The following is a 144,179-nucleotide window of genomic DNA, read 5'->3' on the forward strand; positions in this document are numbered from 1 at the left end:
TCTACAGGGGGGCTATATACAGGGGTGGGCTATCTGTGGGGCACTATATACAGGGGTGGGCTATATCTACAGAGAGGATATATACAGGGGTGGGCTATCTGTGGAGCACTATTTACAGGGGTGGGCTATATCTACAGGAGGGCTATATACAGGGGTGGGCTATCTGTGGAGCACTAAATACAGGGGTGGGCTATATCTAAAGGGGGCTATATAAAGAGTTGGGCTATCTGTGGAGCACTATATACAGGCGTGGGCTATATCTACAGGGGGGCTATATACAGAGTTCGGCTATACGTGGAGCACTATATACAGGGGTGGGCTATATCTACAGGGGGGCTATATACAGGGGTGGGCTATCTGTAGAGCACTATAGGGGAGCTATATGTGGAACACTATACAGGAGTGGGCTATATGGGGGCACTATCTACAGGTGGCTCTATGGGGGGCACCATCTACAGGGGGATCTATGGCAGGCACTATCTACAGGGGGCACAGTTTGTGTGGGTGGGACACGGTGTATTCTGCTATTATAATTAGAGGTGCCGTGTATGGCGCTATTATATTTAGGGGCGTAGTGTGTGGTATAATGAGAACTTTATCTTTGTTTATAGGTGTAGAAATGTTGGAAAAGTGAGAAGCTGAAGACATCTGAGCGGCAAACTGCAGAAATGGGCTGTGACCGGGAGAAGTCATCATAGAGGTCTGGACCTGATGGAGAAAAAGAACTAGAATCTGAGCCGTCACCGGTGAGTCACTTAATGTAAATGTTCATTCTGCCTCCAATCAGCACTGTAGTCACTGTGTGATCTGCAGCGAGATGATGGGTGGCATGATTATGATATGGTTTATTTTTTGGGAAACAGCATCTCCCAGCATATCCTTATCATTGTTCGGGCCATGCTGGGAGCTGTAAACAATTTAGTGTGAATCTATACGTCAGGGGTTGCACTAAATTGAGCTGTATTTGAGCTGGTGTTGTATTTATGTACTGAGCTTGGTTCTGGTGCTGTATTTATGTACTGAGCACTATTCTGGTGTTGCGTATAGAACTAAATTTCTTGTAAAAGAACCTAGCTGGGTGCTGGAGAACCTAGCTACACCTCTGTATATGTATATATACAGTATATACACTACCGTTCAAAAGTTTAGGGTCACTTAGAAATTTCCTTATTTTTGAAAGAAAACCACCATTTTTTCAATGAAGATAACATTAAATAAATCAGAAATACACTCTATACATTGTTAATGTGCTAGATGACTATTCTAGCTGCAAACGTCTGTTTTTTAATGCAATATCTACATAGGTGTATAGTGGCCCATTTCCAGCAACCATCACTCCAGTGTTCTAATGGTACATTGTGTTTGCTAACTGTGTTAGAAGGCTAATGGATGATTAGAAAACACTTGAAAACCCTTGTGCAATTATGTTAGCACCACTGTAAACAGTTTTGCTGTTTAGAGGAGCTATAAAACTGACCTTCCTTTGAGCTAGTTGAGAATCTGGAGCATTACATTTGTGAGTTCGATTAAACTCTCCAAATGGCTAGAAAAAGAGAGCATTCATGTGAAACTCGACAGTCTATTCTTGTTCTTAGAAATGAAGGCTATTCCATGCGAGAAATTGCCAAGAAACTGAAGATTTCCTACAACAGTGTGTACTACTCCCTTCAGAGGACAGCACAAACAGGCTCTAACTAGAGTAGAAAGAGAAGTGGGAGGCCCTGCTGCACAACTGAGCAACAAGACAAGTACATTAGAGTCTCTAGTTTGAGAAATAGACACCTCACAGGTCCCCAACTGGCAGCTTCATTAAATAGTACGCGCAAAACGCCAGTGTCAACGTCTACAGTGAAGAGGCGACTCCGGGATGCTGGCCTTCAGGGCAGAGTGGCAAAGAAAAAGCCATATCTGAGGCTGGCTAATAAAAGGAAAAGATTAATATGGGCAAAAGCACACAAACATTGGACAGAGGAAGATTGGAAAAAAGTGTTATGGACAGACGAATCGAAATTTGAGGTGTTTGGATCACACAGAAGAACATTTGTGAGATGCAGAACAACTGAAAAGATGCTGGAAGAGTGCCTGACGCCATCTGTCAAGCATGGTGGAGGTAATGTGATGGTCTGGGGTTGCTTTGGTGCTGGTAAAGTGGGAGATTTGTACAAGGTAAAAGGGATTTTGAATAAGGAAGGCTATTACTCCATTTGGCAACGCCATGCCATACCCTGTGGACAGCGCTTGATTGGAGCCAATTTCATCCTACAATAGGACAATGACCCAAAGCACACCTTCAAATTATGCAAGAACTATTTAGGGAAGAAGCAGGCAGCTGGTATTCTATCTGTAATGGAGTGGCCAGCGAAGTCACCAGATCTCATCCCCATAGAGCTGTTGTGGGAGCAGCTTGACCGTATGGTACGCAAGAAGTGCCCATCAAGCCAATCCAACTTATGGGAGGGGCTTCTGGAAGCATGGGGTGACATTTCTCCCGATTACCTCAGCAAATTAACAGCTAGAATGCCAAAGGTCTGCAATGCTGTAATTGCTGCAAATGGAGCATTCTTTGACGAAAGCAAAGTTTGAAGGAGAAAATTATTATTTCAAATAAAAATCATTATTTCTAACCTTGTCTATGTCTTGGCTATATTTTCTAGTCATTTTGCAACTCATTTGATAAATATAAGTGTGAGTTTTCATGGAAAACACAAAATTGTCTGGGTGACCCCAAACTTTTGAACGGTAGTGTATGTATATATATATATATATATATATATATATATATATATATATATATATATATATATATATATATATATATATATAAAAAGAAGAAGATTTTTCAGCACTCCAAGTTCAAATTATAAAACTGTGGTTTATTCAGACAACATCAAAAAGGTGCAACGTTTCAATCCCACGTTGGGATCTTTCCCAAGCGTGGGGACACAAGACAAGCCATGGTTTATAAAGCGTGTGTGATTAGCATAATCAACTTCATTAAAATATATTAGAGTGTATTTACATGTTGTACAAACAGTGCATAAGGTATCAAATCGCATAAAATTGATTCAGATAATATACGTGACAAAATATAATTAGTGACTATCAAAATAAACAAACAAAATAGCAGGAAGTATATTAGGCCTCATTAACATCTGCGTTGGGGTCCCGTTCTGATGTTCCGTCGGATCTTTCCATCAGAACGGGACCCTGGACAGACACAAACTGACACAAACGGAAACCAGAGGTTTCCGTTTCCATTTCCGTTTGTGTCAGTTTGTGTCTGTCCAGGGTTCCGTTCCGACGGAAAGCTCAGACGGAACGTCAGAACGGTACCCCAACGCAGATGTGAAAGAGGCATTATCTGTATCAATTTTATGCTATTTGATACCTTATGCACTGCTTGTACAATATGTAAAAACACTCTCTTATATTTTAATGAAGTTGATTTTATATATATATATATATATATATATATATATATATATATATATATATATACACACTACCGTTCAAAAGTTTGGAGTCACCCAGACAATTTTGTGTTTTCCATGAAAACTCACACTTATATTTATCAAATGAGTTGCAAAATGACTAGAAAATATAGTCAAGACATTGACAAGGTTAGAAATAATGATTTTTATTTGAAATAATAATTATCTCCTTCAAACTTTGCTTTCGTCAAAGAATGCTCCATTTGCAGCAATTACAGCATTGCAGACCTTTGGCATTCTAGCTGTTAATTTGCTGAGGTAATCGGGAGAAATTTCACCCCATGCTTCCAGAAGCCCCTCCCACAAGTTGGATTGACTTGATGGGCACTTCTTGTGTACCATATGGTCAAGCTGCTCCCACAACAGCTCTATGGGGTTGAGATCTGGTGACTGCGCTGACCACTCCATTACAGATAGAATACCAGCTGCCTGCTTCTTCCCTAAATAGTTCTTGCATAATTTGGAGGTGTGCTTTGGGTCATTGTCCTGTTGTAGGATGAAATTGGCTCCAATCAAGCGCTGTCCACAGGGTATGGCATGGCGTTGCCAAATGGAGTGATAGCCTTCCTTATTCAAAACCCCTTTTACCTTGTACAAATCTCCCACTTTACCAGCACCAAAGCAACCCCAGACCATCACATTACCTCCACCATGCTTGACAGATGGCGTCAGGCACTCTTCCCGCATCTTTTCAGTTGTTCTGCGTCTCACAAATGTTCTTCTGTGTGATCCAAACACCTCAAACTTTGATTCGTCTGTCCATAACATTTTTTTCCAATCTTCCTCGGTCCAATGTCCGTGTGCTTTAGCCCATATTAATATTTTCCTTTTATTAGCCAGTCTCAGATATGGCTTTTTCTTTGCCACTCTGCCCTGAAGGCCAGCATCCCGGAGTCGCCTCTTCACTGTAGACGTTGACACTGGCGTTTTGCGGGTACTATTTAATGAAGCTGCCAGTTGAGGACCTGTGAGGCGTCTATTTCTCAAACTAGAGACTCTAATGTACTTGTCTTGTTGCTCAGTTGTGCAGCGGGGCCTCCCACTTCTCTTTCTTCTCTGGTTAGAGCCTGTTTGTGCTGTCCTTTGAAGGGAGTAGTACACTCCGTTGTAGGAAATCTTCAGTTTCTTGGCAATTTCTCGCATGGAATAGCCTTCATTTCTAAGAACAAGAATAGACTGTCGAGTTTCACATGAAAGCTCTCTTTTTCTAGCCATTTTGAGAGTTTAATTGAACCCAAAAATGTAATGCTCCAGATTCTCAACTAGCTCAAAAGAAGGTCAGTTTTATAGCTCCTCTAAACAGCAAAACTGTTTACAGCGGTGCTAACATAATTGCACAAGGGTTTTCAAGTGTTTTCTAATCATCCATTATCCTTCTAACACAGTTAGCAAACACAATGTACCATTAGAACACTGGAGTGATGGTTGCTGGAAATGGGCCACTATACACCTATGTAGATATTGCATTAAAAACCAGACATTTGCAGCTAGAATAGTCATGTAGCACATTAATAATGTATAGAGTGTATTTATGATTAATTTAATGTTATCTTCATTGAAAAAAACTGTGCTTTTCTTGCAAAAATAAGGAAATTTCTAAGTGACCCTAAACTTTTGAACATTTTGAACTTTTGAGCATCATACACTTCTATTCACAACGCCCAGTTAGTAAAACAAGTAAACACGCCCAGTTAAAAACACAATACACGCCCAGTTGGACATACGAAAAAAAACACGCCCAGATGTCCATTTCAAAGCTCATTTGCATATATATAAAATAGCTCATAACTTGGCCAAAAATGAACGTTTTTCAAAAAAACAAAAAACGTTACTGTTATCTACATTGCAGCGCCGATCACATGCAATAGGAGATAGGGATTTGAGAATCTGGTGACAGAGCCTCTTTAAAGGGAATGTGTTGCCAGAAAAACATGTTTTTTTTTTAAAATTTAAACATTTAGTGTGTGGGTGATTAAACATTGTTCAAATTTTTTTATTTTTTTTGGCACGAGCCAGGAAATATTATAAATTATTTCTAATTTATAATACTACCCATTTTTGGCCACTAGATGGGGCTGTTCCCAAATTGCAGCATTGCAACATTGGGTTAAAAGCCCTCGCTCTAGTGAGCTCTCAGCATCCACCCCTCCTTTATCCTGGCTAGTGCCGGGATAAACGAGGGGTTTGAAAGGTTTAACCTCCTACACTGTGTGTCGCCATTTTTTGAGGTAACCCACAGTGTAGTAGGTTTACATACAGTAGTAAACACACACAAACACTAACATACATTGAAATCTCTTACCTGCTCCTGCCGCCGCGGCTCCCTCCGGCCCGTCCGCTCCGTTTGCTGCCGCTGTTCCATGTGCACAAGTCCGGAAGCCGCGACCGGAAGTAGTAATATTACTGTCCGGCCGCAACTTCCGGTCCACAGGAAAATGGCGCCGGACGGCGCCAATTTCGAATAGGACTGTGTGGGAGCGGCGCATGCGCAGTTCCCACACAGACGCCGTACACGGCAGTCAATGGGACGGGAGCCGTTCGCAGTCCCTATGGGACTGTGGCTGCCGTATTCCATGTCTGTGTGTGTCGTTAATCGACACACACAGAAATGGAACAAAAAATGGCAGCCCCCATAGGGAAGAAAAAGTGTAAAAATAAGAAACAGTAAAACACAAACACACAAATGAATATAAACGTTTTTATTAAAGCACTAACATCTTTAACATATAAAAAAATTATTTGCGATGACACTGTTCCTTTAAGTCTGATTTGGAACTTGGTCTTTATAAAATTTTTCTTCGTTTTTAATTCTCATCTTTACGGCTTTTAGGGTATTTTCTGTTTATAAATACTGTATATTAACTGTGTCTCTTTTGTATTCTTTTAGATACACTTTTTTCTGAGAAAACAATTGTGATGGCTGTTGGAGGGTAGCAGAGGCCCATCTTACATAGGTCGTAAAAGATTTATTGCATTAATGGATACCTATTGAGTCTTTGAATTTTGCAGTATTGAATTATGATACAAAGTAACTATAAATTTTACAATAGAATTTCTATCTTTATCTGAATTACTTCCCACATATATGCTGAATGTTAATACATATATGATTGAATGCTGATTGTTAGGGCACTTGTGCTTCCTTATCATAATCTATTACGTATATTGACAGTACTTATAGTACGTCTGTTTCCTGTGGGTATGAGTATGAGTCTATCATGACGTTACAAGAGGTGATGAGAATAGACCCATTAAACTTGTAAGCCCCCATGTATGTAATTTTAGATTTGCCAGTGAAACTATATATATCATTGATTGTATCAATGAGACCTTTAGGCATTGATGTGATGTAAGCTATTGTTATGGTGATTTATGTGCCAGCTCTTGTACTCCATGTCACCCTATTGTCACTATCTGAATGATGCATTAGTGGACATGGTTTATTTTAGTTACTTTTCTAGGTTTTTTTCTCACCTTTGCAGAAATATTCTGTTTATTCATAATTCTAGATCTGCATTAATTGCGTAGTCTGCGCATGCACAATAGCGATTTCCTTGATATTTGCGTTCCACTTGACCGGATTTCCGGTTTCGAACGCCATCTTGGATCATGCGCAGTAGAGACGCGCGAACGCTGAACCCAGGATTCATGTGGGACGGGTAATGTACAAAACCTTTCTGCTTAGAAATCATATTTATGTACTGAATTTGATTGGCCTCTGCCCTGCTCCAATATAGCCATAATTGCTCATTAACTCACTCTGTATCACTTTTAAGATATGTTCACGTTCATTATGAGATGGATATTTGTATTCACTATGTAAACAGTACACTCTAAATACTGGTCGTTTGATATGTGATGGAATTTATGTTTATAGAAGTGTTTTATACAAAATGTATATTAATTAGGCTTTGACTAATTATTGTGTATACTGCCTATTTATACTTGACACTGTGTGTAGCTTTTTTTTTTTTTTTAAAACATCATTTTTATTAACAGTTTTCACATTTTCTTACAAACATTTCACGCAAAGGTTACATCATGAGTGCGCAGCACTCAACTGTCATTGAATTAACCTTGAATTAAATTCAACATAACATAACATACAAACATGGCATAAGTGTCGATCTTCATATAGACCGAAAACATGACTTCCCCCATCCCCGACACGACTTAGGTCAACAATGAGTATCTGCTTATCATTTATCCCCCGACTAGATCAAAGTTGCAAACCCCCTAAAGTGCCTGCCAAGAGCTGCGTATAATACCACTTTGTGTGCCTGAATGGCGTAACGATTTCCACTACTTCGGCTGCTGTGCACTGCGATTCTATGAATATTTGCCATTTATCGAATAGCTTCTTGGTTCCCGTTTCCTTCCGTCTTTCCACCTCCACCCTCTCAAGAACTAATAACTGTTTCAGACGAGACACAATCAGTTCTAACCCCGGCGTGTCTGTTTCCAGCCATTTACTCAGGAGGCATCTCAAAGCCACCAGTAAAATCGTGTGCACCAGCAGGGGAGGTGATCTCACCCCTCGAGCACCCTCTTCCTCCGGTGGCCGCGCCTGATGGAACAATAGCGCTTGAGGCGTCATTGGGAGGTTCGTTTTCCAATGATCCGCAATATATTTGTGTACCATCCCCCAAAATATCTTCGTATGTACACACCCCCATACTCCATGCCATAAATTCGTCAGGGGTGTGTTGCATTTGGGACAACACGTAATGCGGTCGGCGAAGGATTGTGAAGGCAAAATATTAAAGCCATATATAGCTTAATGCATCAATTTCAAATAGGTTTCCCTCCAGCTCTCGTTTATAACACTCCTCCGTACCGTCTCCCAACCCCCCAATATGATCTCACCTATACCTGGATCTTGGGTCCACCGTTCCCAGACTTTGAAATTAACCCTTGATTGTGGACGAACAAAACCATCTCCCAGTGCTCTATACAACCCTGAAATAGTCGCACGCCCAGTTGTTGGACCTATGACCTCATCTAGAGTGTGCGAGGTGGCTTCCTTATTCAAATCCCTGAGCCTAGAGGTCCAAATACTCGTACCTGAAGAATTTGTAAGAAATTAACCCTACCTTCTAGGGGTCTGAGTTTAGTGGTGATTTCCGCCCCGGTTAACCACCTCCTTTCCTCCATATGCATAAGATCCCCTGCGTTATTAATGCCTATCGTCCCCCAAGAGGCAAATCCGTCTCCTTTGCCTACTCCCGGCAAAAACTCCGGGTGTCCGCTCAACGGCATATGTTTCGATACCAGGTGAGGTAGATCAAAATGCTTACGTACCGCTTTCCAAGCTAGGACTGTATCTCTCAATACAATGGAGGTTTTGAGACGGCACGGAAGAGAAGCAACTCTACAATGTAGCAAAGCCTTCAGGTTCCAGGGTGAGGCATACTCCCCCTCCAGATCTATGTTGGAATAATGGCTCGTTTCGTGAAGCCAATCTACTACATGACGAAAAAGACATGCCACATTATAGCCCCTGATATTCGGGAAGTTCACACCCCCTTCTTGTTTGCCCATCATGAGCTTGGTAAATGCAATGCGAGGCCTTTTTCCTGCCCATATAAATTTTGTGAATGAGGAAGTCAGTTTAGAGACATCCACATGTTTCAATAGGAGAGGGAGTGTTTGAAAGGGGTATAGCAATCTGGGGAAACTAACCATCTTAATCAGGTGGCACCTCCCCAGGAGGGATAACGGCAATTGGCCCCATCGGGTGAGTTCCGCTTGTATTTTTTTTAATAACGGGGGATAATTTAGGCCATACAGGGTGTCTGGCACCTTCCCTATCTTGATGCCCAGATAAGTAAAGCAATGTTCAACCGGGGATATCCCACATCCCAAGGATTGCCAAAAGGTCTTAGGCAATGGTTTGCCCAACTCCAGCAGTTCGCTTTTAGCTAGGTTGACTTTATATCCCGAGCATTGCCCAAACTCCTGTAAAAAGTGAAAAACCGACATTAAATGCTCTTGAGGATTTGACATAAAAAGTATAACGTCATCAGCAAACAGGGCTAACTTAACCGCCAGAGACCCTACCTGAATATCTCTGAACATATCAGATTCCTCCAGGAATCTAGCCATAGGTTCCAATGCTAGATTGAATAACAGGGGTGACAGGGGGCATCCCTGCCGGGTTCCTTTATGCAATTGAAAGGGATCCGACAGGAATCCTGAGGAGTGAACGCGTGCCTGTGGATTATTGTAGACACCCTTCAAGAAGACCCGGAAGGCTCCCTGGACGTTCATTTAGTCCAGCACCATCCCCAGCCATTCCCATTGTATGTTATCAAAGGCTTTCTCTGCGTCTAGCGCTAAAAGTGCCGGCCGGGTACCTGGCTGGGGATCGTGCCTGACTGTTTCTAGCACCGTCAACACTTTGCGTAAATTAGTCACTGCTGCCCTGCCCTATACAAATCCTACTTGGGATTTTCCCACCAATGTGGGTAGATACGTAGCCAGACGATTGGCCAAAACTTTTGTGAGTAATTTCTGGTCTTGGTCTATCAGTGATATAGGACGGTACGACCCCGGGTCAAGAGGATTCTTCCCCTTCTTGGGTAATACCTTTATATGCGCTATTTTGGCCTCTGCTGGGAGAGCACCGGTCCTTAGTAAAATATTATAGTACGCCACCAAGGTAGGGCTAATTTCTTCTCTCAGAGATTTAAAAAACTCTCCTGTAAATCCATCTGGACCCGGGGCCTTTCCGTTGGATAAGGTCTTAATGGTGCTCTGGATTTCCTCTAAGGTAATCTCTGCGCTCAAGTGGTCGTTCTGCTCCTGAGTGAGCCCTGGCAGCTTTACCTTCTCCAAAAATTCCCAACCTTTTTGGGGGTCTATGGGCGTGTCTGAGTAAAGGGCTTGATAGTATTTACTTAATATAGTGTTAATTTTTTTTGGGTCTGATGTAGGATTTCCATTGGGGTCGTTAAGTGTTGAAATGTGTGATGGTACAAACCTCCCCTTCGCTAGTCGCGCTAATAATTTGCCCGCTTTATTGCCGAAACGCATTAGATCGGCATCAAATTGGGACCGATAAATACTTTCTCTTTTGTCTAACCACTGATCAAATTGCCGCTTAGCTTCCCTCCATTTCTCCCCCAAAGGCGCTGTTGGAGAGTGTAGAAATGCTGTGTATGCACACCGTAATCGGTCGCTCGCTGCCTTGTACCCTTCGGTAGTCTTGCGTTTAAGATTAGACATAAAGGGGGCGGGGCTTAGCCATGGCGGAGTGAGCACGCGTTTCGGGGGAGCTCCGTGCAGTGGTGCCGCAGAATCCAGGCTTAGCCCGTCCTGAGTACCGGGAGATGCCAGGAAAACGTAGGGGACAAAGTTCTACACCCTCCCGCTCCTTGTCCCGATCTCAGACACGGAGTACAGGCATGGATCGCTTCCTCTCAGCGTCTCAGGCCGTTCCCGAAGTACTGGGAGTCATGGCGCCTGCAACACAGATAACAGACACGTGGAGAGCAGAGGATCGCATGAGCGCGGCTATGGCCGGGGCGCCTGGCATGCAGGGACAGCTGGACAACCCACCGAGGCCTGCTTCACTCCTAGGACTCAGCAGTAATGAGGTACCGCCAGTATCCCCTATCACTTCCCTGTGTGCCTTGCCATCAACCACTGCCCCCAGGCCTGGTAGCTCTGAGGGCATCTCCCTTCAACCTGCCCTGCATGCAGACTTACACTTACTCAGGGAACTAATACAAGCTCTCCCTACTAGACAAGACTTAGACTCCCTGGTGACCAGAATTGAACTATCCCACCAGCAAGATATCGCAGACTTGAGATGCGAGGTAGACAGGGTGGACACCAGGATTACTGCCACTGGCGGTGCGGTCGACGCTATTGACAGCAGGGTTCATGTATTGGAGCAGGCGGCCATTGTTAATAGAACACATATGCAGTCCCTTGCACTTCAACTGGATGATCAAGAAAACAGGGGCCGCAGAAATAATATTCGACTGAAGGGCCTCCCGGATTTAGGTCCCAGAGACGACCTCCCTAATAGAATTACTGCCATCTTTAACAAAGTTACTGACAGACCCCTGGAAGCGACATTCCTATTGGACCGCGTGCACAGAGTCTCGAGACCCGGTCCGATCGACCCTTCAAACCCGCGGGATGTGCTGTGTCGGTTGCACTATTACTCTGACAAGGATTTGATAATTAGAGGAGCCTGGTCGCATGGTCCGGTTTCGGTTGATGGAGGCAGGGTTGCGATTTATCCGGATGTATCTCCGCGGACACTTTACATGAGACGTCTACTGCATCCGCTGCTAGAAAAAATCAAAGCGGCGGGAGCCACTTATAGATGGGGACACCCATTTCACGTGGTCGTCAGAAGGGATGCTGCCTCCTTTATCCTGCGCCATTCCTCGGATTTAGAGGCCCTATTTCGGTTTTTGCAAATTGCTCCGTTCCCGGTCCCCGGATTGGCTGTCATTAGATCGGTCTGAACCGCCTCAACGTCGGCGTAATCGGCGCCCGAGTCAGCCGCTTAGCAGATCCACATTACTGGAATCAATAGGAACTCAGCCTGATCTCTCACAACGTTTACCGCCCGAGGCCTGATTGGTCTCCGGATCTAAGAGTTGTTATGCTGATGACATATCAATGGCTTCCTACGGCTATCGGGTTTCCTAAAGTACCAAATGGTTCTTCTTGTTTGCTCTTTATTTATCTTATTACCTACAGGTACTCTCTACATCCTACTGAAGAAGTGTCCATGCTCACGGGTCCTAGTGAGCAACTCCGTTACGTTTATTTCTCGCCCATGATTGATGGGACTTTCCTGGAAGAGGGTCGACACTTCTGATCCTTTGCTACCCACAGAACAGTAGATATACCCAGTCCTCTATATTGTCTACATCCTTTGTGCCTAACTTCTCCCTCCCCCCCTCCCTTTACCCCTAACATGGTGGTATGCTGTAGTATACATGCCCCCCCCATTTCATTACTTAGAGCCCGTTTACGGTCACGTACATGAGGACAATCAGGGGGCGGTGTGTGTATTACTATGCTAACGTGACAGTATTTTTGCCTAGGGTCCTATTATATTACATGTTATGTTATATGTGCACTGTAACACTAGTTAAGGGGCTAACCCCTGTCATTGTAGTTTTTCATGCGGTCTACCGTGTTGTATATCCATATAGCGGCTGTTTATTTGTCCGGGGGGATACCACATGTTCTAGCCTTCTATTCATATCTCATATGCATATCTTAATGTTCTTATGGAAGGGGTTTCTGGTGATTATAACGGTTATATGTACTGCGGTATCCCCTACTAATCTTATGGCTCACCTTTTGGCGGGCATCGACTGTATCTGTCTGCTCTTCCCTTGTGCCTGCTTCCCACATTCCTCTTCTTCCCTTCCATCCCCTTTCTCTCCCCTCCCTTCTTTTTAGTTACTACAGGCAAGGCGGCGGGTATTTTCATGTGGCGGGGCATCCAGGCAGGGTTATTGTACTGGCTGGCAGGAAGCTACGTTAGGTCATTTGGTGCCAGGCGAGGCCTGCTGGTTTATTGGCCCTCTATTAAGGACCTGGATAATATCTTGAGCTCGTAGTCCGCCGGTGGCCCTGCCCTGGTGTCCCTCTATATCTCGCTCTTAGGTGTCTCAGTAAAAAGGGAGGGTACTGTTTGTTGGGCCTTTATTGTTGGGCCTGGTTATATGTGATGTTCCGGCCTCCCTTGTCCTCCCCCTGGGGGGCATTGGACGAAAGTTGTATTGTTCATTTAATATGCTGCTCACTGTGCGGGGCTCCCCCTCCGCTTTGCTTTGGTTTTCCTTGTTCCTGTTGTATCACTAACTTTTTCTCCACAGGTCTTCTTGCCACGTAGGAGTTGGCCTCGGGGCCACCTTTTCTGTATATTTTCCTTTTTTTTTCTGTCTGATCTTTCACTTCTTCCTTCCTTGTCCTCCCTTCCCTCTACCCATTCCCGCCGGGGACATGGCCCGTCATTCCCAGATAGACCTACGGATAGGCTCATTGAATGTTAAGGGCTTACATAGTCCTGGGAAGCGATCCATCCTGCTCAACATGCTGAAAGGCAGACAATTACATGTAGCTTTCCTGCAGGAAACGCATTTGAGTGAACAGAAACCCTTTAAGTTATCCAACTTATGGTTTCCTCACTCATATCATAGCTTTTCTCCCGACCCGAAATCCAGAGGGACAAGTATACTTCTTTCCCGCTCTATCCCTTGGGAATACCTGGACGCTCGCAGTGATGGAATGGGGCGAATGCTTTTGGTCAAGGGTAGCATCGACTCACAGATTTATACCTTCGCCTCCTTCTATTTGCCTAATATGGGTCAGGGTACAGCATTGAGTGGTTTTTTAGACACATTGGAGGAGTTTGGGGAGGGTACCATTGTCCTAGGAGGTGACTTCAATGTAGCATTGGACCCAACCATGGATGTTTCATCAGGTTCATCATCAATCCCCCACTCCCAATTGCGTCGCATTAAACGAGCCCTCCATGATCACAACTTTGTAGACACGTGGCGCCTTCTTCATCCATCGGATAGGGACTTTTCCTTTTACTCCTAAGTAATAAGTAATAAGCGTACCCATGAAGTTGAATGTAGATCTGCATTAATTCAGAAACGGGAAGAGTTACGCACCATATTATTATCCAAAGCTAAAGCCACCCTCTCTAAATGTAAGCGCCATTTCTACGAGTATGGTAATAAATGCAGCAGATCGCTAGCTAGAGCCCTGCGGATCCAACAAGCGTGCACTTATGTCCCCTTTATTACATCCTCCCCCAACGTACGAGCCAACATGCCTCTGGATATAGCGGCACAGTTCCGTAACTTTTACGCTGCTCTTTACAACACCGACTCCACCAACCCGGCCACGGCATCAAACGACTTTCGTGCGCATATCCAATCCTATATTGCGGACTCAGGTCTGCCATTCCTGACAGAGGAGGTACTCACTGCCTTGGAAGAACCGATTACCATGACCGAACTAACTGATGCGCTCAAAAACTCGGCTGCGGGGAAGGCCCCGGGGCCTGACGGCTTCACGTTACCCTACTATAAGAAATTTATCTCCTGCATTGGGCCGCACTTGCTGGCATCCCTGAATTCTCTATCCTCCTCCTCACGCGTTCCATCAGACGCTCTTAGGGCCCATATAGCGGTGATTCCCAAACCGGGAAAAGACCCTTCTCAGTGTGCTAGCTACAGACCAATCTCACTGCTTAACGCAGACATTAAACTCTTTGCCAAGATATTGTCCATGCGTCTGGCCCCTCTGCTTGGTGGGATAATCCATCTTGACCAGGCGGGGTTCATGTTGGGACGTGAGGCCCGGGATAACACCACAAAGGCGATCAATCTCATATATAAATCCCAATTGTCTCGTGTACCACTTATGCTCCTGTCCACTGATGCTGAAAAAGCATTTGACAGAGTCAATTGGATTTACATGGAGGAAACACTTCTCCGACTCGGTTTAGGTCCTCAAATGATGGGATGGTTAATGTCATTGTACTCCTGCCCATCTGCCAGAGTCAGAGTGAATGGTATCCTCTCGGATGATTTTACAATCCATAATGGGACACGACAGGGCTGCCCTTTGTCCCCCTTGATCTTTGTCCTTACCCTGGAACCCTTCCTCAGACATGTTCGTGCAAATCAGGATATTAAGGGAATAGGAGAGGGATCCCGGGTCACTAAAGTGGCAGCGTACGCAGACGACCTGCTATTCTTTCTTACTAACCCCACCGTCTCCCTCCCGAATCTAATGCAGGAGTTTAGTCGATTTTCCAACCTCTCTAACTTTAAAATAAATTTCTCCAAATCCGAGGCCATGAATGTCTCCCTTCCCCCTTCCCTGCTGTCTTCATTGGAGCAATCTTTTAGTTTCAAATGGAACCCGGTGGCCCTTAAGTACCTGGGAGTGCGCATTCCTGCGGACCTTAAGGAGCTCTACAACTTAAACTTTCCAGGATTTCTCGCGGATGTGAAAGCAGATTGCGCCAGATGGACGGGGGGCACATTTACTTGGATGGGACGTTGCACGATCTTTAAGATGAATATACTTCCTCGTCTGCTGTACCTCTTCCAAGCCCTTCCTATAGCGGTCCCCCCTTCATTTTTCAAAGCGATTAATACCATTCAAAAGTCCTTTGTTTGGAATGGCAAACACCCACGTCTCAGTCGTGCGCTCCTATGCCGCTCCCGGGAGACGGGGGGATTAGCACTCCCTGACATTCGCTCGTACTACATTTCAACGCATCTGACGCGAGTGGTTGACTGGTGTAGGCACGCCCCCTTTAAGGCCTGGATAGGCCTTGAGCAAGGTTTCTCGGAGATTCCTTTAGAGACGATTCCTTGGTTGAAACAGGGACTTCCCACGTCCCTACACCGTCATCCCACGATAGGCCCCACGCTCCGTTGTTGTGCACTTCCAGTGGTCCGATCAAATCTCCTCCCTCTCTGCTCTCCCATGACTCCGATTCTGGGAAACCCTTCCTTTCCCTCTGGAGTGACAGATCCGGTGTTCAAGTCCTGGTCGTCGGCAGGGGTATTTAGGGCAGAACACTTCTTGAAGAACTCCGAGTGGCTCTCTCTCGCAGAGTTGACACGGATGCCTGACCTCCCCCCATTGGGTTATTGGCGTGTATTCCAACTCCGTCACTTCTACTCTTCATTGCCCTCTTCGGCCCTATTCCACGCCCCTAGATCTCAGCTGGAAACGATATGTGCCGAGGATGGGTCGGCGCGCCATACTCTGTCCACAATTTACCGTCTTCTACTAAACCCGCCGGACCTACCGACGCCTGGGTACATTTCGGAATGGGAGGCTGACTTGGGAATCACATTTACCACAAGCCAATGTTCCCGAATTCTTACCCTAGCTCATAAAACATCAATTAGCTCACGATATCAGGAGGCTAGCTTTAAGTTGCTCTCACGATGGTATAGGACCCCGGTCCGCCTTCATCGCATCTTCCCGACTGTCTCACCTCTCTGTTGGAGATGCGGTTTGGACAATGGTACCCTTCTACACACTTTCTGGTCATGCTCACGACTAACGGGATTTTGGGACGGGGTCAAAAGGGTGATCCTCAAGGTTACAGACGCTACCTGTAACATGGACGCGGCCTTCTTCCTCCTCCATCACTGTGACATTCCGGCTAACACATACAAACGCTCTCTCCTTCACTTTTTAGTGATGGCTGCACGACATTGTATCCCTTTACGCTGGAAGAAATCCTCTCCGCCGTCACTGTCTCTGTGGATCTCGAAGGTCAATGACCTTATGCATATGGAGGACCTAACCTCCTCCATTCACGATGCACACACTAGGTTCTGTCGCACGTGGGCCCCGTGGATCGTGTTTCAGGACTCCGACTTCTACACTGACATTCTTGGAAGTGTGGACACTGATGGATAGCTCGTGGGGTCCTGTTCGGGGGTGGTGGGGGTCTCCCCGGTGGGAGTTACTACTTCTCCTCCCCTTCTTGCTCTTTCACTTCATTCTGTACTTTTAACTAAATATGTCTTTCTTATGCATAGTGGGGAAGTTCATGTTTATACCTTAAAGATGACATATAATACTACCTCGTGGTAGGTTTACATTGTAAATTTCAAAAGCATACATCTTGGTTTTTTGCAAGTTGATATATTTTCCCACATGTACCTGCTGTATTGTGTATTCTGAAAATATGTGGCTGTTGTCACGAAAATAAAGAATTTCAAAAAAAAAAAGATTAGACATAAATTGCATAATTTTCCCTCGCATTACCACCTAGGCTGTACGCCAATACAATGACGGGTCCGAACGATGTGATACATTATCCCCATCAAATTCCATCCACCACCCCTTAAGCTTCTGTATAAAGCCCTCATCCTTTGCCAGAAAGGCGGGGAACCTCCAAATAAAATCCGTTCCTCTAGCTACTGTGTTGGCCAAGGTAATGGTAACTGGGGCATGGTCCGAAATAACTAGATCCTCAATCGCCGCTTCACGTAATCGTCGAGATAATGCGTCATTAACTAGCAAGTAATCAATACGTGACCATGACTGATGAACATGAGAAAAATGTGTGTATTCCCGCGCATCAGGGTGTAGACTCCTCCAAGCATCTGTTAGGGCAGTGTGTCTTAAAAAGTCTGGCAAGATCTTATCCCTATTTCTCTGTGAACTAGTCCCTGCGCTCCTATCTTCCCTGGAGGACCTTACAGTGTTAAGGTCTCCCCCTAGAATTAAAAGCCTAGTGCGATCCTGCTGGAGTTGGGTTTCCAAATGACAAAAAAAACTTGTGTTAACCGTATTTGGGCCATACACATTATGAATACTGATAGTTTCCCCTGCATGTTCCATCACTAGATGGAGCCAACGGCCCTCATCATCACGCTCCTGGGTCACCAGCGTAAACGCAAAATTTTTATGTACCAAAATTATAACTCCCGCCTTACCCTCCCTTGCCGGCGAGCCAAAAACCTGGCCCTCCCAGTATTTAAATTCTGGCTCGGTAAGGTGAGTTTCCTTTAATAGGGCTACATCTGGGTGTAATCGTTTCATGTGTCGCAAAAGTTTGGTCCGTTTCTGTGGGGACCTCAACCCTTTAACGTTCCATGAGATTATTTTCATGTTATTGGGCAATGCATAAGATGAGCTAAAATGTCTAAAAGTCGTGATAGATTCGGGGAGTCAGATCCATCTTTTTCCAAGAGCCATGCGTAAACATTAAGAACATAGCCAAAACCCGGCTCATAAACCAAAACGAAACTCCATATCAAGGCCATCAGGCCAATACCTAAAAAAAACGAAAAATCACCTGCGGCAAGGGTTATCAGCCCCTTAATACCCATTGGCGTAAGAGACTTCACTTTTTTCTGTTGTGCCAAAATACGTCCCTCCCTCCCCCTCCCCCCCAGACTTGCATATATATCTCCTTCAATGAGTAATCCGATCAGAACCTGCGATTGGTCTACAGCGTCCACAAGACCATCATTACATCAGATAAAATGGTGCTGAGAAGAACTTCGCCCGTCAATCAGGAGACGTAGATCGGGTGCGGTCCCGCGTTCGCCTCTGCGGCTTCGGAGAGTCCCCTCCATTTCCGGATCGACCCCCCCGGGATCTTCCTGGTGTGGGCATTAAAGCTTCTGCCCAGGTTCGCTCCATATCTAGTCGATTCCGTTTGGCTTCTCTTGACTTGCGATTTGGACTATGTGTTGGACTGCGACGCTCCTCGTGCTGGGGTCTGTGTCTGCAAAGCTCTGTAAGTGCGTCCTCCGCTTCCTTCGGTGTGGTGAAAATCTTGGTCCGCCCGTTTTCTTGAAACACCCGTAAGATGGCTGGGTACTGCAGGTTAAAACGTATTTTCGCTTGGAACAGCGCGGTACAGATCTTGCTGAAAGAACGCCTTCGTTTTGCGACCTCCGTAGAATAGTCCTCGAAAAGTAGCACTTTCATGCCCATTATTTCCAAAGGACGTGATCTGCTGCGGAATGCCTTCATAAGTGCCACCTTATCATTGTAATCCAACAGCTTAAAGATTACTTGTCTGGGACGAAGCAACTGTGGTCATCTGCTGCTGGGAGATGTCTGGGGTCCGGCCCCACCCTGTGTGCCCTTTCCACCCGGCAGGGACGTGGAAGACCTAACGCTGCTGGCAATGTCCTCTCACATAATCGCTGTAAATCAGAAGAGATCACCGCTTCTTTCAGCCCCACCAGTCGCAGGTTGCTCCTCCTGGAGAGGTTTTCCAGATCCTCCACCTTATCCCCCAACTGCGTAGTAGCAGACAGCACCACTTTAAGTTTGGATTGCAGGCGCTCATTTTCATCCTAAAGCAACGTCATACGCTGTTCTAATTCATCAGTCCTGGAAGTGACTTGTGCCAGCTCCGCATGCACGCGGTTCAGAGAATCTTGCACCGTTTTTTCCAGTGCCTTTTGCAGGTCTGGCGCTATCTGCTTGGCCACTTCACGGGCCAGGGCTATATAATCAATGGGTGCAGGATGAGAAGAGACTATGTGCTCTGCAGGACTTGAAAGCTGGGACTGAGGGTGCTGCAGCTCATCTTCCTGTGTGTATAGCAGGGGCGCAGTGGCAGGAAGCGCCGCCATCTTACCTCCCTTTTCCACGGCCGCGGCTGAATCTTCCATGGCTGGCTTATGCGCACTTCTGAGGAGGTACCTGTCCATACAGGCACCACCGGGTATGTTTCTGCGTGCAGGGCTGGTGGCTTCACAGCTGATTGTTGTCGCCGGAGCGACTATTGCGAGCAAGCAGGCTCGACGGGAGTGGGAGCTCAGTCACTCGCGTCCTGCATCGCCAGCGCCGGAACTGGAAGTCGTGTGTAGCTTTTAGTAGCTTGAGAAAGGTTCTGTGACGAACCGAAACGTCGCTCACTTGAGGTGAATAAATCCTCCCTGTTTCATCTACTCTGAAGTCCTGGTGCCATTACATATACACTACCGTTCAAAAGTTTGGGGTCACCCATACAATTTTCTGTTTTTTATGAAAACTCACACTTCTATTTATCAAATGAGTTGCAAAATGACTAGAAAATGTAGTCAAGACACTCCACTCCATTACAGATAGAATACAAGCTGCCTGCTTCTTCCCTAAATAGTTCTTGCATAATTTGGAGGTGTGCTTTGGGTCATTGTCCTGTTGTAGGATGAAATTGGCTCCAATCAAGCGCTGTCCAGAGGGTATGGCATGGCGTTGCAAAATGGAGTGATAGCTTTCCTTATTCAAAATTCCTTTTACCTTGTACAAATCTCCCACTTTACCAGCACTAAAGCAAGCCCAGACCATCACATTACCTCCACCATGCTTGACAGATGGCGTCAGGCACTCTTTCAGCATCTTTTCAGTTGTTCTGCGTCTCACAAATGTTCTTCTGTGTGATCCAAACACCTCAAATTCGATTCGTCTGTCCATAACACTTTTTTCCAATCTTCCTCTGTCCAATGTCTGTGTGCTTTTGCCCATATTAATCTTTTCCTTTTATTAGCCAGTCTCAGATATGGCTGTTTCTTTGCCACTCTGCCCTGAAGGCCAGCATCCCGGAGTCGCCTCTTCACTGTAGACGTTGACACTGGCGTTTTGCGCGTACTATTTAATGAAGCTGCCAGTTGAGGACCTGTGAGGCGTCTATTTCTCAAACTAGAGACTCTAATGTACTTGTCTTGTTGCTCAGTTGTGCAGTGGGGCCTCCCACTTCTCGTTCTACTCTGGTTAGAGCCCGTTTGTGCTGTCCTCTGAAGGGAGTAGTACACACCGTTGTAGGAAATCTTCAGTTTCTTGGCCATTTCTCGCATGGAATAGCCTTAATTTCTAAGAACAAGAATAGACTGTCGAGTTTCACATGAAAGCTCTCTTTTTCTAGCCATTTTGAGTTTAATCGAACCCACAAATGTAATGCTCCATATTCTCAACTAGCTCAAAGGAAGGTGAGTTTTATAGCTCCTCTAAACAGCAAAACTATTTACAGCGGTGCTAACATAATTGCACAAGGGTTTTCAAGTGTTTTCTAATCATCCATTAGCCTTCTAACACAGTTAGCAAACACAATGTACCATTAGAACACTGGAGTGATGGTTGCTGGAAATGGGCCTCTATACACCTATGTAGATATTGCATTAAAAACCAGACGTTTGCAGCTAGAATAGTTATTTAGCACATTAACAATGTATAAGGGGAATTTCTGATTAATTTAATGTTATTTTCATTGAAAAAAACTGTGCTTTTCTTTCAAAAATAAGGAAATTTCTAAGTGACCCTAAACTTTTGAACGGTAGTGTATATATATATATATAACACTGCAGCATTTTGTATGCATATATATATATATATATATATATATATATATATATATATATATATATATATATATATATATATATATATATTATATACATATACACACTTAATGCTACTGCATGATTGTATTACACACTCAGCTCTGCTGCATTTATATTACATATATAACACTGCAGCATTCTTGTTTTATATATGTATACACTCTGTAATCATAATAAAGTTTGAGTTTTTTTCACGGAAACAACAGCACTATTTTTTCTGTGGAAAAAAACAGAAACTTTACGGAACTTAAACAAACTGAAACACACTGAAACTGAAGCATTTACCATTGAAATCAATAGTAATGCAAATGGAAGCGATAGTTTCCGTTCGGCTTTCCGTTGATCGGTTCCTCTGACAGAAAGGTTGAACGGAACCGATGAACGTAATCCGAACGCTAATGTGAACAGGCCCTTACATATATGGGGGTACGTTCACATGGCTTGTTTTCAGGCCGTAATACGGGGGGGGGGGGGGCTCCAAACATCTGCCCATTGATTTCAATGGGAAAAACGGCGTTCCGTTCCCACGGGGCGTTTTTTTCGGGGGCGTTTTTAAAAACTCCCCGTAAAAAAGAAGTACATGTCACTTCTTGAGCCGTTTTTCATTGGGTGAATAGAAAAACAGCTCCAAAAACGGCCTAAAAAATACATCAAAAAACGCTTGATGCTTAAAAATGGCTGGAAATCAGAGGCTATTTTCCCTTGTAAACAAGGGATTTTACAACATATTTTACAGCCGTTTTTAGTTTCCAGTGTGAACATACCCTAAGCCCTTATTCCCATGACAGGGTTTCCTGGCCGGGTGACGGCCGTTCATAAAACGGCCGTCACCCGGCTGCAGTAGGAACAATAAACCCCTATTTATAGAAGTCTATGGGGCCGGGTAATACACAGCCATCACCGGAATCTGTCCCGAGTGACAGCCGTGTCTTCCGTCGCTCGCGCTCTCTCTCCTCCTCTCAGTGCAGAGTGCATGTGAGGAGGAGGGTCTTTTTTTGCTCCCTGTAGGAGTCGGAACCCCCAATCCTCGGCCGGGGATTGGGGATTCCGCTACAGGAGAAGTGAGTGACTACACTGTCCATATATGGACACAGTGACGTCACTCAATTGTGAAGCGGAATCCCCGACCCTGTGGCCGGGGATTCCTCTCCACGAGAAGTCAGTGACTACACTGTCCATATATGGACATTGAAGTCAGTGACTTCTCCTGGAAAGGGGATGGGGGGGGGGGGGGTGGGTGCAACCTACAGGGGGCTGTGTGGCATTACCTACAAGGGGCTGTGTGGCATTACCTGCAGGGGGCTGGGTGGCATTACATACAGGGGGCTGGGTGGCATTACATACAGGGGGCTGGGTGGCATTACCTGCAAGGGGCTGGGTGGCATTAACTGCAGAGGGCTGGGTGGCATTACCTGCAGAGGGCTGGGTGGTATTACATACAGGGGGCTGGGTGGCATTACCTGCCAGGGGCTGGGTGGCATTACCTGCAGAGGGCTGGGTGGCATTACATACAGGGGGCTGGGTGGCATTACATACAGGGGGCTGGGTGGCATTACATACAGGAGGCTGGGTGGCATTACCTAAAGGGGGCTGGGTGGCATTACATACAGGGGGCTGGGTGGCATTACCTACAGGGAGCTGAGTGGCATTACCTGCAGGGGGCTGAGTGGCATTACCTACCAGGGGGGCTGTGGCATTATCTACAGAGGGAAGTATGTGGCAACAAATTTAAATGAAATTCATCCGATTTTAAAACGGACAGAGAAACAAATGGATGCAAAACGGGTCAAAATCGGCCGTTAAAAACGGCAACACGGCCAGGAACGAATGCAAAAAGGATGCAAAACGGCCGGGAAAAACGGCCCAAAACTGACGTTTTTATCGGCAGACACTCGGACCCTGTCGTGTGAATAAGGCCTAAGGGTATGACCACACGGCCTATTTTCGCACGTTTTTTTGGACTGTAAACGCCCAAAAAATCGGAAGTAGAACGCCTCCAAACATCTGCCCATTGATTTCAAATGGGAAAAACGGCGTTCTGTTACCACGGGCCGTTTTTTTTACGTGGCCGTTTTGAAAAACGCCCGCGAAAAAGTGCAGGTCACTTCTTGGGACGTTTTTGGAGCCGTTTCTCATAAACTCTATTGAAAACAGCTCCAAAACCGGCCGTAAAAAAACGGCGCGAAAATCGCGAGTGGCTTAAAAAACTTCTTAAAATCAGGAGCTGTTTTCCCTTGAAAACAGCTCCGTATTTTCAGACGTTTTTGACTCAGCGTGTGAACATAGCCTTACACTGCAGCATTCTTGTATTATATATCTGTATACACACTGAGCTCTACTGTATGATCAAATTACACACACAGCTCTGCTGCACGCATCTTATACACAGAGCCTCACTCCTCCCATGGGTGTGACTGATCACATGGCCATGACATCATGAAAGGTCCTTCAGTCTCTTAGGATCTAGTATCTGCCATTTGCTCTCAGTCCTTTCATTGGTAAATGAAGCCCCCAGACTCAGACTATTATGATACGTTGAAGATGTGGAGGAGTCCTGTGTGTCGTATCTAGAGGTAACAGGACTCTTCTCTATTCTCCTACTTCATGTCCTGTTATGTAGGAGAAGACTATGATAATGCCAGTTCCTGTATTGTGGGGTCTGGGTGGTGGAAGGATGGTCGCATGGTTGTGCTGAGGTAACACACTGTCTTGTTGTGTATGGGTTGTCATGGCGACACTGCGGTCATGCCTGTCCTGTCTACATATATAGGCCCACGTTTATCGAAGTGGCATAATTTTAACCAGTTTATAAGGCTCTGTTCACATCTGCGTCATAGGAGCAGAACAAAAAAAATGCTGGCAGTGCCGTATCTGTCACATGACGGACATCAATGGCGCCCAACGGACATCATTGACTGTAATACGGTCCGTCGGGTTTACCTCATGATGTCCGTCATTTTACAGAGCAAAATAGCGATGCATGCTACGCTATTTGTTTTTTTGAATTTTTGACAGTCGTGGGCCTAACAAAGGCCCCCAGGTCTCCCATCTGTATCTGCTTGTTAGCAGATGCATGGTCAAAAAGGTTGGCCGTCAGTGAAAGGCATCATTCACACCACTGGTGCACTTTTGTGGACCGCAATTCACGGATCCTGGTGGCTTTCGTGTGCTGTTGTTTTTTTTTTTGCAGACTTATATGAGGGTATGTTCACACACAGTCACCTGAAAACCGCTCCATATTTTCATACATTTTTTTTTAAGAACTCGCGTTTTTTACGACCATTATTGGAGCTGTTTTTCAATGGAGTCAATGAAAAACACCTCCAAAAACGTTCCAAGAAGTGTCCTGCACTTCTTTTGACGAGCTGTCATTTTACGCGCAGTATTTTGACAGCGACACGTAAAATAAAGGCTCATGGGAACAGAACATCGTAAAACCCATTGAAAGCAATGGGCAGATGTTTTAGGGGCGTTTTTTCAGGCGTAATTCGAGGCGTAAAACTACTGCGTGTGAACATACCCTAACAGGTGAGGTGGACAAGAATAGGACCTGTTCTATAATTGCGGAGCAGATGTGTGCATGGCCCCATAAAATGGGATAGCACACTGATGAAAACAATGGTGGTGTGCATGAGCCCTAAGGCCTTATTCACACAAACGTGTTATACGTCCGTGTGACGTCGTTAAAACAGCCGGAACTATGTAATTCAATGGGGCTCCGTGTGAAGGGTCCGTGAGAAAATAGGACATGTCCTATTTTTTTGCGCTTCACGTGTCCCCCATAGACTTTAGTTTATGGGGGATGCGTGATAACGGTTTTCACGTCCGAGGTTTGTAATGTTCGTGTGAATCCGGCCTTACACTGAGAGGCAATAATGCTTTGGAATACTTATTCCAAAGCATTATACAAGCGATCAAAGGATTGCTGCTTCAAGTCCACGAGTGGGACACTTAAAAAAAAAAAGTCTCCCTGCAAAAAGCAAACAAACAAAATATACCCATTTTTACAATTAAAATGATTTGATTTTGATCAAAATTGCTTAAAATTTTTTTTTTCTTTAGTTACGGAAATATCGTAATTCGCTGTGCTATGCTGGTTCCTTAGCTCCCTTTCACTTCTATGGGAGTTATGTAAACAGCGAGCTCAGCTGTTTCTGTGATCCCGGCCACCTCATAACTCAGGTGCGGGGGAACAGTGACAGCAGGATGGGGTCAGGGGGCTCCGTTCTAGAGCTAGGTGCCCAGAGGTGGGACCCGTATCTATCTAGCTGCTCTGTATTCTCTATAGAGAGCAGCTGTATCTAGCGCTATTCACTAAATTAGTCATACCCGCGGGCCTGACTGGTTCAGTGACGGCGGGAGAGACATGCCGGATCCACCTGTAATTGTTCAAATCTAGGTTCATGAATTAGATGTGATAGTCTACAGGTCGATCCTTCTGGTCAGGGACACGCAGAAGGACCTACTGTCACTGAAGCCTGTGGGTAGTTCAATACGGACATCTCGTGACAGACTCCCTTTAAAGTTGAAGACTCCCCATCTTTTGCGTGTAATTCAGTACCTTCAGTGTGGCCTTATCTACCCTTTAAGAACAGATGATATGTATATATAAGTATGTAGCATTTGTCCATCACTGTTTCTACTTTACAGGTATTTAACCATGCAGACCTGCCGCTTGGAGCCCTCCCAGGTGTTACCTATATTCATCACGTGTATTCTTGTATCCTCCGTGACGCTAGAAATGTTTTACCTGATCCTCGCTGCTTCAGGGAATGCCCAGGCCCCCCTTCTGATGGTGACATTGTTCCTCTTATTTAATGTGGTGGGGAATATGGTGAAGTTTGTCCGGAGTAATCCTACTATTAAAGGTGTCTTCTTGGAGCACGGGAGCCTGGGTCAAGGCTGGGTGTGAGTATGTCTATTAAATTCTAGTAGCGGTTTCTGTACAGAGTAGTATGAGTATGCATTGTATTTTATAGGTATGGTATGTTACCCCCTCCTTATGAAATAAATGAGTTAAAAATTCCTCAAAATATTTTTTTTATTACTATTTTAAGGTGAAATCCTCCCAGAAATGATATTCTGAATGGTCACTGATACATTAGAAAATCCCATCTGTGGTGCCTGTGAGCTCGGACACAACCGCCCCCTTACCCCCAACTAACAAATCATGCCATGCTCCATGTCATATGGGTGCCGAGTTTACACATAGAAGTGAATAGATACTAAAATATTGTATCTGTGAATACAGAGCCATGGTAAAACCTCCTTATTTGTTTTCTCCCCTAAACTACTGGCGAGGAAAGACTCTTTTTAAAGCGCTAAGTTAGAACTCATACAATTACATTACGGACGCGTTACGTCTATTTGAAGCCTTAGGCTGGGTTCACACGACCTATTTTCAGACGTAAACGAGGCGTATTATGCCCATTCATTTGAATGGGTTTGCCGACGTACTGTGCAGACAACCTGTAATTTACGCGTCGTCGTTTGACAGCTGTCAAACGACGACGCGTAAATGGACTGCCTCGGCAAAGAAGTGCAGGGCACTTCTTTGCCACGTAATTTGAGCTGTTCTTCATTGAACTCAATGAAGCACAGCTCAAGATTTACGAGCGTCTCAGAGCGTCTCAGACGCCTCGTAAATTACGAGGAGGAGCATTTACGTGTGAAACGAGGTAGCTGTAAACAGTCTGTCTTTTCACACGTAAATGCCTCTCATCGTGTGAACATACCCTAAGTACCTATTTCTCCTTAGTTTACCTCTGCTTCACCTTTGATGAAGTAAGTGGTAAGAAAACATCCCATAAACAAATCCAAATATCAGAATATTTAAAGCAATAAGAGTTCAACGAGTTGATGTTGGTGGTGACAGTTTTACAGTGCCCATATATGTAACCCTAATTAAAGGGTTATTTTATCTTAGCTCCTACGGATATGCTATAAATATCTATCTCAAGATTGGGGGGAGGGGGGGTGCTGGCCACCACATCTAGGATCTTGGAAACAGCCAAGCTTGCTGCGCTACGCTGTTTCCGTAACTCCCATAGAAAAGTACGGTCACATTCGAAGTTTCTGTAAGCCCGGCCACCTCTGCACACAGTCACTACCTGGATGTGTCGGCCAGCGAGTTCCTCACCATGTGGAAACTGGGTCAGGGGACCCCTGGCTCTCGAGATGCTCTAGGTGCAAGTCCCAGGTCCCTGCATCTATCAGACAATTATGGCATCTTGTGGATATGCTATAATTGTCTAAGATGGGACTACCCCTTTAATGATAATTCTTATGTGTATTCTACATACATGTATTTCAATGCATACAAACAATATTTGTAATGATCATTGTGGATCTAGCAAGATATGACTCTTCAATGATCAACATCCCAAAAGTGAAAAGTTTAACAACATTGGTCAGACAGATTGCTCAAATTGACACGTCTGCTTAAGTGAATTCAGGCCTGCATGAAAGAAAGGGTGTTCTAACGTAAAGAAGTGAGATAAACCAGCGGTGTATAGAGGAATATATTACAGTAAAGGCCCTTTTATCTGGGCCAATTATCGGGCAAACAAGCGTTCATGTTCTAAACAGGGCAACGATCAGCCGATGAATGAGCAAACGCTGATCGTATCGTTTATGCAGCATGAAATATTATCATTGTCGGCAGCACATCTCCCGACATGTTGGAAATGTATGGGGACGAGCGATCGTAGTAATGATCGTTCATTCCCATGCAATGCTCCTTGTGAAAGGAGCGCCGATCAATGACCCGGCTTGTTAATCTGCGCTCGCTTACATGACCCATGTTGGAGGAACCGAACTGGAGGGCCATGACAGACTGATAAAGAGACTGAAGCGCCAGATTATCTCTAGAAATTCTACATTCATTTTTGTTTGTTTTTTAGTACTGCAGTGATTTCCCATTTTCCGTCCTAGTCTCTTGTGACAGTTTTTCTTTTTTTTTTTTAAAGGTATTGCTATGGCTGTCAAACCCATATTCCCCCAAGATGCCACCACTGCTATAACTGTAACGTATGTGTACTTCGACGAGACCACCATTGCACCCTACTTGGAAAGTGTGTCGGCTACTCAAACTATCGCTACTTTTTTTGTGCATTACTTAATGGGTTGCTGGCATTGCTTCTCGCCACCATTCTCAATGTGGAAATTTTCAGGAATTTACTTACTCAGGGCTTCAGCCTCCACAGCTTCCTTCTGCTTCTTATGCCCTGGATGATGTTCATTACAGGTAAAGGTTCAGCTCCAATTAGGCTAAATACAAAGGTTACACAGTACTTCTAAATCATTTATTAAAGTGACTACGACTAACGGAAACTGCTTCTTTTTGTGTAGTCTAAAAATGACTAGTAAGGGATTAAGTCATCGATGAGCTTCAGATCAGATCATTTCAGATAAAAAGGATATTGTAGGTGGGTTAGATCCCGAGGCTTCGGAATAAACACTGATCACAATGTACCTAGAACTTTGATGCTACCACCGCATACATAGGAGGCAGCCACATATAGGAATGACAAGTTTTGGCGATCCACAGTCTTTATAGAGGATCCGTCACCTAACAGATCCTTTAATAGCTGTTATATAGAAATTGGAGTTTCTCACTGCATTTATTCATTAGGGATTAATATAATTGATATTTTTTAGCTGACCGCTAAGCAGCGGAATAAATATGAGGGCAACTGGACACTACATGGTCAAATCTTGTGGGGATTCGGCAGTGTCATCCTTCATAAAATAGAAGAACGGTTATTGATAAATGACGCCAGCACTTACAGTCTCATGGTAAAGTAAATTGTTCGATGTTGTGTAACTTAAATAAATAGGAAACACAAATAAATAGGAATGAAGAGCGCTACTCATGAACTGACGATTCCATCAAAAGTACGTTTTCATGCATCATATTTTTTTTTTTAGATAAGAGCTCCTCAAATGTATTGTAGATTGTTATATAAGGTTTTATAGATCTAAAAACATGTATGGCCGTCTGCTGCATACTTCTCGGAGTAGGTAAATAAAAGCCTTACTACAACATGATAAAATGTTTGTTCGATATTATCCCAATGCTGATCTCTGTGATTGCGGCTACAGGTTGATGGCGTTTGTTTGCTTGCGGTTTTTTCAAGGATCTTCGTGTACATTCCTCATAATCAAACAAACCCATCCCTCACAGCTGCCCTTTTTGTGATACAATTTTCATTTATTAGAATATATATGCATATAAAATCTTAACCTATTGGAGGTCCATGAGCCTTAAATTCCACAAATTTCCAAAATGAATTGGCTACGGATTTATATAAAGCAAATGACCAATGTTTTTTAAACAATTTCTCTCCTTCACAGGACAAGTTTCAGGCTCCACTTTCATGTTTGCCTTTGTTGCTGATACCTGTGTAGTAGGCTTCCTATTTTGCCTGTCTTTCCTCATTCTGCACTGTTTTATTCTTTACCGTGGATCAACAACCAAAGAGTGGTTTGGTGGCCATGGAAGAGATTATGACCACGGATGGAGGAAAAACGCCAGAAACCTACTTGGAGCAAGGTGGTACCTTGTCTTGTTCTCTCCATGGATCGAATCAAGACTGCCTGGAGATGGAATTAACTTTCAGCCTAGAGATCTCTCTTCAACCATATTATCCAAAAATGTGAATCAGTAGCCGAGAGTGTAATAAAGGTCTAATTTACCTACCTTGTTATGGAAGTAGCTAGTTTCCACCTTCCTAAGAATAGTGCTTCCATATATTTCTGTAATGAAGAAGGAAATTGAAAAAAGGATTTTCCATGTTCAAATGTACAGTTTTAAAGATTTTCGCAATTTTTTTTTCTAACATGCTTAAAGAGGTTCTGTCACCACATTATAAGTGGCCTATCTGGAACATAATGTGATCGGCACTGTAATGTAGATTACAGCAGTGTTTATTTATTTAGAAAAACGATAATTTTTGATGGAGTTATGACATATTAGCTTTATGCTAATGAGTTTCTCAATGGACAACTCGGCGTGTTTTACTATATGACCAAGTGGGCGTTGTACAGAGGAGTGTATGACACTGACCAATCAGTGACCAATCAGCGTCATACACTTCTCTCCATTCATTTACACAGCACATAGCGACATAGCTATATCGCTATGTGCAGCCACATACACAAAGACTAACGTTACTGCAGTGTCCTGACAATGAATATACATTACCTCCAGCCAGGACGGGATGTGTATTCAGAATCCTGACCACTTCTGTAGTGTCTCTGTGAGTTACAGCATAGCAGGCATATTCTCGCAAGATTACTCTGTAAGCTGTCATTCACAGTGAGATCTCGCTGTACTGTGCTGTAACTCACAGAGACGCTACAGAAATGGTCAGGAGAATGAATACACATCACATCCTGGCTGGAGGTAATGTATATTCATTGTCATGACACATGAGTAGCGTTATAGTATGTTTATGTGGCTGCACATAGCGATATCGCTATGTGCAGTGTAAATGAATGGAGAGAAGTGTATGACGCTGATTGGTCAGCGTCATACACTCCTCTGTACAACGCCCACTTGGCCATATAGTAAAACACGCCCAGTTGTCCATTGAGAAAGTTATTAGCATAAAGCTAATATAGGTCATAACTCCGTCAAAATAGATTTTTTTTTCTAAATAAAAAACACTGCTGTAATCTACATTACAGCGCCGATCACATCATGTACAATATAGGCCACTTATAATGTGGTGACAGAGCCTCTTTAATGACTGCCACTATGCTTTTGTTTATTTTTTTTAAAAAATTAACAGCAGTCATGAAGTGGCCTTATTCTACAGTGCCAGGTCTTTTCTAATTTTGAGGGGCACATCATAAAAAAAAAAAAAAAAGTGAAAGTAAAAATAAATGGTAAAATAATATTATGATAAATATTAATAAAATACCTGCAACCATGCATTTACAATTCTAGCCCTACCTCCAAAGCAAATTTGCCTAAATGGGACATGTTATATATTAAGACAACCTTTGTAAAATGACGGGAAAAAAAATAAAAATTCTATTTAAGTTTGTGATTAAAAATAGTTTTGAATTTGAAATACAATAATTTCTGAGTCCAATATTCTAGTAGATTAATAAATTGGTCAGTCTTCACCACCCATTGTGAACCTAAGGCTCTGTCACTGAGCTGCTTAGGTTCACGCCTCGCTGACACTGGGTGGTGGAGACCAGCCAGTTGTCCATTTATTAATCTATTAACATAGTAGCTGCAGAAACAAACAGTGCTGATTGTGGAGAAATGGAGGCGCATAGGGACGTAAAAAAAAAGGCTCTCCAGGTATGGCAGCAATTTTTATTACATTTTATTAAATTTAATTAAATAGTTAAGCAAAAATATCCATACATAGATATCTGCAGCAAAATCAATTAATGTATCGCTACTACATTAAAGTGATACCTGGCGTTCATTCATGTAAATATATTGTTGTCAGTGTGCAGGTTACCAGTATAAGTGTCATAAAGTCGTCCAAGCGGCACTAATGGTTGTTGTGTTCTCCTGACATCTTCACGCTCTCCCAGATTAAGCGCTTTGTCTCTGCTTATCTGAATAGTAAAAGGAAAGATAAATAAAATAATGGATCCTAGGACATCGTATCCAAATTTTTTTAATGAGAAAACCAACACCATTTCCCAAAAAGGCTAATGTCTAATAAGAAATACAGTATATAAAACCACAAATTTATTTAATGAGAAAAACCAATAGCCTTCCCCAAAAGGCTAATGCTTATTAAGATAAATCCATAAAAAAAATCTCCATACCTCCTGGCCAGGTACAAAAATGCAGAAAAAGTGATTCCACATTTGCATGCATACGCCTGAAAATAGCACAATTTGGGCATAGAGATAAGCCCCTCGTTTAGATCACAAATTAAACATCACTGGGATTTAGTAAAGCAGAGTGATAGATAGTAGATATGTTCACTATGGATATTACACAAAAATCTCAAACATGAATAACATTAATAGCGCGAGACATCCATTGATGGTATATGCACACAACCGTTGTGCCACTGGGGCCTTTTTTAATGGCACCTGAGTGGCACCCAATAGTCTTCATGGACCCATTCACTTTAGCGCGTGAATCGGGTCCGTGAAAAATGGTCCGAGTCTCCGATCCGCGGAAATATAGAGCATGTCCTCGGATCACTGACGGGACTAGGGTGGCACACATAGTCGTGTGCATGAGGCGTAAATGTAATCTTCCCCTATGTCAAGATAAAGTTCAAGTAATAGATGCCAATTAAGTACAATTTTTGATCATAAGACCTATTGAAACTTGACGTGGTGCCTAAAATATGTTATAATAAAAAGGGCTCAAAATCTACTAGGTGCTTCTTAATTTCTGGGGCCTGTGTTTGAATCCATTAGCACCTTAGGCCCACATGTGAAATGTTTCTAAGAACTGCAGAATCTGGTCAATAAATATTGAGTTGTGTTTTACTGTGAGGCTGGGTTCACACGACATATTTTCAGACGTAAACGAGGCGTATTATGCCTCGTTTTACGTCTGAAAATAGGGCTACAATACGTCGGCAAACATCAGCCCATTCATTTGAATGGGTTTGCCGACGTACTGTGCCGACGACCTGTCATTTACGCGTCGTCGTTTGACAGCTGTCAAACGACGACGCATAAAAATACGGCCTCGGCAAAAGAAGTGCAGGGCACTTCTTTGGATGTTTTTGGAGCCGTTTTCTCATAGACTCCAATGAAAACAGCTCCAAAAACGGACGCGAAAAACGTGAGTTGCTCAAAAAACGTCTGAAAAACAGGGGCTGTTTTCCCTTGAAAACAGCTCCGTATTTTCAGACGTTTTTGGTCACTACGTGTGCACATACCCTAAAGGATCTGCCAGACACAGCTTCTGTGTCGACGCCCGTGGGTAATCAGTCTGCACCTGCTCCTAAGTCTGAGAGAGTGATACGATCTTCTACCAGTCAGGCTGGGAGGCTGAGGAGTGGGAGAGCCTATCACTGCCTGGCCAGACGGAGCTAGCTCCCGCCCTCTGTCTATTTATACCTGCATTTCCTGCTCCTCCTTTGCCTGTGATTCTGTTTCCTGGCTCTGCTGCTGCTTGAACATTTTGTCCTCTGCTTCATTTTGACCCTGGCTTTACTGACAATTCTCCTGCTCTGCGTTTGGTACCTCGTACACTCCTGGTTTGACTCGGCTCGTTCACTACTCTCGTTGCTCACGGTGCTGCCGTGGGCAACTGCCCCATTTCCCTAACTTCTGTGTACCCATGTCTGTTTGTCTGTCGTGCAGTTATTGAGCATAGGGACCGTCGCCCAGTTGTACGCCGTCGCCTAGGACGGGTCGTTGCAAGTAGGCAGGGACTGAGTGGCGGGTAGATTAGGGCTCACCTGTCTGTCTCCCTACCCCATCATTACATAATCACAGGCCCATATACCTTTTCTACCCTGATCCCTGACACAACTATGGACCCCCTTGAAACCCTGGCTCAGCAAATGCAGGGCCTCTCCCTACAGGTCCAAGCCCAGGCTCAGAGGGTCAACCAGCCTGATGCTACCATGGTAGTCCCCCTCACCTCACCTCTTGAACCCCACCTCAAGTTGCCCGACCGGTTCTCAGGGGACCGGAAGACTTTTCTCTCCTTTCGGGAGAGTTGTAGGCTCTATTTTCGTTTGAAGCCACACTCCTCAGGTTCTGAGAGCCAGCGGGTGGGTATAATTATGTCCCGGCTCCAGGACGGGCCCCAAGAATGGGCCTTCTCCTTGGCTCCTGACGCCCCTGAACTTTCCTCTGTTGATCTTTTCTTTTCTGCTCTCGGGCTCATATATGACGAGACTGATAAGACTGCCTTTGCCGAGAGTCAGCTGGTGACCTTACGTCAGGGTAAGAGACCTGTTGAGGAGTACTGTTCTGACTTTAGGAAGTGGTGTGTAGCTTCTCGGTGGAATGACCCTGCTTTGAGGTGCCAGTTTAGATTAGGTCTGTCGAACGCCCTGAAAGACCTGTTAGTTAGCTATCCCTCTTCTGACTCCCTAGATCAGGTTATGGCTTTAGCGGTACGTCTTGACCGACGTCTCAGGGAACGACGACTTGAACGTTTTTGTGCCTTCTCCTCTGACTCCCCCATGATGGCTCCCGAGGTTCCGTTGCTTCGTTCTTCCACGGAAGACTCGGATGAACCTATGCAACTCGGGGCCTCCGTGTCTCCCCAACAACGTAGAGAGTTCCGCAGGAAGAATGGTCTCTGCTTCTACTGTGGGGATGACAAGCATCAAGTGAACAACTGTCCTAGGCGTAAGAATAAGCAGCCAGAAAACTTCCGCGCCTAAGTGATCATCGGGGAGGTCACTTGGGCGCACAGGTATTTCCCGTAAATATGAAACCTAATAAAATCTTGCTTCCCTTTCAGGTCTCGTTTGGTGGTAGGTCTGCTGCCGACAGTGCCATCGTGGATTCAGGGTCTTCTGCTAATATTATGTCTGTGGAATTTGCTATATCTCTAGCTATGCCATTGATTGATTTGCCTAAACCTGTCCCGGTAGTGGGTATCGACGCCACTCCTCTTGCTAATGGTTATTTTACGCAGCATACCCCTGTTTTTGAACTCCTTGTTGGCTCCATGCATTTGGAGCAGTGCTCTATACTGGTGATGCAGGGATTATCGTCCGATTTGGTTTTAGGCCTTCCCTGGTTGCAGATGCATAATCCCACGTTTAACTGGAATACTGGAGATCTTACCAAATGGGGTAATGAATGCATGACGTCATGTTTTTCTGTTAATTCTATTTCTCTCCCTGAGGAGGTGAACACTCTACCTGAGTTTGTTCAGGACTTCGCTGAAGTTTTTTCTAAAAAGGCCTCCGAAGTGTTACCTCCTCATAGAGAATACGATTGCGCAATCGATTTGGTACCAGGAGCTAAGCTCCCTAAGGGTAGGATATTTAATCTCTCTTGTCCCGAACGTGAAGCCATGAGAGAGTATATCCAGGAATGCCTGGCCAAGGGTTACATTCGCCCCTCTACTTCTCCGGTAGGTGCTGGCTTCTTCTTCGTGGGGAAGAAGGATGGTGGTCTTAGGCCGTGCATTGACTACCGAAACTTCAATAAGGTCACTGTAAGGAACCAGTATACCCTTCCTTTGATTCCTGATCTCTTCAATCAGGTTCACGGGGCCCAATGGTTCTCGAAGTTTGATCTACGGGGGGCTTATAACCTTATCCGCATCAAAGAGGGGGATGAGTGGAAGACTGCGTTTAATACGCCCGAAGGTCATTTCGAATGTCTATTTATACCTGCATTTCCTGCTCCTCCTTTGCCTGTGATTCTGTTTCCTGGCTCTGCTGCTGCTTGAACATTTTGTCCTCTGCTTCATTTTGACCCTGGCTTTACTGACAATTCTCCTTCTCTGCGTTTGGTACCTCGTACACTCCTGGTTTGACTCGGCTCATTCACTACTCTCGTTGCTCATGGTGCTGCCGTGGGCAACTGCCCAATTTCCCTAACTTCTGTGTACCCTTGTCTGTTTGTCTGTCGTGCACTTATTGAGCGTAGGGACCGTTGCCTAGTTGTACGATGTCGCCTAGGACGGGTCGTTGCAAGTAGGCAGGGACTGAGTGGCGGGTAGATTAGGGCTCATCTGTCTGTCTCCCTACCCCGTCATTACAGTTACATAGTAAAATGGATTAAAATCTTATTTCTGCAAAAAAACTGGAAATTGTAGACTTTACCTCTACTTTGCTTTAAAACCTGTGAAACGCCTAAAGGGTTAAAAAAAACCTTTCTAAATGCGGTTTTCAATACTTTAACTTTAGTGGCAATAACAGTCAGTTAGATCTTGTAAGTAGAGACGTCAACATTGTCCGGAGACTGGCAGATGAAGAACAAGTATAATGGCTTGAGCTGATTGTCGGTTAGCAGGCAAAAATTGCAGGTGTCCCAATAACCATAAAAGCGTCCATGAGACGATGTGGACATTCTGATTTTACCAACAATCCAGCAGAGATACAAACTTCCAGAAAGTGTGTCAGAATGCAGAAAAGTATTTCTTAATCCAAAGTGTAGTATTAGAAATGTCCACTAGGTGGCAGTAGTATATAATTATTCATCAAAAGTCTCAAATATATGGCGCTACAGAACAATGAAAAGGGCGATATACTGTATGTAGTATGGCACCATAGTGATGTGCAGGACAGGAAGGGCTAGACGACCACCCCAAGGCCGTTTCCAACAGCAATATATGTATTGATGTACTATTTCTCAATCAAATTAAATTTTGTATTTTCGTGTACATATTGTTCTGTGGTTATTCCTGTTCTCATTTTGGTGGATTATTGTATAGGCCATGTGAATTCCAAGGTATAATATAGGTTGCATATTGAGCAGCCATTACTAAGGCAGTAGTTATAAAATGTAAAAAAAAAAAAAACACACAACCCTCGTTAACCATTTTATTGAGAATAAAAATATTTTTAATTGTTATTAAAAATATACCTTGAATCCGAAGTAGTTCAACAACCGAACCTGTGAAAAAAAAACACATTAGTAACACACAAAAAAGCAAAACAATTATTATACTTAGGGTATGTTCACACGGCAGCGTCCGTAACGGCTGAAATTACGGGGCTGTTTTCAGGAGAAAACAGCTCCGTAATTTCAGCCGTAATGGCATGTTGAGGCGCTTCTTGCTGCGTCCATTACGGACGTTAAATGGAGCTGGTTTTCTATGTAGTCCATGGAAAACGGCTCCATTTACGTCTGAAGAAGTGACAGGCACTTCGTTGACACGGGCGTCTTTTTTACGCCCCGCCTTTTGACAGAGGGGCGTAAAAAAAATGACCGTGTGCACAGAACATCGTAAGACCCATTCTAATGAATGGGCAGATGTTTGCCAACGCTATCGAGGCGCATTTTCGGATGTAAATCGAGGCATAAAACGCCCGAATTACGTCCGTAAATAAGCCGTGTGAATATACCCTTACATTTTCCTGGGGCCATGATAGTAAATTAAGCAGTGACAGCTCTAAACTGTCATTGGTTAGTTTACATCAAGTGATCCCAGGTTACCTCAGCTCATTGGCCTACTTTTAAAAGTAGGCCAATTAACTGAGGCACAGCACCACGTGATATAAACTAACCCATGACCGCTTAGAGCAGTCACTGCTTAGTTTTGCGCAGGATCACCCGAAATGTGACAGAATTTTAGAGCATGTCTGGTGCCTAAGCCACTAAAAAAAACAAGTGTGGCCTCCTTCAGATAAAAAGTCCCTGTGCTAGGAGTGGTCATTCACCTACTTTCAAATGTAAGTGAATGATTGCTAGTAACAAGGCCCTGTTCACAAAAACGTTCGGCATTCTATTGTTCTGATCTGTTAAAATAAAGGAGACAACCGGCACCTGACGGTACCCATTGACTTTAATGTGTTTTGTCAGGGTGTCTGTTGTTTTACCGGAAACAATACCGCAGCATGCTGCATTGTTTCTGGTATTTTGGGCGGAATCTGCAACGGAGGTCCCTAATCGAACCTCCAACGCACATGTGAATTAGGCCTGGGAGCTATGGGTGACGGATGCCACTGTATGGCATCCGTTCCAGGTATACGTTAAACATATATCGAAGCACCCACCCTGCTGTAGACCTCTGCATTGAAGGGGCACTGAAGCAGGAAGTGCTCGATGCTTTCCAGCACATCACAGCACTCCTCCCGAGGACAAACTATTTCCTCAGGACTCCTTCACTTCAGATTACTTCTAACATGCGGCTTCCCCTGGAAGCAGCGCCAAGCGAAGACCCAAAAGTTCACGGGAATCCTCTTGTTGTTGAACAGACCAAAACCAGCCTCCAGGACCCTGCCTGGGCAATCCCTGAGCACCAATGATTTTGGTAATGGGTCGACAGGACCCTCATGTCAAGGAATTTCCTTGACAGGGCCCTTGTCTCCCACACCCCCAAACCCCACCAGCGTATGACCTTCAGAACCAAGGTAACATAAGCCGGGAGATATCCTTGTGGTCTGCGCAAATCCTTAACTTGCCCTCCTCTCTCCCATTTGTGGAAGAAAGGCAAAAACCATACCTTACAGAAGAATACCCATAAAGGAGCCCACTCTTGCCAGAGGTTTGCAAGATTGATCTTAAGGTATTCACTAGGAATACCATGGGGTTGACCATATCTAACCCCCTTAGTCTCCTTGTACGGTAAGTAACCTCTCTTTTGACTAGGTTGAGTTTGTTCCCCCATAACTTCTGAAGGAACAAACCATAGACCCGGGTCCAGAGAGTTTCCGGCGAGACACACACTGTCTACATAACTTAGAATAGGAATCAGGTATGTTTTAATCAGATTGACCAACCCTTCCACTGGGCTACCTTCTGAGTGGCAATCTTAAGCCTGCTTTCCCAATTCAAGGTGGGATAATCACCGTGGACGAATTCGGTGCCAAGAATTTTTGCCACATCCGAGGGCACAGGGAGGGTGTCCGGGAGATTGAATGTAAGATCCCCATCTCCCATCCAGAGACTCACACACTTGTCCTAATTGATGCTGGACCCAGACGCCTCCGAGTAGCAGTCAACTTCAGACATCACCCAAACCGCCTCCCCTCACCCTTAGAGTGGCATCCGAAGATGCCTAGTCGACCCTGACCCCAACCAATGGCCCACGCTCAGCCCTCCTAAGAAAAGGGTTAATTGCGAACTTATAGAAAGGGACTCTGGGGACAACCGTGGCGAACTCCAGACCCCACTTCAAAAGGACGGCCATTAAGCGGAAAAGTCTGAGCCCCTGCATATAAGGTCTTAAGCCAATCAACAAATCCCCCCCCCCCTCCCGGCAGGCCATACCTCAGAAGGACAGACCAGAGGTACTCGTGGTCAACCCGATCAAACGCTTTTGCCTGATCCAAACACAGCACATACCCCTTCCAGTGACCTGCCCTGCTCCACAGCCTCCCGGACACCAAGAACAGCACTAAATGTACTGCGACCTGGAACAGAGCAGTGCTGGGCCCCTGAGAGGAGCCGAGGCGCAAACCGATTAAACAGTATCCTTGCCAAAATCTTCCTGTCTGTATTGGGAAGTGCTATGGGCCTCCAATTCTCAACACGACGTGATGGATCCTTACCCTTTGATAAAACAATCAAGGGAGACCTTCTCATTGACCTAGGCAGAAGGCCCGAGGAAAGACAGTCATTAAATACCATGGTCAAGAGAGGAGTCAAACTCTCCTTAAAGGTCTTATAATACTTGGATGTTAAGCCATCCGGATCTGTTGATTTTTTTAGGTCAAGCCCCTCAACCGCCAGTCTAACTTCCTCTTCCTTGATTGGCTCCAACAAAACATCAAAAGAACGGTCCACGCCTCACTCAGAAATGGTTTCATCCAGGAAAGCCGCCAGCTTATCCCGATCTAGCTCCCTCCTACCCAAGAGCTGAGAGTAAAAGGATCTGACCACCTGTTCTGAGTTAGCTGAATTAAGTGTCTTGTGATATAAGTGGAGTTATAAAACCGGAGTTAAAAAGAGGAGTTAAAGCCCCTGTAAGTACTCTTCTTTTACTTTAACAATTGTTCACTGTTTTTTTGTAACTGGGATAATGGACAGCAAGATTGGAGTTTTTCTTCAGTGCACAGTTTGCCATTTGTATGCACGCCGGAGTTCCAGGGTGAATGCCCCTGTGGCAGATGTGAGCATGTTGTTCACCTGACTGCTCGCATTAGAGATCTGGAGGAGCAGAATGCAACAGTAGGGTGATACACAATCTTGAGCGAAGAATGCTGCTGTCTGAGCAAGCAGTTAGTGGGGTAGAACTGGAGGGTGAATACATGGGTCAGCAGGATCAGGCAAGTACCTGGGTTAATGTAGTTAGGGGCAGTAGAAAGGGGTCCAAAAAAAGGCCAATCCTGTTTATGATATTCCAAGCAAAATTGCCAAGTTGGGTGATGATGCAAGGGTGTCGGTCTCAGAAATGGCAGCCCTAGTGGATACTGATCTAACTCACATCTGGGGGAACAGCCCAGCTAGTAGTCGGTGGGATGGCAATGCAGGTAAGGCAAGACAATTGGTAGTTGTAGGGGATTCTATATTCAGGAAGAGGGATAGAATAATTTGTCGCTAAGACCGCCTCAACCGAATGGTTTTCTGTCTCCCTGGTGCCAGGGTTCGGCATGTGGTGGAACGGGTGGATAAATTACTGGGAGGGGCTGGTGATGATCCAGCTGTTGTGGTCCATGTAGGTACCAATGACAGAATAAATGGTAGATGGAGGAGCCTTAAGAATAATTTTAAAGAACTAGGCTACAAGCTGAAGGGAAGGACCTCCAAGGTAGTATTCTCAGGAATACTGCCTTTGCCATGCGCATCACAGAAAAGACAGCGGGAGCTCAGGGAGTTAAATGCATGGCTTAAGTTTTGGTGTAGAGGAGAAGGCTTTGGGTTCCTAGAGCACTGGGCTGACTTTTTATTGGGGTACAAACTTCTAGCTAGGGTGGCGGGGTATTTAAACTAGGGCTGAGGAGGGAGGCCAATGTAAAAGGGGTAGTTAGGTTAGAGAGGGGTCAGACTATATTGTTGGTGGTAGAAACAGACTGTGGGGAGAGGACTAGACAACAGGATAAGGAGATCCTTTCGTTACAAAACAGCAATGAAAATAAAAAATGCCCAATTAATGTTAAATAATCAAGATTCTGATACTGAAAGTGAAACATTTCAAGGCAAGTTAAAGAGGCTCTGTCACCACATTATAAGTGGCCTATCTTGTACATAATGTGATCGGTGCTGCAATGTAGATTACAGCAGTGTTTTTTATTTAGAAAAACTGTCATTTTTGATGGAGTTATGACCTATTTTAGCTTTATGCTAATGCCTTTCTTAATGGACAACTGGGCGTGTTTTACTTTTTGACCAAGTGGGTGTTGTGGAGAGAAGTGCATGACGCTGACCAATCAGCGTCATACACTTCTCCCCATTTATTTACACAGCACATAGTAATATTACTAGATCACTATGTGCAGCCTCATACACACACATTAACGTTACTCAAGTGTCCTGACAGTGAATATACATTACCTCCAGCCAGGACGTGATGTCTATTCAGAATCGTGACACTTCGCTTACATTTGTGTGAGATTTACAGCAAGGCAAGCGTAATCTTGCGAGATTACGCTGTAAACTGTCATTTAAAACAAGATTATACTTGCCTTAATAAATTGCCTGATATTAAAGGATTTGCCATCAAGGGGGTTGCAAAAACTCTTGATGGTAGGCATAAAGGGACAAAAGGAACTTCTAATACACGGGTGGGAACCAATCACCGGGGGTGAAAGCCAAGTTTTCCACGGAATGCATAGTTTAGAATAATGTACCAAAAATTCTCTGAGATTTCTACCTCTTCGGTAGGTGATGTTAGGAATGGTGGATATAGCATCACTAAGATCCAGATCAGCCTTAAGAATAGGCCAATGTTTCTGTACGATGTTTAAAATTTGGGAGGAACAAACATCAAAATTCCTTATACATCTAACGAAGGAGGAGGACTTCTTAGATTTATTACTTATGTCATAGAGCAAATCTCTTCTCGAAGTCACTCTGGCATAGGCTCTGTGTAAGATCTTTTTAGGGTAGCCACATGCTACAAATTTATGATATAATGTATCACACTCAGATTGAAAAGTGTGTTCATCTGAGCAATTTCTTCTAGCCCTAACATATTGTCCAATCGGGATGCCTTTCTCCAATGCAGGTGAAGGAAAGCTCTCCCAGTGTAAAAAGCTGTTGGTAGCTGTAGCCTTACGGAATATATTGGTATGGACATTGCCACCAGGGTCCAAGGAGATTTTTAAATCAAGAAAACAATTTTCTTTATCGTGTATTTCATAAGTAAAATTTAATCCCAATAATTTTATTATTGAGAATGTCCATAAATTCTGAAGAGTGTCTTGTTGCCATCCCAAAAAATAAGAATATCATCAATATGCCTCCCCCAAAACAAAATGTGACGTGAAAAAAAGCAAATCCTCAGTAAAAACCAAAAGGTCTTTCCTCATCACCCTAAAAATGAATTGGCATAAGTGGGTGCACAAACCGTTCCCATAGCAGTGCCTTTTAATTGATGGTAAAATGTACCATCAAAAATTAAATAATTGTGAGTTAATAAAAAATTTAAAAGTGACAACATAAATCTGTTGTGTGCCAGAAACTGACTCCCCTTAGTGTTTAAAAAATTATTGTAAGGCATCAAGACCTAGGTCATGCTTAATATTAGTGTATAAAGATTCAACATCAATGCTCTCTATCATAGTGGTGGGTGTGACAGTAATCTCCTGGATCTTGGTGACAGTGTCCTTAGTATCCCCTGTGTGAGGTTATCATTACCATAGACAATAGATCTGCCAGGTACAGGGCGAGAAACTTTATGAATTTTATGTAATGCATAAAAGGCCGACAAAGTCGGGCTAGGATTGAACATCTGTTTGAACTAAGCTTGAGAGATAAGATCTTGTGATTCAGCTTCAATTACTAGGGGGCCCAACTCAGATAAAAACCGATCTGTAGGATTTTTGTCGAGAATGGTATAGGTGGAGGTGTCATCCAATAACCTAAGGACCATATGGACATAGTCCTCCCGGCCCAAGATAACAACATTGCCCCCCTTGTCAAATGTTTTTTTTTTTTCATAATCAGATTTTTATTTACAGATTTTCAAGTACAAAAGAAAAGAACAGATACATACAAATCAATATATACTAAGGAATTTCAGTATTGAAATAGTACGATTATTCAAAAGAAGAATATAAACAATGCAGCACACAAATCAGCACATAAGAGTAAAATGTTATCTTGGTAGCATTAGAAAATTCAATATAAATTATCAGAAGTAAGTAGAAAATAATGAGGTAAGAATACCCAAATAATAAAAATAACGTAAGTTAGAAAGAAATTAAGAATGAAAGAGAGAAAGAAGGGGTAAAAAAATGGAGAAGGGAACCAAAATGGGGGAAGCCATCCCAATATCAGATGTATGTCACATCTATAATGTCACCGTACGTGTCGGAGGACCAATAAGGCTAATTTCGGCCTAACTAAGTAGCTAAATGTGGGCCCGATTTAAAGGAAGACCATGCCGGCCATAGGAGCATAATTCGAGCGGCGTGATCTCTATCTTCCGCCATCAATGTTTCCATTCTCTGTAGAAGATCCATCTCCACAACCCATTCTTTGATTGTGGGGGGCTCAGTGGACTTCCAATGCCTGGGGATGACAGTTCGAGCCGCCGTCAGGAAGTTTCGGAGTAATCCCCTTTTTATCCCCGGTAAGGGACCGGGAATTAGGGATAAGAGAGCAATCTGTGGAGTGGGCACCATGGGTGATCTCTCAACCAAGGCATAAATATCAAATACAGCTTTCCAGAAAGTCTGAAGGACCTTGCATGACCACCAGATATGTAGAATCGTTCCGGTCTCCATGCCGCAACGCCAGCAAATATCAGACACATCAGGATACATTTTGTGTAGGATCAGAGGGCATCGATACCACCTAGTCAGAATCTTGAAATTATTTTCCTGAGCATGACATGCCATAGGCATTTTATGTGTCAACAGAAAAATACGATCCCAGTCCGCAGTCGTCAAACTAACCCCTAGTTCACATTCCCAGGCACTAATATATGCAGGAGTTTAATCCGACGAGGCCTTCGATAGGAGGGAGTATATTGTAGATATGACATGACCTGGAGCTGTCGATTGTGGCAATATGGATTCAAAGGTGGTATTTGTGGACAGTTGAAGTAATCTCCTGTAATCTCCAGATCGGAGGAATGCTGATAACTGAGCATATTCAAACCATGAAAGAGTCCTCCCAGGGGAGGGTAGACATCCATCATCCGATAAGACCTGGCCTAAAAGACTGTCGTCAGAGGAGGACCGTACCAAGAAATTTGTTTTATGTACAGTTGGTGAAAATTCTGAGTTGTCGAAGAGTGGGCTAAAAAGCGTAGGTTTATGCGATAGGTCCTTTCAAGCTAAAAGTCTATCCCAAAGAATGAGGACGTTTGGTAAGTATTGGTAAAGTAGAAAGGGCTGGTCTATAATCCGGCAAAATCTAAGGTAAGGACCTAAGGCAAATTGTCCGTTCAATCGGGACCCATTGTTTGTTGGAGCTATTATGAAACCAATCTACAGTTCGCATAAGATTAGTGGCCTGATGGTATAAAAGGAGATCAGGAAATCCCACTCCCCCCTTCAACTTTGCACAAGACAAAACTTTTTTGTTGAGGCGTGGCCTCATATTGCCCCAAACAAATCTACTTAAGGCCCCTTGCACACTCTTAAAGAATGTCCCTGGAATAAGAACAGGAACCGCCTGGAACAGGAATAAGAACCGTGGTAGTATATCCATTTTGATAACATTCATGCGACAGAACCAGGAAAGATGGCTGCGGTCATAGGACTGTAGGTTCTTAAGGGTACATTGAAGTAGTCGGGGGAAATTTAGGGAATATAAATCCGCCAAGTCTCCCAGGATCTGGGCCCCTACGTATTTGATAGATCGTGATTGCCATTTAAATGAGAAGGAAGATTTTAGGCTTTCTAGTAGCACCATAGGTAAAGAGATGTTTAGGGCTTCTGTTTTTCTCTAATTTACTTTAAAATTGCTCACTTGACCAAACCTCTCAAACTCCCGTATGAGAACCGGAAACTAAATAGAAGGATTCGCAACAAAGAGTAAGAGGTCATCAGTGTATAGAGCCAGTTTATGATGTGTCTGTCCCATTCTAATCCCAGAAACATCTGGAGAATTACGTAAAGCTGTTGCTAGATGTTCCATCGTAATAACATAAAGCAGCGCAGATAGGGGACAACCCTGTCTGGTACCGTTTGCTATTGATAAGGAGGGTGAGAACACACCATTAACCCTTACCCTAGCCGTAGGCTTCTGATATAGAGAAAGTATTCGTTCTAACATTTTGGGGCCAATCCCTAACTGACAAAGGGCAGAACGCAAGAACTCCCAGTGAACACGATCAAAAGACTTCTCTGCATCTACTGACACCAAACACGTGGAGATCAACATTTTCCTGGCATAAGATAATAAAATGGTCTTATTAGTGTTGTCTCGGGCCTCTCTACGTAGAACAAATCCTGCCTGATCAGAGTGTATAACCCGCGGAAGGAGAGGAGCTAACCTATTAGCTATAGCTTTTGAATAACATTTAACATCCACATTTATCAATGAAATTGTTCTTAAGTTCGAACAAATAGAATGACCTTTCCCCGGCTTTGAAATAACAATGATAGTTGCTGTCAGAGTTTGTGGAGTGAACGGGGTCAAGGAAGATACGGAGTTAAAAACCCTGGTCATAAATGGAAGGAGCGGAGTGAGAAAGGCTTTGTAGAAAGATGACGGGAATCCATCTCGACCTGGGCTTTTACCAGCTGGAGAAGACTTAATAACTACATCTACTTCTGATTCCAAGAATTCCTCACTCAAGGAAGAGGTCTCGGTTGCATCTAAGGTCAGCAAGGCTGTGTCAGAAACATAGGAGTCTATTTTATGCTGGAGGTCAGAGGGTGACATATCTGCCAAAGGGCCCCTAAGATTGTATACGGAATGATAGTATTCTCTAAAGATATTAACAATCTCCTCCGATTTATGTCTTGGTTCTCCAGATATGGTTTTTATCAAGGGGATAAATGATTGAGGAGCTCTTGGATGAAGCGTCTGAGTAAGAGCTTTACCACTTCTCAATAAGAAGCGTGTGCCTGATCAAGTAAATCCCTCAGTGAGTTTTGAGTTTCCATCAACTCAACTAATGTCTGGGAGAGTTGGGTCTGCTTATGTTTTAATTCTAGGTCACGTATTTGAGACCGTAGACGTTTAATTATAAAAGGCTTTTTCTTTTTTAATCTTGCTCCGTGTTGTATAAAAGTGTCCCGTATAACGCTCTTTAATGCTTCCCATTGAACTGGGAGAGGAGTAGTGTCTGAGGCATGATGATCAAGAAAGTCAGCAATGGATCGCTCAATAGCCACCTGACAAACTAAATCCCTTAAGAGATTCAGATTCAACCTCCACTGCCATTCTCTTGATATTGTGTCTGGGAGAGTAAGGGAAAGAAAGACAGGCGCATGATCTGCCCAGATCATTGTGACAATCTGGGACTCCGGGTTCTACGAGAGTAAATAATGGCTAATGAAGAACATGTCAATTCTACTGTACATGTCGTGAACTGAGGAATAAAAAGTATAATCTCTGGGGGGCGTGGCTAGGCACTGATGTTAGCGGACGCACAAAGCCTTAGCTCCGTGTTTTGATCCCTGTAATGCATCCTGTGGTGGAAGTATCATTGCCAGAATTCCCTATCACTTGAGGAAAAAGGGTAGGAGACCCTCTCGGAACAATATGGAATCTGGACAAGATGGCGCCTGGGGGGGGGAATCATCCTCGACGGCACATGCACAGATTGTGCAGCCTGCTTTACTAACCTCTGCAGAGGAATCTGCTACTCCTGAGCTGACGCTGAAGCAAGTTTCGGAGACGCTTCTGGCTGCGATCCTGGAGACTCGGACTTTGATCACCACTAAAGTTGAGGAGGTAAAAGCAGATGTTGGTTTGATGCGCCAGGACCTCCATAACCTGAGAGACCGGGTTACCCAGGTCGAGACTAGGGTCTCTACCCTGGAAGACTGTACCGCAGCCATGCCTCGCACGCTGAGAGACCTTAATGGAAAAGTGGAGTTATGGCGCCAAAAGGCAAACGATCTTGAAAATCGTTTGAGGTGGAACAACTTGCGGATTATCGGCCTTCCTGAAAGGGTGGAAGGCCTTCGACCGGATGAATATATTGAAAAATTGTTGAAAGACCTGTTTCCAGACACTATATTTTCACAGGCTTTTGCGATTGAAAGGGCGCACAGAGTTTCCTCCAAACCTCCACCGCCTGGCGCGAACCCACGGCCATTGCTGGCACGCATGCTGAATTGTATAGACCGGGACACGGTGCTTCAAGAGGCTCGACACAGCCCCATTTACATAGCACCCCACCATAGATGGCACCCCCTACCTTCCAGTAGATAGTGCCACTGTAGGGGACCATTCCAGGAGTAGACCGTGTCTTAAATGTCCATATATTGACAGTGAAGTCAGGAACTTCTCCTGCATCGGAATCACCGGCCACAGTGCCCGGGATTCCGATTCAGAAGGCCCTGGCGTCACTGTGTCCATATATGGACAGTAAAGTCAGGGACTTCTCCTGGAGCGGAAACACCGGCCACAGCATCAGGGATTTCGCTTCAGGAGCAGGGGACCGCTCCAGGAAAAGTCCCTGACGTGACTGTCCATATGGACAGTGCAGTTAGGGACTTCTCCTGGAGCGGAATCCCCGGCCATCGCTTAGGCAACGCTGTGGCCAGGGATTAGGAATTCCGCTCCCACAGGGAGCAAAAAAAACAAGAAAACCCCCTCCTCCTCCTCACATGCACTTCGGACTGTGAGAAGGGAAAGAAAGCGAGCAGCAGAAAGCGCCGGCCGTCACTCGGATGACAGCCGAGCTAGACTTCTATGGGAGCCGTGCGCCCGGGAGAATGGACGAAAATAAGGCATGCTGCATTTTTTGACAGCCCGGTTTACAGGTTAAAAAAACGGCCATCACACACCAATCCCAGTCGTGTGAGTAGGGCCTTAGCAATATTTAATAAAAGTTATATTTTATGCTTAACCAAAAATTCATGGTTTAGGTAGCTGGAAAATAGGGCTTCTTTTTGCCTTTGGCAAAACAGTAATCCTTTTAAATTTTCTATGTGCCTTCTCGCTACCAGGGTCTTTCTAGTGTCCTATTGGAAACTGCTGTTTGGGCACATAGCAAGGATCAGAAGAGAAGGAGCGCCATTTGGCTTTTGGAGCACAGGTTTTCTGGATTGGTTTCTTGACACCATGTCGCATTCGTAAAGCCCCTAAGGTACCAGTACAGTGTAAACTACCCAAAAGTGACTCCATTCATGAAACTACACTTCTTGAAGAATTCATCTAGGGGTGTAGTGAGCATTTTAACCCCACAGGTGTTTCATAGATTTTATTAGAATTGGGCAGTGGAAATTAAAAAAATCCTTTTTCTTCAAAAGTTTTCATTTTATCAAACAAATAAAAAGGAAAAAAAGAGCCCCAACATTTGTAAAGCAATTTCTTCCGAGTACGGCAATATCCCATTTGTGGTCATAAACTGCTATTTGGGCACACAGTAGGGCTCAGAAGGGAAGGAGTGCCATTTGGCTTCTGGAGTGCAGATTTTGCTGGATTGGTTTCAGGTCGCTATGTTGCATTTGCAAAGCCACTGTGGGACCAAAACAGTGCAAACCCCTCAGAAGTGACCCCATTTTGGAAACTACACCCCTCAAGGTATTCACCTAGGGGTATAGTGAGCATGTTGACCCCGCAGGTGCTTTGCAAAAATTAGTTTGCACTCGATGTTGCAAAGGGAAAATAGGACTTTTTCCATAGATATGCCAATATGTGGTACCCAGCTTGTGCTACCATAACAAGACAGCTCTCTAATTATTATGCGGTCGTTCCCGGTTTTAGAATCACCCTACATGTGGCCCTAATCTTTTGCCTGGACATTCGACTAGGCTCAGGAATGAAAGAGTACCATGCGAAGTTGAGGCCCAATTTGACGATTTACAAAGTATTGGTTCACAATTGCAGGGCGCTGATGTGAAATAATAAAAGAAACTCCTGAGAACTGATCTCATTTTGGAAACTACACCCATCAAGGCATCTATTAAGGTGTGTAGTGAGCATTTTCACCACACAGGTCTTTTCCATAAATGATTGCACTGCGGATGGTTCAAAGTAAAAATTAAAAAGTTTCCCTAGATATGCCATTTCAGTGGCAAATATGTCATGCCCAGCTTGTGCCACTGGAGACACACACCCCCCAAAAATTGTTATAAAGGTTCTCCTGGGTATGGTGATGCAATATACGTGGAAGTAAACTGCTGTTTGGGCACACTGTAGGGCTCATAATGGAGGAAGCGCCATTTGGCTTTTGAAGCATGGATGTAGTTTTGTTTGGAGTATTACTGGTATTTCAGTTTATAATGTGTGAGAACATGTAAGCTGGACAGAGTACATCAGGGGCATAGTCAGGTGGTATAATAATGGGGTAAAAAAGAAAAGAATAAAATAATCCATAGACGTGTGTTACGCTGTGAAGCAATTCTTTATGCACAGGCCAATGTCACACTGATAAATTATGTCCTTACCTATCCCCCTTTTGGTCCACACTCCGCACCTTTGCAGTTTGGGGAATTTTTCTGGGAAAGTGTTGTCCTGGTAAAATACAGCCAACCTCGTTTCTAGCAGAAATGTTTGGGCCCTACCCTTCCTGGTTTCCTAATTTTAGAGCTTGATAAATCGCATCTTGAAACAGAAGAAATATTTCCCTCGGGCCTGAACTGCTGCATATTTTTTATTTCCTGACTTATCAGAGCCGTAACAATTTTTTTCATAGCCATAGTGGTATGAGGACTGTTTTCTTGTGGGACGAGCTGTAGTTATTATTGGTACCACTTTGAGGTACATGCGACTTTTTGATCACTTTTTATCCTATTTTTTGGGAGGCAAGGTGACCAAAAACAAGCAATTCTGGCATAGTGTTTTTTGTTTTTTTTACACAGCATTCACAATGCGTTATAAATTACGTTAACTTTATTCTGCGGGTCAGTACGATTCCGGCGATACCAAATTTATAGCACTTTGTTTTCCAACATTTTGCACAATAAAATTACATTCGTAAAAAGAATGTATTTTTTTTGTCGCCATGTTGTAAGAACCATAACTTTTTAATATTTTCGTCGACGGAGCTGTATGAGGGCTTGTTTTTTGCGAGACGAGCTCTAGTTTTTATGGGTACCATTTTTGGATACATGCGACTTCTTGATCAAATAAAAAACGAATTCTGGCCTTGTTTTTTACGGGGGTTTTTTTTTACGCCGTCCACCACGTGCAATAAATAATATTTTTAGAGTTCAGGCCATTACAATGCGGCGATACTAAATATGTATAGTTCATTTATTTTCTCAATAATAAAGAACTTGATAAGGGAAAAGGGCGATTGTGTTTTATTACTTGAAACCGATTATATTTTTTTTACAACTTTTTTTAAAAACACCTTTCTTTACTCCCACTACCTATGTAGTGCAATGTATTAGATCTGTCAGTCATTCACTGACAGCAAGCCGATTAGGCTTCGCCTCCCGGCGGGGCCTAATTGGCTTCAGTAATGGCAGAGAGGAGGCCATTGTTAGGTCTCCTGTTGCCCTAGCAGCAGTCGGCAGCCCTGCTACCAAACTCTAAGATGCAGCGATCGCTGCATCTAAGGGGTTAATGGCACGGATCGCAGCTAGCTCTGGTTCTTGCCGTTACAGGTGGATGTCAGCTGTAACATACAGCTGACATCCAACGCTATTGAGCCGGCGCCATCTTGCTGGCAGCTACCGAAGCCTTTTAGGCCCCATCCAAAAGGCGGGGCCCAAAAGGCTTCCGTACTAGGCATACCGGGAGGCCAGTGTTAGGCCTCCGGTTTCCTTTGCAGCCACCGTCATCCCGGGCCATTTCATTGCTGGGGTACCGATGAGCTGCAAACCCCTTAACTGCAGCCTTTGACCGCTGCATTTAAGGGGTTAATGGCAGGGATCATAGCCGGTGTCCACCATTTGTCGCATAGATACGGCAAAATGCGGGAAGAACTAGCTTTCCATGACGTTACCGTACGACAAATGTCGGGAAGGGATTAAAAATGTATTACTACTTTCGTAGTAAAGATCTGACTGGTAACTTCAGATCTCCTTGAATTTTTCTGGAGGTGATCATTGGCTGTGCCTTTGCCATTTTGGCTATTCTTCGATCTATTTGAACAGTAGTTCCCCGCTTCCTTCAGGTTTTGATTGCCACTTCAAAGGATACGAGATGATTTTAGCTGAGCAGCCTATAATTTGATGTACTTCTCTATATGTTTCTCCCTCCCCAATCAACGTTTTAATTAAAGGACGTTTTTCATCAGAACAACGTCTGTAACAACCCGTTTTCCCCAGTATTTAAAAAAAAAAAAAAAAAAAAACTATAACCAACATGTGCAACATTTGCCACCCCTCTACGTTAAGCCCTTCAGGACAGACCCTGTTTTGGCTGTGTGGATACAGACTATTTTTCAAATCTGAATGCGTCACTTTATGTGGGAAGAACTTGGGACCCCTTTTAACTATCCAAGTGATTCTGAGATTGTTTTCTCGTGACATATTGTACTTTGTTCTTGAAAAAAATTTAGTTGCTATTTTTCACATATTTTATCACAAATAAATATTTGATTTATCAACATTTTCTAAATTATATGTATCAGCTTCTAAAACAGATACCACACAAAATAGTTACTAGTTAACATTTCCCACATCTACTTTATGTTTGCATCGTTTTTTGAACGTCCTTTTATTTTTCTAGGACGTTATAAGGCTTAGAACTTTAGCAGGAACCTCTCACATTTTCAAGAAAATTTCAAAAACCGATTTTCTCAGGGACCAGTTCAGTTTTGAAGTGGCTTGGAGGGGCCTATATATTAGAAACTCACCCTATTTTGAAAGTTGGACCCCTGAAAGTATTCAAAACAGCATTCAGACAGTTTATTAATCCTGTAGGTGTTTCACAGGAATTAGAGCAAAGTAGAGGTGAAATTTACAAATTTCATTTTCTTTGCCGAAATTAATTTGTAATAGAATTTGTGTAACATAGAAGGCTTTACCAGAGAAATGCAACACAATATATATTGCCCAAATTCTGCAGTTTTTAGAAATATCACACATGTGGCCCTAGTATGCAAATGAACTGAAACACAGGCCTCAGAAGAAAAGGACCACCTAGTGGATTTTGGGGCCTCATTTTTTTTTTTTTTTTCAGAACATATTTTAGGCACCAATCGACGAATCAACTCCATCACTTCCTTATCTCCCTTCCAACCCCAACCTCCTCCTCCAACATGCCATTGTAAACCCTCTGAACTGAAAAAGGACCGGTACGACACGCCTTGCCTGCTATTTATGCCATGTTGGTGTCCCCCTTGACGCAAACCACCTCCCTTTGTGGGCAATTGGGAGCATGATCTGAACTGGTCTTTTTCGGACTCCCAATTAACAAGACTATATGATCTTGGATACGGCTAGATATTGACAACCCATGCGTTAGAAGTGGAATACACACTTTTATCTTGATGGTATTATGTTCCATCCAGACTTTGTCATGTTCCCTAATGTCCCCTCGCACTGTTGGAGATGCCGGTCTGCTGAAGGTACCCTTCTACATACTTTTTGGGACTGGCCAGTGTGGTCCTCTTACTGGCAGGAAGTATGGAGAATAACCTCCACCTTTTCTGACCACATCATACATTTTACTCCGGCCTTTTTCCTGCTTCATCTAAGCGACATTCCTTTGCCATCGTACAAGGTCTATTCTTCGACATTTAATTAACTGTGCACGAGCTCGTATACCTGTTTAGTGGAAGAGTACGGAGCCCACCTCCCTCAGACTCTGGTTTGTAAAGATAGAGGAAATTAAAATGCATGGAGAAGCTCACTTCTCAATTGATTAATCGACATGACATTTTCTCTAAAACATGGTACCATTCGATTGTCTATCAAGACACCCCAGAATATAGAACAGTCGTGGCCACCTGAGGCAGGGATTTAAAAACATTCTGAGTTGTGAAGTGGACCATGTGCATAAATCACCCCTCCCCACTCTACTTCCCCGCCCCCCTCCTTTTTTCTATTTTCCTCCTCTTCCTTCTCTTCGATGTTGACTTGCCAAATTATGTCTGTTTGATGCAATATTTTGGACCTGCGTGTCCACTATGTGGCATATGGGATTAGGATTTTTGTCCCCCGCCCCATTTCCTTCTTTTTGTACCCCTGATTAACATGCTTTTGAATTAAAAACTGTTAAAGAATTTACAAAAAAAACTGCTTTTTTTGCGGGACGGGTTAAAGTTTTTATTGGTACTGTTTCAGGGAAGTGTGAGACTTTTTGATCACTTTTTATTCTTTATTTTGGGAGGCGTGGGGACAAAAAGAATACCAGCATCGCTATTTCCTGATAGGCTTCTGTGCATGGCAGACCCAGCAATTGTATATCCTCCGGTTGCCATGACAACACCCACGACCAGCAGGAAAGTGTGTTTCTAAAACAAACTTTCCCTGCGATGGACACGATTGGTTACATGCCCATCACATGATCAGGACATGAAGCAATCAGATCCCGATCATGTCTCCAGGACCAGAGGCAGGTGTCAGCGTCACTCTGAGACACCCGATCGCTCTGTCAACATCCACCTTGAAATGACATTGGCGCTGCACAAAGTCCAGCTAGCGCCGACGTGAATTTACAGTGAGCGGTCGGAAACCGGTTAAATAAGGGCCAAAATTTACACCTGTTATTTCACAGGATGAATGACTTTACCAATTTAACTCCTCTCTGCTATTATTTTAAACAAGCCCCTTTCAATTACTCAGCATGAGCAGCATGCATGTTCTAATTGTTGGGTCTGTTTTTTTTCCTTACTACACTTACAAGTAAACTATTTGCTATGTAGATATATCACTTCTACCAAAAATATTGATATAAAATCAGGTTAATGATGTTGGACTGCTATTTTTTTTTTTTTGAACACTACAGAATATAATATAAAACAATATAACAAATAAGGAGGCCCAAAAAAACCTGAACTCAACAAATTAGCATTGAGACGGATTATGGACTTCTCACTGTGGCCGTAGGGCACACAAAGCTGGTGCAGTAAAAATAGGCCAAAAAATGAGCACAGAGGTCAATCAGTGATGGCAGTAACTGATTATCACTCAGCGGCCAGAGGACTTAAAGAGGCTCTGTCACCAGATTTTGCAACCCCTATCTCCTATTGCAGCAGATCAGCGCTGCAATGGAGATAAGAGTAACGTTTTTTTTTTTAAACGAGCATTTTTGGCCAAGTTATGACCATTTTTATATTTATGTAAATGAGGCTTTCTAAAGTACAACTGGGCGTGTATTGTGTTCGTTACATCGGGGCGTTTTTACTACTTTTACTAGCTGGGCGTTGCGTATAGAAGTATCAGCCACTTCTCTACACAACGCCCAGCTTCTGGCAGTGCACAGACACAGCGTGTTCGAGAGATCACGCTGTGACGTCACTCACTTCCTGCCCCGGGTCCTGCATCGTGTCGGACGAGCGAGGACACATCGGCACCAGAGGCTACAGTTGATTCTGCAGCAGCATCAGCATTTGCAGGTAAGTAGCTACACTGCCAGAAGCTGGGTGTTAACGAAGAGAAGTGGATGATGCTGATTCGTCAGCATCATACACTCCCATTCACAATGCCCAGCTAGTAAAAGAAGTAAAAACAGCAGCTCTACTCACCATTGCTAAGTGGAATGATGCAGGCAGCGCTGGTGCAGGGTGTTTGAAACACACGCCATGGCTGTGATTGGTCGGTCTTACCATTGGGGAGGTGGCACCACCACCACGTGAATACTTAGCAGGGATAGGTGCTGTCCCAGGCAGCACCAATCACCTCCATATCACTGCGCTCTGTGGCACAGGGATTTGCTAAAGCCACAAAAGTCCTCAATTGGCCGGTCTGAACTCACCAGCGCTCACCAATGCTTTGGGGGGGAACAGACAGAGGAAACAAATTGGCTGCCGGCAGTCATATGAGGGACAATGGCCAATCAGAGGAGGAGGAGGCAGATTCCCCACGAGGGAATAGTGGAAAAAAAAAAAGTGCCCTGGAGTGCAATTGGAAAGGACAGGACCGCCTCCTGGCGTACAGCATTCCGTAGCAAAAATGGTGCCGCCAGCGCAAGGCTGCCAAAAATGGCGCCAGTCAAAGAAAGTAAAATAGGCCAGATGAAAATGGCGCCTAGCAGTAATAAAAGTACTGCAGTGACTAGCAAGAGGAGTCCAGTGGACCCATAATTGTACTGACAAATGTATACAAGCAGTAGGCCTGGGAGTGTGCATTCATACACCAACTATCCCCATCAGCACTCTCCTTCCTTTATTTGAAAAAGGTGTGACCAACAGGAGCACCCCCTCAGTGGCTCACCCTTAACTAAGGGGACGCTGGTGGGGAAGTGCGAGAGGTGCTCCTTAGGCTGGTGGGTGACAAAGGAGCTGATGCTCGTCCCACTTGTCCAGCCTGCATAAGAAGACAACAGCGCATTTGCAATAGGACACCGTTCGCCCTCCAAGGAAGAAACGGAGACTATGTACAACCTGTGTCCCGGCTAAAAAAGGCAAAATAAAATAAAAGAAAAAAATAACGTTAAAGACTCTGCTGCATTACCAGAAGTGTCTGCCTCCTATGGACACCAAGTTAAGGCTGAATAGCTCGGTGTCTGTGGTATATCCTGTAGGAGGGGCCTATTTTTAATTTCTTCGTGTCACGCCTCCTAGTGGCAACAGCATATACCCACGGTCTATTTCCCCAATCTAACAAACGAGAAAAAGCACCCGTATTACGCTTGTGTGAAAGCAGCCTTATTGTCAGTCACTGAGAGTGACAGATGGAGATAGGAGCACATCATGTAGATCGGAAGGGGACATTACACAAGTAAATGACTGCAATGTTAAATAAGTCACATGGTATCCTGTCACTAAACCTTAACAGCTACAACATGTCTTAAGGAAATCCTCCTCTAAGCAGCATAAATAATCTTAATGGTTTCATAGGATATTACACTTTTATTAGAGGAATTACAGACAGACTATTGATGAAATTTATAAAAAGTGGAGCATGTCTGGATCCCAGCACAACCCAATCTTACAGAACCTAGTTTAAAAAATCCCACCAAATTCTCAAGCGGTGATGACTACCAATCAGAGATGTCCTGAGCCATTAGTATTCATAAGTCCAGAACGCTTGAAATAGATGCCTATAACGTGAGCAGAAGTTGATCATATTCATCTTGTCCTGTCAATCTGCTTTATCTTCAGTGGAATTTCAGGAATTCATTACCACTCATTTTATAAGTGTGTTCCTAAAAGTAAGAAAAATGGGAAAAGTAAGATCAATGGCACATCTTTTGCTCTTATTTTAAGATTAGCATTATTGCCAAAACTATTAGAATGGATTGCAACACAATAAAAGTCGTTTTCAATTTTAAAAACAGATGTGGGATCAGTGACATGTCCACTCTTGAATACCATAACATTCTCAATCTAAATAGGTCCAAACTGCTGTGCCGATCAATTTCACAATGCATCTTTCCAGCAGTCACAGCTTTGTTTTTCAGCGCAGAGTTCCAAATCCGCTGCATAGACACTGTTAAATTCTAAAATGTCTGGCTGTCTGCAGCCACTCAGAGGATGTTTAGGAGCTTACTGCATATGGTTTATACATTGTACTTAATAATGGAGTATGCAGTAAACTCCCCCTAGTGGTAGCCATTTTTTCATTTAACTTGATATTTGCTGGTGATCTGGAGCATTGTATCATAAAAACAGAACTGAGACCACTGTAAAGGTAAATCTGTATATTCAAAGCAAAGACTGTTGGACCTAAAAACAAAACTATAGTTAAAAAAATAATTAAAAAAAAATTGGAATCTCATTTGCAGATTTCCTAGTTTGGGAGCCGGTGTCAACCAATTGCTATACTTTTAATAAAATTAAAAAAAACTCGAACATTTCTGAAACTGAAAAGTTTTCTTTTGTTTTGTTTTTTTAACTCAGTTTGCTACTCACGCTGTCATACTCTTCCCACTTCCACTAAGAACAATGTATGGTGTCTTCTGGGCTTTCTGCTTTTCCTGCAAAAGGGCTACTGTACCAAGAGGAGTGTCACTAGAACTCATTTTTTTTAAAAGCTGATGGGAAAAGAAAAATAGAAGTCAAGACCGTTTTAATAAATATAAAATGTATGCAAATATCGTACCTCTAATCAGGAAAAAAAAAAAAAAAAAAAGAAAAAGAATTCAGCTTTTGAATAGTCCTGTAAGGCTCTACAATTGCCCACAGACAAACGTATAAATAGTACGTGTGACGGACTTTTTTTTTTTTTTTTTAAACGGCTGTCACGCGGCTGAATTGAATGTATTTCTATGGGGCTGTTTACACGGCCGTTGTTTTAATGTACCATGTGAAGGGCCCGTGAAAAAATAGAAATGTCTTATTTTTGTCGATTTTCACAGATCCCTCAATAGACTCAAGTCTATGAACTATCACAATAGAGCATTGTTTAACCCGCTCGGTGAACACCTTAAAAATATTCTGTCTTTCTACATATCTATATCAAATTGCAATTTTTTGGTCACCTTAGCTCTCGAACAAATTAAATAAAAAATGATCAAAAAGTTGCATGTACCCCAAAATGGTATTAGTAAAAAATACAGCTCGTCCCGCATAAAATAAGCCCTCATCACAAAAAAAAACTATCTGTTATGGCTCTCAAAATATGGCGACAATTTTTTTTTTTTTAGCAAATAGTCTTTCTATAAGTGGTAAAACAGAAAACATTTTTTTGTTATCGCCATAATCATATCAACCCGTAGAATAAGGTGAACATGTACTTTTTTTAAACCACCTTATGCCATAGAAATAACACCCCCCCACCCCCACAAAAAAAAGTGTAATTGCTGTTTTTGCTAATTTCACCCAAATATTTTTTTCCCAGGTTCCCAGTGCATTATGTGGTACAATAAACAAAAAATAAATAAAAAATTTAAAAAAGGAAGAAGTTATGGCTTTTGGAAGGCGGGGAGGAAAAAGTGAAAAAACGAAGATTGGCAGTGTCCTTAACCCCTTTGAGACACAGCCAGTTTGAGTTTTTCATTTTATTTTTTTCCTCCACACCTTCCAAAAGCCGTAACCGCTTTCTTTTTTGATCGACACAGCCGTATGAGTGCTTGTTTTTTGCGGGACAAGTTGTCGTTTTCATGGCACCATTTATCGTACCGCATAATGTACTAGGAAGCTGGGAAAAAAAATTGTGTGGGATGAAATGGGGAAAAAAACAAAACCTAAAAAAACCCAAAAACAAAACAAAAACAGCGATTACGCCAATTTTTGGGGTTTTTGTTTTTTAGGCGTCAGGTGGTAAAAACGACATGTGCACCTTATTCTACAGGTTGATACAATTATGGCAATACCAACTTTGTTTTACCACTTTCACGAAAAAGTTTAAAAAAAAATGTTGTGTCACCATGTTCTGAGAGCCAGAACTTTGTTTTTCCATAAAATGATATGTAAGGGCTTAACTTCTGCGGAGCGAGCCGTAGTTTTCACAGATACCATTTTGGGGCAGATGCGACTTTTTGATCACATAGTTAAAATACCAGGTTTTTGTCAGGTCAAAAAAAATATTCTGTACAAAATGAATAATTTCAGAACTTTATCCACGTTTAATGTGACCCACAATCTGTACAATTCCAAAAAACAACAAAACTACAATAATGTGGTTGCATAAGTGTGAACACCTTCTTATAATTGGGGATGTGGTTGTGTTCAGAATTAGCCAATCACATTTAAAACTCATGTTAAATAGTCAGTACACAGCCGCCATTATTTAAAGTGATTCTGAGTAACCACATGTAAAGTTCAACTGTTCTATTAGGATTTTCCTGACATTCTTTGTTGCGTGACAGCAAAAGTCATGGTCTGTAAAGAGCTTACAACACATCAAAGGGATCGGATGGTTGAAAGGGTCAGTCAGGAGAAGGGTACCAAAGAATTTCCAAGGCATTAGATATACCATGGAACATAGTGAAGACTGTCAACAGGAAGTAGATTACATTTGGCACAACAGTGACTTTACCAAGAACTGGACGTCCCACAACTTGATGAAAAGAAAAGACTAAAATTGATCCGGGAGGCTACCAAAAGGCCTACAGCAACATTAAAGGAGCTGCAGGACTTTCTGACAGGTACTGGTTGTGTAGTGCATGTGACAACAAATCTCTCATATTCTTCATATGTCTGGGATTTGGGGTAGGATGGCAAGACAGAAGCCTTTTCTAACAAAGAAAAACATCCAAGCCCGGTTACGTTTTGCAATGACCTACATCAAGTCTGCCAAAAGCATGTGGGGAAAAAAAAGTGTTATGGTATGATGAGACCAAGGTTAAACTTTTTGGCCATAATTCCAAAAGGTATGTTTGCGCAAGGCCAACACCGCACATCACCAAAAGAACACCATACCCACAGTGAAGCATGGTGGAGGCAGCATAAGGCTATGTTCACACGGGGTATTTTGCCGAGTTTTTTGACGCGGAAACCGCGTCGCAAAACTCGGCAGAAACGGCCCGAGAACGTCTCCCATTGATTTCAATGGGAGGCGTCGGCGTCTTTTTCCCGCGAGCAGTAAAACTGCCTCGCGGGAAAAAGAAGCGACATGCCCTATCTTCGGGCGCTTCCGCCTCCGACCTCCCATTGACTTCAATGGGAGGCAGGAGAAAGCGTATTTCTCGCTGTTTTATGCCCGCGGCGCTCAATGGCCGCGGGCGAAAAACGGCGCTATAATTGCCGCGAAAATCGGCGTGCAGGGAGAGGAATATCTGCCTCAAAGTTCCAAACGGAATTTTGAGGCAGATATTCCTCCCCCAAAATACTCCGTGTGAACATAGCCTTATGCTTTGGGGCTGTTTTTCTGCAGCTGGAAATGGGGCTTTAGGTCAAGGTAGAGGGAATTATTAACAGTTCCAAATATCAGTCAATATTGGCACAAAACCTGCAGGCCACTGAAGATGAATTTCAGATTTTTAGCAGACTGCATACCTTTCAGGACGACAACCACCCAAAGCATACCTCCAAAAAACAAATTAATGGCTTCACCAGAAGTAGTTCAAAAGTTTTTGAATTGCCCAGCTAGAACCCAGACATTAAAGAGGCTGTCACCAGATTATAAATGCCCTATCTCCTACATAATCTGATCTACGCTGTACTGTAGATAACAGTGGATTTTATTTTGAAAAACTATCATTTTTGACCAAGCTATAAACAATTTTAGATTTATGCTAATCAGTTTCTTAATAGACAACTGGGCGTGTTTTTACTTTATACCAACTGGGCGTTGTGAAGAGAAGTGTATGACGCTGACCAGAGTCATACACTTCTCATTGTTCCAGCCCAGCTTCTTTCACTACACAATCACACTGTGCTCTGGAGCATGCTGGGCTTGAACAATGAGAAGTGTATGATGCTAATTGGTCAGCGTCATACACTTCTCTTCACAACGCCCAGTTGGTAAAAAGTAAAAAAAACACGCCCAGTTGTCTATTAAGAAATTAATTCGCATAAATCTAAAATGGTTTAGAACTTGGTCAAAAATGATCGTTTTTCAAAATAAAAACCACTGTTATCTACATTACAGCGCCGATCAGATTATGTAGGAGATAAGGGACTTCTAATCTGGTGACAGAGCCTGTTTAAAGAGGCTCTGTCACCACATTATAAGTGGCCTATCTTGTACATAATTTTTATCGGCGCTGTAATGTAGATTACAGCAGTGTTTTTTTATTTAGAAAAACAATAATTTTGACGGAGTTATGACCTATTTTAGCTTTATGCTAATAACTTTCTTAATAGACAACTGGGCGTGTTTTACTTTTTGACCAAGTGGGCGTTGTGGAGAGAAGTGTATAACGCTGACCAATCAGCGTCATACACTTCTCCCCATTTATTTCACATTGTGTATGTGGCTGTACATAGTGACCTAGTAAGAACACACACACTACTGTTACTCAAGTGTCCCGACAGTGAATATACATTACCTCCAGCCAGGACGTGATGTCTAATCAGAATTCTGACACTTCGCAAACGTTTGTGTGAGATTTACAGCAAGGCAAGTGTAATCTCGTTTTAAATGACAGTTTACAGCGTAATCTCGCACGATTACGCTTGCATTGTTGTAAATATCACAAATGTTAGCGAAGTGTCAGGATTCTGGATAGACAATGAAGGCCTCTTCATTGTGTTGCCCACATGGTCTCCAGACCAATCTCCGGCTATAATTGCGTCTGAGACCAAAGTTCATCACTGAAGAAGATAAATCTTCCTTCCAGACTTTATTGCTGTCTGGCTGTGCACCAAGATAGCCTTTGAGAGCGGGGGCGTGTGGACAATGGAACACGTGTAGCTGGACGTCTGGCTCGTAGCCCAATATCGTGCAAACGCCTTCTGATGGTTTTTGTCGACTTTGGTTGCGGCCCTATGTTTGCCATGTGACGTCCAATTTCACGTGCAGTACAGAATGGATCACCTCTGGCTGTCAATCCCGCTTGTTGTTGGTGGTCTCTCAACCTCCAGGACACACAATGTTGAACAGTGCTGACATTTCGGCCTAAGCGCGTAGCGATCTGCCAGCGCGAGGGGTACAAAATCCTTGTACTGAGAGACCTTGGTTTATCAGTTTGCGACGAGTGGTGATAACTGGAATGACAACGAACAGGAGCCATCGCGCGATCATCCCACAACACTTGACCCGATTCTTGAGGTTTCATGTGGTTCCTTCCCTTTTCCCATCCCTTGGTTGAACTTGATGGACAGGTTTCTTTTTTTAACCGTACTATGAAAGAAAAGTTTTTTGTTTTTTTACAATTTTCTTTCTATGCCCCTTCCACATGCCACAGATTGGAGCTAGGTGCTTGAAAACGTGATCACTTGCATAACCTTACGGCTTGCCCTTCTTGGTGTTTAGAAGTGTTAATAGTGATCAATTTAATAAAATGCAAAGTGAATGAACAGAAGAGATATCTAAATCAAATCAATGTTTGCTGTGACCACCCTTTGCCTTTGAAAACCGCATTAAATCTTCTAGGTCCACTTGCACATTTTTTTAAGGAACTCAGCAGGGTGGTGTTTCAAAACATCTTGGAGAACTAACCACAGATCTACTGTGGAGGTAGGCTTCCTCAAATCCTTCTGTCTCTCCATGTAATCCCAGATAGACACGGTTGACATCAGGGCTCTGTGAAAGCCATATCATCACTACCGTGTTCCTCTTTACGCTAACGATAGTTCATAGGCTACATGCACACGTTGCATATTTTGCTGCGGAAAAAACGCACCAAAACCGCAGCAAACGCGAAGGAAAAAACGCACCTAATTACGAGTTTTTTTTTCTTTGCGGTTTTTACATCTGATGAGTTTTTCGGTACATTTTCATGCGCCAGATTTTGGTGCGATTTTCCTCAGTACTAGGCATATACAATTCGAAAGCAGAAACGCAAGATCAATTGACATGCTGCGGATTTTAAAATCCACAAAGCAGGTCAATTTACGCGCAGAAAAATACAGTAGCATGTACATGATTTCCTGGAATCTCACTGACTATACAGTAATAGGCTCCGGTTTTGCCAGACGCGTATTATGTGCGGTTTCGCTGTGCATATTTGCATCATCATGCATTAACCCTTAATGACATTGGCCGTATGTTGGGGGTAGTTGTCCTGCTGCAGAATACATTTGGAGCCAGACTCTTCCCTGATAGTATTGCATGATGGATAAGTATCTGCCTGCATGTTTCACCATTAATACTTACGAAATCCCCAACTTAAACTTCTGAAATGCAGCCCCAAACTTGCAAGGAACCTCCACCATGCTTTACTATTGCCTGCAGACACATTATTGTAAAGCTCTCAAGCCCTTCAGCTAACAAACTGCCCTCTGTTCCACAAAAATATTTCACATTTTGACTCATCAGTACAGAGCAACTGCTGCAGTTTTTCTGCACCCCAGTTTCTATGGCCTGGTTTCCATGTCAAATGTATGGCTTTTTGGGCGAAATTCTTCCATGAAGACCACTTCTGGTTCTCCAAACAGTAGATGGGTGTATCTGGGTCCCACTGGCTTCCGCTAGTTCTAAGCTGATGTTACTGCTGGACATAAGCGCGATGTATCTTTAATCTGAAGCTCTAAGTTTCCTTGGAGCTGTGTTATATCAAGTCCAGAGTCAGCGCAGCCGTCTACCAGGACGATTTAGAGCACTTCATGCTTTCCTCTACGGACAAGCTTTATGGAGATGCAGATTTCATTTTCCAGCAGGACTTGGCACCTGCCCACACTGCCAAAAGTACCAATACCTGGTGTAATAACCACAGTATCACTGTGCTTGATTGGCCAGCAAACAATCCTGACCTAAACCCCATAGAGAATCTATGGGGTACTGTCAAGAGGAAGATGAGGCACCAGACCCAACAATGCAGACGAGCTGAAGGCCGCTCTCAAAGCAACCTGGGCTTCCATAACACCTCAGCAGTGCCACAGGCTGATCGCCTCCACGCCATGCCGTGTTGATGCAGTAATTCATGCAAAAGGAGCCCCGACCAAGTATTGAGGGCATATACTGTACATACTTTTCAGTAGGCCTACACTTCGGTATGAAAAATCATTTAAATTGAGCTTATATAATATTCTAATTTTTGGGTTTTCATTAACGGTTAGCAATAACCATGATTAAACGGGAAAAAAAATGGTGGAAATAGATCACTGTGTAATGAATATATATAATATGAGTTTCACTTTGAGTTTAATTACTGAAATAAATGATTTTTTCGATCTAATTCATTAAGGACACACACACACACACACACACACACACACACACACACACACACACACACACACACACACAAAGAGACACACAAAGAGACACACACACCGAGGAAAAATGGTGCAAAGTAAGAATGCTTTCAAAAATAGAAGTGTTAATAGAATAGATGGATAGGATAGATGGATAGGTAGATACACAGAATTTACTCACAGCTTCCTCATCAAGTTTCTTCATGCGTTTTTCGGTTTTCATTTTACCTGATCCCTTACCATGGAACCGATGAGACAACTGTCTAAAGGCCTGTGTGAACAGATGTCAAAAGGAGATCAGAAACCTGCAGTTATCACAAGATAATTCATTAAGATACTGAGCAGAGCTTACCTCTTTTGGACAAAGTTTCCTCCCTGTTTCATCCACATACTCAATTTTAACATCCGGTCTGTAGCCATCCTTTTCCTTGAAGTCCTGTGTGAACCCTCTGTACTCTTCTCGTCTGCTGTACTTGTCATCTATTGCCCTATTTCATAGCGATTGCAAAAGATTATTTGTTGAGAGCTCACCGTAAAATCCTTTTCTTGTCCAGTTCATTGGGACACAGACCGTGGGTATATGCTGTTGCCACTAGGAGGCTTGACATGAAAAATAAAAAAGGTGGTGACTCCTCCTGCAGGATATACTCCATTCAGATACCGAGCTATTCAGTCTGTCCGCAAGCAGGTGTAGGTGAAGCAGATACACCTTAAGTATGTCAAACGTGAGGGGAATCCCTCAAACTGACAACAGTAAATGTAAAAAAAAAACACGAAAACTATTGGGTGGGAGCGGTGTCCCCCAATGTACTGGACAAGAAAAGGACTTTGTGGTGAGTACTAAAAAAAAAAACCCCTGTTTTCTCATTTGTTACCATGGGGGGGGGGGGGGGGGACAGACCGTGGGACGTCCTAGAGCTGTACCCAGGGGTGGGAACATAACACAGGACATGGTCAGCTATTTCAGAGATGCCTGGCAAGATCTTGCAACCCAGGGAAGAGTCTGCAGAGGCAGAGGTGTGCACCTGTTAGAACTTGACAACAGGTGTGGAGGGAAGACCATGTGGCCGCCTTGCACAATTGAAGGGTAAAGGCCTGATGGTGTACAGTTCAGGAAGCCCCAACCGCTCTGGGCAGGTGGGCTGGCACCCGTAAAGAGGGAACCTTTCCCCGGCAAGACAATATCCTCCCTCACGTGGAAGGCCGAAACAACCGTAAACAAGAAGGGCACCATGCAGAGTACTGCCTTGTCTTGGTGAAGAGTCAGAAACGGATAACGACAAGCGAGCCGTCAACTCAGAGACACTCCGGATGGAGTTCACCACAACCAGAAAAGCCACCTTCCAGGACAGTAGAGATCTCTTGCAAGGGTTCAAAAGGAGTCAATTGTAAAGACATCCAGGACCAAGTTCAGATCTGAAAGGGGGGGACGGGACCACCAGATAAGCCACTGACTGAAAAAAATCTTAAACATCAGCTTTAGACACCAGTGGGCGACCGAACAAGACGGAAACAGACACCTGCCCCTTTAGGGAGATGAGGGCCAAACCATGATACAGACCCATTGGCAAGAAGGAGAAAACCCTGGACAAGAAAAAAATGCAAGAGGGAGAGGGGAAGAGGGGGGGAGCCTGCGATCCTCACGCCAATGAAGGCAGGCCTTCAATGTACGATTTTTAAATGCAGGCTTCCTAGCCTTAAGATTAGTGAGCGGTACGCTCTACGAAAACCCGCGAGCCCTCGGAACGACGGAATCAATTGCCACGCCATTAAATGTAGCGACCTTAAATTCTGGTGGAAGAGAGGTCCCCGAGAGAAGGTCATGACGGAGAGGTAAGGGCCACGGGATGTCGGTCAACAGGGACAAGAAGTCAGCGTACCAACAAAAACATGGCAAATCCGGGGAGCTAGAATAGCAGGAATACCTTCTGCCTTGAGCCAATGCGGCAGTAAAGACAGAGGTAGGAAGACGTACAGGAGACTGAAGTCAGACCATGGCACCACGAGAGCGTCCACGGTACAGGCCTCTAGATTCCGGGCTCAGGAGATGAAGCAGCGGACCGGTCTATTGAATCTGGAGGCCATCAGGTCCACATCGGGACGACCCCACCGTAGACAAATTTGGTCGAACACATCTTGGTGAAGAGACCACTCACCTTGATCCAGTTTCGCAACTGAAAAAGTCCACGACCCAACTGTCGCCCCCGGGAATGTGAACCGCTATAAGAGTCAGAACGTCAGCTTATACCCAGACCAGGATCCTAGTCACCGCGACGTTGCAGGTGCCGCCCTGGTGATTTAGAAAAGCTACAGCATTGTCCGTTTGTTCAGACACTCAGTGAGGGTTCAAAGTCCAGTGCAGGAGGCACAGAAAAATGGCTCAATTCCAGAAGATTGATGGGAAGACTCCTTTGGAGTGAGGTTGTCACGATACCAGAATTTGGACTTCGATACCAATACTTAGGGTAGTATTGTGATACGCTATACCAAAATGATACTTTGCCAACAATAAAAAATAAAATGCAAAAATATCAAGTCCTTCCATTTTCTGATGTAAGGCACATTGTGTTCTAAATTTTGAACCTCCATGTGCCTTACATTATTAACCCCACCATGTACCTCACATTAACCCAAAGCTCATTATGACTGAGCGAGGTACTATGTGATCACTTACCATATTAGAATGGGCAACATTGGGTTAATGTGTGTGGGAAATGTGGTTAATTACTATTAGGCCTTAATCACATGGCTGTGTTCAGTCCGTGAGATACGGACCGTATGTCGCCTGCATTTCCCGGACCGAACACAGTTCAGGAAACCAGGCTCCTAGCATCAATCATACAGGACGCTGTGAGTCACTGCCTCCCTGCAGGACTACCATCCCGTATTGAAGACATAACACACGGGACAGAATTCCTGCGGGGAGGCAGCGACTCCTAATATCAGAGATAACTACGATGCTAGGAGCTCAGCTTCCTGAACTGTGTTGCGTCCAGGAAAAGCAGCGACATACAGTCCATATCTCACAGACCGAACACAGCCATGTGAATTAACCCCATAATTTCTCACACACACCAACCTAATGTTGCCCATTATAATTATAGTAAGAGATCCCATCGAGTACCTTGTTCACAGTCAAAGGGCAAAATTGGGTTAATGGGCACTCAAAAATAAAGTAAACTTATTCACCAAACATCCACTGCAACGTTTCACCTCCTCAATGAAGGCATTTTAAAGCAAATGAATGCCTTCATTGGAGAGCGGAAACATTGCAGGGGATGTTTGGTGAATAAATTCACTTATTTTTGAGGGCTGCTTCTTTGCTTATTTTTGGAAATTCATCATCATACAAGGAGAGGTCATGCCATTTGAAGCACAGAACGTGCCGTACTGGTTTATGCTGCCATAGTGCTGCTCTAATTTCCGTATATTTTTTTTCCCGGGTACATGGTACATTATTAATAATGTGAGGCACAGAGGTACTAAATTCATAACACTATGTACCTCACATTAATAATAAGTGACTTCATTATGGTCTTACAGAATGGCAATATTGCGAAGAGGACCTGTCATTAATTTATTAACTCCTAACTAATCCAATAGGCGCTATGATGTATATAACTACAGTGTCATTTTTTTCAAACACATTTGTAAAGTTATGCGCATTTTTGAAATATGCTAATTTGGCTATACTTGCCAAATAGGTTACTCGTTCTTTTCACTCTCGGCGGTGTAACAATTTCTCAAAAATTATGAATGGGGAAGAGGGGGAGGTAGACCTCCAGCTCACCATTAGTTGTGTCTGAGGACATACAGCGCCCGGATTCCCGCGCGGCCAGCGGTGAACAACAGGAAAAAATAGAACCAACATCCAGCGCTGGGTGTGAGTTAAAAAGGAACTCCTGTTCCAATTTTATTGATATAACAAAAATTCAAATATTGAACTGCATAGAATAGTTCTGTGGCAGAGTACAGAAATGAATGTTAGGTGAAGGATTGCAGTAAGCCCTGTTCAAATATGCCTACGCGTTTCTGACACGTCTGTGTCCTTATTCATGGTGTGAAAAAAAACACGCTATTGGAGGACAGTGTGGAGATCCCACCCCCGCCTGTGCAGTGAAGCGCAAAATGGTGCTGCCGGCTAGAACGTAAAAGATAGCTCTGCTGGCCTTAAAGTGCCAGAGAGAGCAGATTAGGCCAAAAGAAAAGCCCCAGTGCAAAAGCTGGACCTCTACAGCCCGGGGGGGGGTTAGTAACACGCACCCTGGTCTTCCAGATGTGCTGACCAGCAGGAGCACCCCCCTCAGTGTTGCCACCTTTACTGAGGGGACACTGGTGGGGGAGGCGTTAGAGGTGCTCCTTAGGTTGGTGGGTGGCAGAGGAGCCGACGCTCTTCTCCCAATTGTCTTGATGGGCAAGTTGGACAACAGTGCATTTGCATATGAGACTGTGCACACGCCGAGAGGGCAATACAGGGAGACCCTGTGCCCCTAGTTCTTCACGATGAAAAGACTAAAATAAAAGTAGTAAGTTCTTGGTAAAGACGCCGCTGCTATCAGCAGAAGTGTCTGCCTCCTATGTAGACTAAGCCAAGACTGAATAGCTCAGTGGCTGTGGGCAGGGTATAACCTGTAGGAGTCACTTTTTATTCTTAGCATCAACAGAATATACCCACAATCTGTGTCTCCCAGTGTAACGAACGAAACACACATACAGGAGTGGACAAAACAGCCAAAAACGGGGCAAGAGAGAGAGATAGAGAGAGAGAGATAGAGAGAGAGAGAGATAGAGAGAGGTGTAGGGAAACCGGAGCCACATGGGATAATAAAAAAAAAAAAAAAAAAAAGAGCTGGCGAGAGGTATGAGGAGCATCGGTGCATCACGCATGACGTAATACCATCTAATGCAGGTTCTGTGCCAGGAAAATTGTGTCATGACGAAAGCGTTACTTACATTTTGTCTTCTATGCAGTAATTAGCTGTCGGAAGTAACTTATTGGGAGCTTTAACTCGTGCAATCTTTTGTACAGTAGTTTCCAGTAACCCTGTCCAAAAAAAAATAATTCAAAAATCAATTAGGTAATATTACTTTATCAATACAGCTTCCACAACTTTAAAAGGAAACTCTAAATTACACCAAGTTTACACTAACAAATCTAAAAAAGCACCTGACTGCTCATTTTTACAACGCAAATTGTTGGTTTTTAAGTTTATATTGTAAAGGAATCAATGCGTTTCAATCTCCCCTCTACACAGGAATTAGACTGCGTACATCAGTACTGATTATAGTCAACGGGCCCGACGATGTGGCTCCCAAGTGAGGTCAAGCATATCCATTGGGAACTGAAAGGGGAAGGCATTTTCAATGTAACTCTTTCATTCTAGTGAGCGTAGGTGGCTGCAAGTCCAAACGCCCACTAAAACCATCTTCTGGCACGTCAGATAACAGAAAATTGTGCACAAAGATGTACGTTATGCTCTTACACTAGTTTTTATAACTTTTGCTAAAAAGAAAAAAAACTTAGAAGTTGAAGAAATTAATCAGATCCATTACTTAATGTTTATACCTGCCTTAGAAGAATGACAACTCTAAGAATTCATAATGAGATACATTAATAAAAACAAATGCAAACAGAGATACCTTTGTTCTGACAGAGATGTAAAGCAGCAGCTAGGCCCCTGTTCACAATGGGCTCTTCATCCAAAATGGTAGTTGAAGATGCAGAATACTGATCATACAGAAAGAAAGGAATTAGATTATGCAAACGGAACACTATGCCTATGAATTATAATTGACTGTATTCAAATTAAACCATTCAAAATAGTTGCATCTGTAAATAAACAACCTATTCACAGTACGCCATTGTCAGAACTTTCCAGTGAATAGACAACTAATCATTCTCTCACTTACATCTTGTTGGTTTTTCTCCTCATCAAGGTTCACCATACTCCAGCCAATGTTTTCTTCACATTCAGAGTCGTTGTGTTCATTCTCAGACTCCTCGTTATCCTTCTCAAAATCCTGAGAGAGACAATATAAGTGTGAATAAAGCTGAATGGCTAAACATTTCCATAAATTCTAGGAAATATATCACATACCATTAAATCCTCTTGATCTTCCCTGTTACCTGCTAAACCATAGGTTGGGATCTCACCAAGAGTTCTGCAGAATTCTGAGGTTGCATTAAACACAATAGAGCCTTTCTTATCATCGTCTTCTTCTTCATCTTGACTTTTTTGAGTGTTGAGCCTTTTTACCATTGCAGCAATCTGGAGAGAAAACAGATTCAAAATGCATGAGGGATCGGATTAATGACTTGACAATTTTTAAACTTCTAACCTACAGAATGCTGAAATGTATGTTAAGTAATACACTGAATAGCCACTCTATTAGGGACACCTGCTCTTTCATGACTGGAGCTTCCCGTTATGGAAATTAGACACGTGATCTCGAAGTGCATCATAAAAATCTATTCGTATGGGAAGAAAAACAACAAATTAGCGATCTGAGCCACTTCACCGTGGTCATCGGTGAAAACTGCCAACCTTGTAACGGTTTCCTCGTGCAGCAGTGTGAAGAATATACATAAAACGGTGTGATCAAAGAAAAACATCCAACAAAAAGGGATCCTGTGGAGGTCAACAACTCGCCGATGAAAAGGGTCAGAGGAAGAGGTCTGACGAACAGGCGATGCACAGACAAGCCAATTGCAGCCGAATACAACGCTAGTGCTCCAACTTGTTGTTCCTATACACGGATGGCCTATAAAACAGCAGACAACCAGTTCGAGTGCCTTTGCTGTCTAAGGCTATTTTCACATGGCTTATCCTCAGCCGTTTTACGGGCCGTAAACGCCCCTCGCCCCAAAGAAGCTGGGGGGGGGGCTTCTAATCTTATTTTAATTCCCATCATTGACCGGACCTACTAACTATCTAGTGGATTATAAAAATCTAACTTGCTGAACCTAGTAATACATGCTCTATTGGTATCTACCTAATGCTTGTACTTACAGGCAAATCACTGTGGTCCGGTCCTTTGGTAGTGAGAATTTTAAATCTGTTTGTGTTGTCTGTCCTGCTACAAGTAGCGAATAAAGATTTATTTTATTATTTTTGGTAGTTGGGAAATTTGGCTTATCGCCTGAGGGCGATCCTTCTTCTCTCCCCCCAAAGAAAACGCAGTCTGAACGCCTCTAAACATCTGCCCATTGATTTCAATGGGAAAAACTGCGTTTCGCTGGAGTTTTTTTTTATGCCGCAGTTTGAAAAAAATAAATAAATATGGTGATCAAAGGGACCAAAATCTCAAATGTAAAACTTTCCGAAGGAACGTTCCTTATTATTAATTTATTTGTTTCTTTTTTATCTATGATCTCAAATGCACCACTGCAGAACATAGATAAATAATATACGAATGAATGAATAATAAGCAATCTTACAGAAAGGTTACATTTGACAAATGGGGGTGTGCATGTGCTCACATTATATACTGCATTTTATTCCTGATGTTTGTATATCTTACGTGATGGTCTGCAGACCCAGTCATTTTAAAATGTGATAATTTTTTAATCAAATTTTTAATTTAACAATGTTTTCCTTTCTGTCAATCATTGTATGTCACTTCCGTTTGTAGGAGTTTGTGATGCTTTGACTCCATGTGAACACAATCTCGAAAACACTTAGTACGTTCGTTAAATCATCCTTTAAAATAATGAAGTCCCTCATACATTGGTGGTGCGCTGTGGATCTTGCATCTTTCTTCTCTTGTTAGTTGGTATATCCGCACTAAGGATATGGTAGCTCCGAGTCAGGGGAGAACCGTAATCAGTTACCTGGATGACCTCTTGGTGAAAGTTCCCTCCGGGTAAGACCACCTCTCCAACCTCAGAATCACACTTGACAGCTTTCAAAAGTTTGGTTAAAATCGCCAACCAACAGAAGTGCCTTCTCTGTGTGGCCAAGATCGTGGCAGGAACCTACCGTATTTTTTAGACTATAAGCTTTTTTTTTTACTAGAAACTGAGCGGTAATGTTGGTCGGCCTCTTACAGGTCCTTCACAATGAATTAGAATATCAAAAAGTTAATTTCAGTAATTCAATTCAAAAAGTGAAACTCAATGAATAGATTCATAACAGTGATCTTTTCCAGCATTTTTTTTTTTCTTTTAATGTTGATTATGGCTAACAGTTAACGAAAACCCAAAATTCTGAGAAAATTAGATTATATTATAAACCCAATTTCAAAAATGATTTTTAATACTGAAATGTTGGCCTACTGATAAGTATGTAGAGTACATGCACTCAATACTTGGTCAGGGCTCCTTTTGCATGAATTACTGCATCAATGCGGCGTGGCATGGATGCGATCAGCCTGTGGCACTGCTGAGGGGTTATCAATGCGGCGTGGCATGGAAGCGATCAGCCTGTGGCACTGCTGAGGTGTTATGGAAGCCCAGGTTGCTTTGATAGCGGCCTTCAGCTCGTCTGCATTGTTGGGTCTGGTGTCTCATCTTCCTCTTGACAATACCCCATAGATTTTCTATTGGGTTTAGGTCAGGCGAGTTTGCTGGCCAATCACGCACAGTGATACTGTGGTTATTAAACCAGGTATTGGTACTTTTGGCAGTGTGGGCAGGTGCCAAGTCCTGCTGGAAAATGAAATCAGCATCTCCACACTGGACCGCAAGCAACTTTGATTAAGTGCTTCTCCACTCTTCCTCCAGACCTTGATTTCCCCAATGAAGTGTAAAATTTCGAGCCTCATTTTTCAAATCTGACATGTTTCACTTTATGTGGTAATAACTTCGGAATGCTTTTAGCTATCCAAGCGATTCTGAAACTGTTTTTTCGTGACAGTGTAATTTATGGTACTGGCAAAGTTTGCTTGATACATTCAGTATTTAATTGTGAAAAACACCAAAATTTCGAGAACATTTTTGAAAATTAGCATTTATCTAAATGTAAATGTATGTGCTTGTAAGACCGGCAGTTATAACACACAAAATGGTTGATAATTAACATCCCCCATATGTCTACTTTAGATTGACAGTTTTTGAACATCCTTTTTTTTTATCAGTTTTCACATTTTCTTACAAACATTTCATCATGAGTGCGCAGCACTCTACTGTCATGGAATTAACTTTGAATTAAATTCAACATAACACATAAACATATGAACATGGCATAATTGTCTATCTTCAGATGGACCGAAAGCATGACTTCCCCCAACCCCGACACGACCTAGGTCATTAATAAGTTTCTACTCATCCTTTTTCCCCCAGCTGATTCAGAGTTGCAACCCCCCTAAAGTGCCTGCCAAGAGCGGTGTACAATACCACTTTGTGTACTGGAAGGGCCTAACAATTTCCGCTATTTCGGCTGCTGTACATTGCGATTCTATGAAGGTTTGCCACTTATCAAATAGCTTCTTGGTTCCCGTTTCCTTCCGCCTTTCCACCTCCACCCTCTCAAGAACCAATAACTGTTTCAGCCGCGACACAATCATTTCTAATCCCGGCATGTCTGCCTCTAGCCATTTACTCAGGAGGCATCTCAAGGCTACCAGTAGAACCGTGTGCACCAGCACGGGAGGTGATCTCACTCCTCGAACACACTCTTCCTCCGGCGGCCGCGCCTGATGGAATAGTAGCGCTTGCGGCGTCATTGGGAGATTCGTTTTCCAATGATCCTCAATATATTTCTGTACCATCCCCCAAAATCGTTTCGTATGTACACACCCCCACACTCCATGCCACAAATTCGTCAGTGGTGTATTGCACTTGGGACAACTTGTAATGCGGTCAGGGAAAGATTGTGAAGGCAGAATGTTAAAGCCATATATAGCTGCGTGCATCAACTTAAAATAGGTTTCCCTCCAGCTCTCATTTATCACACTCTTCCGTACCGTCTCCCAACCCCCCAGTATGATCTCTCCTATACCTGGATCCTGAGTCCACCGTTCCCAGCTTTTAAAACTAATCCTTGATTGCGGCCGAACAAAACCATCTCTCAATGCTCCATACAGCCCCGAAATGGTCGCCCGCCCAGTTGTTGGACCCATGACCTCATCCAGAGTGTGCGAAGCAGCTTCCTTACTCAAATCCCTGAGCCTGGAGGTGCAAAATGCTCGTACCTGAAGTACTTGCAAAAAATTGACCCTCCCTGCTATGTGTCTGAGTTTAGTGGTGATTTCCTCCCCAGTTAACCACCTCTTTTCCTCTGTGTGCATAAGATCCCCTGCATTTCCCATGCCTACCCTCCCCCATGAGGCAATTCCGTCCCCCTTGTCTATTCCCGGTAAAAACTCTGGATGTCCGCTTAACGGCATATATTTCAAGACCAGGTGAGGCAGCCCAAACTGTTTACGTACCACTTTCCAAGCTAGAACTGTATCTCTCAATACAATGGAGGTTTTGAGACGGCACGGAAGAGAAGCAACTCTACAATGTAACAAAGCTTTTAGGTTCCAGGGTGAGGCATACTCCCCTTCCAGATCTAAGTTGGAATAATTGCTTGTCTCATGAAGCCAATCTACTACATGGCGAAAAAGACAGACCACGTTATAACCCCTGACATTCGGAAAGTTCACACCCCCTTCTTGTTTACCCATCATAAGCTTGGTAAGTGCTATGCGCGGCCTTTCCTGCCCATATAAATTTAGTGAATGAAGCCGTCAGTTTCGAGACATCCACATGCTTCAATAATAGAGGAAGTGTTTGAAAGGGGTATAGCAATCTGGGGAAACTAACCATCTTAATCAGATGGCATCTTCCCAGGAGGGACAACGGCAATTGGCCCCATCTAGTGAGTTCCGCTTGTATTTTTTTAATTAACGGGGGATAATTTAGGCCATACAGAGTGTCTGGTGCACTCCCTATTTTGATACCTAGATAAGTAATGCAGTGCTCAACCGGTGATATCCCGCAACCCAAGGATTGCCAAAAGGTCTTAGGCAATGGCCTGCCCAACTCCAGCAGTTCGCTCTTAGCTATGTTGACTTTATATCCCGAGCATTGTCCAAATTCCTGTAAAAATTGAAAAACCTTCCCTAAATGCTCTTGAGGATTCGACATAAAAAGTATGACATCATCAGCGAACAGAGCTAATTTCACTGCACAAGACCCTACTTGAATGCCTCTGAACATATCAGATTCTTCCAGGTATCTAGCCATAGGTTCCAATACCAGATTGAATAACAGGGGTGATAGGGGGCAACCCTGTCGTGTTCCTTTGTGTAATTGGAAGGGATCTGATAGGAACCCTGAGACGTGAACACATGCTTGCGGGCTATTGTAGACTCCCTTCAGGAAGACCCGGAAGTCTCCCTGAATGTTCATTTTGTCTAGCGCCATTCCCATTGTATGTTATCAAAGGCTTTCTCTGCGTCTAGCGCTAAAAGTGCCGGCCTGGTACCTGGCTGGGGATCATGCCTGACTGTTTCTAGCACCGTCAACACCTTGCGTAGATTTGTCACTGCTGCCCTGCCCTTTACAAAGCCTACTTGGGACTTTCCCACCAGTATGGGTAGATACATAGCCAGCCGATTGGCCAGAATTTTTGTGAGCAATTTCTGATCTTGGTCTATCAGCGAAATGGGACAGTACGCCCCCGGGTCAAGAGGATTCTTCCCCTTTTTGGGTAGCACCTTTATATGCGCTACTTTAGCCTCTGCTGGTAAAGCCCCCGTGCTTAGTAAAATATTATAGTATGCCACCAAGGTAGGACTGATTTCCTCTCTCAGAGATTTAAAAAACTCCCCTGTGAATCCATCCGGACCCGGGGCCTTTCCGTTAGATAAGGTCTTAATGGCGCTCCAGACTTCCTCTAATGTAATCTCTGCGCTCAAGTGACCATTTTGCTCCTGGGTGAGCCCTGGCAGCTTCAACTTCTCCAAAAATTCCCTCCCTTTTTGGAGATCTATGGGTGTTTCTGAGTAAAGGGCTTGGTAGTACTTACTTAATATGGTATTGATTTTTTTTGGGTCTGAAGTAGGAGTTCCATTTGATTCGTTAAGTGTTGATATGTGCGACGGTGCATACCTCCCTTTTGCTAATCGCGCTAATAATTTGCCCGCTTTATTGCCGAAACGCATTAAATCGGCATCAAATTGGGACCGGTAAATACTCTTTTGTCTAACCACTGATCAGACTGTCGCTTGGCTTCCCTCTATTCCTCCCCCAATAGCAGTGATAGAGTGTAGAAATGCTGTGTATGCACACCGTAATCTGTCGCTCGCTGCCTTGTATCCTTCGGTAGTCTTATGTTTAAGATTAGACATATATTGCATGATTTTTCCTCGTATTACCGCTTTAGCTGTACGCCAATACAATGACGGTTCCGAGCGATGCGATACATTATCCCCATCAAATTCCATCCACCACCCCTTAAGCTTCTGTATAAAGCCCTCATCCTTTGCCAGAAAGGCGGGAAACCTCCAGATAAAATCCGTTCCTCTAGCTACTGTGTCGGCCAAGGTAATGGTAACCGGAGCATGGTCCGAAATGACTAGATCTTCAATTGTCGCTTCACGTAAACGCCGCGATAATGCGTCACTAACTAGCAAGTAATCAATACGCGACCATGACTGATGAACAATGGAGAAATGTGTATATTCCCACGCATCTGGGTGTAGACTCCTCCACGCATCTATTAGGGCCGTGTGTCTTAAAAAGTCGGGCAAGATCTTATCTATATTTCTCTGCGAACTAGTCCCTGCGCTCCTATCCTCCTTTGAAGATCTTACAGTGTTAAGGTCTCCCCCTAGAATCAAGAACCTAGTGCGATCCTGCTGGAGTTGGGATTCCAAATGACCAAAAAAATCCAGTGTTAACCGTATTTGGGCCATACACATTATGAATACTCACGGTTTCCCCTGCATGCTCCATCACTAGATGGATCCAACGGCCCTCGTCATCCCGCTCCTGGGCACCAGTGTAAACACAAAATTTTTATTTACCAAAATTATAACTCCCGCCTTACCCTCCCTTGCCGACGAGACAAAAACTTGACCCACCCAGAATTTTTGCAAATACTTAAACTCCGGCTCGGTAAGGTGAGTTTCCTGCAATAGGGCCACATCTGGGTGCAATCTTTTCATGTGTCGTAAAAGTTTGGTCCGTTTCTGTGGGGATCTCAGCCCTTTAACGTTCCAAGAGACTATTTTCATGTGTTATTGGGCCATGTATAAGATGAGCTAAAGTGCCTAAAAGTCGTGCTAAGTTCGGGGAGTCAGATCCGTCTTTTTCCAAGAGCCATGTATAAACATTAACAACATAACCAAAACCCGGTTTATAAGCCAGAACCAACAAGGCCAACCGGCCCTTATCTAACAAAACCCTCAAATCACCTGCGGCAAGGGTTAGCAGCCCCTTCATACCCACTGGTGTACGTGACTTCACTTTTTTCTGTTATGTCAGAACACGCCCCTCCCTCCCCCTCCCCCCCAGCCTGCACATATGACTCCTTCCCTGAGGAAGTAACACCTGCCCTTGCCCCCTCAATATCTTTGTCACCTGTGCACACTCTTATACATTTCCATATCATCAATTTTAACAGCCTAGCGTCCGTTTGGATTATATCTTCATGACTTTTATGCAAACAGACTTAAAATCACATATCCACATGAATCTTGCTTCGCCTCAAGGTTTCCCTACCTTCTTTTCCCATATCTTCTATCACAATTTCCCCCAATCTGCCATCTGTGACAGATACAGCTAATCCCTTGCGTGGGGGAGGCATTGTCTCATTCCCGGTCAATCCCACCCACAAGGAAAAATCTCAGAGCCTGATCTAACTCCCTCACTAATCTCCTGTAGTGAAAATGCAGGGAAATACCAGAGTGCATACATTTCAACCTTATAACATTATAACCATAGGCCAGCTGTTGACCGGTACAGAGTGCCGTATACTACCGCCAAATATCTACCTCAAAACTTTCAAATTACCTGTATCTGGTCGGAATCTGCAATTGGTCTACAGCGTCCACAAAATCATCATCACATCAGCTGAAATAACATGTGCTGAAAAGATCTTCGTCCGTCAATCAGGAGACGTGGATCGGGTGCGGACCCGCGTACGCCTCTGCGGTTTCGGAGAATCCCCTCCATTTCCGGCTCGACCCCCCCGGGATCTTCCAGGTGTGGGCATTAAAGCTTCTGCCCAGGTTCGCTCCATATTTAGTCGGTTCCGTTTGGCTTCTCTCAACTTGCGATTCGGACTGTGTACTGGACTGTGACTCTCCTCTTGCTGTGGTCTGCGCCTACAAAGCTCCTTAAGTGCGTCCTCCGCTTCCTGTGGCGTGGTGAAAACCTTGTTCCGCCCGTTCTCTTGAAAACACCCGCAAGATGGCTGGGTACTGCAGGTTAAAACGTATTTTCGCTTGGAACAACGCGGTGCAGATCTTGCTGAAAGCCCGCCTTCGTTTTGCAACCTCCGCCGAGAAATCCTCAAAAAGTAGCACTTTCATGCCCAGTATTTCCAAGGGACGCGATCTGCTCTGGAATGCTTTCATAAGTGCCACCTTATCATTGTAATCCAACAGCTTAAAGTTTACTTGTCTGGGACGAAGCGAACTGTGGTCGTCTGTTGCTGGGAGGTTTATCTCTGTGCGCCCTCTCCACCCGGCAGGGACGGGGAAGACCTAAAGCTTCTGGCAATGTCCTCTCACACACTCGTTGCAAATCAGAAGATATCACCGCTTCTTTCAGCCCCACCAGTCGCAGGTTGCTCCTCCTGGAGCGGTTTTCCAGATCCTCCACCTTGTCCAACTGCGTAGTAACAGACATCACCCCTCTGAGTTTGGATTGCAGACGCTCATTTTCATCCAACAGCAGCGTCATACGCTGCTCTAACTCATCAGCTCTGATAGTGACTTGTGCCAGCTCCGCATGCACGCGGTTTAGGGAATCTTGCACCGTTTTTTCCAGCGCCTTTTGCAGGTCTGGCGCTATCTGTTTGGCTACTTCTCGGGCCAGGGCTACATAATCAATGGCTGCAGGAAGAGCGGATATTATGTGCTCTGTCGGGCTTGAAAGCTGGGACTGATGGTGCTGCAGCTCGTCTTCCTGTGTGTATAGCAGGGTCGCAGTGGCGGGAAGCGCCGCCATCTTACCTCCCTTTACCACGGCCGAGTCTTCCATGGCTGGCTTCTGAGGAGGTACCTGTCCATACAGGCACCACCTGTGATGATTCCGTGTGCAGGGCTGGTGACTTCACCGCTGATTGTCGCCGCCGAAGCGACTATTGCAAGCAGATAGGCTGGACGGGAGCGGGAGCTCAGTCACTCGCGTCCTGCATCCCCAGCGCCGGAACCGGAAGTCTTTGAACATCCTTTCATTTTTCTAGGACGTTACAAGACTTAGAACTTTAGCAGCAATTTCTCACATTTTCAAGAAACTTTCAAAAATATATTTTTACGGAGGCCAGTTCAGTTGTGAGGTGGCTTTGAGGGACTTATATATTCCCAATAAGTCACCCCATTTTAAAAACTTCACCCCCTCAATGTATTCAAAACAGCATTTAGAAAGTCTCTTAACGCTTTAGACGCGTCACAGGAATTAAAGCAAAGTAGAGGTGAAATGTACAAATTTTTTTTTTTTTTTGCAGAAATTCATTTTTAATCCATTTTTGTTTGTGAACACAAAGTTTTACCAGAGAAACGCAACACAATATTTTTTTCCCATGTTCGACAGATAAAAGAAATATCCCACATGTGGCCCTACTATGGTAATGTACTGAAGCACCGGCCTCAGAAGCAAAAGGAATACCTAGGAGGATTTTGGGGCCTTCTTTTTATTAGAATATATTTTAGGCAGCATGTCAGGTCTGGAAACGCAAACAAGTGACCATTTTGGTAACTACACCCATTGAAGAAATCTAGAGGTATAGTGAGCATTTTGACTCCATAGGTTTATTGCAGAAATTGGAAGTAGGTCATAAAAATGTAACTACATTTTTTCAAATAAAATGTAGGTTTAGCTAATTTTTTTTCATTTCCACAAGGACTAAAGGGGAAAAAGTACCACAAAATTTGGTAAAAAAAGTAAAACAATACCCCACATGTGGTCATAAACGGCTGTTTGGACACACGGCAGGGCTTAGAAGGGATAGAGCGCCATTTGGCTTTTGGAGATCACATGTAGCAGGAATGGTTTTCAGAGGCCATGTCACATTTGCAAAGCCCCTGAGGGACCAAAACAGTGAAAACGGCAAAAAAGTGACTCCATTTAGGAAACTACACCCTTTGAGGAATTCATGTTAGCCCCACAGGTGTTTTGCAGAAATTAGTGTGCCCTCGATGTTGCAGAGTGAAAATGGGATTTTTTTTCCCATAGATCTGCCAATATGTGGTGCCTAGCTTGTGCCACCATAAGGGGGGAGTTCACAAGGAGTTTTTTGGAGAGTTTGACACTTAAACCGCGCCGCAAAACGTGCCAAACAACGGCTGAAAATGCCTCCCATTGATTTCAATGGGAGGCAGAGGTGTTTTTTTCCCACGAGTGGAAAAACCGGCATGTGGGAAAAAGGGACATGCCCTATCTTCGGGCGTTTATGCCTCTGACCTCCCATTGACATCAATGGGAAGCGGAGAAAGCGTATTTCGCTGCGTTTTATTCCTGCGGCGCTAAATGGCCGCGGGCGAAAGACGCAGCGAAAATAGTCGTTCAGGCAGATTTTCCGCCTGCAAAAAAACTTGTGTGAACCCAGCCTAACAAGACAGCTCTCGAATATGCTGTGTTTCCCGGTTTTAGAAACACCCAACATGTGGCCCTAAACTTTTGTCTGGACATTTGACAGGGCTCAGGATTGAAAGAGTACCATGTGAATCGGAGGCCTAATTTGGCGATTCACAAAGTATTGGTTCACAATTGCAAAGCTGTGATGTGAAATAATAAAAGAAACCCCTGAGAAGTGAAACCATTTTGGAAACTGCACCCTTCAAGGCATTTATTAAGGGGTGTAGTAAGCATTTTCACCCCCACAAAATTTTTCCATAAATTATTGCGCTGTGGACGGTGGAAAGTAAACATTTTTCCATAGATATGCCAATTCAGTGGCAAATATGTTGTGCCACGCCAAAAATTGTTAAAAGGGTTTTCCTGGGTATGGCGATGCCATATATGTGGAAGTAAACTACTGTTCGTGCACGCTGTAGGGTTCAGAGGGGAGGTAGCGGCATTTAGCTTTTGGAGTGTGGATTTGCTTGGTAGTAATTTTGTTTGAGTATTGCTGGTGTTTCCGTTTATAATGTGGGGCATATGTAAGCTGGGCAGAGTGCATTAGGGGCATAGTCAGGTGGTATAATAATTGGGTTAAAAAAAACAAAAAACTGTAAAATAATCCATAGCAATCCTTTCTGCAGAGGCCGGTGTCGCACTGATAAATGTCCTTCCTTATCCCCCTTTTGGTCCACACTCCGCACCTTTGCAGTTTCGGGAATTTTGCTGGGAAAGTGTTGTCCTGGTATAATATGGGCACCCTCACTTCCAGCAGATATTTTTGGGCCCTCCCCTTCCTGGTTCCCTAATTTTAGGGCCTTGATAATTCGCCTCTTGAAACAGAAGAAATGTTCCCCTCGGGCCTGAACAACTGCATATTTTTTTATTGGGGTACATGCGACTTTTTGATCACTTCTTAATCCTATTTTAACTTTATTCTGTGGGTCAGTACGATTCCGGCGATACCTAATTTATAGCACTTTTTTATGTTTTACAACTTTTTGCACAATAAAATTACTTTTGTAAAAAGAACGTATTTTTTCTGTCGCCATGTTGTGAGAACCATAAAGTTTTAATTTTTTCATCGACGGAGCTGTATGAGGGCTTGTTTTTTGCGAGACGAGCTATAGTTTATATAGGTACCATTTTTGGATACATGCAACATTTTGAACTCTTTATTCCAATATTTGTAGGGCAAAGTGAGCAAAATAGAAATTCTGGTATAGTTAAAAAAATTTTTACGCATACGTATTTGGTATCGCCGCGACCGTAACGGCAGGAGCTATTAAAATATTGTTATTCCACGCGGTGAAGCGTGGAATAACATAATATTTTTATAGCTCAGGCCGTTACGGTCGAGGCGATACCAGATAGATATGGTTTCTTTTTTTCAATAATAAAAGGACTTGATAAGGGAAAAGGGCCTGCTGATCTGCTAGCAACCTCTAAGATGCAGCGATCGCTTTCGATAACTGCATCTAAGGGGTTAATGGCAGGAATCTGAGCTAGCTCCGGTTCCTGCCATTACAGGTGGATGTCAGCTGTAACATACTGCTGACATCCACCGTTAATGGCACGGGCTCAGCTCCTGAGCCGGCGCCTTCTTGCCGTCGGCTATGGAAGCCTTTCATGCTCCGCCTCCGGATGGATACTGGAAGGCCTCCGTGCTTGGCAGACCAGGAGGTCACTATTAGGCCTCCGGTTGCCATTGCAGCCACCAGAACCCCTGTAATTTCATTGCTGGTGTGATGACGAGCTGCAAACAACTTAAATGCAGCGATCGCTTTTGACTGCTGCATTTAAGGGGTTAATGGAGGTTGAAGCTTATTTCGTTCCCCACCATTGCACTACACCACTGACATCCGGCGATGGTGGCACCGACTCAACTGAGCCGGTGCCATGCATTTGTCGTATGTATACGGCAAAATGCGGGAAGCACTAGCTTTCCATGACGTATCATATGACAAAATGTCGGGAAGGGGTTTAAGGCTTAGGACACCATGAGTCTACAATCTTCAACTTTTACCCAATATTCTGATTTTCTGAGAGACTAAATTTGGGGTTTTCATTGACTGTTAGCCATAATCTGCAAAATTAAAGGCCCCACGCACACCAACGTGCTTTTGCGGCCGTAATTCCCCCGAAAATCCACGGGAGAATTGCAGCCCCATTCATTTCTATGGGCCCATGCACACGACCGTGGTTTCCACGGTGCGTGCACGGCCCAGGAGCCTGGACTACAGAAAGAACGGGCGTGTCTTATTACGGCCGTGTTCTGCGGTCCAGACTCATAGAAATTAATGGACACGGCCCGCGGTTTGCGGGCGGCTCGCGGGTGACACTCCGCTGCCGGCCCGAAAATCACGGCCGTGTACGTGGCTACAGTCGTGTGCATGAGGCCTAAAAGAAAAAAAGTGCTGGAAATAGATCACTGTGTATAATGAATCTATATAATATACGAGTTTCACTTTTTCAATTGAATTACTGAAATAAATTAACTTTTTGATGATATTCTAATTCATTGAGAAGGACCGGTATATCCTGAAGGCAAACAGCAGTATGAAGAAGCAGGACACAGCTTCAAAAAGGTCCCTGCAGTGCAGTGTAACGGAAGCAGCATGTACGGCGGCACTGCATTGTCCAATTACCCAGGAAATGTACAGTTAAAGGCAAAACCTTTTTTTTCTCCACTTTTATGCTACAAATTATGGGTGTGCCTTATGGTCCAGTGCGTCCTATAGTAAAAATACGTTATATCTGCGGTGCTGTCGCCCCCCCCCCCCCCAGCCAACGAGAAAAAGGAGTACAAAAATCAAATTTATTTTCTCCTCGTTATAAGAATCTACAGCTACAACTGGGATAAGAAGTTTAGTGAACGATATCTATTCTTAAAGCCAATCTACAAGCAAAAACTACAATGTAGGCGTAACAAAAAAATTAAAGCCTTGTATTATTGAATTGCCAATTGAAAGCACTTACCAGGGTTCAGATTTTCTAAAATCCTGTGATTGGTTTCATTTTTGTACGGAATTAAAATCAGTACTCTTACCTTCTCACTACTGTCTTTCTGCTGCTGAATTTGTTTCAGCCGTCTACTTTTTTCAAGATGTTTGTGTAACTCCATTTCCAAGTCATCTTCCTCTACAACACTCAGAGAATCTGGACCCTCTTCTGTAAAAGGAGCAATGGAAAAGAAAGCAGATTAAATAAATAGAAGAGGAATGTTGTTTTAAAGAGGCTGTCACCACATTGTAAGTGTCCTATCTTCTACATAAGGAGATGGGCGCTATGATGTAGGTGATAGGAGTGCTTTTTATTTAGAAAACTGATTTTTAAAACGTTATTAGCGATTTTAGCTTTATGCCAATTACTTTCTTAATGCCCAATTGGGCATGTTTTTACTTTAGACCAAGTGGGCGTTGTACAGAGGAGTGTATGACGCTGACCAATCAGTGTCATACACTTCTCTCCATTCATTTAGGCAGCACATAGGGATCCTGCTAGATCAGTATGTGCTGTCTTATACTGACACATTAACTTTACTGAAGTGTTTAGACAGTGAAAAGACATTCCTTCTAGCCAGGACGGGATGTCTATTCACAATCCGACACTTCGCTAACGTTTCTGTGATACTTAAAGCAGAGCAAGCGTAATCTCGCTGTAACCAGTCATTTACTTACAGCAAAGCAAGCGTAATCTCGCGAGATCACGCTGTAAATGACAGGTTACAGCGAAATTACGCTTTGCTCTGCTTTAAGTAAAACAGAAACGTTAGCGAAGTGTCGGGATTGTGAATAGACACCCCGTCCTGGCTGGAAGGAATGTCTATTCACGGTCTAAACACTTCAGTAACGTTAATGTGTCAGTATAAGACAGCACATACTGATCTATCAGTGTCAATATGCGCTGACTAAATAAATGGAGAGAAGTGCATGATGCTGATTGGTCAGCGTCATACACTCCTCTGTACAACGCCCACTTGGTCTAAAGTAAAAACACGCCCAGTTGGGCATTAAGAAAGTAATTAGGAGCGATTTTAGCTTTATGCTAACGTGGTAAAAATAGATTGTTTTTCTAAATAAAAAGCACTGCTGTCACCTACATTACAGCGCCCATCTCCTTATGTAGGCGATAGGGCACTTATAATGGTGTGACAGAGCCTCTTTAACGAAATAAAATCATAGCTGGTCATGAGATTTCATGTAAAAAGTAAAAGTCTAACCTTGGTCACTAATGTCCATACTCTCCACACGCACATCATCTGACTGAGGCATGGCGGCTTTTAGCTCCTCACCTTGCCATTCATCATCTGATCCAACATGCTTACGGCCTCGTCCACGAGTTCTAAAATAAATAAATATTAAGCCTGTATAATTTTCCTGTACTTGTAGAGATTTCTAAACACCCAAACTGATGTAAAATCATGGGCCTGTCAGGATGCCCATGTTAATGTCAATTTAGAACACTTTTACAATGCAGATTCAGTGTTTACTACAAGATTTGTGGCCTCCCTAACCTTGAACCAAAGTCACTCTTGCGGGTACCAGGTTTCATAAGAATAGGGTCATCAGCCGGAGAGGATTTCACTTTCTTGCGAGTCTTTTTTACACGTCTCTTTGTTTTCTTGAAGGACACCTTTCATAGAAAAGAAACATACAATTACTGAGCATCTCGAGCTAGATTATTTACATCGCAGATTAGTAGTAAAATATGTTTTCACTTTAACAAACGTTCCCAAGTTTTGCAAACTTATATCCAAGTGACCCACCATCTCATGAATTATCCCGTTCTGAACACAGTTCTACAGGCTCACCATTTCTTCAGATGTATAGTACTCAGAGACAATTTTAAGTGCTGGAAGGTCTAGGGATTGTGCCTGGTTGTGCAGGTTTTGACGAATAATCTGTAGCTCTCTTTCCCAGGATCCATCTGCTGTACCACCACTTTCCAAGCGAAAGGATTTCTTCTTTTCCCCTTCGATTTCCTCATCATACTTAGAAAGCACCGACTTGTGTCTCAACTAAATGAAAAACAGATACATTTCATTAAAATTTATATATAGCGTGCTATATACCTGTAGTATCCCACTAAAGACATTAATTATATCGCTAGGATATGCCTTGAATATCCAACTTGTAACTCTCGTAGATCGCAAGAACCGGAAACTAGGAAGTCGCCATGACAATTTATTTTCTGACGGATCGGTTTATTTTTAGAGCCTGCACAGTCAGCCATTGACTAATGAGCGGTCCATGCAGCCTCCATAAAAACCAAACGAGTGTAGCAAAAGTGACATTATGCTCTCCAAGTGCTGTTGCCACTTTGTTCTAGTAACCAGTGGGAATCCCAGAGATCAAACCCACACTGATCAGATGTTGACAGAATATACAAGTCTGTTGCCCCATCCGGACTCCTGTTTTCCGCTCTCCAAGATGGCCATCGCTCAGACTCAGACATGGCAACTGATCGGCACACAATGACTGTTACAGGGCGGGAGCGATTCGGGACACAAGAAGCCCCCTCCCTCTGTCTAACCGTTCAGATGTGCAGCCGCTTTGGACTGCGGTATCTGAGGGGTTAAACATTGCAGGTGGGTGTCAGCGGTTTTAAACAGCCAGCACCTGCCATGTTTGGTGCAGGCTCAGCGGCTGACCCTGCGCCATATTATGATGGTGCACATCTGACGTAACTGTCGGATGTCTCCAAAGGGTTTAAAAATAAAGAAAATGACCTAAACAAAACAAGCAAGAGGGAATATATCAGAGGGCTACAGACTCACCACAACCATGTCATCAACAGACTCCTCTTCCTCATACGGTTTGTAATCAGGTCTTTTCTTCTTAAGCTCAACATTTTTGTCTGCTTTTTCTTTGTCTATCATATTTACATTAACCAAGACATCCGATTCATCTTCTTCAAGGACACCTGCGTTAAATATTCATAAAAAAAGATAAATAAAACAAGTTTGCAAAGGAATTTCCATATATTTGAATATTGTTCGATCTTACTACCTTTGTCTTTGAGAGTCAGTATTACAGTCTGTCCTTCAGCAAAAGATTCCAGATTGTGTTCTACGGTCAGACCTTGCAAATCTTGGGATGAGTAAGCCTATGAAGCGGAAAATCAACAGAGGATTAAATATTATATCTAAGCGATGTGAGGTAAGATAGTTGTGACACCGCACAGCAAACCTTTTTTTGCCCAAATTCCTCTTCTACAAGATTGGACACCCCAAACTCTTCATCCATTTCCGCCAACAGTTTTGCCTTGGGGGAAAAAATAAAAAATAAAAAAATTGAATGATTTATAAAATGGATAAATATCTCAACACAAAAAAAAGAAAAAAGTGTATTCCAACTACAGCCTCATCTCATGCTTGGCGGTTTCTGTAATTTCCATAGCAAAAAAAAAAAAGCCACGCACATTAGAGGCCAGTTCGCCACTTTGCCTCCTCCTGTATGCAAGTAACACTATCCCACTGTGGTAACCCCTAACTTTTTCTCCTGTTCTTACAAGGACGTGTGCGTGTGTATCTCCTCTGGTCACTATTTGCCTTCTTTAAAGTGACAGTACTCACCCTTTTTTCGGCTTGATCTTTCTCTGCTTGAAGCTTCCGACTTCGTTCAATCCATGCAGCTGTATCATCTAGCCATAGTTCATCCTCCCCCAGGGATTTTACTTTGCTGCAGGTGGAAGGAAGAGAAGCAGGCAGGAATAAGGAAAGAGTTGACAATCTCTGAGTCAACGTTCAGTACAATATTGGCTTTCTTCAACATCAAAGTCTCCTACCTGTCAGAAATTTATTTGAAAATAGGCTTTTGAACAGATATAATCTCCGTTCATCCAGGCAGCACTAACTTCTTACCCTAGTTTCTGGTTTAGCATTCTCTTCTCTTTAGCAGCTGCAAGTTTTTCTCGGAGTTCCTGCTGTTGTCTTAGAACTAGTGGGTTAATGACAGTGGCTGCAACTGGGTCTTCTTTGGTGCCACTTTCTGCAAAACCAAAAATAATAATGCATACGAGTACATGATGCCGATTTGATAATATCTAAGATGCTTTCACAAAAATAAGATTCATAAGGACAAGATGAATATACCTGTTTTAGAGGTCTTCAGTTCCAGAGGTTTCAATCCAAGTTTAGCACGAAGTTTACTAGGGAAAATTGGTTACAAAAATGAAAGTCTACACTTGGACATACGTGAAACTTTTTTTGCAGCAAACATCCTAGCAATTGACTTAAAGGAGAGGTCCACAGCTGGACAATTGATGGCCTATTAGTATATGATCGGTGGTAGTGAATCTGCAAATATATATATATATATGTGTGTACACACATACACTAAAAAAAACCTGCAGTATAAAAATTATACTACAGCTAATTTAGACTAAAAAACTTTTAGGCTAACCCAAACATCTGCTACCCTAATGCCCGACCTATACAGGTACTAACTACACCGAATCAGCTCACCTAAGCTACTGCTACCCCAACGTCCTACCTACACAGGTACAAAGTATTCTATATCTTTGTAAAAAAAAATATATGAAACAACGTTTAAAGTTTGTCCCCGCACACGACCATATTTTTCATCCGTAATTACGGACCCATTTATTTCTATTGGCCATGGACACCTATACGTATTTTTACGGATGGGTGTCCGTGCTGAAAAAATTATAGAACCGATCCTATTCTTGTCCGTAATTACAGCACCGACTCTCCCATACAAGCCTATGGGCGCTTCCATAAATACGGACTGCTACGGATGTGCATTCATAAACAGTCCGTATTTATGGAAGCGTTGCTATGCAACATGTTAGTGACATCATTTGCAGCCTCCCTCTTTTTTACGGATCCGCACTATTCCGACGCTGTCTTTAAGGACTTAACGCAATCCAACGTATGGGTACTTTGGAAAGTTAAGCCTTAACGCCCCCAGACCGCATTTACGGATGTGTTCAGTATATACAGATAAGCTATGGATAACTACGGGTCCGTATTTACGCATAGATAAAAACAGTCATGTGCATCGGGTCTGAGGCTTGGTTCCCACGTAGTGTAAATCCTGCAGAATTTACAGTAGCGGCAAAGTAGTTGATATTTAAAGAAGTGAAATGCCCACACTGCAGAAAAAAAACTGCAGTGTAAACGTTAATAAATTGACCTGTGGTGTGGAATTTAAATCCGCAGCATGTCAATTTATGCTGCGTTTTTGTTGATTTTCTGTTGCGGGTTTTCCCCATTGAAGCTCCCTCCCACCCCAACCTGCTATACGATCGCAAGTTACACGTATTTGGTATCCCCACATCTGTAACGACCCCAACTATAATAATACATTATCTAACCCGCTCGACGAACGCCATTAAAACAAAAAACAAACAAGTGCAAGAATTGCATCTTTGCATTCGGTCTTAAAAAAAAATGTGATTAAAAGTGATCAAAAAGTCACGTGTACTCCAAAATGGTGCCAATACAAAACTACAAGCTGTCCCACAAAAGGCGCTGTAATGTAGATAACAGTAGGGATGCACGATGCATCAAAACTTCGATACTGTTTCGATACTCTGCATCCCCAAACGGTTAGATACCGTTATTTCATGTATTTCAATACTTAGCTGTGCAACCGCACAGCTCAGTAAAGTAACACATGAATGTATGAGAGCGGGGCTGCAGCTGTGTAATACAGCAATTGCCGCGCTCCTGAGTCCTGACAACAAGCGCGCGGGGTCAGGATGAAGCGGCCAGCGCTGCACTGATGAGCAGCGGCACTGAAGACAGAACATGGCCGGCGCGCTGCAAAACACCCCCATGTTCTGTCTTCAGCGCCTGAACCGCCGGCCGCATCTCCTCATGCTGACCGCGCACGCACTTACCGTCAGGAGCGGGGCAATGTCTGTATTACACAGCAGCAGCCCCGCTCCATAACGGCGGAGATCAGAGAAACCTCTCATATCCGCCGTTATTCCACTGAATGCTGCGATAACAGCGGAGTGCAGCATTCAGGGGAAAATGAGAAGGGGATGCCCCTTGGATCGCGTCACAGGGAATTCCTGTGACGCGATTGAGGGACATACCATATATCGGCAGAGAGCCCAGGGTCCATTGAAGGACCCTAGGGCTGTACTACCATGTTTCCTGTTAGGGCATACCTAAGTATGCCCTAACAACTGCCTGTGTACTATCCGTACACAGGCTAATGTACTGTAATATAGATATATGCCAGTACATTAAAGTTTAAAAAATAAAAGTAAAAACAAAGTAATATTAAATTAAAAAAAATACATACACCTTTTTTTACAATAAACATTAAAATAAGTCTCACTAGATAAAATATACACATTCGGTATTGGTGCGGCCGTAATAACCTGCACAACAATTTTTTTGCATCATGTATGGTGTGTATGCTGTAAAAAATTTTTTTTTTATAAAAACTGCTTTCTATCACTTAGTGGGGCACGAGGGGTGATGAATTTAACCTCTATGTGCCTCACATTAATAGTAATTAACCCCATCATGTACATATTAACCCATTATGACTGAGAAACATGATGGGGTTCATTACTATTAATGTGAAGCACGTGGAGGTTAAATTCATCATCAGACCTCACATCAGAAAATGGAAGAACTTTTTTTTTATTTTTTATTACTGTTGGCAAAGTATCGAATTGATATCGAAATCGCAATACTAAACGAAGTATCGGTATCGAAGTCCAAATTCTGGTATCGTGACATCCCTAGATAAGTGGTTTTTATTTTGAAAAACTATCAAGTTTTGCGCAAGTTATGAGCAATTTTAGATTTATGCTCGTTTCCCAACGCCCTGGGCTTTTTTAAACTTTCGACGAAGTGGGCGTTGTATAGAGAAGTGTATGATGCTGACCAATTAGCGTCATACACTTCTCTCCATTCATGTCCATTTGTACTCACACAGAACTGCGTGATCTCGCACTGCTGTGATTAAGTCCCACACAAACTTTACCGAAGTGTCAGGAATGTGAACAGACATTGCATCCTGGCTGGAGGCAATGTCTATCCACTCTGAAGACACTTCAGTAAAGTTAATGCGAGATCATGCTGTGCTGAGTACAAATGGACATGAATGGAGAGAAGTGTATTACGCCGATTGGTCAGCGTCATACACTTCTCTTTACAATGCCCACTTGATCAAAAGTTAAAAAAAAAGCCCAGTTGGGCATTAAGAAACGAATTAGCATACATCTAAAATTGCTCATAACTTGCTCAAAAATGATAGTTTTTCAAAATAAATACCACTTATCTACATTACAGCGCCGATCAGATTATGTAGGAGATAGGGCACTTATAATCTGGTGACAGCCTCTTTAAGGTATAACAGGCTGGTCCCGAAGGGGTTAATGATTTAAAATTACTCAGAATGAGCGGCATGCATGTTCTAATTTTTGGGTCTGTTTTTTTCCTACTATACTTTCAAGTAAATTTGCTATGTAGAAATATAATTTCTACCAAAAATAGCAATTAGACCTACCGGTAATTATATTTCCAGGAATCCATCATGACAGCACCACAGGAGGTTGCCCTATTGACCTCTGTAGGGACAGGAAGACAGAGGTTAAAAGGCCCCTCCCACCACCCACTTGCCAGTGTTTTTCAATTACTACACCAGGATGGATGCAACCCTATTTTATTTCTAGGGATAATAACGGACATGTTAAATGCACAAATCAGAATTCAATAAGGGAGGGATGTAATGGTGCCGTCATGATGGATTCCTGGAAATACAAATTACCGGTAGGTCTAATTGCTATTTTCCAGTACATCCCTCATGACAGCACTACAGGAGCAATACCAGATTATAATGCTCAGGGCGGGACTACGGATTGAAGGACTTTCCGTCCAAAACTTAAATCCATCTCGGACAGAACATCGAGCCTATAATGTTTGTAAAACGTATGATGGCTTGACCAAGTGGCAGCTCTGCAGATTTGGTCCATAGAGGCTTCTCTTTTCTGCCAAGGATGCCGAAACTGCCCTCGTTGAATGGGCTCTGATGCCTTGTGGGGCACATAGTCCTTGGGACTTGTAGGCTTCTTGTATGGTAGTTTTTACCCATCTCGCTGGAGAGCCTTTTGAGGCTTTCTTTCCTCTATTCTTTCCCCCAAAGAGGACAAATAGATTTTTATCTTGTCTCCAGGAGGAGGTTCTATCCAGATACTGAAGAATTGCTCGCCTGACATCCAGGCAATGGAATTTTTCTTCTTGTTGGTTTTTTGGATCTGGATAAAAAGGTAGAATTATTTCTTGTTCTCAATGGAAAGCAGTAGATACCTTTGGAATAAAGGAAGGATCCAGCTTTAGGATGATCTTATCCTCTTGTACTTTTAGGTACGGTTCTATGACTGACAGAGATTGGATTTCTCCAATCCTTCTTGCTGAAGTAATAGCGACTAAGAATGCAGCTTTTAGAGTTAAAAAAATGCATACGAATTGTGTCGAGCGGCTCAAAGGGGGGCTCACAAAGAGTCGTTAACACCACATTCAAATCCCAGGTAGGAACTGATTTCTTTAGGGAAGGTTTCAGTTTAGAGACCGCTTGGGTGAATCTTCTGATCCACCGATGTTCAGCCAGAGGAGTGTTAAAAAAATTACCTAAGGCTGAAATCTGTACTTTTAAGGTACTAGGGCTAAGCCCTTTCTTGAATCCAGATTGTAAAAAATCTAGGATTTTCGCAACGTTGGGAGAAAAGGGGTCTGGTCCTGGGTTTCCATGCCAGGAACAGAATTTCTTCCAAATTTTTTGATAGATTTTTGAGGTAACTTCTTTATGACTTGATAAGATAGTTGAAATTACCTCATCTGACAGACTGTGGTTCCTCAAGATCTGCCTTTCAGGATCCAGGCTGATAATTTCAGAGTTTCTATTCCCTGAAAGAATAAGGGACCCTGGGAGAGAAGATTCTCCTTGACTGGGAGCATGATAGGGTCTTCCAACGCTAGGTATTTTACGATTGGAAACCAACTTCTTTTTGGCCAATAGGAAGAATGATGATGTGCTTTGTCAAATCTTCCTGGATTTTTCTTAATACCATTGGTATTAGAGGAAACGGAGGAAAAGCATAGGCCAGATCCATGTCCCAGGGTTGGGACAATGCATCTACTCCCAATGAGTTGTCTCTGAGATTTAGGGAGAAGAATGTCTCTACTTGAGAGTTTTTCCTCGTGGCAAACTGGTCTATTTGTGGATAACCCCAATTTCGGGTTAAGGACAGAAAGACTTCCCTGTTTAGCGACCATTCTCCAGGGTCTACTTTTTCCTGACTCAGAAAATCTGCTGATAGGTTCTCTGAGCCTTTTAGGTGGACTGCAGAGACTGATAGGACATATTCTTCTGCCCAACTGAAAATTTGTGTAGAGAGGGCCTGAAGAAGAGTGTGTCTTGTTCCCCCTTGATGGCGAAGAAAGGACACTGCTGTCGCGTTGTCCGATAAAATTCTTATATGCTTCCCTTTTATGATGGGTGAAGCTCTTATAAGCGTCTCCCATACGGCTCTTAGTTCTTTGAAGTTTGAGGACATCATCTTCATTTGAACAGGCCATGTGCCCTGAAAGTGCTCGTCTTGGATTACCGACCCCCAGCCATGTTTGCTGGCATCTGTGGTAATCACTACATAAGAAGTTCTCCAGGGGACTCCCTTGTCTATGTTTGTGCAGAGCCACCACAGGAGGGATGATTTCACAGTCTCGGAAATTTGAATTTTTGAATTCAGGGAGTTTTGTTTTCGATCCCACTGGGACAAGATTAGATTCTGTAAGGGTCTGGAGTGAAATTGGCTCCATGGAATAGATTGGATGCAAGACTTCATCATTCCCAACATCCGCATACATTCCCTTATGGAACAGGCGTCTTTCCCCCAAAATTTCCTTACTTCTGCCAGTAGGAGTATTTGTTTCTCTCTTGGGAGGAAGGAATGTTGAAGGGAGGAGTCTAGCAGTACTCCTAAGAAGACCTTCTGTTTTGGGGGAGGAAGACTCGACTTCTGAAAGTTGATTATCCATCCCAATTCCTGTAGTAGGGAAAGAACCTGTGACCGATGACTGACTAAGATAGCCGGAGTATCTGCAGTCAACAAGAAGTCGTCTAGATATGGGATAATTACTATACCTTGACTTCTTATGAATGCCATGATCTCTGCCATAATTTTTGTAAAAATTCTGGGGGCGGAGGAAATGCCGAAGGGGAGGCAGACAAACTGGAAGTGGAGAATGGAAGGACCGTCCTGAATTGCGAATCTGAGGAATCTCTGGTACGCGGGGTGGATAGGAACGGGATAATACGCATCCTTTAAATCGATCGTACACATTGATGCCTCTTCCCTTATTAGAGGAATAGTCGATCTGATAGACTCCATCTTGAATTTTCGATATTTCACCCATTTGTTTAGGACCTTCAGGTGGATTATCGTCCTGTAGGAACCGTTTGGTTTTTTGACTAAGAAGATTTTTGAATAGTGGCCTTTGCATATTTCGTTGTGGGGAACTGGAGAAATGGCTCTCAATTTGAGTAGTTTCTGGACGCCCTGGATAAGGATCTGATGAAGGTCTTTTGCTTGGTACTGGGTTATTAGAAATTTCTCCGGAGGAATGGAGGAAAATTCTATCTTCTACCCTTCTTCTAGGATCTTTAGAACCCAGGGGTTCTGGGTTATTCTCGACCATTTGGGATAAAATTGTAGGAGTCTTCCTCCTATGCTCTTGGCGTCATTGCTTTGAGGGCTGGAATGAATTCCCTGCTCCGAGTCAGACCCCTGAGAGGGAGGACAATATTTTTGATCCACTTCCATCCGTGGTCTTTTTGCCCGGGAGTGGGAGGGAGTCTCTTGAGGAGGGGCGAGGGAGGCTACTGACTGACCCACTTCTTCACGAATCATAGCCCTAAGTTCAGACATGAACGTTTGTTGTTCCTCCTTTAGTATTTTTGTAATACAACACTGACACAATTGTTTCCTATGGGACTCAGAGAAAACAGAAGGTAGGTAAAGTATGGTGTACATACATAAGGGGTCATAACCCTTCCCCAAGGGTGAGACTCACGTGACCCTGGGACATATCTGGAGTTCCATCAGGACGAGGAAGTTCCATACCGCGACAGGTAACAGGCAATGCAATATGCCATCCACAAAAAATAATCCAAGTTAGAGTTATCAGCTCTAACTACATACTTGTGCGTGTCCCTTTAAATGCGGGCGTTTTGAATTTCCCGCCTTCCAAGATGGCCACGGACCGGAAGTAGCCCGACGTCATTTACGGTCGGCTATTCGTCTCCAGCATGTTTTCCTTTGGAGTGCAGCCGCCATAGCTGGCGACTGAGGCTTGCTATGCGGTGCAGCGAGGATCCCTGCCGGTGCGTCCACGTTTCTGGAGCTGCCGGTCCCCGCCTGGTCCGCGGCCAGGCCGAAGCCTGCTTGGGAATCCCCAGCCCCCACACACTACCCGAACCCTGCCTAGGATTCCTCCGGTAGGTGTCTCAGGGTGGGAGCTAAGGGACCCCTCGTTCGAGGGGTGTTAGCCTGGGCTTTAGGGGGAAGAGAAGGGGGGAGTACACAGACCCCACGATCTTGCCCCATGCCCGAGTTTCTTTCCTGCAGTAACACAGGAGCGACGTCTCTCTGCTCCTGACCCTGTGGGGACAGGAAGAACACTGGCAAGTGGGTGGTGGGAGGGGCCTTTTAACCTCTCTGTCTTCCTGTCCCTACAGAGGTCAATAGGGCAACCTCCTGTAGTGCGGTCATGAGGGATGTACTGGAAAACATTGATTTATCAGGTTAATGATAATGGACTATTTTTTTTTAATAGACATTACTGTATATACACAGTCGAGTCACATTATTTTGACCACCAGCTAATATCCAGAGTAACTGCTGTGTGATGAAGGTGCTGGTAGGTAGTCTCTGGAGCCATGCTGACTGCACTGAATCCCACATTTGCTGGAGGGTGCATGGGGAGGATCCATAGAGTGAACATGACGGTCGAGGTGGTCCCACAGATGCTCAATTGGGTTCAAGTCTGGCAAATTACAGGGCCAGGGAAGTACTTGGAAGTCTTGGTCGTGCTCTTCCAACCAGTTGGACATTTCTAGCAGTGTGACATGTCGCATTGTCTTGCTGAAAGATTCCATCTGCCCCAGGGAAGACAAACGGCATGTATGGGTGGACGTGATCTGCAAAGATGGAGTCATACCCAAATCGGTTCAGAGTGCCTTCCACATGGATAAATGGGCCCAGAGAAAGCAATGAAACAATTCCCCAGACCAAAACCCTGCCGCTAGCAGCTTGTGTTCTTCCAGCAATGGTTGCAGGGCGTTTGTTCTGAGGTTTCTCATCTGACACGCCAACGTCCATCCGTTCGATGAAGCAGAAAACGTGACTCATCGGAGAAGGCAACACTTTGCCAATCATCGGCGGTCCAATTCTGATACTGCCGTGGAAATTTAAGTATTTTTTTCCGATGCAACTTTGTTAGTATAGGATCAGTGACATCTATCTGCTTCGGAGCCCGATACGCAGTATGGTTCGCTGAACTGTATTAGACACACGTCTGGTAGCCCCTGGTTGATTATCACGGTGACTTGCTCCACTTTAGCAAGTCTTTCGGCCCTTGCACACCTTCGTAGGAGATGTTCACCTCTCACATCAATGGCACGTTGTGCTTGTCTGTTATTGTCAATGGTGCCATTTGTCCACTCACGATACACTTTCACCGCAGCAGCACGTGAACAGTTCACAAACTGCGCTGTTTGAGAAACACTGCCACCCTTGAACCGAAAGCCAAAAATCATCTCTTTTTGCAACTAAAATCGCCCCTTTTACCCATGGCAACGAGTGATTTGTGTTTGACAGCCTATCGCACACCATATATACACACACCAAGCCAGCCCATGACATGACTTCCTTCATGGGCTACGCGCTGCAGACATCGAAAGTAGGAGGTGGTCATAATAATGTGACTCGACTGTGTAAATAGAGATAGGAGAGCAACACGGAGGAGATTATACAGCAGCACAGACCAGAAAACACTTTCCAGGAAGCTGCCGCAGCAAGTTTCTTTCTCTCTCTGCTTCTGCTACCTCCTCTCCCTCCTCTTCATGGACTTGTATGGGCAGCGTGAATGTCTTAGTCTGCTTCCCCCTCCCCTTTCTGTATATTTCTATTGGCAGGCAGTAAAGAAACACCCCATTTTCTGCAGTTCATAAATTCTGCTCTGTAACTAGGGATGAAATTTGTTAAACAACCTAGTCGCAGTAACATAATTTGCAAGGATAAAACATGTACATTTTAACAGTAAGTAAATTGCAAAAGTTGATCTATATCCGGTATACTATTAGATCATGCATAAGTGGTTTGAAAAGTTAGTGCTCATTTAAATAATTTTGTGAAAGCAAGGGTTGAGCTTCACTTCACAAATGTGTAGCATAAAAAAAAAAAATAAAAAAAAACTTACTTTGTTTCCTCAATGCTCAATGATGAATCGCCACCTGAAGACTTTGGAGCAACACCTGTACAATAAATTACATGTGGTCATTATCGGACTTCCAAACAAATGCTATTGCAAAACAATTCTGTCATCTGCAGTATCCACGTCTATTTTAAAGAGGGAAACCCCATTTAACTTATTTATTAATGATATAGAGGATGGGATTAATAGCACTACTTCTATTTTTGCAGATGACACCAATCTATGTAGTAATGTTCAGTCCATAGAAGATATTCGTAAATTTCAAGCTGATTTGGACACACAGTGTTTGACATTTATCTACACAAAACCGCATTTGCCAAGCAGATACTCAAATTCCGCATCTGGGTACCAACAATCCACATGCATCATATATCTGAGAGGGAGCTACACTGGGGGAGTCACTTGTTGAGAAGGATCTGGGTGTACTTGTAGATCATAAACTAAATAACAGCATGCAATGTCAATCAGCTGCTATAAAAGTTTGAAAATTTACAGATTAAAAAAGTTAAACCTATTTAGCCTTGAAAAAAAGACGACTAGATTAACTTATATACATATATGAATGGTACATACAAAAAATATGGTGAAATCCTGTTCCATGTAAAACCCCCTCAAAAATCAAGGGGGCACTCCCTCCGTCTGGAGAAAAAAAAAGTTACAACCTGCAGAGGCTACAAGCCTTTACTGTGAGAACTGTGAATCTATGGAACAGTCACCGCAGGAGCTGTCACAGAAAGGGACAGTAGATGGCTTTAAAAAAGGCTTAGATAATTTCCTAGAATGAAAAAATATTAGCTCCTATGTCAATGTGTAGAAATTTTGTTTCATCCCTTCCCTCTTTCCCATCTTTTGGTTGAACTTGATGGACATGTGTCTTTTATCAACTGTACTAAATATGTAACAGAACGACAGTACTGCTCACGGTTTCATTCATAGAAATACACCTGTATTCTACAGCGTGGAGAGATTCCAACAATATGAAATTTGACATTGATCCAGCACTATTTCCATTTGCAGGGAGACCAGATAGCAGGTAATGGACCGCGATTTATGGTGATGATATATGGACCGCATGTCGGACGCATTTCCCAGACAGAACACAGTTCGGGGAGCCGGGCTCCTATCATAGTTATGTATGACGCTAGGTGTCACTGCCTCCCCGCGGGAATACGGTCCTGTACTGAAACATGCGCCAGCAGTGACTCACAGAGTCATACATAACTATGATGCTAGGAGCTCGGCTCAGAGTCGTGTTCAGTCCGGGAAACGCAGCTGACATACGGTCCTTATATCACAGACCGATCACGGTCGTATGCCTGAGGCCTAAGTCTGTGTGGGTGTACATATTCCCATAGACATTGAACCAGTGGAGGATCGATCGTTGTGACAACCGCTAGAACAAAATAGCAGTGTCACTAGGAAAGCGCTGTGCAACTTAGTTTGACAGCTTTGGTCGGTTAATTAGTCATTGGTCAACCACGCAGCTGTTGAAAAAAAGTGGTCTAGCGCTATGCCCCATATATTTATGCGGATACAACACTCCAACAACCTTTGCTGGAAAGCTGTTCCATGGATTTATCTTGATTACATTATTTTTTTTACAATAGCAGAGGGAACAGCCAATGAATAGAAAAAAAATACATTGCCAACATGGACGCAAAAACTGGATTTTTTGAGCACTCACCGTAAAATCCTTTTCTCGTCCAGTTCATTGGGGGACAGACCGTGGGTATATGGTGTTGCCACTAGGAGGCTTGACACTAAGAATTGAAAAAGTGGACCCTTCTACAAGGAGATAAACCTCCCACAGACACCGCTATTCAGTCTCAGCTTAATGACCATAGGAGGCAGACATTCCACGATAGGGGAAAATAAAAAGTCACGTGGGGCCGTGTCGGAGCGTCATCACTATTAGAAAAGCTCCAGCACTTCCGGGAACAATTCACGAGGTTTGAACCGCACCATTTAGTACAGAATTTTTAATTAAAGGTTAAAGGTATATTAGTAAGTTACTTCGTTTCACATAAATATATTATTGCAATGCAATTTTTGGTCCCCGGATAACCCCTTTAATTTTCAAGAGAGAACATTCAGATTCCAGGCTGCCCAAGGAAGAGAGATGTTAAACTACCGAAATCCTATAGACTGATGTCCCCGTTGACCTCTGATATTAAAATCCTGGCAAAAGTCCTAGCGCTTAGAGTGACCAAAGTGGTGGGCTCGATAGTACATGAAGATCAATCGGGATTCATGACCACAAAATCCACGGCGGTGAACCTACGAAGGTTGTTTCTGAATTTACAGGTGCTCTCGGATAACCCCGCTGGAAGGGCAATATTAGCGTTGGATGCGGCTAAAGTGGTCAATAGCGTTGAATGGGACTACATCTGGCAAGTATTAGATAATATGGGATTTGGTTCTAACTATATAAAAATGGGTTCAGCTGTTGCATGTGGCCCCAACAGCAAGAATAAGAGCAAACTGCGCTTTATCCAGGAGACTCATCAGCAAGGGGAACAAGTCAGGGATGCCCGCTTTTGCCACTGTTTGCTCTAGCGGTGGAACCATTAGCTTGTGTAGCGCGTCAACATAGGGAAATACAGTGTTTTAAATATGGCGAGCTGGAAGAGCGCATTGCTCTCTATGGAGACAACATTCTGGTGTTTATGGCAGATACCGACACCAAACTTCTAGTGGTGATGGAGGTTTGGAAACTTCCCGGGACTGTCCATTAATTGGACGAAGCCAGCTCTTATGCCAATAGACCCGGTGAGAATACCCAGTGATGTGACGGGGTGTCTATACCAGTAGTGGCCCCATTTGAATATTTGGGGGTAAAGGGGTCGGCAAAAGTGCTGGATTATCTACCTCCGAACGTTTCACCAATGCTGCCCAAAATTAAGGCCCTGGTGGAAGCTTGGAACAGCCTCTTTCGGCATTGTGGAGGACCCATTTAATAAAAAACTATTCTTATGCCCCAGGTGTTATACGTGATTCATAATTCCAAACATTGGTTCAGGTGGTTATATAAATCGGTTTATAGACATTGTGTGGAAGCAGGGAGTGCCTAGAATAAAGCTAGAGAAACTACAATTGCCGAAGGATGAGGGAGGTCTTGCGTTAAATGCATGGATCGATTATCTTGCTGCACAGTGCCAACATTTTTTAAGTTGGGATGATACGGAAAAATGGGGGGGGGGGGGGGGTACGCGAGTTCTCTCTTATTTGGGGGAGGGCTAAGCCCCATACCTATAAGAGGTTAGCAAGAAACAAACAAACAAACAAACAAACAAACAAACAAACAAACAAACAAACAAACAAACAAACAAACAGACGTTGCTCTTAATACACAAGTTATGGGGGCAGAGCAAACAGATACTGGGGCTGGGGGAATGCAGTAACTATACTCCGTTGTGGAAAAAAACGTTTTTTTTGTGGGAATTATACCAATTAGAACGCATGCAAGGGTGGGAACAGAAGGGAATACTGAGTTTAAAGGGAATGTGTCGCAAATTAAACTTTTTTTTAAAGTTACTTAATTTTATTTTAAGTTTTTTGCTGTATTTTTTTTTCTTCCACATGGTGGAATGTACTAAAAATTAAAGAATTTGACATGTTTTCCTATGTTGGCCACCCCTCTGGTGGCCAACATAGGAAAACATGTCAAATTCTTTAATTACAACAAGGCGAATAAGTTAAAGCAATCCGACTCACAGCTGCTGTAAATGTGGGAGGTAATCTCACCCCCTCCCTATTTTTGTCTACAAGCCAGGAAAAGGTGTCTTCACATTGATAAGCAGTGTCCGGCTTCCATTTTGAGAGTGATTGTACACCAAAAGGCGAAGGGTATGTTCACACGCTTACTAAAAAACTTCTGAAAATACGGAGCTGTTTTCAAGGGAAAACCGCTCCTGATTTGCATCCATTTTTTAAACAAACTCGTGTTTTTCACGGCCGTTTTTTGGAGCTGTTTCTCTAGAGTCAATGAAAAACTATTCCAAAAACGTCCCAAGAAGTGACATGCACTTCTTTTTCGCGGGCTCCTATCAACGTGCAGTTTTTTTAAAATGGTGTAAAAAAAAAACGCCCGGTCGGAACAGAACGCCGTATTTCCCATTGAAATCAATGGGCAGATGTTTGTAGGCGTTCTGCTTCCGATTTTGTAGCTTTTTTTCGGGACGTTTACGGCCCGAAAAACGGCCCGTGTGAACATACCAAGAATGATGAAAGTGAAGTGAATGACTTTAATTGACTGGATCACATGGCGTGTATTTGACAAGTTTTTTTTTGCACATTTTACATGCTAAAAAAAAACCACTTGATTACACTCGAGTTTTTAAAAAACCACATTGTGTAAATAAAAGTAGTGTCAAGTCAATTCCTTAGCACGTAAAATGTGACAAAATGTTCCCAGTCAATGGGAGTCCTAATTATGTGAAAAACACAAAAAAATATGAAAATCTAAATTTTTACAAGGCATAAAAGGACAAAAAACGCCAACATTTGAAAAGACATTTCCCCCCAATTACCACATACTGTTTGGACACACGGCAGAGCTCAGAAGGAACGCAATTTGGCTTTTGGAGCTCAAGTTTTGCTCCTATGGTTTTTGGGTGCCATGTCGCATTTGCAAAGCCTCTGTGGGACCAACACTGTGGAAAACTCCCAAAACTGTCCATTTGGGAAACTACGCCCCTCAAGGAATTTATCGAGGGGTATGGTAAGCATTTTGACCCCATAGGTTTTCTGCTGACTTTAGTGTAATAAGGCCATGAAAATGTAAAAAAAAATTTCTAATAAAATGTAGATTTTTCCATTTTCACAATAAATAAAAAGAGAAAAAGCACGACAAAATTTGTAAAGGAACCACTTCTGAGCACAGCAATACCCCATATGTGGCAATAAACTGCTGTTTGGACCCACGGCATGGCTTTGAAGGGAGGGAGTACCATTTGGCTTTTGGAGGTCAAGTTTTGCTAGAATGGTTTTCCGGTGCCATGTCACAATTGCAGAGCCCCTGAGGGACCAAAACAGTGAAAAGCCCCCAAAAGTTACCCCATTTGGGAAACTACACACCTCAAGGAATTTAGCGAGGGGTATAGTGGGCATTTTAACCCCCACAGGTTTTTTGCCGAATTTTGTGGAATTAGGCCATGAAATTGAAAAGCTAAATTTTTTCCAGTAAAAGGTGGACATTTTAAATTTGTTACAGGGGAATAAGGAGAAAAAGCACCCAAACATTTGAAAAGCAATTTATCCCGATTACAGCAATACCCCATAAGTGGTCATTAACTGCTGTTTGGACACACTGCAGGCCTCAAAAGGGAAGGAGCACCAGTTTGAGCTCAAATTTAGCTGGAATGGTTTTTGGGTGCCATATCACATTTCAAAAGCCCCTACGAGTACAAAACAGGAGCCCCCCATTTGGGAAACTACACACCTTAAGGAATCTAGTGGTATAGTGAGCAATTAGACCCCACAGGTCTTTTGCAGAATTTATTGGAATCGGGCCGTAAAAAAAAAAACACTTTCCACCAAAAAGTTGAATTCTCTCATTTTCACAAGGGATAAAACGGAAAAAAAAAAAAAAAACAAAAAAAAAACATCACACCCAACAATTGTAAAACAATTTTTCACCGAGTACAGCAATATCCCATATGTGGTCATGAACTGCTATTTGGACACACAGCAAGGCTCTAAAGGGAAGAAGCGCAATTTATTTTTTGGAGTAGAGATTTTACAAAATTAGTTTTCTGACACCATGTTCAATTGAGGTACCAGTACAGTGGAAAGCCCCAAAAAATTACCCCATTTTGGAAAATACATCCCTGAAGAAATTTATCTAGGGGTATTGTGATCATTTTGACCAGACAGGTGTTTTGCAGAAAATTGTGCACAGTGGATGTTGGATTGAAAATTGTCATTTTTCCAGATATGCCATTTCAGTGACCAATAGGTTGTGCCAAGTTTGTGCCACAGGTTCTCGAAAATATAGTAATACCCAATACGTGATCATAAACTGCTCTTTGGGTACACCGACAGGCTCAGAAGGACCGCCATTTAGCTTTTGCAGCGCAGATTTTGCTTGGTAGTACTTTCGTTTGGGGTTTTACTGGTATTTCATCTTATAATGTGGCGGGTATATATATATAAGCTGGGCGGAGTACATCAGGGTGTATGTGTTAGCCGGGCGGAGTACATCAGGGTGTATGTGTTAGCCGGGCGGAGTACATCAGGGTGTATGTGTTAGCCGGGCGGAGTACATCAGGGTGTATGTGTTAGCCGGGCGGAGTACATCAGGGTGTATGTGTTAGCCGGGCGGAGTACATCAGGGTGTATGTGTTAGCCGGGCGGAGTACATCAGGGTGTATGTGTTAGCCGGGCGGAGTACATCAGGGTGTATGTGTTAGCCGGGCGGAGTACATCAGGGTGTATGTGTTAGCCGGGCGGAGTACATCAGGGTGTATGTGTTAGCCGGGCGGAGTACATCAGGGTGTATGTGTTAGCCGGGCGGAGTACATCAGGGTGTATGTGTTAGCCGGGCGGAGTACATCAGGGTGTATGTGTTAGCCGGGCGGAGTACATCAGGGTGTATGTGTTAGCCGGGCGGAGTACATCAGGGTGTATGTGTTAGCCGGGCGGAGTACATCAGGGTGTATGTGTTAGCCGGGCGGAGTACATCAGGGTGTATGTGTTAGCCGGGCGGAGTACATCAGGGTGTATGTGTAAGCCGGGCGGAGTACATCAGGGTGTATGTGTAAGCCGGGCGGAGTAAATCAGGGTATGTGTAAGCCGGGGCGGAGGACATCAGGGTATATGTAAGCCGGGCGGAGGACATGAGGGTATATGTAAGCTGGGCGGAGGACATCAGGGTATATGTAAGCTGGGCGGAGGACATGAGGGTATATGTAAGCTGGGCGGAGGACATCAGGGTATATGTAAGCTGGGCGGAGTGCATCAGGGTATATGTAATATGTGCGGGTACATCAGGGTATATGTAAGCTGGGCGGAGTACATCAGGGTATATGTAAGCTGGGCGGAGTACATCAGGGTATATATGTAAGCTGGGCAGAGTACATCAGGGTATATACCTAAGCTGGCGGAGTGCATCAGGGCGTAGTAGGATGATTTAATAATGGGGTGAATTAATAATCCATGGATTGGTGTGGTGCGCTTTGAACCAATCCTTTATGCACAGGCCGGGTTATTTTGGGTATTATACAAAATATTTGCGCTCTAGTATTGCCTAATCTTTGACTTCTTCACTAGCCCTATAAGGCCCTACAGTTTCCTCATCTCCGCTGCATCTACGGGGTCCAGCAAATTTGAGGTTTTTAGTGAAAAACTACTAGACCTCAAAAATTAGCCTGGGCCGTTCATGTAGCGTCATTGAGTTGAGTCATAACGTGTTATTTTTCCGGTGACGGAGCTGTGTGAGGGCTTTGTTTTTTGTGGAACGAGCTGTAATTTTTATTGTTTCCATTTTGGGGTACATGCAATTTTTTTAAATCACTATTTATTCTATTTGTTGAGAGACGAGGAAACCAAAAAACAGCAATTCTAACATTGTTTTGTTTCTTATTTTTTTTACAGTATTCCCTGTGCAGTATAAAACATGTTAACTTTATTCTGTGGGTCGATACAATTACAACGATACCAAATTTATATATTTTTTTTTACGTTTTACTACTTTCCCACAATAAAAATACTCTTTTCTAAAGAAAAAAATAAATCGTGTTTTAGCGTCGCCATGTTCTGTCAGCCATAACCTTATTTTTCAGTTGATATTGCTGTGGGAGGGCTTGTTTTTAGCATGACGAACTGTAGTTTTTGTGGGTACCATTTTGGGGTACTTGTGACTTTTTGATCACTTCTTACATTTTTTCATTCCAGGTAATTATCTGAGCCTTTGTTAAAGCCATCTACTGTAGCTACTGTGACCAGCTCCTGCGATCAGCTATTCCAGAGTAATGAAGGCTTGTCACCTCTGCAGATTGAACCTTTTTTTCTATAGGGAGAGGGAGTGCCCCCTTTTCTTTTTTTTTTGGGGCGGGGGGGGGGGGGGTTTACATGGAAACTGTTCTCTCTATATTTCTTGTATGGGCCATTCCTATATACGTTTATAATGCCCCCCCCCCTTAGTCATCACTTTTCAGGGCTAAATAGGTTTATTGCATTTTTAATCTTTCCTCATAACTTAGATTCTCCATGCCCCTTATTAGCTTCGTTGCTCTTTGCATTTTTTCCAACTCCAGGACATCCTTTCTATGAACTGGGGCCCAGAACTGAACTGCATATTCTAGATGAGGCTGCACTAATTCTTTGTAAAGTGGTAATATTATATCCCTGTCCCGCGAGTCCATGCCTCTTAATACACGACAATATCTTGCTGGCCTTTGAAGCAGCTGATTGACATTGCATGCTGTTAGTTTATGATTTACAAGTACACCCAGATCCTTCTCAACAAGTGAATCCCCCAGTGTAGCTCCCCCTAGGACATATGATGCATGCAGGTTGTTCGTACCCAGATGCATAACTTTACATTCATCTACATTAATCTTCATTTGCCAAGTGGATGCCCAAACACTTAGTTTATTTAACCCCTTAATTACCAGGCCATTTTGCACGTTAACGACCAAGGAATATTTTTGGTTTTTTCACGGACGCATTCCAAGAGTCGTAACTTTTTTTTTTTATTCCGTCGACATAGACGTATAAGGGCTTGTTTTTATCGCTACGAGTTGTATTTTGTAATTATACAATTTTTAGATGCTTATAATATATTGATTAACTTTTATTAACTTTAATTTAGGAGAGAATTGAAAATAAGCAGCTACTCAAGCATTAATTTTCACGTTATAAATTTACGCCATTTACTATGCAGCGTAAATAACATGTTGACTTTATTCTATGGGTCGGCACGATTAGGGGGATACCAAATATGTAAAGGTTTTTTATGTTTTCCTACGTTTGCACAATAAAAAGCCTTTTTTAAAAAAATGACTTGTTTTTGCATCGCCGCATTCCAAGAGACGTAATTTTTGTGGGCCAATGTGTAATTTTCATTAGTACTATTTTGGAGTACATAGGACTTCTAGATTAACTTTTATTTAATATTTTATGGGGGGAATGGGAGAAAATAGAGAATTTTGCCGTTGTTTTTTGCGTTCATCCGGCGGTTTAATTAATGTGTTCATTTTATTGGTCAAGTCGTTACGATCGCGGGGATACCATACATGTGCATGTGTTATTTGTTTTGACACTTACTAAATAAAACCACTTTTTGGGCAAAAAATTTAGTTTTATTTGATTTTGACAAATGTTTTTTTTTTTTTTTTTTCACACAAACTTTATTTAACTGATTTAAATTATTATTTTTTTTAGTCCCACCAGGGGACTTCACTATGCGATCTGTTGATCGCATATATAATGCTTTGGTATACTTAGTATACCAAAGCATTATTGCCTGTCAGTGTAAAACTGACAGGCAATCTATTAGGTCATGCCTCCGGCATGGTCTAACAGGCAGATGCTGAAGGTAGACCTGGGGGTCTTTGCTAGGCCCCCGGCTGTCATGGAAACCCGACGGCGACCCGCGATTTCTTTGCGGGGGCGCCGATGGGGTGACAGAGGGAGCTCCCTCCCTCTGTCAAACACATTAGATGTCGCTGTCACTATTGACAGCGGCATTTAATAGGTTAAACTGCCGGAATCGGAGCGCGCGCTTCGATTCCGGCAGTTGCAGTAGGAGCCAGGCTGTGTATAACAGCCGTGCTCCTGCCGCTGATCGCGTGGGTACAGTGGAAGTGCCCACGCGATCACAGGACGGATGTATCCGTCCTCCTGCGCGAACTACCAGCTGCAGAGGACGGATATATCCGTCCTTCGGCGTTAAGGCTTTAAATTGGCTTGCAATTCACGAACATCTTCCATAGACTGAACTATATTACATAGCTTGGTGTCATCTGCAAAAATAGAAATAGTGCTATTAATCCCATCCTCTATATCATTAATAAATAAGTTGAATAATAGTGGTCCCAGCACTGAACCCTGGGGTACAACACTCATAACTGGGGACCATTCAGAGAAGGAATCATTGACCACAACCCTCTGGATACGGTCCTTGAGCCAATTCTCAATCCAATTACAAACTATATACTTTCTAAACCTATAGTCCTTAATTTACCCATTAGACATCTATGAGGGACAGTGTCAAATGCCTTTGCAAAGTCCAAAAAACACTATATCCACAGCGGCCCCTCTGTCTAGGCTTCTGCTCACCTCTTCATAAAAAACAAAATCAGGTTGGTTTGACAACTTCTGTTCTTAGTATTATAAGTGACAGCCATCACGGATTTACCATATGTCACATACTCCTGGTGTTAAGTTATTGAATCAAACCGATACAGATTAGTACAGAATAGGGTTGTCACGATAACAGAATTTCAACTTAGACAGCAAAAATTATGTAGTATTGCGATGCGATACCAAAACGATGCTTTGCCAATAATAATTTAAAAAAAAAAAGGTTCACAGTGGACCAACACCAGCAGATGACATGTCTGCCCAAACCAACACTGACTGTGGAAACTTCACACTGGACCGCAAGCAACTTGGATTGATGCCTCTCCACTCTTCCTCCAGACTCTGGGACCGGGATTTGCTAATGAAACACAGAAATTACTTTCATCTGAAAACAGGACATAGGACCACTGAGCAACAGACCAGTCATTTAACCACTTAATGACCAGCCTATTCTAGAGCTTAAAGAGGCTCTGTCACCACATTATAAATGTCCTGTCTCCTACATAATGTGATCGGTGCTATAATGTAGATGACAGCAGTGCTTTTTATTTAGAAAAACGATCTATTTTTACCACTTTGAGCGTTTTTTAGCTTTAGGCTAATGAGTTTCTTAATGCCCAAGTGGGCGTTTTTTTTACGTTAGACTAAGTGGGCGTTGTACAGAGGGGTGTATGACGCTGACCAATCAGCGTCATACACTTCTCTCCATTCATTTACACTGCACTAGCGATATAGCTATATACATTACCTCCAGCCAGGACGTGATGTCTATTCAGAATCCTGACACTTCTGAATCTTTTCTGTGAGATTACAGCAAGGCAAACGTAATTGCGTTTGAAATGACAGGTTACATCGTAATCTCACGAGACAACACCTGCTATAAATCACACAGGTGCTACAGAAGTGGTCAGGATTCTGAATACACATCACGTCCTGGTTGGAGGTAATGTATATTCATTGTCAGGACAAATGAGTAGCGTTATAGTGTGTTTATGTAGCTGCACATAGCGATATAGCTATATCGCTATGTGCAGTGTAAAAGAATGGAGAGAAGTGCATGACGCTGATTGGTCAGCGTCATACACTCCTCTGTACAACGCCCACTTGGTCTAAAGTAAAAACACGCCCAGTTGGGCATTAAGAAACTCATTAGCATAAAGCTAAAAAAAAAATCGCTCATTAAGTGTTAAAAATAGATAGTTTTTCTAAATAAAAAGCACATTCGTCCGTAATGGATGGACGTATTTCGGCTGCAAGTCCCGGACCGAACACACTGCAGGAAGCCAGCTCCTAGCATCATAGTTTTGTACGACGAATGGAGTCCCTGCCTCTCCGTGGAACTACTATCCTATACTGAAAACATAATTACAGTACGGGACAGTTGTCCCGCAGCGAGGCAGGGACTCCTAGCGTCATACATAACTATGATGCTAGGAGCCCGGCTCCCTGCAGTGTGTTCGGTCCGGGACTTGCGGCCGAAATACGTTCGTCCATTACGGACGTAATGTGATCGTGTGAATCCAGCCTTACTGTCACCTACATTACAGCGCCCATCTCCTTATGTAGGAGATAGGGCACTTATAATGTGGTGACAGAGCCTCTTTAATGACGAAGCCATTTTTTTACGTTTTTCCATTGTCTCATTCAAAGAGCTAAAGCCTTTTTATTTTTGCGTCGACATAGCTGTATAAGGTCTTGTTTTTTGCGGGACAAGTTGTAATTTTTAATAGCACCATTTTGGGATACATAGAACTTATTGATTAACTTTTTTTCGGGGGGGGGGGGGGGGGGGGGGGAGATAGAAAAACACTGCAATTTCGTCACACTATTTTGCGTCCTAAATTTACGCCATTTACCGTGTGGTATAAATAACACAATAACTTTATTCAGTGGGTTGTTGCGATTGAAACAATACCAAATTTGTATAGTTTCTGTATGTTTTACTACTTTTACAAAGTGAAAACACATTTTTTTCCCCCAAAATTAGTTGTTTGTGCCTCTTTATTTGAAGAGCCATAACTTTATTTTTTTCGCCAATGCAATTTGAAGGAGGGCTTTTTTTTTTTTGCGGGACAACTTGTCGTTTTTATCGGTACCATTTTGGAGTAGATGCGACTTTTTGATCACTTTTAGGCTGGATTCAAAGAAAAACAGAAATTTTTGAACGTTTTTTTACGATGTTCACCGTGCGGGTTAAATGATGTAATAAGTTTAAAGTTGGGGTCGTTACGGACGTGGCGATACCAAATGTGTGCAACTTTACTTTATTTTGTTTGTTAATAATAAAGCAGTTTGTAAGGGGGAAAAGTGTGTTTTTCATTTATTTTTTTTCCCCACTTTTTATTAAACTTTTTCTTTTACTAGGGGACTTTACTATGCCATTATCCGATCGCCTTTATAATACACTGCAATACTTCTGTATTGCAGCGCATTATGCCTGTCCGTGTAAAACGGACAGGCATCTGCTAGGTCATGCCAGAGGCATGATCTAGCAGGCATTCACTTCAGGCAGACCTGGGGGCTTTTATTAGGCCCCCGGCTGCCGTCGGAGATAGACACTCGGCGATCTTATCGCCGGGTGGCGAACATCGAACTCACCCGTTCGAGCAGGGACGCCCCCAGCCCTCAGCTACCTCTGGCAGCTGAGAGCAGGGAGATTTAACGGCTCCTTGCTCTGTTTATTTATTCTGATGCAGTGCCGTAAAAAGGCATATGCATCAGCATAAAGCCCATTAGTGACCGACGTGAAAACACTATGGGGCGGTTACAAAAGCAAAAAAAAAAAAGAAATTAAAAGCAAGCATATTTTTTTTACTATTTTCAAACTTTAAGGCTATGTAAACACGCTTAAAGGGAATGTGTTGCCAGCAAAACATGTTTTTTTTTTTAGTTAAACAATTAGTGTATAGGTGATTAAACATTGTTCTAATTTTTTTTATTTTTTTCACGAGTCAGTAAATATTATAAATTGGATTCCATTTATAATATTTCCCAGCACTGGTCACTAGATGGAGCAATTCCCAAAATTGCAGCATTGCATGTGGTAAAGCAACCACATTGCTTTATGCTGCAAAATTGGGAAAAAAATCCCTCGCTCTAGTGAGCTTTCAGAATCCCCCCCTCCTTTATCCTGGCTAGTGCCGGGAGAAACGAGGGGTTTGAACGGTCTAACCTCCTACACTGTGTGTCGCAATTTTTGAGCTAACACACAGTGTAGAAGGTTTACATACACTAGTAAACACACACTGAAACACGAACATACATAGAAATCACTTACCTGCTCCAGTCGCCGCCGCTCCCTCCGGTCCGTCCGCTCCGTCTGCTGCCGCTGCTCCATGTGCACAAGTCCGGAAGCCGCGACCGGAAGTAGTAATCTTACTGTCCGGCCGCGACTTCCGGTCCACAGGAAAATGGCGCCGGACGGCGCGCATTCCAAATTGGACTGTGTGGGAGCGGCGCATGCGCCGTTCCCACACAGACGGCGTACACCATAGTGGATGGAACGGGCCCCGTTCGCATTCCCTATGGGACTGGAGCTGCCGTATTCCATGTCTTTATGTGTTGTTAATCGACACATACAGAAATGGGAAAAAAAATGGCAGCCCCCATAGGGAAGAAAAAGTGTAAAAATAGAAAAAAGTAACACACAAATAAATATAAACGTTTTTAATAAAACCCTAACATAAAACTGATATAAAAAAAAATAATTTGGTGACACTGTTCCTTTAACAAAAGACGGCTAAATACGGAGCGGTTTTCAAGGTTAACCCCTTAAGGACGCAGCCTAGTTTGGGCCTTAAGGCTCAGAGCCCATTTTTCAAATCTGACATATTTCACTTTATGTGGTAATAACGTCGGAATGCTTAAACCTATCCAAGCGATTCTGAGATTGTTTTCTCGTGACACTTTGGGCTTCATGTTCGTGGTAAAATTTGGTCGATATATTCAGTCTTTATTTGTGAAAAATTGCAAAATTTAGAGAAAATTTACAAAAAATAGCATTTTTCAGAATTTAAATGCATCTGCTTGAAAAACAGACGGTTATACCACCCAAAATAGTTACTAGTTCACATTTCCCATATGTCTACTTTAGATTGGCATCGTTTTTTGAACATTATTTTATTTTTCTTGGACGTTACAAGGTTTAGAACATAAACAGCAATTTCTCATATTCTTAAGAAAATTTCAAAAGCCTTTTTTTGAAGGTGCCAGTTCAGTTCTGAAGTGGATTTGAGGGGCCTATGTATTAGAAACCCCCATAAAACACCCCATTTTAAAAACTAGACCCCTCAAAGTATTCAAAACAGCATATAGAAAGTTTTTTAACCCTTCAGGCATTTCACAGGAATTAAAGCAAAGTGGAAATGAAATTTGCAAATTTCATTTTTTCTGCTGAATTTCAATTTTATTCAATTTTTTTTTAGTAACAGAGAAGGTTTTACCAGAGAAACACTACTAAATATGTATTGTCCAGATTCTGCAGTTTTTAGAAATGTCCCACATGTGGCCCTACTGCGCTCGTGGACTAAAACACAAGCCCTAGAAGCAAAGAAGCACTTAGTGCATTTTGAGGCCTCTTTTTTATTAGAATATATTTTAGGCAGCATGCCAGGTTTGAAGAGGCGTTGAGGTATCAAAACAATGGAAACCCACCAGAAGTGACCCCATTTTGGAAATTACACCCCTCAAGGAATTAATTTATGGTTTTTGTTATCATTTTGACCGCACAGTTTTTTCACAGCACCTATTTGAATTGGGCTGTGAAATGAAAAAAATTATATTTTTTCCAATAAGATGTCATTTTTGATCAAAATTTCTTATTTTCACAGGGAACAACATACCCCATTTTGTTGCCCAATTTGTCCTTAGTGCGGCAATACCCCATTTGTGGTGATAAACTGCCGTTTGGGCCCATGGGAGGGCTCAGAAGGAAAGGAGCGCTATGTGTTTGTTGGAGTCCAGATTTTGCTGGATTGGTTTTCGGGTGCCATGTCGCATTTGCAGAGCCCCAGAGGTATCAAAGCAATGGAAACCCACCCGAAGTGACCCCATTTTGGAAACTACACCCCTCAAGGAATTCATTTATGGTTTTTGTTATCATTTTGACCGCACAGGTTTTTCACAGCACCTATTTGAATTGGGCTGTGAAATGAAACAAATGATATTTTTTCCAATAAGATGTCATTTTTGATCAAAATTTCTTATTTTCACAGGGAACAACATACCCCATTTTGTTGCCCAATTTGTCCTTAGTGCGGCAATACCCCATTTGTGGTGATAAACTGCCGTTTGGGCCCATGGGAGGGCTCAGACGGAAAGGAGCGCTATGTGTTTGTTGGAGTCCAGATTTTGCTGGATTGGTTTTCGGGTGCCATGTTGCATTTGCAGAGCCCCAGAGGTATCAAAGCAATGGAAACCCACCAGAAGTGACCCCATTTTGGAAACTACACCCCTCAAGGAATTCATTTATGGTTTTTGTTATCATTTTGACCGCACAGTTTTTTCACAGCACCTATTTGAATTGGGCTGTGAAATGAAAAAAATGATATTTTTTCCAATAAGATGTCATTTTTGATCAAAATTTCTTATTTTCACAAGGAACAACATACCCCATTTTGTTGCCCAATTTGTCCTTAGTGCGGCAATACCCCATTTGTGGTGATAAACTGCCCTTTGGGCCCATGGGAGGGCTCAGAAGGAAAGGACCACCATTTGGCCTACTGGAGCTTTTCTGGTGCTAAGTCATGTATGCAGAAGCCCCTGAGGTACCAGTACAGTTGAAACCCCCGAGAAGTGACCCCATTTTAAAAACTACACCCCTTAAGACATTCATCTAGAGGTGTAGTGAGCATTTTGACCCCACAGGTACTGTGTAAAAGATAATGCGCAGCAGATGGTGCAGTGTGAGATTTGCAATTTTATATATATATATATATATATATATGTATATGCCATTTCAGTGTCCAATATAGTGTGCCCAGCATGCGCCACCGGAGATATACACCCCTTAAATTGTAATGTGGGTTCTCCTGGGTACGACAATACCCTACATGTGGCTGTTATCAGCTGCCTGGGCATACGGCAGGGCTCAGGAGGGAAAGATGAGGGGGGTAAGCTGTGCGGAGTGCATCAGGGTAAATTAAAAATCAAGGGATGTATGATACATTTTAAAACAATCTTTTATACAGAGCCCTGGTTTTTCGGGACACGTGTCACATTGGTATATTGTGTTCTTCCTTATCCCCCTCTTATAGCAGACTCTGCACCTCTTTTGACTCTTTCCCTTTCCACCGGTTTGGGGACCTTCTCCTGGAAAGTGTTGCCCTGGTACGATGCGTGTGGCCTCGCTTCCAGAAGTACTGGGTGCCCCCCCTTCCTGGTCCCTAAAGATTAGATCTTGAAATTCCAGGAAAGTTCCCCTCTGGCCTGCACATCGACGTAGCACGTACGCATTGTACAATGCCATCTGTATGATGTGCCCGGCCAGCTTCTTATACCACACCGCATGGCGCTGCAGGGCTTCAGGACTTGATTTGACAAGTCCATCCCTCCCATGTACCTATTGTAGTCCAGGATGCAGTCTGGTTTGGGGGTGGCCTTTCCTTCATATATCCTAAACCTGTAGGTATACCCTGATGCACTCTCGCACAGCTTATACATCTTCACGCCATACCTTGCCCTCTTACCTGGCAGGTACTGGCGGAATTGAACCCTCCCTTTAAAATGTACCAGGGACTCATCAATAGAAAAACACTTCTCGGGGGTGTATGCTTGGGAAAACCGGGCACTGGAACGGTCTAATAGGGGTCTCCGTTTATACAAACGGTCAAAACTGGGGTCATCTCGGAGTGGGCACGGCTCATTATCAGTATAATGTAAGAAGCGAAGTATTGCCTCATTTATTTATTTTTTTAGGTTCCAGTTCATTTCTGAAGTTGCTTTGAGGGGCCCATATATTAGAAACCCCTATCAAACACCCCATTTTAGAAACTAGACCCCTCAAAGTATTCACAACAGCATTTAGAAAGTTTATGAACCCTTTAGGTGTTTCACAGAAATTTAGAGCAAAGTAGAGGTGAAATTTACTCTTTTTATACCATTTTTTTTATAACACAAAAGGATTTATCAGAGAAACGCAACGCAATACTTATTGCCCAGATTCTGCAGTTTAGAGAAATATCCCACATGTGGCCCTCGGGCGGTAATGGACTGAAGCACCGGCCTCCGAAGCAAAGGAGCACCTAGCGGATTTTGAGCCCTCTTTTTTATTAGGCACCATGTCCGGTTTGAAGAGGTCTTGTGGTGCCAAAACATTGGAAACCCCCCAAAAGTGACCCCAATTTGGAAACTAGACCCCTTGAGGAATCCATTGTAGTTTTCTTGGGGTGCATGCGGCTTTTTGATCAGTTTTTATTCCATTTTTAGGTGGCGTGGTGACTAATAAACAGCAATTCTACTATTGTTTTTGTATACTTTTTTTTTTACAGCGTTCACCGTGCGCTATAAATTACATATTCACTTTATTCTGCGGGGCGATACGATCACGGCGATACCAGATGTTTATAGTTTTTTTTTATGTCTTATGGCGTTTGCACAATAAAATACGTTTTGTAAACAATCATTCACTTTTTGTGTTACCTTATTCTAAGAGCCAGAACGTTTTTATTTTTCAATCAATAAAGGCGTGCGAGGACTTTTTTTTTGCGTAACGAACTGTATTTTCCATCAGTACCATTTTTAGGTACATGCGACTTTTTGATCTCTTTTTATTCAATTTTTTGGGAGGTGAAGTGACCAAACAATTGTGATTGTGGTACGGTTTATTAATATTTTTTTTTACGGCGTTCACCGTGCGGGATAAATAACAAAATAATTTTGTAGCTCAGGCCGTTACGGACGCGGCGATACCAATTATGTATAGTTTATTTGTTTGTTTATATATTTTTATTAATAATAAAGGACTGATAAGGGAAAAAGTGGGACTTTTACTTTTATTACTTTTAAAACTTTTATTTTCTTATTTTTACACATCTTTTTTTAACTTTTTTTTTACTTTATTACTTTGTCCCACTAGGGGACATGAGGGCAGGAGGCCCTGATCGCTATTCTAATACACTGCACTACATGCGTAGTGCAGTGTATTAGAACTGTCAGCTACTCACTGACAGCAAGCATAGTGGGTCCTGACGTTGTCAGGACCCACTAGGCTTCCGTCTATGGCATAGCCGGACGCCATTGTTTGGTGTCCGGTTGCCATAGTCACCATCGCCGGCCGCTATCGCGTAGCAGGCCGGCGATGGCAGCTTAACCCCTAAAAAGCCGCGATCTCTATAGAACGCGGCTTTTAAGGGGTTAATCAGCGGGGACACAGCGATCGGTCCCCGCTGTAGGAGCTGTGACAGCTGCTGAACAAGACAGCAGTGTCACAGCTCCTGTATGTGTCGGGAGGACGGCCGAAACGGCCGTTACTCCCGAGACGTACTATTACGGCATGGAGCGCGAACGATACAGCTGCCATGACGTAATAGTACGTCAAGGAGCGGGAAGGGGTTAAACAGCTGATTTTTAGACGTTTAAGCAACATGCGTTTTTTATGGCTGTTTTTGGAGCGGTTTTTCCAATGAGTTAATGAAAAACTGCTCCAAAAACAGCTCAAGTAGTGACATGCACTTCGTTTTACAAGGCTTTTTGTTTGGAGGCATTCAGCCCCCGCATTTTTAGAAGTTTTTCGTGGCATTTACGGCACGAAAAACAGTTGAAAATAGCCCGTCTGATTATACCCTTAGCCTAAAAATTCTAAAACAGCAAAAAGGTGATGTCTAAAAATAAAAAAGAAGAAACCTGCATTGTATATGAAAAAAACAATCACAAAAATCACGTCGCTAGCCCCAAAAAAAAAGTTGTAGCCGATCAACGAACGCGTGCAAAAAATGAAGGCTCAAAATAACCCGGACCTGAACCGGTTAAAAAGATTTTTACTTATATTACCGTACTTTATAACTTATTTTTACACAGGTTTATTTTTTTTGTCCCACTGGGGGACTTGAAGGCAGGGGGCCCTGATCGCTGTTGTAATACACTGCACTACATGCGTAGTGCAGTATATTACAGCTGTCAGCTACTCAATGACAGCAAGCATAGTGGGTCCTGCCTTTGTCAGGACCGACTAGGCTTCCGTAGATGGTAATGCCGGGGGCCATTGTTAGGTCTCCGGTTGTCATAGCAACCATTGGCACCCGCGATCATGTCAGGTCTCCGGTTGTCATAGCAACCATTGGCACCCGCGATCATGTCACGGGATGTCAATGGTGTTTTAACCCCCTAAGAAGCCACGATCGCGGCTTCTAAGGGGTTAATCGACAGGGATATCGCGATCGGTCCCTGGGGAAGGAGCTGCAGCAAAGGCTGTACGAGACAGCCGTCACAGCTCCGGTGTGCGCCGGGAGGGATGCTGGAAGGGCGGTTCGCCATGTGACGTACTATTTCGTCACTGGGTGCGAACAATGCGCTTATCGTGATGGAATAGTACGTCAAGGCGTGGGAAGGGGTTAATGGCCACACGATTTTGCGGATAAAAGGGACGTTTCACCCGTTTGATAGCCGCGCCGAGGATGGGATTGGCGCGGCCCAGGGTCGCGCAGCAACAGCGTCACGGCCACTCTGTGTGGCCTTAGGGTATGTGCACACGCTAGCTGTCATTTACGTGTGAAAAGACAGACTGTTTTCAATAGAAAACAGCTGCCTCGTTTCACACGTAAATGCTCCTCCTCGCATTTTGCGAGCCGTCTGAGACGCTCGTAAATCTTGAGCTGTGCTTCATTGAGTTCAATGAACAGCTCAAATTACGTGGCAAAGAAGTGTCCTGCACTTCTTTGCCGAGGCAGTCCATTTACGCGTCGTCGTTTGACAGCTGGCACAATACGTCGGCAAACCCATTCAAATGAATGGGCAGATGTTTGCCGACGTATTGGAGCCCTATTTTCAGACGTAAAACGAGGCATAATACGCCTCGTTTACGTCTGAAAATAGGTCGTGTGAACCCAGCCTTACTCTAAATGTCCCGACAGCCCTCCCGGTGATTGCTTACATGCAGGCAGAATGTGACTGCTGCATCCAATCAGAGGGATCAGTGGTCATGCGTTGTATTCCTGGTATGATGATTGGTCATCACTGAGCCCTCTGATTGGCTGCAGCTGTCAAATGCTGCCTGCATGTAAACTATCACCAGAAGGGCTGCTGCAGCATCAGTGCTGGTTTGCCGGCGGAAAGGATAAAGGAGCACTGGTTGTTTTTTTTAATTTCAGGATATTACAAAAAAAAATTTAAGAACACAGATAACCCCTTTAAAATGAGTCTGTCACCAGATGTTCGTATTGAACTACCAACAGGCTATTATAGATAAGGCTAACCTGATACTGATGTGTACTAGGTCATTCCACAGAGTGCCTTTTTTGGAAAGAAAAAGCTTTCATTCCATTTATGCAAATGAGCAGTTTGGAGCAACGAAGTCGTCACCATTGTTCCAAAATGCTCCCTCGTCATTCCCCAGTTCAACCCCCCTCCCTGCTTCCTTTGATTGACAGGGGCCAGGCAGCGTACTAGGCGGATTCACGCCTGGCCCCGTAGTGTAGTGAAAGCGTGCGCGTTCCTACATCTTAAATCGGCGCATGTGCAGTGTAATCTTTACGTTCATCCTCAAACGGTTCAATACCGTTATTTCATGTATTTCGATACTAAGAGATGCGGCCGCACAGCTTGGAATACATGAATATTGTTAGAGCGGAGCTGTGTAATACAGTCATTGCCCCGCTCCGGAGTCCTGACAAGTGCGCGCAGACAGCATGAGGTGATGCGATCAGCGCTGGACTAATGATTGCCAGCACTGAAAATAGAACATGGCGGGGGCACTACATAACACTGTCATGTTCTGCCTTCAGTGCCGGCACCACCGCTCATTAGTGCAGCACCGGCCGTATCACCTCATACTGACCGCGCGCACACACTTATTGTCAGGAGAAGGGCAATGGTTATATTACACAGCCACAGCCCCGCTCTAATGGCGGAGATCAGAGAAATCTCTGATCTCTGCCGCTTTTCCCCTGAATGCTGCGAACAAAGCAGACCGCCAATGCAGCATTCAAGGGGTAAAGGAGAAGGGGAGATGCCCTTTGGATCGCGTCACAGGGAATCCCTGTGATGTGATCGAGGGACATACCATAAATGGGCAGACAGGCTAGGGTCCAGTGAAGGACCCCAGAGCTGTCTGACCAGATTTCCTGTTAGGGCATACTTAGGTCTGTCCTAACAACTGCCTGTGCACCATCAGCACACAGGCTAATGTACTGGCATATAGATATATGCCAGTACATTAAAGTTTAAAAATAAAAAATAATAAGGTATGGTTAAATAAAATAATTTTTTTTTACAATAAAACATTAAAATAAATCTCAATACATAAAATATACACATATTCAGTATCATCACGACTGTAATAAATTGATAGCGTTATTTAAGAGGTATCGCAGTTATAAAATAAAAACTGCTTCCACTTAGTGTGAGGCACCAGGTATTATGAATTTTGAACCTCCATGTGCCTCACATTAATAGTAATTAACCCCATCATGTACCTCACACATTAACCCAATGTTGTCCATTATGTCTGGGGAACATGATGGGGTTAATTACTACTAATGTGAGGCACATGGAGGTTCTAAATTCATAATACCACGTGCCTCACACCAGAAAATTGAACTTTTTTTTCTTTCTATTGTTGGCAAAATTATAGCTTTGGTATCGAGTATCGCAATACTACACGAAGTATCGGTATTGAAGTCCGATTTCTGGTATCGTGACATCCCTAGTGTAGACCAGTTACATTGATACAAAGTAAGCAAATTACCCTATAAAGCAGCAAATTGCTTGTAGCCCACAAATATAAACACTTGCTACTGAAAGACATCCTACAGAGTACAGTAAGCCTCTCATTACCACTTACTTTGATCATAATCGGGATCCACTCTCTCCTTTTTTATCTTGCGGAAGTCTGCATCCTTACCAGACCTGCGATCCCTAGTCTTCTCCCTTTCTCTAGACCTTTTTCGTCTCTCTCGCTCCCTGTGTTTATGTTTCTTATGCTCTCTGTGACGATCTTCACTTCCACCAGCTGCACATAAGCCATCACGATCTCGCTCCTTCTCCTTATGTTTCTTAGAAGACCCCATTACTGTAGGGAGAAAAAAAAAAACACATTAAACTTATGCATGTACTTTGCATTACCTAACGACCTGTTCATTTTACTTTCACTGACAAGCAATCAAAACAATGGAGAACTTCCCATAGACATGAATGGAGAGAATTAGCCATGTGCGACCACCCACCAGTGGATATGCCATAAAACAGAAAAAAAATCTAATATTGTGAAACCCCTTTAAAGGATGTATTTACATAATAAATGTATATGTGCTATGGTACAAAACAGATCAGTAAGCGATTGATATAGTTTTCATTGTATGAATTCAGTCCCGAGCAGAGACCGATGTATAGCCACGGTTCCACGAAGATTTATTTACGTGGTTTACTCCACAGACGACCTGTGTATTCTAAGATTCAGACCCACAACCTTCTCCATGTACAAGCCACATACAATTTCCATACGTAATCTTTACCACAGACAAATCTCTTATAGTGCGATTTGCGTACGTAGCGTTCTCCGTGGTTGACTCCTATGTACACCGCATTTTGCACCATGGATGAGAAGGAGATTTATGCACACGGCTCATTCACATTCTCCATTTGCTTTTAGCTCAGATTGTGTGAGGATGGGGGTTAAGATATATTTGGAGATGGTAGCAGCCAATGTTGACGGGATTCAGCAGGATAGAAATAGCCACCAATGCAGTCTTATGACACGCTACATGATGAATACAAGCCAGCCTCATCTGTACGTTATTACTCACAGACATCAGAGAAATCACAGTTATTAATCTATTGGATTTAACGTTGTTCCACACCAAGTACATTAGAATCTTCTATAGATGTAATAAGTGGACGAGACACAAACATACCAACGCCCGCATTAATATGAAGCTCATATAACAAGCACGAAACACAAACCTCCTCTACTTACGGGCTGACAAACACCGACACAACCTACTTACTGATAGAAGCGTCTGTGTTCCGTCGCACAAGATGGCTGCCGCAGAAGTCGCACTAGTGACGTCAACTCAGTGGCCGGCGCATGAGGAAACGTGTCGTACTTCATAGGCGCAGAATTATATTACTTCCGGTGCTGCCTCCTTGTCGTAGGGTCTTCAGCAAACGCTTGCTGCTGTGTTGTCTAGTTCTTGTTTACCTATATATAGATTTATGTACATAGATAAAGATGGATATATAGAGTTATAAGTATGTATATATAATAAATTGAATTAAAGTAACACCCCAACCACCACTTGTGTCCTAAGAGAAAGACACAGTCCCCCCCCCCCCCCCCCACCACCACCACAATGCTGCAGTTGGTTTCTTACTCGTCCACTTTCTTATTCAGGGCCGAAGTTGATTTTTTTACTCAGCATTTTGTTACACACATTTTCAGTATCTTTGTTTTTTTTTAAAGAATATATTAAAGGGAAAACATATTAATAATAAAATATGTTGCACTGAGCTGGCCAGAGGTGATAACACTTTAAAACAGCCTAAAAACAAAAAAGAGCTGGCGCAAAAATGGTCAAAGTGAGCACTACAAAGTGTGAGAAATAAGGTTAAATGACTCTGGCCCACTGATATCACACTGCCAACATACAGAGAGGAATGCCCTGCATCAAAATCAGTTGAGATCAACCTGGCTTGAACAGGTTCCGGGCATGAAAAGTGGCATCAGAGATTTGAATAAGTAATTGATGTTTTTGATGGGTTAAATGACTTTGGGCCACTCATTGCACACTGCCAACATACAGAGAGAGGAATGCCCCACATCAAAATAAGAGTTCAGCCTGGCCCGAACAGGTTCTTGGCATCAATGTGGGTAGACAGACACTTTTTCCTGATTTGTACTGGTATTTTTAAAGGGTTAAATGACTTTGAGCCACACATTTCACACCGCCAACATACAGAGAGGAATGCCCCACATCAAAATCTGTTGAGATCAGCCTGGCCCGAACAGGTTCTGGGTATGAAAGCTGGCATCAAAGTGGGCAAATTGAACATTTTTACAGATTTGAATAAGTAACTGGTGTTTTTGAAGGGTTAAATGACCTTGGGCCTCTGATCTCACACTGCCAACATACAGAGAGAGAGATTTCCCCGCATCAAAATCAATCGAGATCAGCCTGGTTTGAACAGGTTCTGGGCATGAAAGCTGGCATCAAAGTGGGTAGACGGTGACTTTTCCCAGATTTGAATAAGTAACTTGTGTTTTCCAAGGGTTAAATGACCTTGGGCCAATGATCTCACACTGCCAACATACGAAGAGGAATGCCCCGCATCAAAATCAGTCGAGATCAGCCTGGCCCGAACAGGTTCTGGGCATGAACGCTGGCATCAAAGTTGGTAGTCGGACACTTTTTTCAGATTTCAATAAGTAACTGGTATTTTTAAAGGGTTAAATGACTTTGAGCCACACATTTCACACCGCCAACATACAGAGAGGAATGCCCCACATCAAAATCTGTTGAGATCAGCCTGGCCCGAACAGGTTCTGGGTATGAAAGCTGGCATCAAAGTGGGCAAATTGAACATTTTTACAGATTTGAATAAGTAACTGGTGTTTTTGAAGGGTTAAATGACCTTGGGCCTCTGATCTCACACTGCCAACATACAGAGAGAGATTTCCCCGCATCAAAATCAATCGAGATCAGCCTGGTTCGAACAGGTTCTGGGCATGAAAGCTGGCATCAAAATGGGTAGACGGTGACTTTTCCGAGATTTGAATAAGTCAATGCACAGACAAATGCACTAGGTAACCTTGGCCCCAATGACAGCAATGATTTAGGTGTGTTTTTATAACTTTTGTCTTTTTTAACTTGTGCCGTGTTTTATGTTTACATGTTTCCATGACAACCCACGTAACTCACACATATAAGGGCGTGTAGGCATGTGCTGTCAGCAGAAGGCTTGAGAAAGCGTGTCTAAGTGAAACAGCTGTTGCCTGTGAATCTGTACTACTACGTCTCACCCCCCACTTCATTTTGAGCAATTAAACATATGAAAACGTCAGATTCTGTGAGTGCGGCTCTATTTCTTTCTTCACACATTGTGATACATATGAACTTTCCTTGCTGAGCCAGCACCTCTCTTGACATATAACGGAACAGTGTGTATGCTACCTAGGCAGTGATCTGCCAAACGTTCGGAGGACTATTCATTGCAGCGGTGCCGACTTATTCCCTTTTGACTAATGCTTTATAAGGGATTAGCCCTGCACTCTAGAGTGATGCGCGCCAGGACTTCCTACCACCTCTCCATCAGAGTCAACGGGATCGTACTCCTTTTTTATTAAATTACGAATCCTTTTCACATGTTTCCTATGGTCCAAGAAGCATCCCAGACTATCATATCATTTACTGTCTCTGAAGAATCACCAGGATGCGACTGGTTTGTCGGACCCATACGATAATTTCCTGGCTACACGCTTAAGTAGGTGGGTTTCTTTATGTAGGAGGAGTGAGAATCCCCACCCCACATTGATGTTGAATGCTAACTGTTGGGTAATTCTTACTCCCTGCTATTGTGGGGATTATTCCCACACCTTTCTGTCACTAAAGACATCAGACCACTCTCCAGGGGTACTATAATAGTGTAATGACGGGGTAGGGAGACAGACAGGTGAGCCCTAATCTACCCGCCACTCAGTCCCTGCCTACTTGCAATGACCCGTCCTAGGCGACGGGGTACAACTGGGCGACGGTCCCAACGTTCAGTAAGTGCACGACAGACAAACAGACAAGGGTACACAGAAGATAGGGAAACGGGGCAGCTGCCCACGGAGACACCGTGAGCAACGAGAGTAGTGAACGAGCCGAGTCAAACCAGGAGTGCACGAGGTACAAAACGCTGAGCAGGAGAGTGGTCAGTAAGCCAAGGTCAATAACAAGCAGAGGATCCGTAGTTAAAGCAGCAGCAGAGCCAGGAAACAAGCAGAGCAGAATCACAGTCAAAGGAGGAACAGGAAAGGCAGGTATAAATAGACAGTGGGCGGGAGCTAGCTCCGTCTGGCCAGGCTGTGATAGGCTCTCCCACTCCTAAGCCTGCCATCCTGAGTGGTGGAAGATGGAGTCAGTCTCACAGACATAGGAGCAGGTGCAGACTGATTACCTACGGGCGTCGACACAGAAGCCGTGTCTGGCAGATCCTTTACAGTACCCCCCCCCCTTTTATGAGGGGCCACCGGACCCTTTCTAGGTGGACCTGGTTTATTGGGGAAACGAAGGTGGAACCTCCTGAGCAATACCCCAGCGTGAACATCCCGGGCGGGTACCCAAGTCCTTTCCTCAGGCCCGTATCCTCTCCAATGGACCAGGTACTGGAGGGAGCCTTGGACCATCCTGCTGTCCACAATCTTGGCCACCTCGAGGGATCTGAGGTCTCCTCGAGGGAGCCAAGGACGGGGAGCAGCGTTTAAGGATGGAGGCATGAAACACGTCGTGTACTCGAAAAGACGGGGGCAACTCCAGTCGGAAGGAGACAGGGTTAATAACTTCAATGACCTTGTACGGCCCTATAAACCGGGGAGCAAACTTCTTGGACGGGACTTTAAGGCGCAAATTTTTTGAAGATAGCCACACCAGATCCCCGACCACAAACAAGGGGTTAGCAGAACGTCTTCTATCTGCCTGAGTCTTTTGTATGCTCTGGGACGCCTCTAGGTTCTTCTGAACCTGGGCCCAGACTGTGCACAGTTCCTGATGAACGACATCTACCTCGGGATTGTTGGTACTACCAGGTGAAACGGAGGAGAACCGTGCATTAAACCCAAAATTACAGAAAAAGGGGGAGACCCCTGACGAGTTACTGACCCGGTTATTAAGGGAAAATTCGGCGAGGGGAATGAATGAGACCCAATCATGTTGACAGTCAGAGATAAAACAGCTTAAATATTGTTCTAGAGACTGATTAGTCCTCTCCGTTTGGCCATTAGTTTCAGGATGGAAAGCCGAGGAGAAGGACAGATCAATCTCCAACTTTTTACAGAAGGCTCTCCAAAACAATGAAACAAATTGTACCCCTCTGTCAGAAACAATATTGACAGGAACCCCATGGAGACGCAGGATGTGTTTGACAAACAAGGTAGCTAACGTCTTAGCATTGGGTAGTTTCTTGAGGGGCACAAAGTGTCACATCTTACTGAAGCGGTCTACTATAACCCACACCACCGACTTGCCTTGAGATGGAGGCAAATCGGTGATAAAATCCATGGAGATATGGGTCCAAGGTCTCTGGGGAATGGGCAAAGAACATAGTAAGCCGGCTGGAAGGGACCTGGGAGTCTTGGACCAAGCACAAACCTCATAAGCGGTGACGTAGGCCTTAACGTCTTTAAGCAACCCAGGCCACCAGTAGTTTCTGGCAATGAGGTGCTTGGTACCCAGGATGCCTGGATGGCCAGATAGTGCAGAGTCATGATTTTCCCTAAGGCCCCATGCACACGACAGCAAAAACCTCAGTTTTTGCGGACCGCAAATGCGGTCCGCAAAAACGGAGCCATTCACTTTCATTAAACACTGACACATTTCCGTAGCACTACGGAAGGGTGTCAGTGCCGTGGAAATATTCCGGGAATTATGGAACATGTCCGTTCTTTCGCATTTTGCGGGCCGTGCTCCCATACCTTGTATGGGAGCACGGCCCGAAAATGCGGCTGTCAGTCAGCGGCCGGCCGTGCCCGCAATCGCGGGCCGTGATTGCGGGCACGGTCGTGTGCATGGGGCCTTAGTACCCTTAGCCGGAATTGCAGGGGAACAAACAGCTTGTTCTCAGGAAGGTTCCCGGGAGCTGAACCTTGATCAGCCGCAATTTCGGAGACTAAATCAGAATCAATAGAGGAAATGATTATACCTGGAGGCAAAACACAAGCAGGATCTTCCTCCGAAGGAGGGCTGGCCATGAAGCTACGCGACAGTGCATCAGCCTTAATATTTTTAGACCCAGCCCTATAGGTGACCAAAAAGTTGAATCTGGTAAAAAACAACGCCCATCGAGCTTGTCTCGGGTTTAGTCTCCGGGCTGATTCTAAGAAAACCAGATTCTTGTGGTCGGTAAGGACCGTTACCTGGTGTCTAACCCCCTCCAGGAAGTGGCGTCACTCTTCAAATGCCCATTTAATGGTTAAAAGTTTGCGGTTGCCAATATCATAGTTACTCTCAGTGGGCGATAACTTCCTGGAGAAGTACGCACAAGGACGGAGATGGGTGAGGGACCTGGTACCCTGGGACAAGACAGCACCCACTCCCACCTCGGAGACGTCAACCTCCACCATGAATGGCTCCATTTGGTTAGGCTGAATACGCACTGGGGCAGAGATAAAGCACTTCTTAAGGATCTCAAAAGCCTGGACCGCCTCCGGAGGCCAGTGGAGGAGATCAGAACCTTTGCGAGTAAGATCCGTAAGAGGCTTAGCGATGACCGAGAAGTTAGCAATAAATCTCCTGTAATAATTAGCAAACCCCAGGAAGCACTGTAACGCCTTCAGGGAGGCAGGTTGGACCCATTCAGCCACAGCCTGAACCTTGGCAGGGTCCATGCGGAATTCATTAGGAGTGAGAATTTAACCCAAAAATGGTATCTCCTGCACCCCAAACAGACATTTTTCAGTTTTAGCAAAGAGTTTGTTTTCCCGAAGCGCCTGGAGCACCTTCCTGACATGCTCAATGTGGGAGGACCAGTCCTTGTAAAACACAAGTATGTCATCAAGGTACAATACAATAAATACCCACAGGTAGTCTCTTAAAATCTAATCGATGAAATTCTGGAAGACCGCGGGAGCATTACACAACCCAAAGGGCATGACGAGGTATTCGAAATGACCTTCGGGCGTGTTAAACGCAGTCTTCCACTCATCCCCCTCTCTGATGCGGATAAGGTTATAAGCCCCCCGAAGATCAAACTTAGAGAACCATTGGGCCACCTGCACCTTATTGAAGAGATAAGGAATCAAAGGAAGAGGATTCTGGTTCCTTACAGTGACCTTATTCATGTTTCGGTAATCAATGCACGGCCTAAGACCACCATCCTTCTTCCCTACAAAGAAGAAGCCAGCACTTACCGGAGAAGTAGAGGGGCGAATGTAACCCTTAGCCAGGCATTCCTGGATATACTCTCTCATGGCTTCACGTTCGGGACAATAGAGATTAAATATCCTAATCTTAGGGAGTTTAGCTCCTGGTACCAAATTGATAGCGCAATCGTATTCTCTATGAGGAGGTAACACTTCGGAGGCCTTTTTAGAAAAAACATCAGCGAAGTCCTGAATAAACTCATATAGAGTGTTCACCTCCTCAGGAAGAGAAAGAAAATGAACAGAAAAACATGACATCATGCATTCATTACCCCATTTGGTGAGATCCCTAGTATTCCAGTTAAACGTGGGATTATGCATCTGCAACCAGGCAAGGCCTAAAACCAAATCGGACGATAATCCCTGCATCACCAGTACAGAGCACTGCTTCAAATGCATGGAGCCAACAATGAGTTCAAAAACAGGGGTATGCTGCGCAAAATAACCTTTAGCAAGTGGAGTGGAGTCGATACCCACTACCGGGACAGATTTAGGCAATAGCTAGAGACATAGCAAATTCCACAGACATAATATTAGCAGAAGACCCTGAATCCACGAAGGCACTGCCGGTAGCAGACCTACCCTCAAAAGAGACCTGAAAGGGAAGCAAGATCTTATTAGGTTTCATATTTACGGGAAATACCTGTGCGCCCAAGTGACCTCCCCGATGGTAACTTAGGTGCGGAAGTTCTTCTGGCTGCTTATTCTTACGCCTAGGACAGTTGTTCGCTTGATGCTTGTCATCCCCACAGTAGAAGCAGAGACCATTCTTCCTGCGGAGCTCTCTACGTTGTTGGGGAGACACGGAGGCCCCGAGTTGCATTGGTTCAACCGAGTTTTCCGTGGAAGAACGAAGCAACGGATCCTCGGGAGCCATCAGGGGGGAGCCAGAGGAGAAAGCACAAAAATGCTCAAGTCGTCGTTCCCTGAGACGTCGGTCAAGACGTACCTCTAAAGCCATAACCTGATCTAGAGAGTCTGAAGAGGGATAGCTAACTAACAGGTCTTTCAGGGCGTTCGACAGACCCAATCTAAACTGGTACCTCAAGGCAGGGTCATTCCACCGAGAAGCTACACACCACTTCCTAAAGTCAGAACAGTACTCCTCAATGGGTCTCTTACCCAGACGTAAGGTCACCAGCTGACTCTCGGCAAAGGCAGTCTTGTCAGTCTCGTCATATATGAGCCCGAGAGCAGAAAAAAAAAGATCAACAGAGGAAAGTTCAGGGGCGTCAGGAGCCAAGGAGAAGGCCCATTCTTGGGGGCCGTCCTGGTTCCGGGACATAATTATACCCACTCGCTGGCTCTCAGAACATGAGGAGTGGGGCCTTAGACGGAAATAGAGCCTACAACTCTCTCGAAAGGAGAAAAAAGTCTTCCGGTCCCCTGAGAACCGGTCAGGCAACTTGAGGTGGGGTTCAAGAGGTGAGGTGGGGGGCACTACCAGGGTAGCATCACGCTGGTTGCCCATCTAAGCCAGGGCTTGGACCTGTTGCTGAGCCAGGGTCTCAAGGGGGTCCAAAGTTGTGTCAGGGACCAGGGTAGAAAAGGTATATGGGCCTGTGATTATATAATGACGGGGTAGGGAGACAGACAGGTGAGCCCTAATCTACCCGCCACTCAGTCCCTGCCTACTTGCACGGCCCGTCCTAGGTGACGGCGTACAACTGGGCGACGGTCCCTACGCTCAATAAGTGTACAACAGACAAGGGTATAAAGAAGCTAAGGGAAATGGGGCAGTTGCCCACGGCAACACCGTGAGCAACAGGAGTAGTAAACGAGCCGAGTCAAACCAGGAGTGTACGAGGTACCAAACGCAGAGCAGGAGCGTAGTCAGTAAAGCCAGGGTCAAAATGAAGCAAGGTCAATAATAATAGCAGGAGCAGCAGAGCCAGGAAACAGGAAAGAATCACAGGCAGAGGACAAGCAGGAAATGAAGGTATAAATAGACCGGGGGCGGGATCTAGAACCGTCTGGCCAGGCTGTGATAGGTTCTCCCACTCCTGAGCCTACCAGCCTGAGTGGTAGCAGATCGAGTCACTCTATCAGACCTAGGAGCAGGTGCAGACTGATTAACCACGGGCGTCGACACAGAAGCTGTGTCTGGCAGAACCTTTACATAGATTCTTGATTCTCATATGTGATATTAATCATATAACGTACACTTTGGTTAATTTATGTCTCCCGAATTCACACCAACTTCGTGCCTTTCAAAAAAAAATTCTCCGCAAAGTTAAGAAAGCTGAGAAGGAATTACTTATTATCGGTGGAGACTTTAATGAGGTTATGCACCCTGTAAATTACTCCTCGAAAGTTTCAAGACCCCGTTCACAATTACATCACATGGTACATGTAGAGGAACCATATGATGTTTGGCGTTGCCAACATGGTAATGTCGTGGAAATCCATCGCTCAAAATATATTAGACTGAAATTTATATGAGTCCCAACAGACTCTCAAGGCCAGACTCCATTAGTCAGTATCCTAATTAGGATATTTCACCGATATATATCGAGAGAGGAGAAGAAAACACACAGACACTCTGAAATGTTCAAAATGCTCCTCTGAAGGATTTATTACCAAACTCAAACTGTTAAACTGAAATTCAGAAGGGGTGTAGGCTTGAGGTAAACCAATCAGAGACAATGTAACAATATTTGTTATTCAGTAAAAAGCATACAATAAAATACATCATTATAATTCTTCACACATTATGTTTACAAGTGTCTTATCTCTCTCTTGGACAGAATATTCTCGTGGAGATGGGGGAGACCTTCCCTCACGCATACTTGCCATCCTCTCATCTCACTCCCTGTCCATCTTCGCATGGGAACCAAGGTCAAAGATAAAACATACGAAATCAACATTACTTGTATTAAAGGAACAATGACTTTCTATGCACTACAAAAGAACCAAGATGGGAACTCCAGACAAGATGGCTGCTGCACGAAACGAAATCATTTAAACATTATCATCACTTTCACATATTACATATCTTAGTAATTCGGCATCCTGCTTGATAATTCACAATGTAATTTCATACAGAGAATATAAGCAAATAAAGCATCCTTCACAAACCTCCCTTTTTCTCATATTAAATTACAGAAATTATATATTATGATTATGAAACTCAAACAATATATCAATAGGGCCACAACTAATATGATGCCATCACCAATGTCCGGTTAGGGTTTGGGGTCCCACCAGTGTATTGACAAGTCATGTACATCATCGTCCTCTTCTTCTCCTGTCTTCTGATTAGAACACTTGATACTGCTGACGGATTCACTCAGGTCTTTGGTCTTTACTTGGAACTTTGCTGATGTCATCAGTAGAGATGAGCGAACCGGGACAACCGAACCCGGTTTCGGTCCGAACTTCCGGAAAAGTTTGGTTCGCAGCGAATCAGAACTTCACCGGGTTCGGCCGAACCCGTTTTGACCGAACCCGGTCAAAAATATTATACAAATCGGCAGCCACTTATCTCTATCAATCACTGAAAAGAGGCTGCTGATTAAAAATAAAATAAAAAGCATTTCATACGTACCTGGTCGTTGTCTTGCGGACGAGTCCCTCTTCTTCCTCCAGTCCGACCTTCTCTTCTGACGCAGCAGCCTGTGATTGGCTGCAGAGGCCTCTGCAGCCTGTGATTGGCTGCAGAGGCCTCTGCAGCCCGTGATTGGCTGCAGCGCTCACATGGGCTGCATCTTCATCAAGGAATGTCGGGCCGGATGTCGCGAGGGACGCGTCACCAAGGCAACGTCCAGGAGACCGGACTGGAGGAAGCAGGGAGTTCCCGGTAAGTATGAACGTCTTTTTTTTTTTACAGGTACTCTATATTGTGATCGGTAGTCACTGTCCAGGGTGCTGAAACAGTTACTGCCGATCAGTTAACTCTTTCAGTACCCTGAAGAGTGACTATTTACTGACGTCGCCTAGCAACGCTGCCGTAATGACGGGTGCACACATGTAGCCACCCGTCATTACGGGGCCTCATGCACACGACGGTGAAAACACCCGTTTTTAAGGGTCGTAATTACGACCCGAAATAGCGGGCCCATAGACTTCTGTTAGCCACGGGTACCTTCCCGTTTTCTCACGGGAAGGTGCCCGTGCCGTTAAAAAGATAGAACATGTTCTATTTTTTTATTTTACGGGCCGTGCTCGTAATTTTGACTCGTAATTACGAGCACGGCCGGCCATGGGCAGCCGGCTGCTTTTACGAGCCGTGCTGTCATTATAAGGGTATGTTCACACGACAGCGTCCGTTACGGCTGAAATTACGGGGATGTTTCCGCCTGAAAACATCCCCGTAATTTCAGCCGTTACGGCATGTGCAGGCGCTTGAACGCCGCGTCCATTACGGACGTAATTGGCGCTGCTATTCATTGGAGTCAATGAATAACGGCTCCAATTACGGCCAAAGAAGTGACAGGTCACTTCTTTGACGCGGGCGTCTATTTACGCGCCATCATTTGACAGCGGCGCGTAAATTACGCCTCGTGTGAACAGACAAACGTCTGCCCATTGCTTTCAATGGGCAGATGTTTGTCAGCGCTATCGAGGCGCTATTTTCGGACGAAATTCGGGCCAAAAACACCCGAATTAAGTCCGTAATTAGTGCGTTTGAACATACCCTGTGTTCACACGCACTAATTACGGACGTAATTCGGGCGTTTTTGCCCCGAATTACGCCCGAAAATAGCGCCTCGATAGCGCTGACAAACATCTGCCCATTGAAAGCACTGGGCAGACGTTTGTCTGTTCACACGAGGCGTATATTTACGCGCCGCTGTCAAATGACGGCACGTAAATAGACGCCCGCGTCAAAGAAGTGACCTGTCACTTCTTTGGCCGTAATTGGAGCCGTTATTCATTGACTCCAATGAATAGCAGCGCCAATTACGTCCGTAATGGACGCGGCGTTCAAGCGCCTGCACATGCCGTTACAGCTGAAATTACGGGGATGTTTTCAGGCGGAAACATCCCCATAATTTCAGCCGTTACGGACGCTGTCGTGTGAACATACCCTAATTATAGCAGCACGGCCTGTAAAATAGAAAAATAGAACATGTTCTATTTTTTTAACGGCACGGGCACCTTCCCGTGAGAAAACGGGAAGGTACCCGTGGGTAACAGAAGTCTATGAGCCCTTTATTGCGGGTCGTAATTACGACCCGCAATAACGGGTGTTTTTACGGTCGTGTGCATAATGGGAGCACGGCTTGGAAAAACGACCGGCTGCCTGTGGCCGGCCGTGCTCATCTCCTGAAATACTCTGTGCTGCCTTAAACTCTGTGGACAGGTCAGGATCCTGTTTCTTTTAAATGCTGCTAGTGAACCCGCTCGATCCACTATATAAGGCTGCGCTACAGTGCAGCATTTAAAAGAAACAGGATCCTGACCTGTCCACAGAGTTTAAGGCAGCACAGAGTTTTTCAGGAGATGAGCGTGCAGATTCAGTGCTGCTGTGAACTCTGCTCTTACCATTACGTAGCTCTCAGTCTGTTACCTCTCCTCCACTACTGTCCTCAATAACACCTTCATGATTGGCAAGTCACCACGTAACGGTAAGAGCAGAGTTCACAGCAGCACAGAGTATTTCAGGAGATGAGCGTGCGGATATTGTGCGCGGTGGTGACTTGCCAATCATGTGAAGGTGTTCTTGAGGACAGGAGTGGAGGAGAGGTAACAGACTGAGAGCTACGTAATGGTAAGAGCAGAGTTCACAGCAGCACAGAATATTTCAGGAGAGGAGCGTGCAGATTCTGTGCTGTTGTGAACTCTGCTCTTACCATTACGTAGCTCAGTCTGTTACCTCTCCTCCACTCCTGTCCTCAATAACACCTTCACATGATTGGCAAGTCACCACCCCGCACAAGATCCGCACGCTCATCTCCTGAAATACTCTGTGCTGCTGTGAACGCTGCTCTTACCATTACGTGGTGACTTGCCAATCATCTGAAGGTGTTCTTGAGGACAGGAGTGGAGGAGAGGTAACAGACTGAGAGCTACGTAATGGTAAGAGCAGAGTTCACAGCAGCACTGAATCTGAACGCTCATCTCCTGAAATACTCTGTGCTGCCTTAAACTCTATGGACAGGTCAGGATCCTGTTTCTTTTAAATGCTGCACTATAGCGCAGCCTTATATAGTGGATCGAGCGGGTTCCCCAGCAGCATTTAAAAGAAACAGTGTGTGTGTGTTTGGGTATGTGTCTTTGTCTGTTTTTGTTTTTATATGTGTGTTTGTGTATATATGGGTGTGTTTGTGTATATGTGTTTGTGTATATGTTTGTGTATATGTGTGTGTATATATGGGTGTATGTGTATATGTTTGTGTGTGTGTTTTTGTATATGTGTGTTTGTGTATATGTGTGTATATGGGTGTGTGTTTATGTGTGTGTTTGTGTATATATGGGTGTGTTTGTGTATATGTGATTTTGTATATGTGTGTGTATATATGGGTGTATTTGTATATATGTTTGTGTGTAGATGTTTGTGTGTGTTTTTGTATGTGTGTGTTTGTGTATATGGTTGTGTTTGTTTATATGTGTGTTTGTGTATGGTTGTTTGTGTGTGTGCGTGTATATATGTGTGTAGGTGAGTAGAAGTATTGTTATTGTTCACATTGATAACAGTTTTTTTATGTTGTTGCAGATTTTGATGTACCGATTGGACTACGCCTTCGATTCGTTGGACTACTGCGTAGATCTAAGTTTTTTCAAATTTTAATAAAATGGTTAACGAGGGTTTTGTTGGGGATTTCTTATTTCAATAAAAAAGAATTGTCTTTGTGGTTTTTTTTAAACTTTATTAGTGCCTAGATAATGGCAGTTGGCTGATTGACAGAGTCCATTATTAAGGCGGTACTTAGTGTTAGCCGGTGCAGGGGCTAGCACTAACCACCCATTATTACCCCGGTACCCACCACCACCAGGGGTGCCGGGAAGAGCTTGGTACGATCCAGTACCCGACCATCTGTTGTGATGGTCGGGTACTGGGGCGGCCGTAGGCTGGTATTATGAGGCTGGGAAGGGCCAAAAACATTGGACCTTCCCACCCTTGTAATGCTAGGCTGCTGCTGCTGTGTTGTATCGGGCTGGTTATAAAAATGGGGGGGACCCCACGTTGTTGTTTTTTTTTAATTTAACAAATTTAACAATAGACGTTGGGTCCCCCACATTTTTAATAACCAGCCATATACAAGGCCGCAGCAGTCTGGCATTACATGGGTGGGAAGGGCCACTGGTTTTGTCCATTCCCAGGCTAATAAAACTGTGTTGTATGTGGCTGGTTATGATAAATTGGGTGGAACCCAATGTCTTTTAAAAAAAAAAAAATAATAATAATTTAAAAAAATGACGTGGAGTCCCCACCACTTTTATAACCAGCCAGATACAACACAGCAGCAGCAGCCTAGCATTACAAGGGTGGGAAGGTCCACTGGTTTTGGCCCTTCCCAGCCTCATAATACCAGCCTGCGGCCGCCCCAGAGCCCTACCATCACAACAGATGGTCGGGTACTGGATCGTACCTGGCTCTTCCCGGCACCCCTGGTGGTGGTGGGTACCGGGGTAATAATGGTGGTTAGTGTTAGCCTCTGCACCGGGTAACACTAAGCCACGCCTTAGTAATGGATGTTGTCACTCAGACAGCGGCCATTACTAAAGTGGTAGTAATAAAATTTGAAAAGAAAAAGACAAAGATATAGATAAAATATTTTATTGAAATAAAGCACCCCCAACACAACCCTCATTAACCATTTTATTGTAGAAAAAAAAACGTCATCGAAGTAGTCCTCGAAACCGACGTAGTCCAAACACCAAACCTGTAAAAAATTAAATAAAATAAAATAAAACATGTTGTAGGCTTAGATTCAGTTTAATGTGTGATACTGACTGTTATACCATGTATAGAAGCCTGCCGCGAAGTTGACTTAGATACAGGGCGCCAGCAGACAGTATCATACCTGGCCATACAGACATATATACAAACAAACATACATGCAAACATACATACATATATACAAACATACATACATATATACAAGCATGCACATATATACATGCAAACATACACACATATATACATACATACATGCAAACTATCATACATACATGCATACACACACACATGAAAACATACATACATACAAACATGCAAAGATACATACATACATATATACAAGCATGCTCAAATATACATGCAAACATAAATACATGCAAACATAATTACATACATGCACATATATATAAACATACATGCAAACATACATGCAAAAATAAAAACATGCAAACATACATGCAAATATATACATGCAAATATACATACAAACATGCACATATATACATACATGCCAACATACATGCACATATATACATACATGACAACATACATACATGACAACATACATACATACATGCAAATATACATTCATGCAAATATACATTCATGCAAACATACATAAATGCAAACATACATACATGCAAATATATACATGCAAATATACATACAAACATGCACATATATACATACATACAAGACAACATACATACATACATACATACATGCAAACATACATGCACATATATACATACATACATGACAACATACATACATACATGCAAACATACATAAAATGCAAACATACATACATACATTCATGCAAACATACTTACATACATGCAAATATATACATGCAAATATACATGCACATATATACATACTTGCCAACATACATACATACATGCAAACATACACACATGCAAACATACATACATACATGCAAATATATACATGCAAATATACATACAAACATGCACATATATACATACATGCAAACATACATGCACATATATACATACATACATACATACATAACAACATACATACATGAAAACATACATACATGCAAACATACATACATGCAAACATACATTCATGCAAACATACATACATGCAAACATACATACATGCAAATATATACATGCAAATATACATACACACATGCACATATATACATACATGCCAACATACATGCACATATATACATACATACATGACAACATACATACATACATGCAAACATACATACATACATACATACATACATACATACATACATGACAACATACATACATGCCAAAAAAAAATAATAATACGTTCATACTTACTTTCCTCCTGTCCGGCCTCCAGCGATGACGTTTCATCCATGTCGCCGCTGCAGCCTGTGATTGGCTGCAGAGGCGGTCACGTGGGATGAAGCGTCATCCTGACGTGCGTGACCGCCACTACAGCCTGTGATTGGCTGCAGCGGCGAAAGGGATGAAACGTCATCGCTGGAGGCCGGACAGGAGGAAAGTAAGTACGAACGTATAATTTTTATTTTTTTATTACATTTATTTTCCGCGCGCCGAGCATGTACTGTCAAGGTTGCTGAAAGAGTTAGTGCAGCCCATTAACTCTATCAGCACCCTGAACAGTAGCATGCTCGGCGCACGGAAGTGACAGGTTCGGTCCGAACTAGTTCGGTCCGAATCGAACTTTTTTGTGAAATTCGGCGAACTAGCCGAACCGAACTTTTGAAAAGTTCGCTCATCTCTAGTCATCAGGACTTGGTTTGGTCCTTCTCATCTTTCAGACCCCGTCTTTTAGTTTACGTCACTACACCTCATGCTGTGAGCCTGGTGTGAGATCCCACGTAGGCGGATTAGTGGAGTGTTATTATGACCCCCAAACCCTCCGCTAATCTGTCTTCTTCCTCCGGTAAGTTACTTGTCTGGGCGGCTGCTTGGAATTGTGACACTGCCGTCAGTTCATGACAAACGCGTTGTACTGGCTCCGGCTGTGCCTGCCGAACCTCAGTAATGGAGTTCATTGTATTAAAAATCTTTTAGTTCACTTGCTGGGGAACCCCAACCCTTGTCAATTGTTACTAATCTGGTGATAACATCTACGTACTATAAAAGTTGTTCTAAGTACATACAATAACAACATCAGGCCCTTAAACTAAATCAAACAAACACCTTTTATATAAGAAAAACTTCTCTGTTCCAATGGACAGGGCACCTAGAAGATGTGTAATTATTGGGTACATTTCATTTGCACTTGGTGTCACACTTTCCAGCAGGATTTGTACCTTGATCTGAGCTGATTGCCTGGAACATCTCCAGCTCACCAAAATATACACAGATTCCACATGTTTATCTGACAAATGTCGCAAACCAATTTTTCTTACTCTAATTTGTATTGCATGGGAAGGCCTCTCAAGGTCTGTTCTCTTTGTGGGAGGCGGGTATGATAAGGTTGGCACCGGTCTGCCAGGACTGTTCTGTAGGCAAATCAAACAGCTCTAACAGAATTTAGCAGCAACAGCTGTAAAGCCTGGGACATACCAATTAGATCTTACCAAATCGATCCTTGCAGTCTTGGGGCATATGTGAGGTCATACACCATCAATGCAAAAGCCATCAAGAGTGCCTTGGGTCTTACCGGTTCACGTTCCCTTATCCGTCCACATTCTGTTAGAATCTGGTTCTCACGCCTTCCGCTCCCAGTTGGACTCTTCCTGTGGAGAACAAACTTTTTCACTGTATAAACATTAATTGATCTTAATCAAATAATTAATTTGAAGAAAAACATTAACAAATAACATCTTTACATCAAACGTTCACATTGAGCAATAACTAGAAATGATACATGCAAACTCATTTTTCTTCTTTATATATATATATATATATATATATATATATATATATATATATACACACACACACACACACACACACAAACACTGCACAGAATTTTCCTTTCACAATAACAACGACAAAAAAACAAATAACTAAAAATGTTTTCAAATGGGAATATTCCACTTCTGTACCTTTTATCTGACACATGACTCTAATAGTCCAATGCTAAGGCTGGTCTAGAACTTTACATGAAACTTAACTTCAGTATTTAATATTCCCACAACACTTCTTAAATACAATTATTAAACAAACTAACCTTGGAATAACATCTAGAGAACTGCTGATATCTTATTGTACAAACATCAGGTCACTTACACACAACGTCTGCAGTGGGGAAAATAGTGGGGAAAATAGAGGCCGGGCTTCAGGCCCCCCTGAGAACAGGTCTACACACACGAGCACCGCGTCATACACTTCTACCTCGGGTAGTTGTATGTTCTGCAGTCGCTGGGACTGTTAATCTGGCCGAGCTGCACTTTTCACAGGTACCTTTGCTGTTTTACCTATGTCATGCCGTGCGCACATCATGCCGGCTGCTACAAACCTAGTGGTGGCATTATTGTATCCAGGGACAAGCCAATTTACTGACACCTGGCTGCATATACTCTTGTTGTCAGTTCTGTCTTCTCTCGCTCTCTCAATTGGCTTACCCAATGATCCAACAAAGTTCCTACTACCAATGGGCCCATAATTGTGGGCGATGCCAAAAGCATACCTAGAGTCAGTGTAAATGTCGGCCGTCTTACCTTCTGGGAGTTAAAGCCTCAGCGAGCACCTCCAGCTCCGCTCCTTGAGATGAACAAGAAGGTGAGAGTGGTTTCTGGGTAATTTACCTTGTGCCTCGTGTCCTGTTCTACACATGCTGTATATGATAAAGTATGTCTACATTACAAATTTACATTGGAAACCCATGTCACATATAGATAGAACATTTCAAAAGGGTGGAGTTTTATTGTTCCACATTGATCTGATGATCCAGAACACTTGTAAATCCCACCCACCAGGTCCTGTAAATACCTGATTAATACAAAAACAAACAAAATATGTACTGAAATCTGGCATAAAATAAACAATATTCAAACAATTTTTTTGTTTTGCCTTCTCCCCATCTAAATCTGTAAAGACTCATCTGTGAGTGACGTCACCTCTGCCTCCTGTGTAAATTCGCTGGAGGGGGATGGTCTCTTACACAATACCTCATATTGGGTGGAGACTACAGCACAGCGTACCCAGTGCCATATTCACCGTTCTGGAAGGATCTGGAACCATCTACACAGAAAAACCTCAAAATGTAGGTTACTGTCATACACATTTAATCTGGATTACTCATTGAAGCTCATACACATTTTGTAGATCTCCTAGAACCAAATTCATTAATTCAAAACAAAATAAAACACAAAACAAAACTACCTGATCAGTCCCTTCACCATTCCCTCCTATTTGGACTCTGCGAAAGTAATGTAGCAGGGTTCAAAACTACATATTAACATAATGAGATTAGGCACTCTATCGGGGTGGCACTAATTTAACCCCCTGTAATACACAACAGCCTGGAACAAAAAAAAAAAGATTACTTTCTCCTGACAAAAATACATTTTATCTTTAAAATGACCTGCAACCATTTACCTGTAAAATATCTCACATTTTCAAAAATAACATTTAGGCAGCACCATAGCACGTGCCTCATGTGTGAAAGCAAAAACAAGACAAATGTAATTAGTTATTCAATAACACAGAAAATAATATATCTGGTAATATTAATTACTGCAAACCAATAAGCTGTACATAAGAATAGGGAACAGAGGGGGCACATACATCATCAAGACCCCGTGTCTCACAATATCTGTATTTTAATTCATTTGAATCAACATCAAAACATTCCAACATTAAATCTTATCACATTATAACACATTAATCTGCAGTATAGCTTTTATCTTTCTACAAACAGATCCAGCCGGCTGTAATATTTTTCTCTCTTTGTGTAGTTACAGACGACTGCGCGTGCGTGTGAGCGAAGATAAGACACGTTGCATAAAAAATGAAAAAAGTGGAACTGATTTTAACCCCATACACAAAACACTAACATTTTTAGACATTACTGCTGTTAAAAATAGGAAACATACAATATAGTTCTGCTTTTATTGTGGCCATTAGTTTCAAACTTCAGACATGTTACATTGCACACATCACACAGATGTCTCATCACATCACACATGTTACATTGCACACATCACACAGATGTCTCATCACATCACACATGTTATATTACACACATCACACAGATTTCACATCACATTACATATGTATCACACATCACACAGATGTCTCATCACATCACACATGTTACATTACACACATCACACAGATGTCACATCACATTACACATGTTACATTACACTCCCCCTGTTCTGACCCACGTTAGTCACTGCAATGTACCTGGCTGCTCCGTTTTCTTCACTCTTCCAATGAAAATTTACACCTGTATTTAAATTGTTCTTTCTCACATCATCTTACTTGTAACTACCTGTAATCACCTGATCACATGCAAACATCCTTCTTACGGCTGCCAGCCTCTTCAACAATTTTTTTCAGTGTGTTATTTTGCCTTCACATACTTTATAATTAAAGCCCCAGCTCCTTTTGCTCATTCTAATGTTGGCCGGGACCAGTGCCCCAAAGCATCTTTGTCCAACTTCCTCCTGACCCCATGGTCGGAGAGCAGTAGGGTGATTTCCGGTAAATCCCCCACCTCCAGGCAAACAGGCTACGCCACGTTTGCCGACAGATATCTCAGACCAGTCTATCTCCTAGACTGTCTTACCAATACGATATCAAAAGTCGTTCCTCCAGACATTCTAGCAGTAGGATCCTCTGATCCCTCACTGTATTGAACATCAAGAACAGACAAAATGCTGCCAATCAACAATTACAAGAGCAAATTCTTCAACACAATCGACATTCATGAACCTCCATTGATTCAAGCAGGAGTTGGTCACTTCACTTATGCAGAACACTTGCTGCCGGGGTGTGTCTTTCGGTTCATACAGCCCGTGATGTAGCATATATCCCAAACTCTTTCCTCTAGCACTTTGCAATGGTTTCACATGCAAATTATATTTGGTAACATATATATATATATATATATATATATATATATATATATATATATATTATCCTCCCCGCTCAGCCGTTCACTCTGTGGGTTGTAGTTTAGGGGGCTGTTATCTATGTTGGTGATAATTTCTTTACGGGCTATGGGTCTGAGCCAATACCAATGTTCTTCACTGTAATTACTACTACGACACAGGTGGCACCTGGGATAAGTGTCAGGGTCATTCAATGAATACAGGATGTTATATTACAACGGTATTCAATCCAGCGGTCTGATGTTATACTACTACAGACTTAATTACTTGGATGTTATTTTACATCAAAGTGTATATGCCGGATTATCATGTGCTAGAAATCAGTCTGTACTGATTCCCACCTTATGCCAGTCTTGCAATGCATACAACTGGTTTATGGACCCTTACACACAATATCACTGTCTGGCAATGAGCCAGGAAAATATAAATGATTTTCTAATACAGTATTCAAAGTTTTTCCCTATTGCACTGGGTAATGGTATTGAGTGCAAATTCAATATAGACACAATTGCTTCTCCTTGCACTGGATTCTACATTATCAGGACTTAACCATTGAAGCCCCTGTGGTACTACATGATATTACTCACAACTATCCAACTTCTCTCACCTACAAACAGTCAGTACCTCCCAACTATAATCCCAGACAAATGGGTAACAGATCAACTATTAATCCTCAACAATTTTACACAACTAAATAACAAATGACGCTACAACAAAGCAACAAGCAGAAGTTTTGTTTTTTTCCTCACAGTCAAGACTACAATCTTTTCATTTCAAATACTTCACATGTGAGTTACGACTTCTCTCCGCCATGCGCTACGTCACTGCATTCCAAAGGCGGAGGTTTTACAATTTTCCTGGTTAACAATATAATTGCTGGCAAAAATTCTCTCATGTCTTTCATATCAACAGTTTAAGATCACGTACACACCTGCAATCCTTCATCACACAAAAAGCTTCAACATACCTTTTTGGATCCATCTTTCAACCCACTGACTAAGGAGTCTCGTCCATAAAGAAGTGACGTCTGTAAGCTAGATTCCAAGGCTTACGCAATACATGTGTGAATGGTGTAAGAATAAGCTCCTTACCTACCGCGTTTTTTTGTAATTCACAGATGCAAAGCCAGACCTCTCCAGTGACAGCTTATCAGACGTGCAATCTTCCTGGGTTTTATCGGCACCATTACTGTCGTGGAAATCCATCGCTCAAAATATATTAGACTGAAATTTATATGAGTCCCAACAGACTCTCAAGGCCAGACTCCATTAGTCAGTATCCTAATTAGGATATTTCACCGATATATATCGAGAGAGGAGAAGAAAACACACATTCTGAAATGTTCAAAATGCTCCTCTGAAGGATTTATTACCAAACTCAAACTGTTAAACTGAAATTCAGAAGGGGTGTAGGCTTGAGGTAAACCAATCAGAGACAATGTAACAATATTTGTTATTCAGTAAAAAGCATACAATAAAATACATCATTATAATTCTTCACACATTATGTTTACAAGTGTCTTATCTCTCTCTTGGACAGAATATTCTCGTGGAGATGGGGGAGACCTTCCCTCACGCATACTTGCCATCCTCCCATCTCACTCCCTGTCCATCTTCGCATGGGAACCAAGGTCAAAGATAAAACATACGAAATCAACATTACTTGTATTAAAGGAACAATGACTTTCTATTCACTACAAAAGAACCAAGATGGGAACTCCAGACAAGATGGCTGCTGCACGAAACTAAATCATTTAAACATTATCTTCACTTTCACATATTACATATCTTAGTAATTCGGCATCCTGCTTGATAATTCACAATGTAATTTCATACAGAGAATATAAGCAAATAAAGCATCCTTCACAGTAACGAGCATGACTTCACATATTTTTCTGCACCACATAGAGTCAACTCCAGAATTGACATGTTTCTCGTAAGTAAACTCAGCTTGCGATATATGTCTACATCCTCGATTGGAACTATATCGTGGTCTGACCATGCCCCGATTTCTTTGGTGGTTTTAGATACATCTCCCTCCCCTCCCTTTTCTTCCTGGAAACTACAAACGACTTGGTATTGGATCACCCAATGACCCGGGATCTTATGGATACCCATCTTAAATTATATTTTGAAGTAAATTCTCCTTCCTCCGAGAATTGTTTCTCTTTATGGAACGCTCATAAGGCATATATGAGGGGAATGGGGATTCAGGCCGCCTCTAGATTAAAGAAACATAGGAAAAAAACTTCTTCTGATATTCTTTCTCAATTGCACAACTTGGAATCTCTTAATAAACAACAGGTGACTCCAGCTATTTCTCTCCGCATCAAAGATCTTAGAGACCAGCTCCAAAGTGGGCTCATGTCTCGCTATATGACTTTGTCCAAATCTATGCAGTTTGGGTTTTATATTCATGGTAATAGACCTGGAAACCTATTAGCTAAAATTATTAAATGTTGAGGATTGTTCTGCATTAAAATTACCTTTTACTGAATTAGAGATCTCCCGAGCCATTAAAGGATTAAAGCAGGGTAAAGCCCCAGGACCTGACGGGTTCACTAATTATTATTATAAAAAATTCTCAAATGTGCTGGCTCCACACTTAGTTGCTGGGTGTAATAAGGCGGCAATGACAGGATCCTTCCCGAAAGAGATGTTATCTGCTGCGGTAATTACACTCCCGAAACCAGGAAAAACTCCAGATTCCCCGGCCAATTTCTGACTGATCTCACTCCTAATTGTGGACATAAAAATTTATGCCAAAGTCTTATCCAACCGATTAGTTAATTTACTCCCTACTCTTATACATGAAGTGGGATTTATTGCAAGCAGGCAGGCGCCTGACGGTACACGGCGCTATGTAAATTTGATTCATTGGGCTAAGACTCGTCGCGTAACTTCCGTGCTCCTTGCTCTGGATGCGGAGAAGGCATTCGACAAAGTCCACTGGGGGTACTTAGACGCGCTTCTTGATAAATTTGGTTTTACGGGATGGATTAAATCCGCGATTCTAGCGCTGTATTCTACTCCATCTGCCCGTGTTTTAGCCTCTGGCTTCCTTTCGACTCCATTCCCTATTACTAATGGTACTCGGCAGGGGTGTCCTCTTTCTCCCCTGATATTTGCTATGGTAATGGAACCATTACCTGAAGCAATCAGACAGAATCCTTCCATACACTGTATCCAAATTGGCCATGCCCTTCACAAAATTGAACTTTACACTGATTACGTGATTCTTTCCTTAACAGATCCCTTATTCTCCCTGGTAGAAGTCCAAAAGACTAGACAAATTCGGGAATGTATCCTATTATAAGGTAAACTGCAATAAGTCCCACTTGCTGAATGTCGGTCTTCCTTTAAATATTCAAAATATCATACAGAGTTCCTTCCCCTTCCAATGGAATCCCCTTAAGATTTCGTACATAGGTATTTCTCTTACTACGTCCCCTAACCTCCTTTTTAAACATCATTTTGGCCCCCTATTACAAACCATTTCACAACTGCTGACCTCCTATTTCCATGCAAGTACA

At 43.4% G+C, this 144,179-nt stretch overlaps 2 protein-coding genes across 4 annotated transcripts; one reads left to right on the forward strand and one right to left on the reverse strand.

Annotated features, from left to right (window-relative positions):
- The first annotated feature begins 23,795 nt into the window (after positions 1 to 23,795).
- Positions 23,796 to 30,064, forward strand: ZDHHC24 (zDHHC palmitoyltransferase 24). The gene is made up of 4 exons (XM_075836885.1): positions 23,796 to 23,937; positions 26,015 to 26,272; positions 28,333 to 28,610; positions 29,720 to 30,064. Exons 2-4 carry the CDS (start codon positions 26,025 to 26,027, stop codon positions 30,031 to 30,033), a joined length of 840 nt encoding a protein of 279 aa, XP_075693000.1. The 5' UTR covers positions 23,796 to 23,937; positions 26,015 to 26,024; the 3' UTR covers positions 30,034 to 30,064.
- Positions 30,065 to 56,130: 26,066 nt separating this feature from the next.
- Positions 56,131 to 120,745, reverse strand: SART1 (spliceosome associated factor 1, recruiter of U4/U6.U5 tri-snRNP). Of its 3 annotated transcripts, none has more exons than XM_075837383.1 (21): positions 120,643 to 120,745; positions 119,481 to 119,708; positions 97,166 to 97,220; positions 87,794 to 87,849; positions 87,563 to 87,689; positions 87,275 to 87,380; positions 86,889 to 86,963; positions 86,709 to 86,805; positions 86,477 to 86,622; positions 85,511 to 85,717; positions 85,214 to 85,332; positions 84,920 to 85,041; positions 83,747 to 83,868; positions 70,082 to 70,252; positions 69,894 to 70,004; positions 69,624 to 69,711; positions 68,937 to 69,027; positions 64,336 to 64,471; positions 64,165 to 64,254; positions 57,153 to 57,274; positions 56,131 to 56,446 (listed from the first exon to the last, which is right to left on the reverse strand). In XM_075837383.1, the coding sequence occupies exons 2-21, from the start codon at positions 119,704 to 119,706 to the stop codon at positions 56,428 to 56,430; spliced, it is 2,286 nt and encodes a 761-aa protein (XP_075693498.1). In that variant the 5' UTR covers positions 119,707 to 119,708; positions 120,643 to 120,745; the 3' UTR covers positions 56,131 to 56,427. The 3 variants fall into 3 exon arrangements, with proteins under 3 accessions (XP_075693498.1, XP_075693499.1, XP_075693500.1); XM_075837384.1 differs by lacking the exon at positions 120,643 to 120,745 and adding an exon at positions 120,612 to 120,642; XM_075837385.1 differs by lacking the exon at positions 120,643 to 120,745 and adding an exon at positions 120,599 to 120,622.
- Positions 120,746 to 144,179: the final 23,434 nt, after the last annotated feature.

The sequence above is a fragment of the Rhinoderma darwinii genome, chromosome 9, assembly GCF_050947455.1.
Source record: "Rhinoderma darwinii isolate aRhiDar2 chromosome 9, aRhiDar2.hap1, whole genome shotgun sequence".
Taxonomy (NCBI): domain Eukaryota; kingdom Metazoa; phylum Chordata; class Amphibia; order Anura; family Rhinodermatidae; genus Rhinoderma; species Rhinoderma darwinii.

Bases quoted from the DNA above. Each gene is read 5' to 3' on its own strand.
- ZDHHC24 (XM_075836885.1), top strand. From the start codon at position 26,025: ATGCAGACCTGCCGCTTGGAGCCCTCCCAGGTGTTACCTATATTCATC. The intron at 26,273-28,332 runs GTGAGTATGTCT...TTTTTTTTAAAG, and splicing joins AGCCTGGGTCAAGGCTGGGT to GTATTGCTATGGCTGTCAAA. The intron at 28,611-29,719 runs GTAAAGGTTCAG...TCTCCTTCACAG, and splicing joins CTGGATGATGTTCATTACAG to GACAAGTTTCAGGCTCCACT.
- SART1 (XM_075837383.1), bottom strand. From the start codon at position 119,706: ATGGGGTCTTCTAAGAAACATAAGGAGAAGGAGCGAGATCGTGATGGC. The intron at 70,253-83,746 runs GTAAGAGTACTG...TTTTCTCTCCAG, and splicing joins AGAAAGACAGTAGTGAGAAG to ATTGCTGCAATGGTAAAAAG. The intron at 57,275-64,164 runs GTGAGTAAATTC...TTTTCCCATCAG, and splicing joins AGAAACTTGATGAGGAAGCT to CTTTTAAAAAAAATGAGTTC.